Raw genomic sequence first — 144,179 nt, 5'->3', positions numbered from 1 at the left:
GACCCAGTGTGATCAGACAGTGTGTAACCCGAGGAGGATGGACCCAGTGTGATCTGACAGTGTGTAACCCGGGGAGGATGGACCCAGTGAGATCAGTCAGAGTGTAACCCGCGGACGATGGACCCAGTGTGATCAGACAGTGTGTATCCCGGGGAGGATGGACCCAGTGTGATCAGACAGTGTGTAACCCGAGGAGGATGGACCCAGTGTGATCTGACAGTGTGTAACCCGAGGAGGATGGACCAGAGTGATTAGACAGTGTGTAACCCGGGAAGGATGGACCAGTGTGATCAGACAGTGTGTAACCCGGGGAGGATGGAACCAGTGAGATCAGACAGTGTGTAATCCAGGGAGAATGGGCCCAGTGAGATCAGACAGTGTGTAACCCGAGAGGGATAGACCCAGTGAGATAAGACAGTGTGCAACCCAGGGAAGACAGAGCCAGTGAGCTCAGACAGTGTGTAACCCGGGAGGGATAGACCCAGTGAGATCAGACAGTGTGTAACCCAGTGAAGACAGAGCCAGTGAGATCAGACAGTGTGTAACCCGGGACGGATGGACCCAGTGAGATCAGACAGTGTGTAACCCGAGGAGGATGGACCCAGTGAGATCAGACATTGTGTAACCCGGGGTAGATGGACCCAGTGAGATCAGACAGTGTGTAACCCAGGGAGGATGGACCCAGTGAGATCAGACAGTGCGTAACCCGGGGAGGATGGACCCAGTGTGATCAGACAGTCTGTAACCCGAGGAGGATGGACCCAGTGTGATCAGACACTGTGTAACCCGGGGAGGATGGACTCAGTGTGATCAGACAGTGTGTCACCCGGGGAGAATGGACCCAGTGAGATCAGACAGTGTGAAACCTGGGGAGGATGGACCCAGTGTGATCAGACAGTGTGTAACCCAGGGAGGATGGACCCAGTGTGATCAGACAGTGTGTAACCCAGGGAGGATGGACCCAGTGAGATCAGACAGTGCGTAACCCGGGGAGGATGGACCCAGTGAGATCAGGCAGTGTGTAACCTGAGGAGGATGGTCCCAGTGCGATCAGACACTGTGTAACCCGGGGAGGATGGACCCAGTGAGATCAGGCAGTGTGTAACCTTGGGAGGATGGACCCAGTGAGATCAGGCAGTGTGTAACCCGGGAGGATGGACCCAGTGAGATCAGACAGTGTGTAACCCAGGGAGGATGGACCCAGTGAGATCAGACAGTGCGTAACCCGGGGAGGATGGACCCAGTGTGATCAGAGAGTGTGTAACCAGAGGAGGATGGACCCAGTGTGATCAGACACTGTGTAACCCGGGGAGGATGGATTCAGTGCGATCAGACAGTGTGTAACCCGGGGAGAATGGACCCAGTGAGATCAGACAGTGTGAAACCTGGGGAGGATGGACCCAGTGTGATCAGACAGTGTGTAACCCAGGGAGGATGGACCCAGTGTGATCAGTCAGTGTGTAACCCAGGGAGGATGGACCCAGTGAGATCAGACAGTGCGTAACCTGGGGAGGATGGACCCAGTGAGATCAGGCAGTGTGTAACCTGAGGAGGATGGACCCAGTGTGATCAGACAGTGTGTAACCCGGGGAGGATGGACCCAGTGAGATCAGGCAGTGTGTAACCTTGGGAGGATGGACCCAGTGAGATCAGGCAGTGTGTAACCCGGTGAGGATGGACCCAGTGAGATCAGACAGTGTGTAACCCGGGACGGATGGACCCAGTGAGATCAGACAGTGTGTAACCCGAGGAGGATGGACCCAGTGAGATCAGACATTGTGTAACCCGGGGTAGATGGACCCAGTGAGATCAGACAGTGTGTAACCCAGGGAGGATGGACCCAGTGAGATCAGACAGTGCGTAACCCGGGGAGGATGGACCCAGTGTGATCAGACAGTCTGTAACCCGAGGAGGATGGACCCAGTGTGATCAGACACTGTGTAACCCGGGGAGGATGGACTCAGTGTGATCAGACAGTGTGTCACCCGGGGAGAATGGACCCAGTGAGATCAGACAGTGTGAAACCTGGGGAGGATGGACCCAGTGTGATCAGACAGTGTGTAACCCAGGGAGGATGGACCCAGTGTGATCAGACAGTGTGTAACCCAGGGAGGATGGACCCAGTGAGATCAGACAGTGCGTAACCCGGGGAGGATGGACCCAGTGAGATCAGGCAGTGTGTAACCTGAGGAGGATGGTCCCAGTGCGATCAGACACTGTGTAACCCGGGGAGGATGGACCCAGTGAGATCAGGCAGTGTGTAACCTTGGGAGGATGGACCCAGTGAGATCAGGCAGTGTGTAACCCGGGGAGGATGGACCCAGTGAGATCAGACAGTGTGTAACCCAGGGAGGATGGACCCAGTGAGATCAGACAGTGCGTAACCCGGGGAGGATGGACCCAGTGTGATCAGAGAGTGTGTAACCAGAGGAGGATGGACCCAGTGTGATCAGACACTGTGTAACCCGGGGAGGATGGATTCAGTGCGATCAGACAGTGTGTAACCCGGGGAGAATGGACCCAGTGAGATCAGACAGTGTGAAACCTGGGGAGGATGGACCCAGTGTGATCAGACAGTGTGTAACCCAGGGAGGATGGACCCAGTGTGATCAGTCAGTGTGTAACCCAGGGAGGATGGACCCAGTGAGATCAGACAGTGCGTAACCTGGGGAGGATGGACCCAGTGAGATCAGGCAGTGTGTAACCTGAGGAGGATGGACCCAGTGTGATCAGACAGTGTGTAACCCGGGGAGGATGGACCCAGTGAGATCAGGCAGTGTGTAACCTTGGGAGGATGGACCCAGTGAGATCAGGCAGTGTGTAACCCGGCGAGGATGGACCCAGTGTGATGAGACAGTGTGTAACCCGGTGAGGATGGACCCAGTGTGATCAGACAGTGTGTAACCCGAGGAGGATGGACCCAGTGTGATCAGACAGTGTGTAACCCGAGGAGGATGGACCCAGTGTGATCTGACAGTGTGTAACCCGGGGAGGATGGACCCAGTGAGATCAGACAGTGCGTATCCCGGGGAGGATGGACCCAGTGTGATCAGACAGTGTGTAACCCGAGGAGGATGGACCCAGTGTGATCAGACACTGTGTAACCAGGGGAGGATGGACTCAGTGTGATCAGTCAGTGTGTAACCTGGGGAGAATGGACCCAGTGAGATCAAACAGTGTGAAACCTGGGGAGGATGGACCCAGTGTGATCAGACAGTGTGTAACCCAGGGAGGATGGACCCAGTGAGATCAGACAGTGTGTAACCCAGGGAGGATTGACCCAGTGAGATCAGACAGTGCGTAACCCGGGGAGGATGGACCCAGTGAGATCAGGCAGTGTGTAACCTGAGGAGGATGGACCCAGTGTGATGAGACAGTGTGTAACACGGTGAGGATGGACCCAGTGTGATCAGACAGTGTGTAACCCGAGGTGGATGGACCCAGTGCGATCAGACAGTGTGGAACCCGAGGAGGATGGACCCAGTGTGATCTGACAGTGTGTAACCCGGGGAGGATGGACCCAGTGAGATCAGGCAGTGTGTAACCCGGGGAGGATGGACCTAGTGTGATGAGACAGTGTGTAACCCGGTGAGGATGGACCCAGTGTGATCAGACAGTGTGTAACCCGGGGTGGATGGACCCAGTGCGATCAGACAGTGTGGAACCCGAGGAGGATGGACCCAGTGTGATCTGACAGTGTGTAACCCGGGGAGGATGGACCCAGTGAGATCAGTCAGTGTGTAACCCGCGGAGGATGGACCCAGTGTGATCAGACAGTGTGTAACCCGAGGAGGATGGACCCAGTGTGATCTTACAGTGTGTAACCCGGGGAGGATGGACCCAGTGAGATCAGTCAGTGTGTAACCCGCGGAGGATGGACCCAGTGTGATCAGACAGTGTGTATCCCGGGGAGGATGGACCCAGTGTGATCAGACAGTGTGTAACCCGAGGAGGATGGACCCAGTGTGATCTGACAGTGTGTAACCCGAGGAGGATGGACCAGTGTGATTAGACAGTGTGTAACCTTGGGAGGATGGACCCAGTGTGATCAGACAGCGTGTAACCTGGGGAGGATGGACCCAGTGTGATCAGACAGCGTGTAACCTGGGGAGAATGGACCCAGTGTGATCAGATAGTGTGTAATCCAGGGAGAATGGGCCCAGTGAGATCAGACAGTGTGTAACCCGAGAGGGATAGACCCAGTGAGATAAGACAGTGTGCAACCCAGGGAAGACAGAGCCAGTGAGATCAGACAGTGTGTAACCCGGGAGGGATAGACCCAGTGAGATCATACAGTGTGTAACCCAGTGAAGACAGAGCCAGTGAGATCAGACAGTGTGTAACCCGGGACGGATGGACCCAGTGAGATCAGACAGTGTGTAACCCGAGGAGGATGGACCCAGTGAGATCAGACAGTGTGTAACCCGGGGAGGATGGACCCAGTGAGATCAGACAGTATGTAACCCAGGGTGGATGGAACCAGTGAGATCAGACAGTGCGTAACCCGGGGAGGATGGACCCAGTGTGATCAGAGAGTGTGTAACCCGAGGAGGATGGACCCAGTGTGATCAGACACTGTGTAACCCGGGGAGGATGGACTCAGTGTGATCAGACAGTGTGTAACCCGGGGAGAATGGACCCAGTGAGATCAGACAGTGTGAAACCTGGGGAGGATGGACCCAGAGTGATCTGACAGTGTGTAACCCAGGGAGGATGGACCCAGTGTGATCAGACAGTGTGTAACCCAGGGAGGATGGACCCAGTGAGATCAGACAGTGCGTAACCCGGGGAGGATGGACCCAGTGAGATCAGGCAGTGTGTAACCTGAGGAGGATGGACCCAGTGTGATCAGACACTGTGTAACCCGTGGAGGATGGACCCAGTGAGATCAGGCAGTGTGTAACCTTGGGAGGATGGACCCAGTGAGATCAGGCAGTGTGTAACCCGGGGAGGATGGACCCAGTGTGATGAGACAGCGTGTAACCCGGTGAGGATGGACCCAGTGTGATCAGACAGTGTGTAACCCGAGGAGGATGGACCAGTGTGATCAGACAGTGTGTAACCCGAGGAGGATGGACCCAGTCAGATCAGACAGTGTGTAACCCGGGAGGATGGACCCAGTGTGATCAGACATTGTGCAACCCGGGGAGAATGGACCCAGTGTCATCAGACAGTGTGTAACCTGAGGAGGATGGACTCAGTGTGATCAGACAGTGTGTAACCCGGGGAGAATGGACCCAGTGAGATCAGACAGTGTGAAACCTGGGGAGGATGGACCCAGTGTGATCAGACAGTGTGTAACCCAGGGAGGATGGACCCAGTGTGATCAGACAGTGTGTAACCCGGGGAGGATGGACCAGTGTAATCAGACAGTGTGTAACCTGGGGAGGATGGACCCAGTGAGATCAGACAGTGTGTAACCCGGGGAGGATGGACCCAGTGTGATCAGACAGTGTGTAACCCGTGGAGGATGGACCCAGTGAGATCAGACAGTGTGTAACCCGGGACGGATGGACCCAGTGAGATCAGACAGTGTGTAACCCGAGGAGGATGGACCCAGTGAGATCAGACAGTGTGTAACCCGGGGAGGATGGACCCAGTGAGATCAGACAGTGTGTAACCCAGGGAGGATGGACCCAGTGAGATCAGACAGTGCGTAACCCGGGGAGGATGGACCCAGTGTGAACAGACAGTGTGTAACCCGAGGAGGATGGACCCAGTGTGATCAGACAGTGTGTAACCCGGGAAGGATGGACCCAGTGAGATCAGGCAGTGTGTAACCCGTGGAGGATGGACCCAGTGTGATCAGACAGTGTGTAACCCGGGGAGGATGGACCCAGTGAGATCAGGAAGTGTGTAACCCGGGGAGGATGGACCCAGTGTGATGAGACAGTGTGTAACCCGGGGAGGATGGACCCAGTGTGATCAGACAGTGTGTAACCCGAGGAGGATGGACCAGTGTGATCAGACAGTGTGTAACCCGAGGAGGATGGACCCAGTCAGATCAGACAGTGTGTAACCCGGGGAGGATGGACCCAGTGAGATCAGACAGTGTTTTACCCAGGGAGGATGGACCCAGTGAGATCAGACAGTGCGTAACCCGGGGAGCATGGACCCAGTGTGATCAGACAGTGTGTAACCCGAGGAGCATGGACCCAGTGTGATCAGACAGTGTGTAACCCGGCGAGGATGGACCCAGTGATATCAGGCAGTGTGTAACCCGTGGAGGATGGACCCAGTGTGATCAGACAGTGTGTAACCCGGGAGGATGGACCCAGTGTGATCAGACATTGTGCAACCCGGGGAGGATGGACCCAGTGTGATCAGACAGTGTGTAACCTGGGGTGGATGGACTCAGTGTGATCAGACAGTGTGTAACCAGGGGAGAATGGACCCAGTGAGATCAGACAGTGTGTAACCTAGGGAGGATGGACCCAGTGTGATCAGACAGTGTGTAACCCAGGGAGGATGGACCCAGTGTGATCAGACATTGTGTAACACGGGGAGGATGGACCCAGTGTGATCAGACATTGTGTAACACGGGGAGGATGGACCAGTGTTATCAGACAGTGTGTAACCTGGGGAGGATAGACCCAGTGAGATCAGACAGTGTGTAACCCAGTGAAGACAGAGCCAGTGAGATCAGACACTGTGTAACCCGGGACGGATGGACCCAGTGAGATCAGACAGTGTGTAACCCGAGGAGGATGGACCCAGTGAGATCAGACAGTGTGTAACCCGGGGAGGATGGACCCAGTGAGATCAGACAGTGTGTAACCCAGGGAGGATGGACCCAGTGAGATCAGACAGTGCGTAACCCGGGGAGGATGGACCCAGTGTGATCAGAGAGTGTGTAACCCGAGGAGGATGGACCCAGTGTGATCAGACACTGTGTAACCCGGGGAGGATGGACTCAGTGTGATCAGACAGTGTGTAACCCGGGGAGAATGGACCCAGTGAGATCAGACAGTGTGAAACCTGGGGAGGATGGACCCAGTGTGATCAGACAGTGTGTAACCCGAGGAGGATGGACCCAGTGTGATCAGACAGTGTGTAACCCAGGGAGGATGGACCCAGTGAGATCAGACAGTGCGTAACCCGGGGAGGATGGACCCAGTGAGATCAGGCAGTGTGTAACCTGAGGAGGATGGACCCAGTGTGATCAGACACTGTGTAACCCGGGGAGGATGGACCCAGTGAGATCAGGCACTGTGTAACCTTGGGAGGATGGACCCAGTGAGATCAGGCAGTGTGTAACCCGGGGAGGATGGACCCAGTGTGATGAGACAGCGTGTAACCCGGTGAGGATGGACCCAGTGTGATCAGACAGTGTGTAACCCAAGGAGGATGGACCAGTGTGATCAGACAGTGTGTAACCCGAGGAGGATGGACCCAGTCAGATCAGACAGTGTGTAACCCAGGAGGATGGACCCAGTGTGATCAGACATTGTGCAACCCGGGGAGAATGGACCCAGTGTCATCAGACAGTGTGTAACCTGAGGAGGATGGACTCAGTGTGATCAGACAGTGTGTAACCCGGGGAGAATGGACCCAGTGAGATCAGACAGTGTGAAACCTGGGGAGGATGGACCCAGTGTGATCAGACAGTGTGTAACCCAGGGAGGATGGACCCAGTGTGATCAGACAGTGTGTAACCCGGGGAGGATGGACCAGTGTAATCAGACAGTGTGTAACCTGGGGAGGATGGAGCCAGTGAGATCAGACAGTGTGTAACCCGGGGAGGATGGACCCAGTGTGATCAGACAGTGTGTAACCCGGGGAGGATGGACCCAGTGAGATCAGACAGTGTGTAACCCGGGACGGATGGACCCAGTGAGATCAGACAGTGTGTAACCCGAGGAGGATGGACCCAGTGAGATCAGACAGTGTGTAACCCGGGGAGGATGGACCCAGTGAGATCAGACAGTGTGTAACCCAGGGAGGATGGACCCAGTGAGATCAGACAGTGCGTAACCCGGGGAGGATGGACCCAGTGTGATCAGACAGTGTGTAACCCGAGGAGGATGGACCCAGTGTGATCAGACAGTGTGTAACCCGAGGAGGATGGACCAGTGTGATCAGACAGTGTGTAACCCGAGGAGGATGGACCCAGTCAGATCAGACAGTGTGTAACCCGGGGAGGATGGACCCAGTGAGATCAGACAGTGTGTAACCCGGGAGGATGGACCCAGTGTGATCAGACATTGTGCAACCCGGGGAGGATGGACCCAGTGTGGTCAGACAGTGTGTAACCTGGGGAGGATGGACTCAGTGTGATCAGACAGTGTGTAACCAGGGGAGAATGGACCCAGTGAGATCAGACAGTGTGTAACCTGGGGAGGATGGACCCAGTGTGATCAGACAGTGTGTAACCCGGGGGAGGATGGACCCAGTGTGATCAGACAGTGTGTAACCTAGGGAGGATGGACCCAGTGTGATCAGACAGTGTGTAACCCAGGGAGGATGGACCCAGTGTGATCAGACATTGTGTAACACGGGGAGGATTGACCAGTGTGATCAGACAGTGTGTAACCTGGGGAGGATGGACCCAGTGAGATCAGACAGTGTGTAACCCGAGGAGGATGGACCCAGTGTGATCAGACAGTGTGTAACCCGGGGAGGATGGACCCAGTGAGATCAGACAGTGTGTAACCTGGGGCGGACGGGCCCAGTGTGATCAGACAGTGTGTAACCCGGGGAGGATGGACCCAGTGTGATCAGACAGTGTGTATCTCGGGGAGGATAGACCCAGTGTGATCAGACAGCGTGTAACCCGGGGAGGATGGACCCTGTGAGATCAGACGGTGTGTAACACGGGGAGGATGGACTCAGTGAGATCAGAAAGTGTGTAACACGGGGAGGATGGACTCAGTGAGATCAGACAGTGTGTAACCTGGGGAGGATGGACCCAGTGAGATCAGACAGTGTGTAACCCGGGGAGGATGGACCCAGTGTGATCAGACAGTGTGTAACCTGGGGAGGATGGACCCAGTGAGATCAGACAGTGTGTAACCTGGGGAGGATGGACCCAGTGAGATCAGACAGTGTGTAACCTGGGGAGGATGGACCCAGTGAGATCAGACAGTGTGCAACCTGGGGAGGATGGACCCAGTGTGATCAGACAGTGTGTAACCCAGGGAGGATGGACCCAGTGAGATCAGACAGTGTGTAACCCGGGGAGGATGGACCCAGTGTGATCAGACAGTGTGTAACCTGGGGAGGATGGACCCAGTGAGATCAGACAGTGTGTAACCTGGGGAGGATGGACCCTGTGAGATCAGACAGTGTGGAACCCGGGGAGGATGGACTCAGTGAGATCAGAAAGTGTGTAACCTGGGGAGGATGGACTCAGTGAGATCAGAAAGTGTGCAATATAAGAACATAAGTAATAGGAGCTGGAAATGTTCGCAATAACCTGCACCCGCCATACAGCAGCCTAAAAGGTACCATGCAGACTATTTGTTGCAACTAACATGTGAGTGCGGCCCTGCTGAAAAAAACGCTTGTGAAACCAAGCCACACAGAACAACTCAGGTTTACATTGAACAGCTGAAGTAGGTCATTTATCTCTTAGACCCTCCTTTGCCATTCACCGATATCATGGCTGATCTTCTACTTCAGCTCCTCCTTCCAGCATTTCCTCCAAAACCCTCAATTCCATTATTATCCTCCAATCTATACTCAACGACTGAATACCCATAACTCTCTGGGTTACAGAATTCCAAAGATTCACAACTCTTGAATGAAGACATTTCTCATCATCTCAGTCATAAATAACTGAGCCCTGATTCTGCGATGATGACCCTGTATTCCAGAGTCACAAGCCAGGGGCAACATTTTGTCAGCGTTTACCCTTTCAAGCCCTTTAAGAATGTTATCTGTTTCAATTCGTTTACCTTTCATGCTTATAAACTCCAGGGCTTATAACCCAGCCTACTCAGTCTCTGCTTATAGTGTTAATTGCATGTTAATTTTGTTTAGTTGTGTGCAGGTAGTGAGCATTAATTAGTGATTCACTTAACTCCCTATTAATGGACACAGACTAAAACAGTTTCGGGGGTAGGAGGTGTATGCTTGCAATCTATAACTCTGCAAATAAATATATAAATGCCTAAGGATCTATTCAAGTTCTATACTTCATCGACTTGCTTTCTGGAGCAGAATACATAAGACAATTCTCTCATTCCAGGAACCCTAACTTGAGAACATAAATTGTTCTGACTCTTGGCAAGTATTTCCTTCCTTGGGTACGTAAACGAAAGCTGCACACTGTATTCCAAGTGTAGCCACATCAATGCCCTAGTAAGACTTCATTACTGTTATACTCCAATCCCTTCGCAACCAAATAAAACATATGTTCTTCAAGAGAAGGAAATCCGCCGGCCTTGCCTGGTCCGGCATACATGTGACTCCAGACTCACAGAAATGTGGTTCATTTTTAACTGCGTCCCCACTCCCCGAAGTGACCTTGTGAGCTATTCAGTTTTCAAGTACAATTGGGGATGGACAATGATTGCTGGCCTAGCCAGCGATGCTTCCATCTCATGAAAGAATAATAACAATAGTCATATTAATAATATAATTTGTCTTTCTGCCTGCTTGCCGTACCTTCAAGTTAACTTTATATGCTTCATGTACAAGGATGCCTCGGTCGTTCTAACTGCAAACATTTCCCAGTCTCTCACAATTTAAAACATTTTTTTCTGAAGCAAATGGAGGACATGAGACTTTGCCACATTGAATTACATCTGCCATGTTTTTGCCTACTCACTCAATCTGTCTACATCCCTGTGCAGCCTCTTTGTTTCCTGCTCACCGCTTAATTTCCACTTAACTTTGTTTCATCAGTGAACTTGAATATGTTCCTTTCAGTACTGTCACCCAGCAGGGAATGCATGATAATAAACTGATCTCTGGTTGTATTTTGTGGGTTGGACCAGCTACAGATGTGCCGGGTTAGGGCACTGCACAGCCGGGATCACAGAACCACCCCTCCCCTGTACACTGTGGTGGATTATTTAATTTATGCTGATGCCAGTGAGCCTGAGAGTCAAAGAGTCAGAGAAAGATACAGCACTGAAACAGACCCTTTGGCCCACCGAGTCTGTGCCGACCATCAACCACCCATTTATACTAACCCTACATTAATCCCACATTCCCTACCACATCCCCACAATTCCCCTACCACCTACCTACACTAAGGGCAATTTACAATGGCCAATTTGCCTATCAATCTGCAAGTCTTGTGCATTGGTGACAAACATCAGCAAATTCCGGGTGCGCTGCCATTGGTTAATGGACAGAAAGTCCTGGGCAGAGAATCCACCATTCTCTGGTGTACAGTGTCCATGCCAAAAGCACCAACTCGGAAAAAAACAATCTTTATGGTCCCTGTCATTTTTTTTATTCGTTCATGGGATACGGGCATCGCTGGCTCGGACAGCGTTTATTGCCCATCATTATATTGATAATACACTGCATGTTTCTGTTGTGCCAGCCATGTTACTGAAGTAATATGCATTTCATATCCAACTGTCAAAATAAACGGACAAGTCGCAACCAAAAGCTGAGTTTTGCTATTCGCTTATTTCCCAGTATTCCATCTATTTCTCGATTGAACACTTACTATTGGATTTAATGATTGATTGAATGTAAACTGGTCATCAAAATTATAACAATGTTATTTTCGTAGTGAACATTTTAAAACCTGAACAAAGTAATTATTTTGCATTGTCAGAATTAAGGGTTCTCAATCAGTATATTACAGGTAAGAGAGTAGCTAAAGTGAATATTGGTCCTTTGGAGGATGAGACTGGGGAGATAATAGAGGAGAACACAGAAATGGTGGAGACACTAACTTGGTTTTTTGCCACAGTTTTCGTGGTGGAGGACACTAGTAGCATCCCAATGGTAACAGGAAATGCAGAGGTTATAGGAAGAGAGGAACTTAGAAAAATCATCATCATTAGGCAAAAAGTACTTAGAAAACTATTGGGATTGAAGGCAGACAAGTCCCCAAGGCCTGATGGCCTACATCCTAGGGTCTTAAAGGAAGAGGCAGTGGAGATAGTGGATCCATTGGTTATAATATTCCAAAATTCTCTGGGATGCGGGAAAGGTTCCAGTGGATTGGAAAAAAAGCTAATGTAACGCCTTTATTCAAAAAGGGAGGGAGGCAGAAAGTAGGAAACTATAGACCAGTTAGAGTAACATCTTTCATTGGGAAATTGTTAGAATTCATTATTAAGGAAGTAATAACAGGACATTTAGAAAGTCAAAATGCAATCCATCAGAATCAGCATGGTTTTATGAAGGGTAAATCGTGTTTGACTAATTTGCTACAGTTCTTCGAAGCTGTAACAAGTAAAGTGGATAATGGGGATCCTGTAGATGTAGTATATGTGGACTTCCAGAAGGCATTTGATAAGGTGCCGCACAAAAGATCAAAACACAAGGTAAGATCACATGGGGTTAGGGGCAATTTATTAGCTTGGATAAAGGATTGGCTAACCAACACAAAACAGAGAGTCAGGATAAATGGGTCTTCTTCTGGTTGGCAAGATGTAACTAGTGGCATGTCACAGGGTTCGGTGCTTGGGCCCCAACTATTTGCAATATATCTGAATGACTTGGATTCAGGGATAGAAGGTACTATAGCCAAATTTGCAGATGGCACTTAAATAGGTGGAATAGTATGTTGCAATAAATTAATAAGAAATGTACAAATGAATATGGATAGGTTAGGTGAATGGGCCAAAATTTGGCAGGTGGAGTTTAACGTGGATAAGTGTGAGGTTATCCACTTTGGTCGGAAGAATAGAAAGGCAAATTATTATCTAAATGGAGAGAAACTTCAGAATGCTTTGGTGCAGAGGGATCTGGGTGTCCTCGTGCATGAATCACAGAAAACCAATATGCAGGTAAAGCAGATAATAAGGAAGGCAAATGGAATTTTGGCATTTATTGCTAATGGAATGGAATATAAATGCTGCAACTGTACAAGGTATTAGTGAGACCGTACCTGGAGCACTGCATACAGTTTTGGTCCCCTTACTTGAGGGGGGATGTAGTTGCATTGGAGGCAGATCAGAGGAGGTTCACTAGATTGATTCCAGAGATGAGGGGGTTGTCTTTTGAAGAGAGATTGAGCAGTTTGGGCCTTTACGCTCTAGCATTTAGAAGAATGAGAGGAGATCTAATTGAGCGATATAAGATGATTAAGAGGATTGACAAAGTATACGTAGAGAGAATGTTTCCTCTTGTGGGCAATATAGAACGAGAGGTCATAGTTTTAGGATAAGGGCTAGCAGATTTAAAACAGAGATGAGGAGAAATTACTTCTCTCAAAGGGTTGTGAGTCTGTGGAATTCACTACCCCAGAGTGCGGTGGATGCTGGGACATTGAGTAAATTTAAGGAGGAGATAGACAGGTTTTTTTAATTAGTAAAGGGTTGAAGGGTTGTGGAGAACGGGCAGGAAATTGGAGTTGAGGTGGAGATGAGATCAGCCATGATTGTATTGAATGGCGGAGCAGGCTCGAGGGGCTGAATTGCCAACTCCTGCTCCTAGTTCTTATGACCTTATGACCTTACGTCATTAATGCAGATTGTGAATAGCTGAGGCCCAGGTACTGATTCTTGTTTCCCCCTGTTAGTTACAATTTGCCAACCTGAAAATGTCCCATTTATTCCTACTCTCTGTTTTCTTTCCATGAACAGCGCTCACCCATGCTAATATATTAACCCACAATTCAATGAGTCCTAATTTTGTGTTGTAACCTTTTGTGTGAGATCATTTTTGAAAATCCAAATAGCTTACGCCCATCTTATCCCTCTTACTAGTTATATATTTCAAAAGCTGAGATTTGTCAAACACAATTTCCTGTCATAAATCCATGTTGAAGCTGCTTACTCATATTATGATTTATACATGCCCAGTTGTAATGTCCATAATAATAGATTCTAGAATTTTGACTACTAATGATGCCCAGTTATGGGGCTATAGTTGCCCATTTACACTCTTCCTGTACTCTTAAAAAATGGCATTATGTTTGGTACTTTTTAATCCTTGCGAATCTTTCTACAATCTAAGGAATTCTGGAAGATCAAAATCAGTGTATCCACTATTTCTAGAGTTACCTCTTTTAAAGGCCTAGGAGGCAAGTTGTCAGCTGTAGGGTATTTTAACCATCTAGTCCCATTAATTTGTCCAGTGATACTTCTGTAATTACACTGATTTCTGTAAGTTCCCATTCATGTTAGACTCTTGATTCATTGTTCTCCATCATAATGCCACCTGTCTCTGTCTCGAATGGGCCAATGTTTACTTTCAAGAATCTTTTCCTCTTAACATACCTATCGAAATCTTTGCAATCTCTTTTGTGTCTCTACCCAGACTACTCTCATATTCTCTTTTCTCTTTCCTTATCAATTTATTTATCATCCTTTGCTGAATTGCAAATCCCCCACCCCGAAAATCCTCAGGCTTCATACTCTTTTTGTCAACATTACAAATCTCTTCCCTTGATCCATTACTATCTAACAACTCCTCTTCTAAGCCACAGTTTTTATGCCATAAAGGAATGTATATTTGTTGCAAATTATGCATTCATCTATTAAATGTTAGCCATTGTTTGTCTATCATCATACCTTTTCATATATTTTTCATCTTCTTTTACCAACTCTCCCCTCGTACTTATGTGATTTGTTTTGTTTTAGATTTAAGACCTTAGTTTTAGACTTAACTAAATCACTTTCAAACTCAGTTTAAAACTATATCGTATCATGGTTACCCTTTCTGAAAGATCTCTGTACTACAAGTTTATTGATTAACTCGTTCTCGTTGCACAATACTAGATACAAAATAGCAGTTTCTCTAGTTGGTTCATCCACATTCTGATCAAGAAAACTATCTTTTATAAATACCATGAACTCATGCTCCACATTATTCCTGCAAATGTGGTTTGCAGAGTCTGTATGAAGATTAGAATTCCCCATGATTACTGTATTGTCCCATTTATTATCCCATCCTCTCTGCCGTCGGCACTCCTGCTATTTTATTATAACAATTACATTTTTGCGTTCGGACTTGTTGAAACTAAAACCTACTGCTTGCGCGGTGAGGAAGCATTTTTATCTGAATGTCTGAATGTGAGATTAGAAATCGCTGTTTACATTTCTAGACCATCTGTTGAATCGTGTTCGTATTTAAAAAGACCGCCTAAAATCAGGGGATGTGGGGAGAAAATCATTTGGATGGAAGCACAGTATGGGCAGTGTTGCACTGGCCGTTTGTTATACCTGCCACACCGTACACCGTTCCCTTGAAGTCAGTGGAGCTGAATATGGGGCTGGGTATTCACCAGCGGCCGATGTGAAATAATCCATTTTGCACCTCTGCTCAAGTCGATTTTCTACTCTTAACGCACTCAAGTTCACCAACGTGCCATGTGTATCATTATATTTTGTAGTGAAAGCGACCCATGGTATATTTGAGAATTTGTGACCGTGTACTTGCTATTTTTGTTTATTTGATTTATTAACAATTTACAATGGGATGTGAAAGTCACTGCCAATGCTGGCCTTGATTGTCGATCGCTTATTGCCTTGATACAATTGAATGACTTTCTCAACAACTTCAGACAGCAGTTAACTGGAGTCATAGGGAATACCGGATAAGGACCACCATTTCTCTTTACTTTCACCAATATGACAGCTTCGTGATCATTTTTGTTGATTATTTTTTTTATTTCGAGATTGAAACTTATTGCAAATACTCAACTGGAAATGGTGAGATGTGAACTCACATTCTCTGGATTATTAGCCAAAAGCTCTGAATTGCCAGCCCAGACACATGACCACAACATGACCATAATAATGGACATCATTATTTATTGTGGCAAAATGTTTCTGTCAAAGTCATTTTGAAATACTTCTCATCACATTACACGAATAAAGGTCGGGAGCTCAACAGATCAGCAATGTCTCCATCTCATCTCACTATGTTTAAATTGTGGAATGTTTTAAAGAGTCAATTTCTAACTGCATGATGCTGCAGACTACACTAACCATTTCATTGAACTTTGTTGAGCTGCGTGAAGCACATTGCAGGATGTTAATTGTCATAACACTAGCAGGTTATTTAACTTCGCTGTACACCGCTAAGCGGATGGAAATTCTGGACATAATTTTAACTTTGGACGAGGGCCTGCACCATTTAATGGAAGTAAATAGAAGAAAGTGGGTTTGGTCGCTAGGTATGGGATCAGTCGTTAATAGTTGCGGAACCTCCAAAGCTGAAGGAACTGACTAATTTGAACATTGGCCAGTGGTATAACTGGGTGATAATGAATTAGCCGCCTATTATACACCATGCCTGATATCCGATTCTGCTCACTCCAAATCGATCTCGCCAGTTTTACAGCATTTACAGCAGTTTTACAGCTAACAAGTTTTGACTTTTTTTTTGGTTTTTCAGTAGATTTGTTGGGAATTTAGAATAGTGGGAATGGAGGTTAAGGCAGTTGTATGTTCCTCCTGCAGAATGTGGGAGGTAAGGGTCGCCAAGAGTATCCCTGCTGAATGCATCTGCGGGAAGTGCACCCAACTCCAGCTCCTCACAGACCGCGTTAGGGGACTGGAGCTGGAGCTGGATGAACTTCGGATCATTCGGGAGGCGGAGGGGATTATTGAGAGGAGTTATAGGGAGGCAGTCACACCTCAGGTAAAAGAAGTAGGCAGATGGGTTACCGTCAGGGGAAGGAGAGGGAACCAGCAGGCAGTGCAGGGATCCCCTGTGGCCGTTTCCCACAACAACAGGTATACCATTTTGGATACTGTTGCGGGGGACGACTTACCAGGGGTAAGCAATGGGGTGCAGGTCTCTGGCACAGAGACTGTCCCTGTTGCTCAGAAGGGAAAGGGGAAGAGGAGCAGAGCATTAGTCATTGGGGACTCCATAGTTCGGGGAACAGATAGGAGGTTCTGTGGGAACGAGAGAGACGCACGGTTGGTGTGTTGCCTCCCAGGTGCCAGGGTACGTGATGTCTCGGATCGTGTTTTTGGGATCCTTAAGGGGAGGGGGAGCAGCACCAAGTCGTGGTCCACATAGGCACCAACGACATAGGTAGGAAGAGAGATGGGGATTTAAGGCAGAAATTCAGGCAGCTAGGGTGGAAGCTTAGAGCAAGAACAAACAGAGTTGTTATCTCTGGGTTATTGCCTGTGCCACGTGCTAGCGAAGAGAGGAGGAATAGGGAGAGAGAGGAGTTGAACACGTGGCTGCAGGGATGGTGTAGGAGGGAGGGTTTTGGTTTCCTGGATAATTGGGGCTCTTTCTGGGGTAGGTGGGACCTCTTCAAACAGGATGGTCTTCACCTGAACCAAAGGGGTACCAATATCCTGGGGGGGAGATTTGCTAGTGCTCTTCGGGGGGAGTTTAAACTAATTTAGCAGGGGAATGGGAACCTAAATTGTAGTTCCAGTGTACAGGATGTTGAGAGTAGTGAGGTAGGGGATAAGGTTACAGGAGCGCAAGACGGCACTGGCAAGCAAGAACTTGGTTTAAAGTGTGTCTACTTCAACGCCAGGAGCATCCGGAATAAGGTGGCTGAGCTTGCAGCATGGGTTGGTACCTGGGATCTCGATGTTGTGGCCATTTCGGAGACATGGGTAGAGCAGGGACAGGAATGGATGTTGCAGGTTCCGGGATTTAGATGTTTCAGTAAGAACAGAGCAGATGGTAAAAGAAGGGGGGGTGGGGTGTGGCATTGTTAATCAAGGAGAGTATTACGGTGGCAGAAAGGACGTTTGAGGACTCGTCTACTGAGGTAGTGTGGGCCGAGGTTAGAAACAGGAGAGGAGAGGTCACCCTGTTGGGAGTTTTCTATAGACCTCCGAATAGTTCCAGAGATGTAGGGGAAAGGATAGCGAAGATGATTCTCGACAGGAGCGAGAGTAACAGGGTAGTGATTATGGGGGACTTTAACTTTCCAAATATTGACTGGAAATACTATAGTTCGAGTACTTTAGATGGGGCTGTTTTTGTCCAGTGTGTGCAGGAGGGTTTTCTGACACAGGATGTAGACAGGCCAACCAGGGGCGATGCCACATTGGATTTGGTACTGGGTAATGAACCCGGCCAGGTGTTAGATTTAGATGTAGGTGAGCACTTTGGCGATAGTGATCACAATTCGGTTAGGTTTACCTTAGCGATGGGCAGGGACTGCAGGGCAAGAATTATAGATGGGGGCAAGCAAATTATGACGCGTTAGGCAAGATTTAGGATGCGTAGGATGGGGAAGGAAACTGCAGGGGATGGGCACAATTGAAATGTGGAGCTTATTCAAGGAGCAGCTAATGCATGTCCTTGATCAGTATGTACCTGTCAGGCAGGGAGGAAGTTGTCGAGCGAGGGAGCCGTGGTTTACTAAAGAAGTTGAAGCGCTTGTCAAGAGGAAGAAGAAGGCTTATGTTAGGATGAGACGTGAAGGCTCAGTTCGCGCACTTGAGAGTTACAAGCTAGCCAGGAAGGATCTAAAGGGAGAGCTAAGAAGAGCAAGGAGAGGACACGAGAAGTCATTGGCGAATAGGATCAAAGAAAACCCTAAGGCTTTCTATAGGTAAATCAGGAATAAAAGAATGACTAGAGTTAGATTAGGGCCATTCAAGGATAGTAGTGGGAAGTTGTGTGTGGAATCAGAGGAGAAAGGGGAAGAGTTAAATGAATATTTTTCATCAGTATTTACAGTAGAGAAAGAAAATGTTGTCGAGGAGAATACTGAGATTCAAACTACTAGGCTAGATGGGATTGAGGTTCACAAGGAGGAGGTGTTAGCAATTTTGGAAAGTGTGAAAATAGATAAGTCCCCTGGGCCAGATGGGTTTTATCCTCGGATTCTCTGGGAAGCCAGGGAGGAGATTGCAGAGCCGTTGTCCTTGATCTTTATGTCGTCATTGTCGACAGGAGTAGTGCCAGAAGACTGGAGGATAGCAAATGTTGTCCCCTTGTTCAAGAAGGGGAGTAGAGACAGCCCTGGTAATTATCGACCTGTGAGCCTTACTTCGGTTGTGGGTAAAATGTTGGAAAAGGTTATAAGAGATAGGATTTATAATCATCTTGAAAAGAATAAGTTCATTTGCGATAGTCAGCACGGTTTTGTGAAGGGTAGGTCGTGCCTCACAAATCTTATTGAGTTTTTCGAGAAGGTGACCAAACAGGTGGATGAGGGTAAAGCAGTGGATGTGGTGTATATGGATTTCAGTAAGGCGTTTGATAAGGTTCCCCACGGTAGGCTATTGCAGAAAATACGGAAGTATGGGGGTTGAAGGTGATTTAGAGCTTTGGATCAGAAATTGGCTAGCTGAAAGAAGACAGAGGGTGGTGGTTGATGGCAAATGTTCATCCTGGAGTTTAGTTACTAGTGGTGTCCCGCAAGGATCTGTTTTGGGGCCACTGCTCTTTGCCATTTTTATAAATGACCTGGATGAGGGTGTAGAAGGGTGGATTAGTTAATTTGCGGATGACACGAAGGTCGGTGGAGTTGTGGATAGTGCCGAAGGGTGTTGTAGGGTACAGAGGGACATAGATAGGCTGCAGAACTGGGCTGAGAGATGGCAAATGGAGTTTAATGCGGAAAAGTGTGAGGTGATTTACTTTGGAAGGAGTAACAGGAATGTAGAGCACTGGGCTAATGGGAAGATTCTTGGTAGTGTAGATGAGTAGAGAGATCTTGGTGTCCAGGTACATAAATCCCTGAAAGTTGCTACCCAGGTTAATAGAGCTGTTCAGAAGGCATATGATGTGTTAGCTTTTATTAGTAGGGGGATCGAGTTTCGGAGCCATGAGGTCATGCTGCAGCTGTACAAAACTCTGCTGCGGCCACACCTTGAGTATTGCGTGCAGTTCTGGTCACCGCATTATCGGAAGGATGTGGAAGCTTTGGAAAGGGTGCAGAGGAGATTTACTAGGATGTTGCCTGGTATGGAGGGAAGGTCTTACGAGGAAAGGCTGAGGGACTTGAGGTTGTTTTCGTTGGAGAGAAGGAGGAGGAGAGGTGACTTAATAGAGACATATAAGATAATCAGAGGGTTAGATAGGGTGGATAGTGAGAGTCTTTTTCCTCGGATGGTGATGGCAAACACGAGGGGACATAGCTTTAAGTTGAGGGGTGATGGATATCGGACAGATGTCAGAGGTAGTTTCTTTACTCAGAGAGTAATAGGGGCGTGGAACGCCCTGCCTGCAACAGCAGTAGACTCGCCAACTTTAAGGGCATTTAAGTGGTCATTGGATAGACATATGGATGAAAATGGAATAGTGTAGGTCAGATGGTTTCACAGGTCGGCGCAACATCGAGGGCTGAAGGGCCTGTACTGCGCTGTAATGTTTTATGTTCTATGTTCTATGTCAGGCTTCATTTGGTGTAGAAACATAACTGCTGCGATGGTCAATACCGGTAACATTCTGGGAAGCTTGGTGCGAGCATTGCAGGAGTGCATCTCACTATCTGATGTCATTCCTCATTGACAAGTGCTACGGGGATCTTGTCACAGGATAAGTTTTCAAATGGAGGAAACTGTCAGAATTCGATCAATGTGATGTTTTGCCTCTTTTGCCCCAGATACTGAATTGAAATGTTAATTGTACACTGACTGGTGTCTCTCACTCATCATAGATAGAGCTTGCTGTTTTTATTTTGTTCAGTTGATAAAAGTACCATGAGCAATAGTATTACTATTCTGTCCCAGTGTCCGAAATCAAATCCTAAAGGAATGCATATAGGACCATTTTGCAAAATGAAGAGAGCGAGATTATTCTGCCCTGTTGTTCAGTCACTGGTAAAGGGGATCAGCGTAACATGGTCACAAAGTAAATAAGCGGAGGGATTTGCAGAAAAATATGCAAAGGTTGTTGGAGAATGGAATGTTTTGCCACAGAGAATAGTTAAGGGGAAAACAGATGTATATTTGAAGCAGAGAATTTAAATGTCTGTGGAAAGATGAGAGTAATGCTGTAATCCAAGAACCAGTACAGATAGACAAATGATCAAATCCCACCCAGAATATATCAATGCTTTTATTGTATTACCGATATGGCATGATTTTCATTTTCTTTACTAAGATACTGTCAACCCCATTGAGATTATATTAAACAGAACATATTTAATAATCTGTTAACAAGAAGATGCCAGAGCTTCAATAGACACCATTACCTTGCAGGTTGCTTTCGGTAAATAGTCTACTTTCAATATGTAACTACCTCTCTGTGCAGTGCCAGACTTCCCACTCCACCCCATAATTCCGCATCGTTTGCAGAAATTCCAGGAATTCACAATTCCAGCTTTGAAGAAATTACACAAAATTGCGCTTTATGTCATCAGAACACAGGATTCCTTCAAATAAATGTCGGTTTTAAGATAATAAGGAGATGGACAAAGTTCTTTTTCTCAATTTCATCACGGCGAAACGGGTTCAATAGAGTCATAGAGTTAAACAGCATAGAGACCGACTATTCGGCCCATCATGTCTGTCTCGGCCATCAAGCACCTATCTATTCTCATCCCATTTTCCAGCACTTGGCCCATAACCTTGCATGCTCTGGCGTTTCAAGTGCTCGTCTAAATACTCCTTAAGTGTTGTGAGGGTTCCTGCCTCTACCACCCCTTCAGGCAGTATGTTCCGCATCATAACAATCTACAAACTGTGAATTTAGAAATGGAATAGTCTTGGCAGGCCATATACTTCAGTGTAGTAGAAGAGAATGAGAATTCTAATACTTAATGGTATGACAGAAATTCACAATTTTCTCCTGACAGTTTGTAATGGGATAGTCTGTGGCACCTGTCCCTCCTTTCATAAATAAAAAGAAAAAAACCCTGGCAATTCAGTTAGCTGCACTTTCTTGAAGTTCAAATAATGGAATTCTCATCGTATTGTATTTACCGAGCCCATACACAGCCTCAGGCGCACGGAATATCATGTGCTCTGAATCCAAGTACTATCCTAAACTGTGGAGATCCTGTTGTAAGAAAGCTGAGTTTTGGTATCCTGAAAGATAACAGTTGAAAAATCAGACGGATCTCACATTCCTTCCTTTAACTCCTGATTAAGGAATTGTCTGGGATTGGTGGGAGGAGATTGGGTTGGGTGGTTTACTCCCAGTAGAGGTGGAGGGATGAATGATGTTTGACTCCGTTCATGACCTCTGTTTCTTTGAACCCAGTTTGGATCAAAAAGAATGCAATTTATGACCCATCAATCAAGTTATCATCAATCATCATAATGAGAGAATTTCTCCAAAACAATGAAGGAAAATCCAACCCTACATCATGCACTAAACAAATTTAACGATCGCAATTCAGAACTGAAAACTAAAGTTAGGCACACAGAAGCTTAATAGGCATTAACACATATAAAAAGATTTATCTGGCAACTGAGTACTAAAACACTAATGGGTAGTTACTTAACAAAATTATGTAGCGAAGCTTGTCCAGGCAATTAACCTATCATTATAAGTCAGTATCAAAGGAGGCTGAGCTTTCAGCACAACAGCAACGAGACCCTAAGGTTATACATTGGTGAGACACTTTTTATTCATTCACAGGATATGGCGTGGCTGGAAATCCCAGCTTCTGTTGACCATTTTTAATTGTTCAGGAGGAGGAGGTGATGGTGAGACACCTTTTTGAAAGGCTGCTGTCCATTTGTGAAGGCATGTTCATAGTGCTGTTAGGAAGGAAGCTACAGGATTTTATCCCGGCGACAGTGAATGAAAGGTATGTGGTTTGGAAGGGAACTTGGAAGTGGTGCAGCGTTTTATTGGTTCAGGAATCAATAACAGCTGTGAGGAGAGATGATATGCTAAATGCTTCATCCAATGATGTCATATGGGTTGAGCTGTGAAATTCAAAAGGGGCTGCCACAGTACTAGAAGTGTACTGTGGACTCCCATATGGAGAAAGGGAGATAGAAGAACAAATACGTAGGTGAATGTTTGAGTACAACAACATGAGGGCAATAATATTTGGGCATTTCAACTACCCTAATATGGACTGGGATACAAACAGTGTGAAAGGCACAGAGGGCACAAAATTCTTGAACTGCATTCAAGAAAATTTATTTTTAGGGAGTGCGATTCTAGATGTCGTCTTCGGTAATGAAGCTGGACAAGTGGAGGAAGTAGCAGTGGGTGACCATTTGGAGACAGTGACGATAATACAGTTAGTCTTAGTGTAATCATGGAAAAGGGCAAAGATAAAACAGGAGACAAAGCTCTAAATTAGGGAAAGCAACGTTTATGAAGATGAGAGGTGATCTGGCGAAAGTGGACTACTTGAAGGGAAATTATTGGCAAACCAGTGGGACACATTCAAAAGCGAGATTCTACAGGCACAGTGTAGACATGTCCCCACAAAGATAAAGGGTGGTACGGCCAACTCTAGAGCACTCTGGGTATCTAGAAGCAAACAGGGCAAGATTAAGCAGGAAAAGAAATCTTATTACGGTCACAAAAATCTTAATACTGTAGAAAGTCTAGAGGAGTATAGAAAGGTGAAGTAGAAACGAAAATTACGAAAGTAAAGCGAGGGCATGAAAAAATATTGGTAGGCAAAATGAAGGAAAACCCAAGTATATTTTCAGTACATTAAGAGAACAAGGATAACAGAAAGAGTAGGGTCTATCAGAGATGTACAAGGGAACTTATGCATGGATGCAGAAGGTGTGGGCAGGGTTCTTAATCAGTTTTTTGTCTCTATCTTTACAAAGGACAGGGATGATGCAGTCATTGTAGTACAAGAGGATGCGTGTGAAATATTAGATATGATAAACATAATGAGGGAAGTACGAGAGTGTCTGAAATCCTTGAAGGTGGTTAAATCACCAGAGCCAGATGGATTGTATCTCAGGTTGTTAAAGGAAGCCGGGGAGTAAATAGCAGATGCTCTGTGGATCATCTTCAAATCCTCACAAGATACAGGTGAAGTACCAGAAGATTGGAGGTCTGTGAACATTGTACCATTGTTTTAAAAAGGTGTGAGGAATATGCCAAATAATTAAAGACTGGTCAGTCTGATCTCGGTGGTGGGTAAATTATTAGAATCAATTCTGAGAGACAAGGTAACCTGCCACTTAGAAAGGCGTGGAATAATCAGGGATAGCCAGTTCTGAAGAAGCGTCACTGACCTGAAACGTTAACTCTGCTTCTCTCTCCACAGATGCTGCCAGACCTGCTGAGTATTTCCAGCATTTCTTGTCTTTATTTTAGATTTCAAGCAATCACAGTATTTTGCTTTTAATTTAGATTAATCAGGGATAGTCAGCATGGGTTTGTTAGGGGAATATCGTGTCTTAATAACTTGATTAAATTTCTGACGAAGGAACAAGGGAGATTGATGAGGGTAGTGCAGTGGATGTGGTCTACATGGATTTTAGTAAGGCATTTGACAAGGTCCCAAATGGCATACTGGTCAGTAAAATGAAAGCCCATGGGATACAGGGGAATGTGGCGAATTGGGTCCAAAATTAGCTTAGTGACAGGAAACAAAGGGTAATGGTCGACAGATTTGTTTGTGAATGGAAAGCAGTTTCCAATGGCGTTCCACAGGGTTCAGTGTTGTGTCCCTTGCTGTTTTTGGTATATATTGATGACTTGGACTTAAAGGTGGGTGGCATGATTGGGAAATTTGCAGACAACACAACAATTGGCCGTGTAGTTGATAGTAAAGTTGACAGCTGTAAACTGCAAAAAAAAAATGTTTATTCATTCACGGGATGTGGGCGTCGCTGGCCAGGCCAGCATTTATTGCCCATCCCTAATTGCCCTCGAAAAGGTGGTGGTGAGCTGCCTTCTTGAACCGCTGCAGTCCATGTGGGGTAGGTACACCCACAGTGCTGTTAGGAAGGGAGTTTCAGGATTTTGACCCAGCGACAGTGAAGGAACGGCGATATAGTTCCAAGGCAGGATGGTGTGTGACTTGGAGGAGAACTTGCAGGTGGTGGTGTTCCCATGTATTTGCTGCCCTTGTCCTTCTAGTTGGTAGAGGTTTGGAAGGTGCTGCCTAAGGAGCCTTGGTGCATTGCTGCAGTGCATCTTGCAGATGGTACACACTGCTGCCACTGTGCGTCGGTGGTGGAGGGAGTGAATGTTTGTAGATGGGGTGCCAATCAAGAGGGCTGCTTTGTCCTGGATGCTGTTGAGCTTCTTGAGTGTTGTTGGAGCTACACCCACCCAGGCAAGTGGAGAGTATTCCATCACACTCCTGACTTGTGCCTTGTAGATGGTGGACAGGCTTTGGGGAGACAGGAGGTGAGTTACTTGCCTCAGGATTCCTAGCCCCTGACCTGCTCTTGTAGCCACGGTATTTATATGGCTACTCCAGTTCAGTTTTCGGTCAATGGTAGCCCCGAGGGTGTTGATAGTGGGGGATTCAGTGATGGTAATGCCGTTGAATGTCAAAGGGAGATGGTTAGATTCTCTCTTGTTGGAGATGGTCATTGCCTGGCACTTGTGTGGCACGAATATTACTTGCCACTTATCAGTCCAAGCCTGGATATTGTCCAGGTCTTGTTGCATTTCTACACAGACTGCTTCAGTATCTGAGGAGTCGCGAGTGGTGCTGAACATTGTGCAATCATCAGCGAACATCCCCACCTCTGACCTTATGATTGAAGGAAGGTCATTGATGAAGCAGCTGAAGATGGTTGGGCCTAGGACACTACCCTGAGGTACTCCTGCAGCGATGTCCTGGAGCTCAGATGATTGACCTCCAACAACCACAACCATCTTCCTTTGCACTTGGTATGACTCCAGCCAGCGGAGGGTTTTCCCCTGATTCCCATTGACCTTAGTTTTGCCAGGGCTCCTTGATGCCATACTCGGTCAAATGCTGCCTTGATGTCAAGGGCAGTCACTCTCACCTCACCTCTTGAGTTCAGCTCTTTTGTCCATGTTTGAACCAAGGCTGTAATGAGGTCAGGAGCTGAGTGGCCCTGGCAGAACACAAACTGAGCATCACTGAGCAGGTTGTTGTTAAGAAAGTGCCGCGTGATGGCACTGTAGATGACACCTTCCATCACTTTACTGATGATTGAGAGTAGGCTAATGGGGTGGTAGTTGGCCAGGTTGGATTTGTCCTGCTTTTTGTGCACAGGACATACCTGGGCAATTTTCCACATTGCAGGGTCGATGCCAGTGTTGTAGCTGTACTGGAACAGCTTGGCTAGGGGCGCGGCAAGTTCTGGAGCAGAGGTCTTCAGTACTATTGCCGGAATGTTGTCAGGGCCCATAGCTTTTGCAGAATCCAGTGCCTTCAGTCGTTCCTTGATATCATGTGGAGTGAATCGAATTGGCTGAAGTTTGGCATCTGTGATGCTGGGGACTTCAGGAGGAGGCCGAGATGGATCATCAACTCGGCACTTCTGGCAGAAGATTGTTGCAAAAGCTTCAGCCTTATCTTTCGCACTAATGTGTTGGGCTCCCCCATCATTGAGGATGGGGATATTTGTGGAGCCACCTCCTCCAGTTAGTTGTTTAATTGTCCACCACCATTCATGGCTGGATGTGGCAGGACTGCAGAGCTTAGATCTGATCTGTTGGTTCTGGGATCGCTTAGCTCTGTCTATCGCATGCTGCTTATGCAGTTTGCCATGCAAGTAGTCCTGGGTTCTAGCTTCACCAGGTTAACACCTCATTTTGAGGTATGCCTGGTACTGCTCCTGGCATGCCCTCCTGCACTCTTCTTTGAACCAGGGTTGGTCTCCTGGCTTGATGGTAATGGTAGAGTGGGGGATATGCCGGGCCATGAGGTTACAGATTGTGGTTGAGTACAATTCTGCTGCTGCTGATAGCCCACAGTGCCTCATGGATGCCCAGTTTTGCATTGCTAGATCCGTTCAAAATCTATCCCAATCAACACGGTGATAGTGCCACACAACACGATGGACGGTATCCTCAATGTGAAGGCAGGACTTCGTCTCCACAAGGACTGTGTGATTGTCACTCCTTCCAATACTGTCATGGACAGATGCATCTGCGGCAGGCAGATTGGTGAGGACGAGGTCGAGTATGTTGTTCCCTCGTGTTGGTTCCCCCACCACCTGCCGCAGACCCAGTCTAGCAGCCATGTCCTTTAGGACTCGGCCAGCTCGGTCAGTAGTGGTGCTACCAAGCCACTCATGGTGATGGGCATTGAAGTCCCCCACCCAGAGTACATTTTGTGCCCTTGCCACCCTCAGTGCTTCCTCCAAGTGTTGTTCAACATGGAGGAGTACTGAGTCATCAGCTGAAGCGGGGGCAGTAGGTGGTAATCAGTAGGAGGTTACCTTGCCCATATTTGACCTGATGCCATGAGACTTCGTGAGGTCCGGAGTCGATGTTGAGGACTCCCAGGGCAACTCCCTCCCGACTGTATACCACTGTGCCACCACCTCTGCTAGGTCTGTCCTTCCGGTGGGACAGGATGTACCCGGGGATGGTGATGGCAGTGTCTGGGACATTGTCTGTTAGGTATGATTCCGTGAGTACGACTATGTCAGGCTGTTGCTTGACTAGTCTGTGGGACAGCTCTCCCAACTTTGGCACAAGCCCCCAGATGCTAGTCAGGAGCACTTTGCAAGGTCGACAGGGCTGGGTTTGCCGTAATCGTTTGCGGTGCCTAGGTCGATGCCGGGTGGTCTGTCCGGTTTCATTCCTTTTTATAGACTTTGAAGCGGTTAGTTACAACTGAGTGGCTTGCTTGGCCATTTCAGAGGCATGTAAGAGTTAACCACATGGAAACTAAGGAGATGACAAATGAATTGAGGATGTATTTTTCACTGATCTTCACTATAGAGGATACAAGTAACATAAGAACATAACATATACGAGCAGGAGTAGGCCATTCAGCCCCTCAATAAGATCATGGCTCATCTGTCCCAGGCCTCAACTCCTCTTTCGGGCCTGACTCCCTGAGATTTCAAAAATCTATCTACCTCCTCCTTAAATCCATTTAGTGATCTAGCCTCCACAACTCTCTGAGGCAGAGAATTCCAGAAATTCACCACCCTCAGAGAAGAAATTCCTTTGCATCTCAGTTTTAAATGTGTGACGCCTTATTCTGTAATTATGTCCCCTAGTTCGAGATTCCCCCACCAGTGGAAACATCTTCTCAACATCCAGCATGCCAAACCCCCTTAGAATCTTATATGTTTCAATAAGATGAACTCTCATTCTTCTAAACTCCAATGAATAAAGGCATAACCTGTTTAGCCATTCTTGATAAGACAACCCCTTCATCCCAGGAATCAGCCTAGTGAACTTTTTCTGAACTGCCTGCAATGCTCGTATATCCTTCCTTAAATACGGGGACCAGAACTGCACACAGTACACCAGGTGTGGCCTCACCAACACCCTGTATAGTTATAACAAGACTTCACTATTTTTAAACTCTAACCCCCTAGCAATAAAGGCCAAAATTCCATTTGCCTTCCTAATTATTTGCTGCACCTGCATGCTAACCTTTTGTGTTTCATGTACAAGAACACCCAGATTGGCGGCACAGTGGCGCAGTGGTTAGCACCGCAGCCTCACAGCTCCAGGGACCCGGGTTCGATTCCGGGTACTGCCTGTGTGGAGTTTGCAAGTTCTCCCTGTGTCTGCGTGGGTTTTCTCCGGGTGCTCCGGTTTCCTCCCACAAGCCAAAACACTTGCAGGTTGGTAGGTAAATTGGCCATTATAAATTGTCACTAGTATAGGTAGGTGGTAGGGAAATATAGGGACAGGTGGGGATGTTTGGTAGGAATATGGGATCAGTGTAGGATTAGTATAAATGGGTGGTTGATGGTCGGCACAGACTCGGAGGGCCGAAGGGCCTGTTTCAGTGCTGTATCTCTAATCTAATCTAATCTAAATAGTTGTAAATCAGGAAATGGAAGGGAGGGAGGAACTCAATAAAATTACAATCACCAGGGAAGTAGTCCCGAGCAAACTGTTGGAACTGTGGACTGACAAGTCCCAGGGTCCTGGTGGACTTCATCCTAGATCCTAAATAGTGGCTAGTAAGATTGTTGATGCATTGGTTTTCATTTTCCAAAATTCCCTAGATTTGGCGAAGGTTGTATTAGATTGGAAAATAGTGAATGTAACTCCTTTTATTTAAAAATGGGAGGGAGACAGAAAGTCGAAAACAACAGGCCAGTTAGCTTAACATCTGTCTTACGGAAAATGTTAGAAGCTATTATTAAAAATGTTACAGCAGGGCACATAGAAAAATTCAAGGTAATCAGGCAGTCAATATAGTTTTGTGAAAGGGAAATCATGTTTAACCAATTCGAGTACTTTGAAGAAGTAACATGTGCTGTGGATAAAGGGAAACCAGTGGATGTACTGTACTCAAATTTCCAGAAGGCATTTGACAAGGTGACGCATCAAAGGTTATTGCGGAAAATAAAAGCTCATGGTGTAGGGGGTAACATATTGGCATGTATAGAAGATTAGCTAGCTAACAGGAAACAGAGGCATAAATGTGTCATTTTCTGGTTGGCAAGATGTAACGAGTGGTGCGCTACAGTGATCAGTGCTGGGCCTCAACGCTTTACAAATTATATAAATGACTTGGATTGGATGATGGACCCCTAGGTCTGGTTGCTATATTTGCTGATGACACAAAGATAGGGACAGAAAGTAAGTTGTGAAGAGGACAAAAGGTGACTACAAATGGATATAGCTAGGTTATGTGATGGGCAAAGATCTGGCAAATTAAGTAGAATGTGGAAAATGTGAAATTGCCCATTTTTACAGGAAGAATAAAAACAAAGCCTATTATCTAAATGGTGAGAGATTGCACAGCTCTGAGATGAAGAGGGATCTGGGTGTCCTAGTGCATGAAACGCAAAATGTTAGAATGCAGGTACAGCAATTAATTCAGAAAGCTATTAGAATGTTATCGTTTATTATGAGGGGAATTGAATACAAAGGTAGGGAGGTTTTGCTACAGTTATGCAGGGCATTGGTGAGACCACATCTGGAATACTATGTACAGTATTGGTCTCCTTTTTGAAGGAAGGATGTAAATGCATTGGAAGCAGTTCAGAGAAGGTTTACGAGATTAATAGCTGGAATGGGTGAGTTGTCTTTTGAGGAAAGGTTGGACAGGCTAGGCTTGTATATGCTGAAGTTTATAAGAGTAAGAGGCAACTTGATTGAAACATGTAAGATCCTGAGGGGTCTTGACAGGGTTGATGTGGAAAGGATGTTTCCTCTTGTGGGAGAATCTGGAACGAGAATTCACTGTTTAAAAATAAGGGGTCGCCCATTTAAGACAGAGATGAGGAGAATTATTTCTCTGAGGGTCATTAGTTTTTGGAACTCTCTTCCTCAAAAGGCGGTGGAAGCAAGATTTTGAATATTTTTAAGGCAGAGGTAGATAGATTCTTGATAAGCGGGGGGGTGACAGGATCTTGGGGGTAGATGGGCTCAGCCTTGATCTTGAAGAATGTCGGAGCAGGCTCGAGGGGCCAAGTGGCCTCCTCCTGCTCCTAATTCGTATGTCCATGTAGGTACCAACGATATAAATAGGACTAGGAAAGAACTTCTACATAGGGAGTATGAGGAGTTCGGCACTAAATTAAAAATCAGAACCTCAAAGGTAAAAATTTCTAGATTATTAATCGAGCCACGTAGGATTAATAAGATTAGAGAGTTAAAAGCTTGGCTCAAAGATTGGTGTGGGAGAATTGGTTCCAGTTTGTGGGGCACTAGCACCAATCCTGGGGAAAGTGGGAGCTGTCCTGCTGGGACAAACTTTACCTGAATCCAAGGCCCAAAAACACTCCTTTCAGGTGAAGCAGCGATTTACTTGTCCTTCTTTTAATTTGGTATATTGTATTCGCTGCTCACAATGTGGTCCGCTCTACATTGGGGAGATCAAACACAGATGGGGTGACCACTTTGCTGAACACCTCTGCTCAGTCTGAAAGCATGAGGGTCGTGAGCTTCCGGTTGCTTGCCATTTTAACACTCCTCCCTCCCACCCCCCCCCCCCCACCCCACCGACCCCTGCTCTCATGCCAACATTTCTGTCTTTGGCCTGCTCTAGTGTTCCAGTGAACATCAACGCAAGCTCGAGGAGCAGCACCTGATCTTTCGATTAGGCACTCTACAGCCATGCAGACTGAACATTGAGTTCAATAACTTCAGAACATGACTGGCCTTTTAAAAATATTTTATTTAATAACCCTGTGCCTGCTTTTCATGTGGTCTGAGCTGCTCATTATTCAGCTATTAACAGTCTCACTGGACTAATGCTTTGTCTTTCACCACAAGCATTAATACACTCTTTGCCTTTGTCCCAGGACAGCATTGTTATTTCATCTCTCCTGCCCTATCAAACACCTTCCTCTTTGTTCTCTCCCACACACCCGTCCCCTTCACTTGCTTCAAACCTAATTCTTTTCTAACCTTTACCAGTTCTGATGAAAGGTCACAGACCTGAAACATTAACTTTGCTTCTCTTTCCACAGATTCTGCCAGACCTCCGGAGTATTTCCAGCACTTTTTGTTTTTGTTTACCTGAACCATGCTGGGACCAGTGTTCCAGTGAGTCACATAACTAGTGAAGTAGAGAGGGCTTTAAACTAAATAGTGTTGGGGGGAGGGGGGGGGGGGGTAGGATCATGTAGGGGAAGATTAACTAAATTAAAGGGAAATGACAAGACAATAGATCAAGGTAGCAATGAAGGTAATGATAATCAGAGTATGGTTGGAAGGGATAGTGATTGCAAACTTAAAAGTGTGCCAGCGGCTAGTGCCAGAGTTTACAAAAACAGTAAAAACAAAATGAATTAAAGGTTCTGTATCTGAATGCTTGGAGTACTTACAATAAAGACAGATGAACTGTCAGCTAAAATAGAAATTCATATGTTGGACCTGATAGCAATTAGAGAGACGTGGCTACAAGGAAACCAAAGCTGGGACCTGAATATCAAAGGGTATGTGACATTCAAGAAGGACAGGAAGATGGGAAAAGGTGATGGGGTAGTTCTCTTAATTAAAGAGGGCAAGTATAATACAGGAATCATGGGGAATTTCAATCTACATATAGACTGGGTAAACGTAATTTGTACTAATGTTGTGGAGGAAATATTCTTGGAATGTATGCAAGATGGTTTTCGAGAGCAGTACATTGAGGAACCAACTAGGGAATGGGCTATTTTAGATTGAGTATTGTGCAATGAGAAAGGGATAATTAAAAATCTTGGTGTAAAGAAGGCTTTAGGAAAGAATGACCATGACATGATAGAATTTTACAATCAGTTTGAAAGTGATGTTAAACAATCAGAAACTAGGGTCTTAAATCTAAACAAAGGAAACTATGAGGGGAAAATTGGCTATGGTAGATTTGGAAACTACGTTAAAAGGTATGATGGTAGATAGGCAATAGCTAACATTTAAAGAACTAATACATAGTTTACAACAAAGTACATTCTGTTCATGCAAATAAACGCAGCAAGGAAAGTGGTCCAACCGTGGCTAACAAAATAAATCAACGATTGGATTAGATCACAGGAAGAGGCGTATAAAGTTGCCCAAAAAAATGGTATGCCTGAGGATTGTGAGCATTTTCGAATTCTGCAGAGGACCAAGAAAAAGATTAAGGAAGAGGAAAAAAAATGAAAGTAAACTTATGAGAAACATAAAAATGGACTGTGAAAGCTTCTATAGTTATGTAAAGAGGAAAAGATTAGCAAAAACAAATGTGGGTCCAATACAAATGGAGTCAGGAGAAATTATAATGGGGAATAAAGAAATGGTAGAGAAACTAAACAAATACTTTGTGCCTGTCTTCATGGAGGAAAATACTAAAAACCTCCCAGAAATAATGGAGAATCAAGGGACTAGCGGAAACAAGGATCTGCAAGATATTAATATTAGAATTAGAACATTACAGCGCAGTACAGGCCCTTCGGCCCTCGATGTTGCACCAACCTGTGAAACCATCTGACCTACACTATTCCATTTTCATCCATATGTCTATCCAATGACCACTTAATTGCCCTTAAAGGTGGTGAGTCTACTAGTGTTGCAGGCAGGGCGTTCCACGCCCCTACTACTCTCTGAGTAAAGAAACTACCTCTGACATCTGTCCTATATCTATCACCCCTCAACTTAAAGCTATGTCCCCTCGTGTTTGCCATCACCATCCGAGGAAAAAGACTCTCACTATCCATCCTATCTAACCCTCTGATTATCTGATATGTCTCTATTAAGTCACCTCTCCTCCTCCTTCTCTCCAACGAAAACAACCTCAAGTCCCTCAGCCTTTCCTCGTAAGACCTTCCCTCCATACCAGGCAACATCCTAGTAAATCTCCTCTGCACCCTTTCCAAAGCTTCCACATCCTTCCTATAATGCGGTGAACAGAACTGTTCGCAATACTCAAGGTGCGGCCTCACCAGAGTTTTGTACAACTGCATCATGACCTCGTGGCTCCGAAACTCGATCCCTCTACTAATAAAAGCTAACACATCATATGCCTTCTTAACAGCCCTATTAACCTGGGTAGCAACTTTCAGGGATTTATGTACCTGGACACCAAGATCTCTCTGCTCATCTACACTACCAAGAATCTTCCCATTAGCCCAGTACTCTGCATTCCTGTTACTCCTTCCAAAGTGAATCACCTCACACTTTTCCGCATTAAATTCCATTTGCCATCTCTCAGCCCAGCTCTGCAGCCTATCTATGTCCCTCTGTACCCTACAACACCCTTCGGCACTATCCACAACTCCACCGACCTTCGTGTCATCCGCAAATTAACTAATCCACCCTTCTACACCCTCATCCAGGTCATTTATAAAAATGGCAAAGAGCAGTGGCCCCAAAACAGATCCTTGCGGTACACCACTAGTAACTAAACTCCAGGATGAACATTTGCCATCATCCACCACCCTCTGTCTTCTTTCAGCTAGCCAATTTCTGATCCAAAGCTCTAAATCACCTTCAACCCCATACTTCCGTATTTTCTGCAATAGCCTACCGTGGGGAACCTTATCAAACGCCTTACTGAAATCCATATACACCACATCTACTGCTTTACCCTCATCCACCTGTTTGGTGACCTTCTCGAAAAACTCAATAAGATTTGTGAGGCACGACCTACCCTTCACAAAACCGTGCTGACTATCGCAAATGAACTTATTCTTTTCAAGATGATTATAAATCCTATCTCTTATAACCTTTTCCAACATTTTACCCACAACCGAAGTAAGGCTCACAGGTCTATAATTACCAGGGCTGTCTCTACTCCCCTTCTTGAACAAGGGGACAACATTTGCTATCCTGCAGTCTTCCGGCACTACTCCTGTCGACAATGATGACATAAAGATCAAGGACAAAGGCTCTGCAATCTCCTCCCTGGCTTCCCAGAGAATCCGAGGATAAAACCCATCTGGCCCAGGGGACTTATCTATTTTCCCCCTTTCCAAAATAGCTAACACCTCCTCCTTGTGAACCTCAATCCCATCTAGCCTAGTAGTTTAAACCTCAGTATTCTCCTCGACAACATTTTCTTTCTCTACTGTAAATACTGATGATAAATATTCATTTAACGCTTCCCCTATCTCCTCTGATTCCACACACAACTTCCCACTACTATCCTTGATTGGCCCTAATCTAACTCTAGTCATTCTTTTATTCCTGATTTACCTATAGAAAGCCTTAGGGTTTTCTTTGATCCTATTCGCCAATGACTTCTCGTGTCCTCTCCTTGCTCTTCTTAGCTCTCCCTTTAGATCCTTCCTGGCTAGCTTGTAACTCTCAAGTGCGCGAACTGAGCCTTCACGTCTCATCCTAACATAAGCCTTCTTCTTCCTCTTGACAAGCGCTTCAACTTCTTTAGTAAACCACGGCTCCCTCGCTCGACAACTTCCTCCCTGCCTGACAGGTACATACTGATCAAGGACATGCATTAGCTGCTCCTTGAATAAGCTCCACATTTCGATTGTGCCCAATCCCTGCAGTTTCCTTCCCCATCCTACGCATCCTAAATCTTGCCTAATCGCATCATAATTTGCTTGCCCCCATCTATAATTCTTGCCCTGCAGTCCCTGCCCATCGCTAAGGTAAACCTAACCGAATTGTGATCACTATCACCAAAGTGCTCACCTACATCTAAATCTAACACCTGGCCGGGTTCATTACCCAGTACCAAATCCAATGTGGCATCGCCCCTGGTTGGCCTGTCTACATCCTGTGTCAGAAAACCCTCCTGCACACACTGGACAAAAACAGCCCCATCTAAAGTACTCGAACTATAGTATTTCCAGTCAATATTTGGAAAGTTAAAGTCCCCCATAACCACTACCCTGTTACTCTCGCTCCTGTCGAGAATCATCTTCGCTATCCTTTCCCCTACATCTCTGGAACTATTCGGAGGTCTATAGAAAACTCCCAACAGGGTGACCTCTCCTCTCCTGTTTCTAACCTCGGCCCACACTACCTCAGTAGACGAGTCCTCAAACGTCCTTTCTGCCACCGTAATACTCTCCTTGATTAACAATGCCACACCCCCCCCCCCCCCTCTTTTACCAGCTTCTCTGTTCTTACTGAAACATCTAAATCCCGGAACCTGCAACATCCATTCCTGTCCCTGCTCTACCCATGTCTCCGAAATGGCCACAACATCGAGATCCCAGGTACCAACCCATGCTGCAAGCTCAGCCACCTTATTCCGGATGCTCCTGGCGTTGAAGTAGACACACTTTAAACCAAGTTCTTGCTTGCCAGTGCCATCTTGCGTCCCTGTAACCTTATCCCCTACCTCACTACTCTCAACATCCTGTACACTGGAACTACAATTTAGGTTCCCATTCCCCTGCTGAATTAGTTTAAACTCCCCCCGAAGAGCACTAGCAAATCTCCCCCCCAGGATATTGGTACCCCTCTGGTTCAGGTGAAGACCATCCTGTTTGAAGAGGTCCCACCTACCCCAGAAAGAGCCCCAATTATCCAGGAAACCAAAACCCTCCCTCCTACACCATCCCTGCAGCCACGTGTTCAACTCCTCTCTCTCCCTATTCCTCCTCTCTTCGCTAGCACGTGGCACAGGCAATAACCCAGAGATAACAACTCTGTTTGTTCTTGCTCTAAGCTTCCACCCTAGCTGCCTGAATTTCTGCCTTAAATCCCCATCTCTCTTCCTACCTATGTCGTTGGTGCCTATGTGGACCACGACTTGGTGCTGCTCCCCCTCCCCTTAAGGATCCCAAAAACACGATCCGAGACATCACGTACCCTGGCACCTGGGAGGCAACACACCAACCGTGCGTCTCTCTCGTTCCCACAGAACCTCCTATCTGTTCCCCTAACTATGGAGTCCCCAATGACTAATGCTCTGCTCCTCTTCCCCTTTCCCTTCTGAGCAACAGGGACAGACTCTGTGCCAGAGACCTGCACCCCATTGCTTACCCCTGGTAAGTCGTCCCCCGCAACAGTATCCAAAATGGTATACCTGTTGTTGTGGGAAACGGCCACAGGGGATCCCTGCACTGCCTGCTGGTTCCCTCTCCTTCCCCTGATGGTAACCCATCTGCCTACTTCTTTTACCTGAGGTGTGACTGCCTCCCTATAACTCCTCTCAATAATCCCCTCTGCCTCCCGAATGATCCGAAGTTCATCCAGCTCCAGCTCCAGTCCCCTAACGCGGTCTGTGAGGAGCTGGAGTTGGGTGCACTTCCCGCAGATGCATTCAGCAGGGATACTCTTGGCGACCCTTACTTCCCACATTCTGCAGGAGGAACATTCAACTGCCTTAACCTCCATTCCCACTATTCTAAATTCCCAACAAATCTACTGAAAAACCAAAAAAAAAGTCAAAACTTGTTAGCTGTAAAACTGCTGTAAATGCTGTAAAACTGGCGAGATCGATTTGGAGTGAGCAGAATCGGATATCAGACATGGTGTATAATAGGCGGCTAATTCATTATCACCCAGTTATACCACTGGCCAATGTTCAAATTAGTCAGTTCCTTCAGCTTTGGAGGTTCCGCAACTAATAACGACTGATCCCATACCTAGCGACCAAACCCGCTTTCTTCCATTTACTTCCATTAAATGGTGCAGGCCCTCGTCCAAAGTTAAAATTATGTCCAGAATTTCCATCCGCTGAGCGGTGTACAGCGAAGTTAAATAACCTGCTAGTGTTATGACAATTAACATCCTGCAATGTGCTTCATGCAGCTCAACAAAGTTCAATGAAATGGTTAGTGTAGTCTGCAGCATCATGCAGTTAGAAATTGACTCTTTAAAACATTCCACAATTTAAACATAGTGAGATGTGATGGAGACATTCTGTTGAGCTCCCGACCTTTAGTCGTGTAATGTGATGAGAAGTATTTCAAAATGACTTTGACAGAAACATTTTGCCACAATAAATAATGATGTCCATTATTATGGTCATGTTGTGGTTATCTGTCTGGGCTGGCAATTCAAAGCTTTTGGCTAATAATCCAGAGAATGTGAGTTCACATCTCACCATTTCCAGTTGAGTATTTGCAATAAGTTTCAATCTCGAAATAATAAAAATAATCAGCAAAAATGATCACGAAGCTGTCATATTGGTGAAAGTAAAGAGAAATGGTGGTCCTTATCCGGTATTCCCTATGACTCCAGTTAACTGCTGTCTGAAGTTGTTGAGAAAGTCATTCAATTGTATCAAGGCAATAAGCGATCGACAATCAAGGCCAGCATTGGCAGTGACTTTCACATCCCATTGTAAATTGTTAATAAATCAAATAAACAAAAATAGCAAGTACACGGTCACAAATTCTCAAATATACCATGGGTCGGTTTCACTACAAAATATAATGATACACATGGCACGTTGGTGAACTTGAGTGCGTTAAGAGTAGAAAATCGACTTGAGCAGAGGTGCAAAATGGATTATTTCACATCGGCCGCTGGTGAACACCCAGCCCCATATTCAGCTCCACTGACTTCAAGGGAACGGTGTACGGTGTGGCAGGTATAACAAACGGCCAGTGCAACACTGCCCATACTGTGCTTCCATCCAAATGATTTTCTCCCCACATTTCAATTGATGTTGCTGATTTTAGGCGGTCTTTTTAAATACGAACACTATTCTATAGATGGTCTAGAAATGTAAACAGCGATTTCTAATCTCACATTCAGACATTCAGATAAAAATGCTTCCTCACCGCGCAAGCAGCAGGATTTAGTTTCAACAAGTCCTAGCGCAAAATGTAATTGTTATAATGAAATACCAGGAGTGCCGATGGCTGAGAGGATGGGATAATTAATGGGACAATACAGTAATCATGGGGAATTCTAATCTTCATACAGACTCTGCAAACCACATTTGCAGGAATAATGTGGAGCATGAGTTCATGGTATTTATAAAAGATAGTTTTCTTGATCAGAATGTGGATGAACCAACCAGAGAAACTGCTATTTTGTATCTAGTATTGTGCAACGAGAACGAGTTAATCAATAAACTTGTAGTACAGAGATCTTTAAGAAAGGGTAACCGTGATACGATATAGTTTTAAACTGAGTTTGTAAGTGATTTAGTTAAGTCTAAAACTAAGGTCTTAAATCTAAAACAAAACAAATCACATAGGTACGAGGGGAGAGTTGGTAAAAGAAGATTGAAAAATATATGAAAAGGTATAATGATAGACAAACAATGGCTCACATTTAATAGATGAATGCATAATTTGCAACAAATATACATTCCTTTATGGCATAAAAACTGTGGCTTAGAAGAGGAGTTGTTAGATAGTAATGGATCAAGGGAAGAGATTTGTAATGTTGACAAAAAGAGTATGAAGCCTGAGGATTGGCGGGGTGGGGGATTTGCAATTCAGCAAAGGATGATAAATAAATTGATAAGGAAAGAGAAAAGAGAATATGAGAGTAGTCTGGGTTGAGACACAAAAGAGATTGCAAAGATTTCGATAGGTATGTTAAGAGGAAAAGATTCTTGAAAGTAAACATTGGCCCATTCGAGACAGAGACAGGTGGCATTATGATGGAGAACAATGAATCAAGAGTCTAACATGAATGGGAACTTACAGAAATCAGTGTAATTACAGAAGTATCACTGGACAAATTAATAGGACTAGATGGTTAAAATACCCTACAGCTGACAACTTGCCTCCTAGGCCTTTAAAAGAGGTAACTCTAGAAATAGTGGATACACTGATTTTGATCTTCCAGAATTCCTTAGATTGTAGAAAGATTCGCAAGGATTAAAAAGTACCAAACATAATGCCATTTTTTAAGAGTACAGGAAGAGTGTAAATGGGCAACTATAGCCCCATAACTGGGCATCATTAGTAGTCAAAATTCTAGAATCTATTATTATGGACATTACAACTGGGCATGTATAAATCATAATATGAGGAAGCAGCTTCAACATGGATTTATGACAGGAAATTGTGTTTGACAAATCTCAGCTTTTGAAATATATAACTAGTAAGAGGGATAAGATGGGCGTAAGCTATTTGGATTTTCAAAAATGATCTCACACAAAAGGTTACAACACAAAATTAGGACTCATTGAATTGTGGGTTAATATATTAGCATGGGTGAGCGCTGTTCATGGAAAGAAAACAGAGAGTAGGAATAAATGGGACATTTTTAGGTTGGCAAATTGTAACTAACAGGGGGAAACAAGAATCAGTACCTGGGCCTCAACTATTCACAATCTGCATTAATGACGTAAGGTCATAAGGTCATAAGAACTAGGAGCAGGAGTTGGCAATTCAGCCCCTCGAGCCTGCTCCGCCATTCAATACAATCTTGGCTGATCTCATCTCCACCTCAACTCCAATTTCCTGCCCGTTCTCCACAACCCTTCAACCCTTTACTAATGAAAAAAACCTGTCTATCTCCTCCTTAAATTTACTCAATGTCCCAGCATCCACCGCACTCTGGGGTAGTGAATTCCACAGACTCACAACCCTTTGAGAGAAGTAATTTCCCCTCATCTCTGTTTTAAATCTGCTAGCCCTTATCCTAAAACTATGACCTCTCGTTCTATATTGCCCACAAGAGGAAACATTCTCTCTACGTATACTTTGTCAATCCTCTTAATCATCTTATATCCCTCAATTAGATCTCCTCTCATTCTTCTAAATGCTGGAGCGTAAAGGCCCAAACTGCTCAATCTCTCTTCAAAAGACAACCCCCTCATCTCTGGAATCAATCTAGTGAACCTCCTCTGATCTGCCTCCAATGCAACTACATCCCCCCTCAAGTAAGGGGACCAAAACTGTATGCAGTGCTCCAGGTACGGTCTCACTAATACCTTGTACAGTTGCAGCATTTATATTCCATTCCATTAGCAATAAATGCCAAAATTCCATTTGCCTTCCTTATTATCTGCTTTACCTGCATATTGGTTTTCTGTGATTCATGCACGAGGACACCCAGATCCCTCTGCACCAAAGCATTCTGAAGTTTCTCTCCATTTAGATAATAATTTGCCTTTCTATTCTTCCGACCAAAGTGGATAACCTCACACTTATCCACGTTAAACTCCACCTGCCAAATTTTGGCCCATTCACCTAACCTATCCATATTCATTTGTACATTTCTTATTTATTTATTGCAACATACTATTCCACCTATTTAAGTGCCATCTGCAAATTTGGCTATAGTACCTTCTATCCCTGAATCCAAGTCATTCAGATATATTGTAAATAGTTGGGGCCCAAGGACCGAACCCTGTGACACGCCACTAGTTACATCTTGCCAACCAGAAGAAGACCCATTTATCCTGACTCTCTGTTTTGTGTTGCTTAGCCAATCCTTTATCCAAGCTAATAAATTGCCCCTAACCCCATGTGATCTAGCCTTGTGTTTTGATCTTTTGTGCGGCACCTTATCAAATGCCTTCTGGAAGTCCAGATATACTACATCTACAGGATCCCCATTATCCACTTTACTTGTTACAGCTTCGAAGAACTGTAGCAAATTAGTCAAACACGATTTACCCTTCATAAAACCATGCTGATTCTGATGGATTGCATTTTGACTTTCTAAATATCCTGTTATTACTTCCTTAATAATGAATTCTAACAATTTCCCAACGAAAGATGTCACACTAACTGGTCTATAGTTTCCTACTTTCTGCCTCCCTCCCTTTTTGAATAAAGGCATTACATTAGCTTTTTTCCAATCCACTGGAACCTTTCCCGCATCCCAGAGAATTTTGGAATATTATAACCAATGGATCCACTATCTCCACTGCCTCTTCCTTTAAGACCCTAGGATGTAGGCCATCAGGCCCTGGGGACTTGTCTGCCTTCAATCCCAATAGTTTTCTAGTACTTTTTGCCTAGTGATGATGATTTTTCTAAGTTCCTCTCTTCCTATAACCTCAGCATTTCCTGTTACCATTGGGATGCTACTAGTGTCCTCCACTACGAAAACAGTGGCAAAAAACCAAGTTAGTGTCTCCACCATTTCTGTGTTCTCCTCTATTAATTCCCCAGTCTCATCCTCCAAAGGACCAATATTCACTTTAGCTACTCTCTTACCTGTAATCTACTGATTGAGAACCCTTAATTCTGACAATGCAAAATAATTACTTTGGTCAGGTTTAAAAATGTTCACTACGAAAATAACATTGTTATAATTTTGATGACCAGTTTACATTCAATCAATCATTAAATCCAATAGTAAGTGTTCAATCGAGAAATAGATGGAATACTGGGAAATAAGCGAATAGCAAAACTCGGCTTTTGGTTGCGACTTGTCCGTTTATTTTGACAGTTGGATATGAAATGCATATTACTTCAGTAACATGGCTGGCACAACAGAAACATTCAGTGTATTATCAATATAATGATGGGCAATAAACGCTGTCCGAGCCAGCGATGCCCGTATCCCATGAACGAATAAAAAAAATGACAGGGACCATAAAGATTGCTTTTTTCCGAGTTGGTGCTTTTGGCATGGACACTGTACACCAGAGAATGGTGGATTCTCTGCCCAGGATTTTCTGTCCATTAACCAATGGCAGCGCACCCGGAATTTGCTGATGTTTGTCACCAATGCACAAGACTTGCAGATTGATAGGTAAATTGGCCATTGTAAATTGCCCTTAGTGTAGGTAGATGGTAGGGGAATTGTGGGGATGTGGTAGGGAATGTGGGATTAATGTAGGGTTAGTATAAATGGGTGGTTGATGGTCGGCACAGACTCGGTGGGCCAAATGGTCTGTTTCAGTGCTGTATCTTTCTCTGACTCTTTGACTCTCAGGCTCACTGGCATCAGCATAAATTAAATAATCCACCACAGTGTACAGGGGAGGGGTGGTTCTGTGGTCCCGGCTGTGCAGTGCCCTAACCCGGCACATCTGTAGCTGGTCCAACCCACAAAATACAACCAGAGATCAGTTTATTATCATGCATTCCCTGCTGGGTGACAGAACTGAAAGGAACATATTCAAGTTCACTGATGAAACAAAGTTAAGTGGACATTAAGCGGTGAGCAGGAAGCAAAGAGGCTGCACAGGGATGTAGACAGATTGAGTGAGTAGGCAAAAACATGGCAGATGTAATTCAATGTGGCAAAGTCTCATGTCCTCCATTTGCTTCAGAAAAAAATGTTTTAAATTGTGAGAGACTGGGAAATGTTTGCAGTTCGAACGACCGAGGTATCCTTGTATATGAAGCATAGAAAGTTAACTTGATGGTACGGCAAGCAGGTAGAAAGACAAATTATATTATTAATATGACTATTGTTATTATTCTTTCATGAGATGGAAGCATCGCTGGCTAGGCCAGCAATCATTGTCCATCCCCAATTGTACTTGAAAACTGAATAGCTCACAAGGTCACTTCTGGAGTGGGGACGCAGTTAAAAGTGAACCACATTTCTGTGAGTCTGGAGTCACATGTAGGCCGGACCAGGCAAGGCCGGCGGATTTCCTTCTCTTGAAGAACATATGTTTTATTTGGTTGCGAAGGGATTGGAGTATAACAGTAATGAAGTCTTACTAGGGCATTGATGTGGCGACACTTGGAATACAGTGTGCAGCTTTCGTTTACGTACCCAAGGAAGGAAATACTTGCCAAGAGTCAGAACAATTTATGTTCTCAAGTTAGGGTTCCTGGAATGAGAGAATTGTCTTATGTATTCTGCTCCAGAAAGCAAGTCGATGAAGTATAGAACTTGAATAGATCCTTAGGCATTTATATATTTATTTGCAGAGTTATATATTGCAAGCATACACCTCCTACCCCCGAAACTGTTTTAGTCTGTGTCCATTAATAGGGAGTTAAGTGAATCACTAATTAATGCTCACTACCTGCACACAACTAAACAAAATTAACATGCAATTAACACTATAAGCAGAGACTGAGTAGGCTGGGTTATAAGCCCTGGAGTTTATAAGCATGAAAGGTAAACGAATTGAAACAGATAACATTCTTAAAGGGCTTGAAAGGGTAAACGCTGACAAAATGTTGCCCCTGGCTTGTGACTCTGGAATACTGGGTCATCATCGCAGAATAAGGGCTCAGTTATTTATGACTGAGATGATGAGAAATGTCTTCATTCAAGAGTTGTGAATCTTTGGAATTCTGTAACCCAGAGAGTTATGGGTATTCAGTCGTTGAGTATAGATTGGAGGATAATAATGGGATTCAGGGTTTTGGAGGAAATGCTGGAAGGAGGAGCTGAAGTAGAAGATCAGCCATGATATCGTTGAATGGCAAAGGAGGGTCTGAGAGATAAATGACCTACTTCAGCTGTTCAATGTAAACCTGAGTTGTTCTGTGTGGCTTGGTTTCACAAGCGTTTTTTTCAGCACGGCCGCACTCACATGTTAGTTGCAACAAAAGGACTGCATGGTACCTTTTAGGCTGCTGTATGGCGGGTGCAGGTTATTGCGAACATTTCCAGCTCCTATTACTTATGTTCTTATATTGCACACTTTCTGATCTCACTGAGTCCATCCTCCCCAGGTAACACACTGTCTGATCACACTGGGTCCATCCTCCCCAGGTTACACACTTTCTGATCACACTGGGTCCATCCTCCCCGGGTTACACACTGTCTGATCTCACTGGGTCCATCCTCCCCGGGTTACACACTGTCTGATCTCACTGGGTCCATTATCCCCGGGTTACACACTGTCTGATCACACTGGGCCCATCCTCCCCAGGTTACACACTGTCTGATCACACTGGCTCCATCCTCCCCGGGTTACACACTGTCTGATCTCACTGGGTCCATCCTCCCCGGGTTACACACTGTCTGATCTCACTGGGTCCATCCTCCCCGGGTTACACACTGTCTGATCACACTGGGCCCATCCTCCCCAGGTTACACACTGTCTGATCACACTGGGTCCATCCTCCCCGGGTTACACACTGTCTGATCACACTGGGTCCATCCTCCCCGGGTTACACACTGTCTGATCTCACTGGGTCCATCCTCCCCGGGTTACACACTGTCTGATCATACTGGGCCCATCCTCCCCAGGTTACACACTGTCTGATCACACTGGGTCCATCCTCCCCGGGTTACACACTGTCTGATTACACTGGGTCCATCCTCCCCGGGTTACACACTGTCTGATCTCACTGGGTCCATCCTCCCCGGGTTACACACTGTCTGATCACACTGGGCCCATCCTCCCCAGGTAACACACTGTCTGATCACACTGGGTCCATCCTCCCCGGGTTACACACTGTCTGATCTCACTGGGTCCAACCTCCTCGGGTTACACACTGTCTGATCACACTGGGTCCATCCTCCCTGGGTTACACACTGTCTGATCACACTGGGTCCACCCTCCCCGGGTTACACACTGTCTGATCACACTGGGTCCACCCTCCCCGGGTTACACACTGTCTGATCACACTGGGTCCATCCTCCCTGGGTTACACACTGTCTGATCACACTGGGTCCACCCTCCCCGGGTTACACACTGTCTGATCACACTGGGTCCATCCTCCTCGGGTTACACACTGACTGATCTCACTGGGTCCATCCTCCCCGGGTTACATACTGTCTGATCACACTGGGTCCATCCTCCTCGGGTTACACACTGTCTGATCACACTGGGTCCATCCTCCCAGGGTTACACACTGTCTGATCTCACTGGGTCCATCCTCCTCGGGTTACACACTGTCTGATCACACTGGGTCCATCCTCCCCGGGTTCCACACTGTCTGATATTACTGGGTCCATCGTCCCCGGGTTACACACTGTCTGATCACACTGGGTCCATCCTCCTCGGGTTACACACTGTCTGATCACACTGGGTCCATCCTCCCCGGGTTACACACTGTCTGATCTCACTGGGTCCATCCTCCTCGGGTTACACAAGGTCTGATCTCACTGGGTCCATCCTCCCCGGGTTACACACTGTCTGATCACACTGGGTCCATCCTCCTTGGGTTACAAACTGTCTGATCACACTGGGTCCATCCTCCCCGGCTTACGCACTGTCTGGTCTCACTGGTTCCATCCTCCCTGGGTTACACACTGTCTGATCTCACTGGGTCCATCCTCCTCGGGTTGCACACTGTCTGATCTCACTGGGTCCATCCGTCCCGGGTTACACACTGTCTGATCTCACTGGCTCTGTCTTCACTGGGTTACACACTGAATGATCTCACTGGGTCTATCCCTCCCGGGTTACACACTGTCTGATCTCACTGGGTCTATCCCTCTCGGGTTACACACTGTCTGATCTCACTGGGCCCATTCTCCCCGGGTTACACACTGTCTGATCTCACTGGGTCTATCCCTCTCGGGTTACACACTGTCTGATCTCACTGGGCCCATTCTCCCCGGGTTACACACTGTCTGATCTCACTGGGTCTATCCCTCTCGGGTTACACACTGTCTGATCTCACTGGGCCCATTCTCCCCGGGTTACACACTGTCTGATCTCACTGGGCCCATTCCCCCCGGGTTACACACTGTCTGATCTCACTGGCTCTGTCTTCCCTGGGTTACACACTGTCTGATCACACTGGGTCCATCCTCCCCGGGTTACACACTGTCTGATCACACTGGGTCCATCCTCCCCAGGTTACACACTATCTGATCACACTGGGTCCATCCTCCCCGGGTTATACACTGTCTGATCTCACTGGGTCCATCCTCCCCGGGTTACACACTGTCTGATCACACTGGGTCCATCCTCCCCAGGTTACACACTGTCTGATCACACTGGGTCCATCCTCCCCGGGTTACACACTGTCTGATCTCACTGGGTCCATCCTCCCCGGGTTACACACCGTCTGATCACACTGGGCCCATCCTCCCCGGGTTACACACTGTCTGATCACACTGGGTCCATCCTCCCCAGGTTACACACTGTCTGATCACACTGGGTCCATCCTCCCCGGGTTACACACTGTCTGATCACACTGGGTCCATCCTCCCCGGGTTACACACTGTCTGATCACAATGGGCCCATCCTCCCCGAGTGACACACTGTCTGATCACACTGGGCCCATCCTCCCCGGGTTACACACAGTCTGATCACACTGGGTCCATCCTCCCCGGGTTACACACTGTCTGATCACACTGGGTCCATCCTTCCCGTGTTACACACTGTCTTATCTCACTGGGTCTATCCCTCTCGGGTTACACACTGTCTGATCACACTGGGACCATCCTCCCCGGGTTACACACTGTCTGATCACACTGGGTCCATCCTCCCCGGGTTACACACTGTCTGATCACACTGGGCCCATCCTCCCCGGGTTACACACTGTCTGATCACACTGGGCCCATCCTCCCCGGGTTGCACACTGTCTTATCTCACTGGGTCCATCCTCCCCGGGTTACAAACTGTCTGATCTCACTGGGTCCATCCTCCCCGGGTTACACACTGTCTGATCACACTGGGTCCATCCTCCCTGGGTTACACACTGTCTGATCACACTGATTCCACCCTCCCCGGGTTACACACTGTCTGATCACACTGGGTCCACCCTCCCCGGGTTACACACTGTCTGATCACACTGGGTCCATCCTCCCTGGGTTACACACTGTCTGATCACACTGGGTCCACCCTCCCCGGGTTACACACTGTCTGATCACACTGGGTCCATCCTCCTCGGGTTACACACTGACTGATCTCACTGGGTCCATCCTCCCCGGGTTACATACTGTCTGATCACACTGTCTGATCACACTGGGTCCATCCTCCCCGGGTTACACACTATCTGATCACACTGGGTCCATCCTCCTCGGGTTACACACTGTCTGATCACACTGGGTCCATCCTCCCCGGGTTCCACACTGTCTGATATTACTGGGTCCATCGTCCCCGGGTTACACACTGTCTGATCACACTGGGTCCATCCTCCTCGGGTTACACACTGTCTGATCACACTGGGTCCATCCTCCCCGGGTTACACACTGTCTGATCTCACTGGGTCCATCCTCCTCGGGTTACACACTGTCTGATCTCACTGGGTCCATCCTCCCCGGGTTACACACTGTCTGATCACACTGGGTCCATCCTCCTTGGGTTACAAACTGTCTGATCACACTGGGTCCATCCTCCCCGGGTTACGCACTGTCTGATCTCACTGGTTCCATCCTCCCTGGGTTACACACTGTCTGATCTCACTGGGTCCATCCTCCTCGGGTTGCACACTGTCTGATCTCACTGGGTCCATCCGTCCCGGGTTACACACTGTCTGATCTCACTGGCTCTGTCTTCACTGGGTTACACACTGAATGATCTCACTGGGTCTATCCCTCCCGGGTTACACACTGTCTGATCTCACTGGGTCTATCCCTTTCGGGTTACACACTGTCTGATCTCACTGGGCCCATTCTCCCTGGATTACACACTGTCTGATCTCACTGGCTCTGTCTTCCCTGGGTTACACACTGTCTGATCACACTGGGTCCATCCTCCCCGGGTTACACACTGTCTGATCACACTGGGTCCATCCTCCCCAGGTTACACACTATCTGATCACACTGGGTCCATCCTCCGCGGGTTACACACTGTCTGATCTCACTGGGTCCATCCTCCCCGGGTTACACACTGTCTGATCACACTGGGCCCATCCTCCCCAGGTTACACACTGTCTGATCACACTGGGTCCATCCTCCCCGGGTTACACACTGTCTGATCACACTGGGTCCATCCTCCCCGGGTTACACACTGTCTGATCTCACTGGGTCCATCCTCCCCGGGTTACACACTGTCTGATCATACTGGGCCCATCCTCCCCAGGTTACACACTGTCTGATCACACTGGGTCCATCCTCCCCGGGTTACACACTGTCTGATTACACTGGGTCCATCCTCCCCGGGTTACACACTGTCTGATCTCACTGGGTCCATCCTCCCCGGGTTACACACTGTCTGATCACACTGGGCCCATCCTCCCCAGGTAACACACTGTCTGATCACACTGGGTCCATCCTCCCCGGGTTACACACTGTCTGATCTCACTGGGTCCAACCTCCTCGGGTTACACACTGTCTGATCACACTGGGTCCATCCTCCCTGGGTTACACACTGTCTGATCACACTGGGTCCACCCTCCCCGGGTTACACACTGTCTGATCACACTGGGTCCACCCTCCCCGGGTTACACACTGTCTGATCACACTGGGTCCATCCTCCCTGGGTTACACACTGTCTGATCACACTGGGTCCACCCTCCCCGGGTTACACACTGTCTGATCACACTGGGTCCATCCTCCTCGGGTTACACACTGACTGATCTCACTGGGTCCATCCTCCCCGGGTTACATACTGTCTGATCACACTGGGTCCATCCTCCTCGGGTTACACACTGTCTGATCACACTGGGTCCATCCTCCCAGGGTTACACACTGTCTGATCTCACTGGGTCCATCCTCCTCGGGTTACACACTGTCTGATCACACTGGGTCCATCCTCCCCGGATTCCACACTGTCTGATATTACTGGGTCCATCGTCCCCGGGTTACACACTGTCTGATCACACTGGGTCCATCCTCCCCGGGTTACACACTGTCTGATCTCACTGGGTCCATCCTCCTCGGGTTACACAAGGTCTGATCTCACTGGGTCCATCCTCCCCGGGTTACACACTGTCTGATCACACTGGGTCCATCCTCCTTGGGTTACAAACTGTCTGATCACACTGGGTCCATCCTCCCCGGCTTACGCACTGTCTGGTCTCACTGGTTCCATCCTCCCTGGGTTACACACTGTCTGATCTCACTGGGTCCATCCTCCTCGGGTTGCACACTGTCTGATCTCACTGGGTCCATCCGTCCCGGGTTACACACTGTCTGATCTCACTGGCTCTGTCTTCACTGGGTTACACACTGAATGATCTCACTGGGTCTATCCCTCCCGGGTTACACACTGTCTGATCTCACTGGGTCTATCCCTCTCGGGTTACACACTGTCTGATCTCACTGGGCCCATTCTCCCCGGGTTACACACTGTCTGATCTCACTGGGTCTATCCCTCTCGGGTTACACACTGTCTGATCTCACTGGGCCCTTTCTCCCCGGGTTACACACTGTCTGATCTCACTGGGTCTATCCCTCTCGGGTTACACACTGTCTGATCTCACTGGGCCCATTCTCCCCGGGTTACACACTGTCTGATCTCACTGGGCCCATTCCCCCCGGGTTACACACTGTCTGATCTCACTGGCTCTGTCTTCCCTGGGTTACACACTGTCTGATCACACTGGGTCCATCCTCCCCGGGTTACACACTGTCTGATCACACTGGGTCCATCCTCCCCAGGTTACACACTATCTGATCACACTGGGTCCATCCTCCCCGGGTTATACACTGTCTGATCTCACTGGGTCCATCCTCCCCGGGTTACACACTGTCTGATCACACTGGGTCCATCCTCCCCAGGTTACACACTGTCTGATCACACTGGGTCCATCCTCCCCGGGTTACACACTGTCTGATCTCACTGGGTCCATCCTCCCCGGGTTACACACCGTCTGATCACACTGGGCCCATCCTCCCCGGGTTACACACTGTCTGATCACACTGGGTCCATCCTCCCCAGGTTACACACTGTCTGATCACACTGGGTCCATCCTCCCCGGGTTACACACTGTCTGATCACACTGGGTCCATCCTCCCCGGGTTACACACTGTCTGATCACAATGGGCCCATCCTCCCCGAGTGACACACTGTCTGATCACACTGGGCCCATCCTCCCCGGGTTACACACAGTCTGATCACACTGGGTCCATCCTCCCCGGGTTGCACACTGTCTGATCACACTGGGTCCATCCTTCCCGTGTTACACACTGTCTTATCTCACTGGGTCTATCCCTCTCGGGTTACACACTGTCTGATCACACTGGGACCATCCTCCCCGGGTTACACACTGTCTGATCACACTGGGTCCATCCTCCCCGGGTTACACACTGTCTGATCACACTGGGCCCATCCTCCCCGGGTTACACACTGTCTGATCACACTGGGCCCATCCTCCCCGGGTTGCACACTGTCTTATCTCACTGGGTCCATCCTCCCCGGGTTACAAACTGTCTGATCTCACTGGGTCCATCCTCCCCGGGTTACACACTGTCTGATCACACTGGGTCCATCCTCCCTGGGTTACACACTGTCTGATCACACTGGGTCCACCCTCCCCGGGTTACACACTGTCTGATCACACTGGGTCCACCCTCCCCGGGTTACACACTGTCTGATCACACTGGGTCCATCCTCCCTGGGTTACACACTGTCTGATCACACTGGGTCCACCCTCCCCGGGTTACACACTGTCTGATCACACTGGGTCCATCCTCCTCGGGTTACACACTGACTGATCTCACTGGGTCCATCCTCCCCGGGTTACATACTGTCTGATCACACTGGGTCCATCCTCCTCGGGTTACACACTGTCTGATCACACTGGGTCCATCCTCCCCGGGTTACACACTGTCTGATCACACTGGGTCCATCCTCCTCGGGTTACACACTGTCTGATCACACTGGGTCCATCCTCCCCGGGTTCCACACTGTCTGATATTACTGGGTCCATCGTCCCCGGGTTACACACTGTCTGATCACACTGGGTCCATCCTCCTCGGGTTACACACTGTCTGATCACACTGGGTCCATCCTCCCCGGGTTACACACTGTCTGATCTCACTGGGTCCATCCTCCTCGGGTTACACACTGTCTGATCTCACTGGGTCCATCCTCCCCGGGTTACACACTGTCTGATCACACTGGGTCCATCCTCCTTGGGTTACAAACTGTCTGATCACACTGGGTCCATCCTCCCCGGGTTACGCACTGTCTGATCTCACTGGTTCCATCCTCCCTGGGTTACACACTGTCTGATCTCACTGGGTCCATCCTCCTCAGGTTGCACACTGTCTGATCTCACTGGGTCCATCCGTCCCGGGTTACACACTGTCTGATCTCACTGGCTCTGTCTTCACTGGGTTACACACTGAATGATCTCACTGGGTCTATCCCTCCCGGATTACACACTGTCTGATCTCACTGGGTCTATCCCTCTCGGGTTACACACTGTCTGATCTCACTGGGCCCATTCTCCCTGGATTACACACTGTCTGATCTCACTGGCTCTGTCTTCCCTGGGTTACACACTGTCTGATCACACTGGGTCCACCCTCCCCGGGTTACACACTGTCTGATCACACTGGGTCCACCCTCCCCGGGTTACACACTGTCTGATCACACTGGGTCCATCCTCCCTGGGTTACACACTGTCTGATCACACTGGGTCCATCCTCGCCGGGTTACACACTGTCTGATCACACTGGGTCCATCCTCCCCGGGTTACACACTGTCTGATCACACTGGGTCCATCCTCCCCGGGTTACACACTGTCTGATCACACTGGGCCCATCCTCCCCGGGTTACACACTGTCTAATCACACTGGGTCCATCCTCCCCAGGTTACACACAGTCTGATCACACTGGGTCCATCCTCCCCGGGTTACACACTGTTTTATCTCACTGGGAATATCCCTCTCGGGTTACACACTGTCTGATCACACTGGGTCCATCCTCCCCGGGTTACACACTGTCTGATCACACTGGGTCCATCCTCCCCGGGTTACACACTGTCTTATCTCACTGGGTCTATCCCTCTCGGGTTACACACTGTCTGATCACACTGGGTCCATCCTCCCCGGGTTACACACAGTCTGATCACACTGGGTCCATCCTCCCCGGGTTACACACTGTCTGATCACACTGGGTCCATCCTCCCCGTGTTACACACTGTCTGATCACACTGGGTCCATCCTCCCCAGGTTACATACTGTCTGATCACACTGGGACCATCCTCCCCGGGTTACACATTGTCTGATCACACTGGGTCCATCCTCCCCGGGTTACACACTGTCTGATCACACTGGGCCCATCCTCCCTGGGTTACACACTGTCTGATCACACTGGGCCCATCCTCCCCGGGTTGCACACTGTCTGATCTCACTGGGTCCATCCTCCCCGGGTTACACACTGTCTGATCACACTGGGCCCATCCTCCCCGGGTTACACACTGTCTGATCACACTGGGTCCATCCTCCCCGGGTTACACACTGTCTGATCACACTGGGTCCATCCTCCCCGGGTTACACACTGTCTGATCACAATGGGCCCATCCTCCCCGGGTTACACACTGTCTGATCACACTGGGCCCATCCTCCCCGGGTTACACACTGTCTAATCACACTGGGTCCATCCTCCCCAGGTTACACGCTGTCTGATCACACTGGGTCCATCCTCCCCGGGTTACACACTGTTTTATCTCACTGGGTCTATCCCTCTCGGGTTACACACTGTCTGATCACACTGGGTCCATCCTCCCCGGGTTACACACTGTCTGATCACACTGGGTCCATCCTCCCCGGGTTACACACTGTCTTATCTCACTGGGTCTATCCCTCTCGGGTTACACACTGTCTGATCACACTGGGTCCATCCTCCCCGGGTTACACACAGTCTGATCACACTGGGTCCATCCTCCCCGGGTTACACACTGTCTGATCACACTGGGTCCATCCTCCCCGTGTTACACACTGTCTTATCTCACTGGGTCTATCCCTCTCGGGTTACACACTGTCTGATCACACTGGGACCATCCTCCCCGGGTTACACACTGTCTGATCACACTGGGTCCATCCTCCCCGGGTTACACACTGTCTTATCTCACTGGGCCCATCCTCCCCGGGTTGCACACTGTCTTATCTCACTGGGTCCATCCTCCCCGGGTTACAAACTGTCTGATCTCACTGGGTCCATCCTCCCCGGGTTACACACTGTCTGATCACACTGTGTCCATCCTCCCCGGGTTACAAACTGTCTGATCTCACTGGGTCCATCCTCCCCGGGTTACAAACTGTCTGATCACACTGAGTCCATCCTCCCCGGGTTACACACTGTCTGATCACACTGAGTCCATCCTCCCCGGGTTACACACTGTCTGATCACACTGAGTCCATCCTTCCCGGGTTACACTCTGTCTGATCTCACTGGGTCCATCCTCCCTGGATTACACGTTGTCTGTCTGTTTGTTACGCTTGAAGTTTTTTGTTCTCTCAAAGTCCATTCATCTGACACAGCTGTATTTTCACTCATGGAAGTGCAAATGTGTCATTGTCTGTAAACTACACACTAACCATACCAAACCCCATTCCCAGAATGTCCCCTCTTTACTGACCAGATTCAGCCCATCCCCTGGGGTTTATATCCCAGACAATGCTCTGTGTTATGGCCCATTTCAGTTCATTCCTCACGGTTTTATATCTTGGACCATCGCCTTTACTGGGGTCTGGTTCAGTCCATTCCCTGGGCTTTTCGAAACCTAGAAGATGGAAAACATTATGGTTCTGAAGGAGACCATTCAAACCATAATGTTTTCGTGCCTTCAGAAAAAGTGTTATGCAGTCTAAATGGCACTTTCCAGCTCTTGGTCCATAGCCCTGCTGGTTCCAGCACCTCAAGTATATATCCAGAAACTTACTGACCGAAAACCTGCTCACTGATGTCCTGCTTGGATTCTGCCAACACTGGTAAGCTCCAGACCTCATTGCAGCCTTGGTCCAAACAAACAAAAGAGTTGGATTCCAGAGGTCAGGTGAGAGTGACTGCTCCTGTCATCAAGGCAGCATTTCACTAAGTGTGGTAATAAGGGGCCATGGTAAAATATAAGTCAGTGGGAATCGGGGAAATCTATCCACTGCCTGATGTCATTCCTAGCATAAAAGATGTTTCTGGTTGTTGAAGGCCAATCATATTAGCCCTAGCACGTGCTGCAGGAGTTCCCCAGGGTAGTGTCCTACACCCAATCATAGTCTGCTGCTTTTGACCTTCCCTCCTTCATCAGGTCAGAAGTGGGGATGCTCGGTGATGATTAAAAAGTGCTCAATTCCATTCTCAACCATTCAGACACTGAAGAAGTCCATGTCCTGCATGAAGCAAAACCTGAACATTCCCACTTGGGCTGAAAAGTGTTCAGCAAAATTGTGCCACACAACTGGCAGGCAATGAGTACCTTCAAATTGAGAGAGTCTACCCATCTACCCTTGTTTTTCAATGAAATTACCATGGTGGAATCTCACACCATCAACATCCTGGGCGTTGTCATTGATCAGGAACTTAACTGGACCAGCAAGTGACTCTCCTCCTGACTATCAAAACCTTTCCACTACCGAGAAGGCACAAGTCAGAAGTATGGATGAGTGCAGCTCCAACAACACTCAAGGAACTCGACACCATCCAGGACCAAGAAACAGCCTGCATGATTGGCATCCAATAAACATTAACTCTCTCCACCAGCAACGCAACCTGCTTTTGTTGTGCATTATCTCCAAGATGCACTGCAACAACTCACCAAGGATACTTTGACAACACATTTCAAACCTGCGACCGATAGCAGATAAAGAACAAAGCAGACAGGCACATGGGAATAACACCACCTCCAAGTTTCCTTCCAAGCACACACTGTTCGCTCATTGTCACTGGGTCAAAATCCTGGAGCTCCCTATCAAACAGCACGATTGGAGTAACATATGAGTAACACGCGCTGCAGCAGTTCAAGAAGCTGGCTCATTACCACCTCCTCAGGGACAATTAGGAATGATTAAATAAACGTTTGACTTTCCAACCACGCCCACATCCCCTGAATGAATAAACAATGTCTGACTAAGTTATAACCTCAGAGGCTGGTTGCTGTTGTACTTAATGTCCAGCACTCTTGGATGTTCATAGAGACATGAGGTCATCGGGTTATACAGCACAGAAACAGGCCATTCGGCTCATCGTGTCTGTGCCAGCCATCAATTCTAATCCCATTTTGCAGCACTTGACCCGTAGTCTTGCATGCAACCACCCTCTGAGAGAAAAACATTTCTCCTGATCTCAGTTTTAAATGGGATGCCCCTAATTTTTAAACTGTGTCCCCTAATTCTAGTCTCCCCAACAAGTGGAAACATCCTCTCAGAATCCTCCCTGTCCAGTTCCCTCAGGACCTGAGATGTTTCAATTAGATCACCTCTCATTCTTCTAAACTCCAGTGGGTATGGACCCAACCTGTTCAACCTTTCCTCATAAGATAACCCCTTCATCCAGGAATCAGCCTAGTGAACCTTCTCTGAACTACTTCTGATGCAATTATATAATTTCTTAAGTAAGGAGACCAAGACAGTCCACAGTACTCCAGATGTGCTCTAACTTATGCCCTGAACAGCTGTAGCAACACTTCCCTACTATTCTCAAATTTGAAGTTGGTAAGAAGTCCTGAGATGTACTTGTTAAGATAATGTATCATTTAATTCAACATCACACAATAACAATTCTCATCAGTACTGTTACATCATCCAGGAGGCAGTGATACAGAGGTGAAGTTTAATAAAACATTTCCAAGTGGAAGTCATTATACAAATCCAGGTGAGTACAGGTAACAAGTCCGTTCATCGACCCCTCAGTTTCCTCAGGATGTTTCACAGGGTCATTGCACCTTTTCACAATCTCATGGTTTACAGTCTCAGGTGATTCCGTTTGAAAATTCAGTCCACAGTAAGTACACAATGTTTAATTTCCATGGTAACACCAGTACCTGCTCCCATGTTGGTGCCAGAAACACATTAAGTTCAGGATCCTTAAACACTACAAATGCTCACCATCACCCAGACAGAACAGTGGGATTCCCGACTGGCACTTTCCCCATTTCTCCTCTCGCAGTGCTGACCCATCCTGGGTGCACCAGTTTCAGGAACCTCCCCAATAGGATACTCTCTCTGGGTGACCCCAGACACTGGGTATTGGTATCTATTGGACGGTGGGATCTATCCAAGCTGAACAGAGCCTGTCTCCATCCTGAACACACACAGGTTCACTTCCCAGCTGGGTCACTGGGTCCTGATACTGAGTGTGAACCCTGGATAATGTAATTGCCAAACCCAGGGATATTGAGTGTAATTACCAGTGTCCCACTGCAGCCCAGACTGAGCCCCACCCTGGACCCTTCCTGTCTGTACATTTCCCCAGTGCCCCATTGGGGAACATTCAGTCCCGGATATCCTGCAGAAGCAGCGCTGTGGGGCCGGGCGGCTGAGTCACGTGACCCTGTTACTGGGCCTCTGATGTCACAATGGGAGATGACACTCGCTCAGCTCGAACCAGAAACAGTGAAACAGCCAATAGGATTTAAACCTGGAGCACGGCCAATTAAAGGGGAAGGACAGAAAATTGGCCGAAAATGTTCATATAGAGAGACCAGTGATGTTTACAAATTGAAACGCTCACACATCCACATTCAGTCTGGGTCTTGTATCCTGCAGCGACTTCAACTGATTCACTCCATTTGAACTGAACTCATTCCCCCGCAACCTGAAACAGATTAAAGATTAAACAGAAAATAAACAGATTGAACAATAGTGTAAATAACAGGGAGACTGGGATTAATATTTCAATAATAATTAGAGATATTACTGATAAGAGTGACTGAATCCCATTTATATTTTATTTATTACATTAAACATTAACACAAACACTCACTGGATTCGCTCCAGACTCCTGCAGTTCAGTATGAGGCGGCGGAGAGCGGGGACAGATCGATCTGTGAAGGAGTTTGATCTCAGGTTCAGATACTTCAGTGACTGGTTTGTACTGAGAGCAGAGGCACAAGAATCTGTGAGACCGACATCCGATAGACTGGGGATCAGAGAGAGAAATAACAGGAATCAGTGTAAATCTCCAGTGTTCATTAATAACACTATTACTGATATTAATAAATAATAATTATATAATAATTAATAATATGAATTAGTAAAGATATTGAAAGATTCTTCACCATTTCCACAAAGTAGATGGGATTTGAACAAACTAAACAGGAAAGACTGGACTAAGAGCTGCAGCCAGGGAGAGCAGGTGAGAGAGAAATTCAGGCTGGAATACACAAGAATGTACAAGAGCAGCTTTAATGTTCAGCTATTTCAGTGAACCCTTCATTCACCTACTGGGAGCTCGATGGGGAGGAGCAGGTGACCCGAGTGCCCATGAGGTGGTCGCCGAGACTCAGGACCACATTCTGGCCTCGGACAACCTTCCACCGTCACAGCTGGGAGCCGGGAAAGAAGTTCCACCGTGAGCTGGATGGCGACCAGGAGGGCAGAGTCAGCCTGGAGGACGGCAACATGGAGGAGGTTGTGGGCTGGCCCGCTGGCCAGGGCCGCGACCTCCGCCGGACGCCTCCCCTCTTCCCTCCCTTCCCCCCTCGCACCCCCTTCCCCCCTCGCACCACCTTCCCACTCCCCTCCCCCTTGCACCCCCTTCCCCCCTCGCACCACCTTCCCACTCCCCTCCCCACTCCCCTCCCCCTTTCACCCCCTTCCCCCACACAACCACTGCCCATCACTTCCCCCTCGCCTCCCTCCTCGCAACCCTTCCCCCACTCCCTCCTCGCTCACCCTTCCCCCACCCCCTTCCCCCTCGCACCCCATCCCCACCCCCTTCCTCCTCGCACCCCTTCCCCCACCTCTTCCCCCTCACACCCCTTCCCCCACCCCCTCGCACCACTTACCCCACCACCTCCCCCTCACACTCACACCCACTCCCCCTCGCACCCCCTCCCCCCTCGTGCCCTCTTCCCCCCTTCCCACTCGCACCCCCTTCTGCCCGCCTCAAACCAGGCAGCCCCTGGTCACTAAGGTTCTGTCCTGCCACAGTCCACTTGCTTCAATGGGTGCTTGGAGCTCAGGGTCATTGCCAGACAAGTGAACTGTAACATTGCACCAAACAGCATGACCAAAAAAAGGGAAAGAAGGTACTAGCCCTTCGTTTTGAAAACTGGAACGTCAGAACTATATGTCCTGGCCTGTCGGAAAACCTTACACAAACCAACGATTCTCGGAAGACCGCCATCATTGACAATGAGCTCAGTAGACTCAATGTAGACATTGCAGCACTTCAGGAGACACGCCTGCCTGCGAGCGGATCTCTAAGAGAGTAAGACTACACCTTCTACTGGCAGGGTAGGGATCCTGAAGAACCAAGACAACATGGAGTGGGCTTCGCCATCAGAAACTCTTTGCTCAGCATGATAGAGCCACCTTCAAATGGCTCAGAATGCATACTGTCCATTGGACTGCTCACTGTCTCTGGTCCAGTACACCTACTCAGCATCTAAGCTCCAATACTCTGCTCCCCACCTGAAGTTAAAGACCAGTTCTACAAGGAATTCCATAATGTCATTAGTAGCATTCCTAATACCAAACATTTGTTCCTGCTGGGGGACTTTAATGCCAGGGTTGGGGCCGACCATGATTCATGGCCCTCCTGCCTCGGGCGCTATGGCATTGGAAGGATGAATTAGAATGGACAGAGACTGCTGGTGTTGTGTATCTATCATAACCTCTGCATCACAAACTCGTTCTTTCAGACTAAACCGGCATTTCTTTCAAGCCAGCAAGGTCGATCTGGAACCTTTTCTGACACTTTTAGTAGAATGTGCATCAGCCAACAATGAACAATTATCTACATAACATTCAATGAGTATGTGATCTTCAGTAAACCCCTTGTATAGAATCTCACTTACAATATTTGACAAATAGAATCCCATATCCACTGTCTCCACAAGGGTCAGTGTGTCAATCAGCTGAAGTACTTTTAACAACCCTTTTTATTTTCGGAGCTTCCCAAGCTGAAGGACAGTATCTCCCATTTTCACCCATCAGTAATATTATGAAACCAGCTGCACTAGAATACCCATCAGGAAGATTAGCATGTGAACCATCGCTAAAAATGACTAGTTTCATGTTCTTTGGGTCACCTAGGGATGGGAACTTAAACACACATTTCTCCAGATTTCTCATCGGGAAACCAAGTGACCAAGCAGGTGACCAAGCAAGTGGATGAGGGTAAACCAGTGGATGTGGTGTACATGGATTTTAGTAAGGCATTTGATAAGGTCCCCCATGGTAGACTTATGGAGAAAGTCAGGAGGCATGGGATAGTGGGGAATGTGGCCAGTTGGATTAAGAATTGGCTAACTGATAGAAGGCAGAGAGTGGTCTTAGATGGTAAATACTCAGCCTGGAGCCCAGTTACCAGTGGCGTGCCGCAGGGATCAGTTCTGGGTCCTCTCCTGTTTGTGATTTTTATTAACGACTTGGATGAGGAAGTCGAAGGGTGGGTCAGTAAATTTGCAGATGATACAAAGGTTGGTGGAGTTGTGGATACCGAGGAGGGCTATTGTCGTCTGCAAAGGGACTTGGATAGGTTGCAGTGCTGGGCTGAAAAGTGGCAGATGGAGTTTAACCCTGAAAAGTGTGAGGTCGTCCATTTTGGAAGGACAAACATGAATGCAAAATACTGGGTTAACGGTAGGGTTCTTGGGCATGTGGAGGAGCAGAGAGACCTTGGGGTCTATGTGCATAGATCATTGAAAGTTGCAACTCAAGTGGATAGGGCTGTGAAGAAGGCATATGGGGTGTTAGCGTTCATTAGCAGAGGGATTGAATTTAAGAGCCGTGAGGTGATGATGCAGCTGTACAGGACCTTGGTAAGGCCTCATTTGGAGTACTGTGTGCAGTTCTGGTCGCCTCATTTTAGGAAGGATGTGGAAGCCTTGGAGAGGGTGCAGAGGAGATTTACCAGGATGTTGCCTGGAATGGAGAATAAGTCTTACGAGGAAAGGCTGAACATTCTAGGCCTCTTCTCATTAGAACGGAGAAGGATGAGGGGTGACATGATAGAGGTTTATAAGATGATCAGGGGAATAGATAGGGTAGACAGTCAGAAACTTTTTCCCCGGGTGGAGCAAAGCGTTACAAGGGGTCATAAATTTAAGGTGAAGGGTGGGAGATATAAGGGGGATGTCAGGGGAAGGTTCTTTACCCAGAGAGTGGTCGAGGCATGGAATGCCTTGCCCGGGGAAGTTGTTGAGTCAGAAACTTTAGGGACTTTCAAAAGGCTTTTGGATAGGTATATGGATAAAGGAGAATGATGGGGTATAGATTAAATTGTCCTTGACAGAGGACAAAGGATCGGCACAACATTGTGGGCCGAAGGGCCTGTTCTGTGCTGTATGTTCTATGTTCTATGTTCTATGTTCTATGACACAACCCATATCCACATCTCCACTTCATTCTTCCACTGGTTATTTTTTATACTTATTTGTTTTGTGGGATGTGGGCGTCACTGGAAAGACCAGTATTTGTTGTCCATCCCTAATTGCCCTTGGGAAGGTGGTGGTGAGCTGCCTTCTTGAACCTCTGCAGTCTATCTGGTGTAGGTATATCCACAATGCTGTTAGAGAGGGAATTCCAGGATGTTGATCCAGCAACAGTGAAGGAACGGTGATATATTCTCAAGTCAGGATGGTGTGTGGCCTGGAGGAAAACTTCCCACGCATCTGCTGCCTTTTCCTTCGAGGTGGAAGAGGTCGTAGGTTTGGAAGGTGCTGTTGAAGGAGGCATGGTGAGTTGCTGTAGTGCATCTTCTATCTGGTACACTCTGCTGCTATTGTCCGTCCCTGGTGGAGGGAGTGAATGTTTAAGGTGGTGAATGGTGTGTCGATCAATTGGTTGCATTTATCCTGGATGATGTTGAACTTCCTGAGTGTTGTTGGAGCTGCCCTCATTCAGGCAAGTAGACATTATTCTATCACACTCTTGATTTGTGCCTTGTAGATGGTGGACAGGTTTGGGGAGTCAGGGGGTTGACTACTCACTGTAGAATTTCCAGCCTCAGACCTGCTCTTGTAGACACGGTATTTATAATGCTGCTCCAGTTCAGTTTCTGGTCAATGGTAACACCCAGGATGTTGATAGTGGGGGATCCAGTGATGTTAATGCCGTTGAATGTCAAGGGGAGATGGTTAGATTCTCTCTTGTTGAAGATGGGCATTGCCTGGCACTTGTTTGGCATGAATGTTACTTAGCACTTATCAGCCCAAGCCTGGATATTGTCCTGGTCTGGCCTCATGGGGACATGGACTACTTCAGTATCTGAGCAGTTGAGAATGGTAGATGGAATATAATGTAGGGAAGTGTAAAGTTATTCACTTTGGTTGTAAAAATAGAAAAGCAGAGTGTTTTTTAAATGGTGTGAAACTTGTAAGTGTTGATGTTCGAAGGGAATATATTTATACTCTCGCATTTCAACCTGTGTGTTAATAACCTTTGTATCTTTATGAAATGAGTCTTGTTTTATAATAAATTTATAATTTTGTTTATTATTAAAGAAACTTGGTTGGTAGATTTTTATTCAGAAACTGAAATAGATGAAGTATATAATTGGCTGTATCAGTAACTGGGTAAAACATTTAAATATATGTTGTGACCTGTGGAGAAGTGGAACTAGAGAAAGACAGTGCACTCCTCCATCCTCGCTCATAACACCAACCAGTGGAGAGTTTTCCCCCTGATTCCCACTAACTTCAATTTGCCTCGGGCTCCTTGATGTCACACTTGGTTAAATGCTGCCTCGATATCAAGAACAATCACTTTCACCTCACCCGGTCATATGGTTCAGATTCCGAGAACATCGGAGGGTAATCAAAGCCCAACAATTTACACTTGCTTTCGGCTATTTCTGATCATTGCTGCTAGGATTGTAGTTTTTTGTCTGTTATTTTTTTCGGAATATCTCCTGACAATGCAGAGCATGTGCAGATCGATCATTGACGTCATCACTGTGTCTGAACATTTGTCAGCTTGCCAGTATGGGTCTGTGCACGTGTGTGTCAACGTCACCACGTAATGACATCAGACGTAATAATGTCCGAGTGTTGCTTCACCCCTCAATGGCCGTGTTCACAATCTCTATCCCTCCAACAGTACCCCAACTCCTCCCACCATCACGCCTCAGTCGCTGCTTCTCTTCCTCACTCTCTCCCACTGTTCTCTCCCGTGCCCGCCTGCTCGTCACTCCCGACTACTCGCTGCTCCATCCTGCCTCGCTGCTAAATCCCCATCCACACCCTCCAACTACCCCGGCCATTTCTGCTGCTCCATCCCGCCACTCACTTCCTGCCGTTCTCACTTCTGTCACCCACACACACAGCCCCAGCACCCCCGCTGCTTCTCTGGGTGGTGAGGTGGGGATCGAGCAGCGGGAGGGAACAGCGAGCAGACGGGTACAGGAGAGAATGGTGAAATGGAGTGGTGAGCAGTCGGGAGCGGCAGGAAGATGTGTGTGGGAGGGAGCAGGAAAGAGAAGCAGCAATCGCGGGAGGGAGTGGTGTATTTGACGGGGGGTGGAAGTGGTGATCGCTGCTATTGAGGGGTGAGGCAGTTCGGGTTCAATTGTTCTTGTTTTGTGTTGAATTGAGCAGCCTGACATCATCAGACTACACCGAGCTGTACACATGTGCAAACGGGCTCCTACTCTCTGCACGTGTGTGGCATTCCGCATTGCCAGGACTGGTTGGTGCATGGGCAGAAGATGTCATCACGTAACGCGGGGGAATGGGGAGAAAGCGGGGGAGGGGGCGGGGGAAGCGGGTAGAGAGTGAGGGGAGGGAAATGGGGGAGAGAGCGAAGGGGGAAGCGGTGTGAAAGGGGGGAAGGGGGAGAGAGCGAGGGGGAAGCAGGGAGAGGGGGAAGCGGGGAGAGAGCGATGGAGAGAGCGGGGGTAAAGGGGGAGAGATGAGGGGGGAAGCAGGGAGAGGGGGGAAGCGGCGAGAGAGCGATGGAGATAGCAGGAGGAAAGGGGGAGAGAGCAGGGGAAAAGGGGGAGAGAGCAGGGGAAAAGGGGGAGAGAGCGGGGGGAAAGGCGGGAGAGAGCGTGGGGGAAGGGGAGAGAGCGGGGGGGAAGGGGAGAGAGCGGGAGGGAAGGGGAGAGAGCGGGGGGAAGGGGAGAGAGCGGGGGGGCAGGGGAGAGAGCGGGGGGCAGGGGAGAGAGCGGAGGGCAGGGGAGAGAGCGGAGGGCAGGGGAGAGAGCGGGTGGCAAGAAAGAGAGCAGGGGGCAGGAAAGAGAGCGGGGGGCAGGGGAGAGCGCGGGGGGAAGGGGGAGAGAGCGGGGGGAAGGGGGAGAGAGCGGGGGGAAGGGGGAGAGAGAGGGGTGAAGGGAGGAGAGTGCAGGGGAAGGGAGGAGAGAGCGGGGGGAAAGAGCGGAGAGTGCGGGGTGAAGTGCGGAGAGTGCGGGGTGAAGTGCAGAGAGTGCAGGGGGAGGTGCAGCAATGCGGGGGGGAGGTGCAGAGAATGCGGGGGTGAGTGCAATGGGGTGAAGAGGGTGGAGTGCGGAGAGGGAGAGTGTCGAGATGGGGGACTGCGGAGAGTGCGATGGCGGGAGTGCGGAGAGTGCGGAGGGGGGAAGTGGAGAGAGAGCAAGGTGGAGGTGGGAAGAGAGCGAGGGGGAAGCGGTGAGAAAGGGAGCGAGAAGCAGGGAGAGAGTAAGGAGGAAGGCGGGGGCGAGCAGCCCAAAGAACTTGGTGGCGGCGGGTGCGACTGCGACTGCGCACTCCTCCTCCCCACCTCCCCGGCCACTGACTGCAGGCTGCTCACACCCCGCTTCCTCCAACCTCGCCCACTCACTCCCTACTTCCCCCCTCCCACTCACACCCCCTTCCCTCTGCTCACCCATTCCCTCCCTGCTCCCGCCACCTGCACTCGACCTTCCTCACTCGCTCCCTGCTCGCCCCCAACCCGCTCCTCACCTCCCCTCGCTTCCCACTCCCACCCCCTCTTCGTTCCCCGCTCCCCACCCTCCCTTTGTTCCCCTCTCCCCACCCTGCCTTCGTTCCCCACTCCCCACCCTGCCTTCGTTCCCCACCCCCACTCTCCCCACTCCCTATCCCCTTGCTCCACACTCCCCACCCTACTCCCCATCACATCCCCCCTCCGCCCCTGCCCGCTCCTCCCCCCCCGCCCAGTCCTCACCGCCCCCCATCCTCTCTCTGGCCACACGCTTCCCCACCCCGCCCACTCTCCGCTACTTCCCCCACCCGCTTGCCCCCCCCACTCTCGCCCCTTCTCCCCCCACACCCACTCCCCGCTTCGCCCGAGCTCCCTGTCCAGTGATTGTGTGCTGCCATGGGTTTAGGTTTCCTTTCTGTGATTATTTGAGCAGCGCCATCTTTATCCTGGCAGGTACCCGAACGCCACAGACAGTGACGTTTCAGTGCAGCAGGCTGCATTTACACATGTGCCAGTGCAGCGCCACCTAGTGGTTACATTGTCAGCAAACGCAGCCTTTTTTTCGTAGCCTTTGACCTTCACCTTGAGGCGCCCATTCTCTGTTATCATATTCTACTCTGGAAATCCAGTTGGTGAAGAATATTACTGGAGCTAATCTTTACTCAGTCTTACATTAATTTAGAGTTTAGCATTACAAACATACACCTCCTCACTCAACCACACCACAATATCAATAAGTGTCTCTTTATACATGCTCAAGTGAAACCCCAGTTACTGCCCACTACCTGAACGTAATTAATATACAACTAGCACTTACTCCAGTCCCTGTATTTTGCAGTCCGGGTTCCTCAGAGCCTCAGACAGTAGTTTCACTCCTGAATCTCCCAGTTTATTATCACTCAGGTTCAGATCCGTCAGTGATCGGTTTGTACTGAGAGCGGACGAGAGATCTTCGATACAAGAATCTGTGAGATTGTTTCTTTCCAGCCTGGGATCAAAGATGGAGAAATAACAGGCATCAGAGTAAATCCCAGTGTTTATTAATAACATTATTACTGATGGTGTTATTACTAGAGTAATATGTAGTGCTTAGTAATAACACTATTACTGATACTAATAATAATGCACCGTGTTTATTAATAACACTATTACTGATACTAATAATAATGCACAGTGTTTAGTAATAACACTATTACTGATACTAATAATAATGCACAGTGTTTATTAATAACACTATTACTGATACTAATAATAATGCACAGTGTTTAGTAATAACACTATTACTGATATTAATAATAATGCACAGTGTTTATTAATAACACCATTACTGATATTAATAGTAATGTACAGTGTCAGATACCAAATTATTATAAACACAATCTTACACAGTCTGGTACTAACCACAGTTTCTGTATTTTACAGTCCGGGTTCCTTATCCGGTATTCCCTATGACTCCAGTTAACCGCTGTCTGAAGTTGATGAGAAAGTCATTCAATTGTATCAAGGCAATAAGCGATCGACAATCAAGGCCAGCATTGGCAGTGACTTTCACATCCCATTGTAAATTGTTAATAAATCAAATAAACAAAAATAGCAAGTACACGGTCACAAATTCTCAAATATACCATGGGTCGCTTTCACTACAAAATATAATGATACACATGGCACGTTGGTGAACTTGAGTGCGTTAAGAGTAGAAAATCGACTTGAGCAGAGGTGCAAAATGGATTATTTCACATCGGCCGCTGGTGAACACCCAGCCCCATATTCAGTTCCACTGACTTCAAGGGAACGGTGTACGGTGTGGCAGGTATAACAAACGGCCAGTGCAACACTGCCCATACTGTGCTTCCATCCAAATGATTTTCTCCCCACATTTCAATTGATGTTGCTGATTTTAGGCGGTCTTTTTAAATACGAACACTATTCTATAGATGGTCTAGAAATGTAAACAGCGATTTCTAATCTCACATTCAGACATTCAGATAAAAATGCTTCCTCGCCGCGCAAGCAGTAGGTTTTAGTTTCAACAAGTCCTAACGCAAAAATGTAATTGTTATAATAAAATACCAGGAGTGCCGACGGCAGAGAGGATGGGATAATAAATGGGACAATACAGTAATCATGGGGAATTCTAATCTTCATACAGACTCTGCAAACCACATTTGCAGGAATAATGTGGAGCATGAGTTCATGGTATTTATAAAAGATAGTTTTCTTGATCAGAATGTGGATGAACAAACTAGAGAAACTGCTATTTTGTATCTAGTATTGTGCAACGAGAACGAGTTAATCAATAAACTTGTAGTACAGAGATCTTTCAGAAAGGGTAACCGTGATACGATATAGTTTTAAACTGAGTTTGAAAGTGATTTAGTTAAGTCTAAAACTAAGGTCTTAAATCTAAAACAAAACAAATCACATAGGTACGAGGGGAGAGTTGGTAAAAGAAGATGAAAAATATATGAAAAGGTATGATGATAGACAAACAATGGCTAACATTTAATAGATGAATGCATAATTTGCAACAAATATACATTCCTTTATGGCATAAAAACTGTGGCTTAGAAGAGGAGTTGTTAGATAGTAATGGATCAAGGGAAGAGATTTGTAATGTTGACAAAAAGAGTATGAAGCCTGAGGATTTTCGGGGTGGGGGATTTGCAATTCAGCAAAGGATGATAAATAAATTGATAAGGAAAGAGAAAAGAGAATATGAGAGTAGTCTGGGTAGAGACACAAAAGAGATTGCAAAGATTTCGATAGGTATGTTAAGAGGAAAAGATTCTTGAAAGTAAACATTGGCCCATTAGAGAAATAGACAGGTGGCATTATGATGGAGAACAATGAATCAAGAGTCTAACATAAGATGGGCGTAAACTATCTGGATTTTCAAAAATGATCTCACACAAAAGGTTACAACACAAAATTAGGACTCATTGAATTGTGGGTTAATATATTAGCATGGGTGAGCGCTGTTCATGGAAAGAAAACAGAGAGTAGGAATAAATGGGACATTTTCAGGTTGGCAAATTGTAACTAACAGGGGGAAACAAGAATCAGTACCTGGGCCTCAGCTATTCACAATCTGCATTAATGACGTAAGGTCATAAGGTCATAAGAACTAGGAGCAGGAGTTGGCAATTCAGCCCCTCGAGCCTGCTCCGCCATTCAATACAATCATGGCTGATCTCATCTCCACCTCAACTCCAATTTCCTGCCCGTTCTCCACAACCCTTCAACCCTTTACTAATTAAAAAAACCTGTCTATCTCCTCCTTAAATTTACTCAATGTCCCAGCATCCACCGCACTCTGTGGTAGTGAATTCCACAGACTCACAACCCTTTGAGAGAAGTAATTTCTCCTCATCTCTGTTTTAAATCTGCTAGCCCTTATCCTAAAACTATGACCTCTCATTCTATATTGCCCACAAGAGGAAACATTCTCTCTATGTATACTTTGTCAATCCTCCTAATCATCTTATATCACTCAATTAGATCTCCTCTCATTCTTCTAAATGCTAGAGCGTAAAGGCCCAAACTGCTCAATCTCTCTTCAAAAGACAACCCCCTCATCTCTGGAATCAATCTAGTGAACCTCCTCTGATCTGCCTCCAATGCAACTACATCCCCCCTCAAGTAAGGGGACCAAAACTGTATGCAGTGCTCCAGGTATGGTCTCACTAATACCTTGTACAGTTGCAGCATTTATATTCCATTCCATTAGCAATAAATGCCAAAATTCCATTTGCCTTCCTTATTATCTGCTTTACCTGCATATTGGTTTTCTGTGATTCATGCACGAGGACACCCAGATCCCTCTGCACCAAAGCATTCTGAAGTTTCTCTCCATTTAGATAATAATTTGCCTTGCTATTCTTCCGACCAAAGTGAATAACCTCACACTTATCCACGTTAAACTCCACCTGCCAAATTTTGGCCCATTCACCTAACCTATCCATATTCATTTGTACATTTCTTATTTATTTATTGCAACATACTGTTCCACCTATTTAAGTGCCATCTGCAAATTTGGCTATAGTACCTTCTATCCCTGAATCCAAGTCGTTCAGATATATTGTAAATAGTTGGGGCCCAAGGACCGAACCCTGTGACACGCCACTAGTTACATCTTGCCAACCAGAAGAAGACCCATTTATCCTGACTCTCTGTTTTGTATTGGTTAGCCAATCCTTTATCCAAGCTAATAAATTGCCCCTAACCCCATGTGATCTTACCTTGTGTTTTGATCTTTTGTGTGGCACCTTATCAAATGCCTTCTGGAAGTCCAGATATACTACATCTACAGGATCCCCATTATCCACTTTACTTGTTACAGCTTCGAAGAACTGTAGCAAATTAGTCAAACACGATTTACCCTTCATAAAACCATGCTGATTCTGATGGATTGCATTTTGACTTTCTAAATGTCCTGTTATTACTTCCTTAATAATGAATTCTAACAATTTCCCAATGAAAGATGTTACACTAACTGGTCTATAGTTTCCTACTTTCTGCCTCCCTCCCTTTTTGAATAAAGGCGTTACATTAGCTTTTTTCCAATCCACTGGAACCTTTCCCGCATCCCAGAGAATTTTGGAATATTATAACCAATGGATCCACTATCTCCACTGCCTCTTCCTTTAAGACCCTAGGATGTAGGCTATCAGGCCCTGGGGACTTGTCTGCCTTCAATCCCAATAGTTTTCTAAGTACTTTTTGCCTAATGATGATGATTTTTCGAAGTTCCTCTCTTCCTATAACCTCTGCATTTCCTGTTACCATTGGGATGCTACTAGTGTCCTCCACCACGAAAACTGTCGCAAAAAACCAAGTTAGTGTCTCCACCATTTCTGTGTTCTCCTCTATTAACTCCCCAGTCTCATCCTCCAAAGGACCAATATTCACTTTAGCTACTCTCTTACCTGTAATATACTGTTTGAGAACCCTTAATTGTGACAATGCAAAATAATTACTTTGGTCAGGTTTTAAAATGTTCACTATGAAAATAACATTGTTATAATTTTGATGACCAGTTTACATTCAATCAATCATTAAATCCAATAGTAAGTGTTCAATCGAGAAATAGATGGAATACTGGGAAATAAGCGAATAGCAAAACTCAGCTTTTGGTTGCGACTTGTCCGTTTATTTTGACAGTTGGATATGAAATGCATATTACTTCAGTAACATGGCTGGCACAACAGAAACATGCAGTGTATTATCAATATAATGATGGGCAATAAACGCTGTCCGAGCCAGCGATGCCCGTATCCCATGAACGAATAAAAAAAATGACAGGGACCATAAAGATTGCTTTTTTCCGAGTTGGTGCTTTTGGCATGGACACTGTACACCAGAGAATGGTGGATTCTCTGCCCAGGACTTTCTGTCCATTAACCAATGGCAGCGCACCCGGAATTTGCTGATGTTTGTCACCAATGCACATGACTTGCAGATTGATAGATAAATTGGCCATTGTAAATTGCCCATAGTGTAGGTAGGTGGTAGGGGAATTGTGGGGATGTGGTAGGGAATGTGGGATTAATGTAGGGTTAGTATAAATGGGTGGTTGATGGTCGGCACAGACTCGGTGGGCCAAAGGGTCTGTTTCAGTGCTGTATCTTTCTATGACTCTTTGACTCTCAGGCTCACTGGCATCAGCATAAATTAAATAATCCACCACAGTGTACAGGGGAGGGGTGGTTATGTGGTCCCGGCTGTGCAGTGCCCTAACCCGGGACATCTGTAGCTGGTCCAACCCACAAAATACAACCAGAGATCAGTTTATTATCATGCATTCCCTGCTGGGTGACAGTACTGAAAGGAACATATTCAAGTTCACTGATGAAACAAAGTTAAGTGGAAATTAAGCGGTGAGCAGGAAGCAAAGAGGCTGCACAGGGATGTAGACAGATTGAGTGAGTAGGCAAAAACATGGCAGATGTAATTCAATGTGGCAAAGTCTCATGTCCTCCATTTGCTTCAGAAAAAAATGTTTTAAATTGTGAGAGACTGGGAAATGTTTGCAGTTAGAACGACCGAGGCATCCTTGTATTTGAAGCATAGAAAGTTAACTTGAAGGTACGGCAAGCAGGTAGAAAGACAAATTATATTATTAATATGACTATTGTTATTATTCTTTCATGAGATGGAAGCATCGCTGGCTAGGCCAGCAATCATTGTCCATCCCCAATTGTACTTGAAAACTGAATAGCTCACAAGGTCACTTCAGGGAGTGGGGATGCAGTTAAAAGTGAACCACATTTCTGTGAGTCTGGAGTCACATGTAGGCCGGACCAGGCAAGGCCGGCGGATTTCCTTCTCTTGAAGAACATATGTTTTATTTGGTTGCGAAGGGATTGGAGTATAACAGTAATTAAGTCTTACTAGGGCATTGATGTGGCTACACTTGGAATACAGTGTGCAGCTTTCGTTTACGTACCCAAGGAAGGAAATACTTGCCAAGAGTCAGAACAATTTATGTTCTCAAGTTAGGGTTCCTGGAATGAGAGAATTGTCTTATGTATTCTGCTCCAGAAAGCAAGTCGATGAAGTATAGAACTTGAATAGATCCTTAGGCATTTATATATTTATTTGCAGAGCTATATATTGCAAGCATACACCTCCTACCCCCGAAACTGTTTTAGTCTGTGTCCATTAATAGGGAGTTAAGTGAATCACTAATTAATGCTCACTACCTGCACACAACTAAACAAAACTAACATGCAATTAACACTATAAGCAGAGACTGAGTAGGCTGGGTTATAAGCCCTGGAGTTTATAAGCATGAAAGGTAAACGAAATGAAACAGATAACATTCTTAAAGGGCTTGAAAGGGTAAACGCTGACAGAATGTTGCCCCTGGCTTGTGACTCTGGAATACAGGGTCAACATCGCAGAATCAGGGCTCAGTTATTTATGACTGAGATGATGAGAAATCTCTTCATTCAAGAGTTGTGAATCTTTGGAATTCTGTAACCCAGAGAGTTATGGGTATTCAGTCGTTGAGTATAGATTGGAGGATAATAATGGAATTCAGGGTTTAGGAGGAAATGCTGGAAGGAGGAGCTGAAGTAGAAGATCAGCCATGAATTCGTTGAATGGCAAAGGAGGGTCTGAGAGATAAATGACCTACTTCAGCTGTTCAATGTAAACCTGAGTTGTTCTGTGTGGCTTGGTTTCACAAGCGTTTTTTTCAGCACGGCCGCACTCACATGTTAGTTGCAAAAAAAGGTCTGCATGGTACCTTTTAGGCTGCGGTATGGCGGGTGCAGGTTATTGGGAACATTTCCAGCTCCTATTACTTATGTTCTTATATTGCACACTTTCTGATCTCACTGAGTCCAACCTCCCCGGGTTACACGCTGTCTGATCACACTGGGTCCATCCTCCCCAGGTTAGACGCTGTCTGATCACACTGGGTCCATCCTCCCCGGGTTACACACTGTCTGATCTCACTGGGTCCATCCTCCCCGGGTTACACACTGTCTGATCTCACTGGGTCCATCCTCCCCGGGTTACACACTGTCTGATCACACTGGGCCCATCTTCCCCAGGTTCCACACTGTCTGATCACACTGGGTCCATCCTCCCCGGGTTACACACTGTCTGATCACACTGGGTCCATCCTCCCCGGGTTACACACTGTCTGATCACACTGGGTCCATCCTCCCTGGGTTACACACTGTCTGATCACACTGAGTCCATCCTCCCCAGGTTACACACTGTCTGATCACACTGGTCCATCCTCCCCGGGTTACACACTGTCTGATCACACTGGGTCCATCCTCCCTGGGTTACACACTGTCTGATCACACTGGGTCCATCCTCCCCGGGTAACACGCTGTCTGATCACACTGGGTCCATCCTCCCCCGGGTTACACGCTGTTTGCTCTCACTGGGTCCATCCTCCCCGGGTTCCACACTGTCTGATCTCACTGGGTCCATCCTCCCCAGGTTACACACTGTCTGATCACACTGGGTCCATCCTCCCCGGGGTACACACTGTCTGATCTCACTGGGTCCATCCTCCTCGGGTTACACACTGTCTGATCACACTGGGTCCATCCTCCCCAGGTTACACACTGTCTGATCACACTGGGTCCATCCTCCCCCGGGTTACACACTGTCTGATCACACTGGGTCCATCCTCTCCGGGTTGCACACTGTCTGATCACACTGGGTCCATCCTCCCCCGGGTTACACACTGTCTGATCACACTGGGTCCATCCTCCCGGGTTACACACTGTCTGATCACACTGGATCCATCCTCCCCCGGGTTACACACTGTCTGATCACACTGGGTCCATCCTCCCCGGGTTACACACTGTCTGATCACACTGGGTCCATCCTCCCCCGGTTACACAATGTCTGGTCACACTGGGACCATCCTCCCCCGGGTTACATACTGTCTGATCTCACTGGGTCCATCCTCCCCGGGTTACACACTGTCTGATCACACTGGGACCATCCTCCCTGGGTTACACACTGTCTGATCACACTGGGTCCATCCTCCCCCGGGTTACACACTGTCTGATCTCACTGGGTCCCTCCTCCCCGGGTTACACACTGTCTGATCACACTGGGACCATCCTCCCCGGGTTACACACTGTCTGATCACACTGGGACCATCCTCCCTGGGTTACACACTGTCTGATCACACTGGGTCCATCCTCCCCCGGGTTACACACTGTCTGATTTCACTGGGTCCATCCTCCCCGGGTTACACACTGTCTGATCACACTGGGACCATCCTCCCCGGGTTACACACTGTCTGATCTCACTGGGTCCATCCTCCCCGGGTTACACACTGTCTGATCTCACTGGGTCCATCCTCCCCGGGTTACACACTGTCTGATCACACTGGGACCATCCTCCCCGGGTTACACACTGTCTGATCTCACTGGGTCCATCCTCCCCGGGTTACATACTGTCTGATCACACTGGGTCCATCCTCCCCCGGGTTACACGCTGTTTGCTCTCACTGGGTCCATCCTCCCCGGGTTCCACACTGTCTGATCACACTGGGTCCATCCTCCCCGGGTTACACACTGTCTCATCACACTGGGTCCATCCTCCCCGGGTTACACACTGTCTGATCTCACTGGGTCCATCCTCCCCGGGTTACACACTGTCTGATCTCACTGGGTCCATCCTCCCCGGGATACACACTGCCTGATCACACTGAGTCCATCCTCCCCGGGTTACACACTGTCTGATCACACTGAGTCCATCCTCCCCGGGTTACACACTGTCTGATCACACTGAGTCCATCCTCCCCGGGTTACACACAGTCTGATCTCACTGGGTCCATCCTTCCCGGGTTACACACTCTCTGATCACACCGGGTCCATCCTTCCCGGGTTACACACTATCTGATCTCACTCGGTCCATCCTCCCCGGGTTACACACTGTCTGATCTCACTGGGTCCATCCTTCCCAGGTTACACACTATCTGATCTCACTGGGTCCATCCTTCCCGGGTTACACACTGTCTGATCACACTGGGTCCATCCTTCCCGGGTTACACACTATCTGATCTCACTGGGTCCATCCTCCCCGGGTTACACACTGTCTGATCACACTGGGACCATCCTCCCCGGGTTACACACTGTCTGATCTCACTGGATCCATCCTCCCCGGGTTACACACTGTCTGATCTCACTGGGTCCATCCTCCCCGGGTTACACACTGTCTGATCTCACTGGGTCCATCCTTCCCGGGTTACACACTGTCTGATCACACTGGGTCCATCCTTCCCGGGTTACACACTATCTGATCTCACTGGGTCCATCCTCCCCGGGTTACACACTGTCTGATCACACTGGGACCATCCTCCCCGGGTTACACACTGTCTGATCTCACTGGATCCATCCTCCCCGGGTTACACACTGTCTGATCTCACTGGGTCCATCCTCCCCGGGTTACACACTGTCTGATCACACTGGGACCATCCTCCCCGGGTTACACACTGTCTGATCTCACTGTGTCCATCCTCCCCGGGTTACATACTGTCTGATCACACTGGGTCCATCCTCCCCGGGTTACACACTGTCTGATCTCACTGGGTCCATCCTTCCCGGGTTACACACTATCTGATCTCACTGGGTCCATCCTCCCCGGGTTACACACTGTCTGATCTCACTGGGTCCATCCTTCCCGGGTTACACACTGTCTGATCACACTGGGTCCATCCTTCCCGGGTTACACACTATCTGATCTCACTGGGTCCATCCTCCCCGGGTTACACACTGTCTGATCACACTGGGACCATCCTCCCCGGGTTACACACTGTCTGATCTCACTGGATCCATCCTCCCCGGGTTACACACTGTCTGATCTCACTGGGTCCATCCTCCCCGGGTTACACACTGTCTGATCACACTGGGACCATCCTCCCCGGGTTACACACTGTCTGATCTCACTGTGTCCATCCTCCCCGGGTTACATACTGTCTGATCACACTGGGTCCATCCTCCCCGGGTTACACACTGTCTGATCTCACTGGGTCCATCCTCCCCGGGTTACATACTGTCTGATCACACTGGGTCCATCCTCCCCGGGTTACACACTGTCTCATCACACTGGGTCCATCCTCCCCGGGTTACACACTGTCTGATCTCACTGGGTCCATCCTCCCCGGGTTACACACTGTCTGATCTCACTGGGTCCATCCTCCCCGGGTTACACACTGTCTGATCACACTGGGTCCATCCTCCCCGGGTTACACACTGCCTGATCACACTGAGTCCATCCTCCCCGGGTTACACACTGTCTGATCACACTGATTCCATCCTCCCCGGGTTACACACTGTCTGATCACACTGAGTCCATCCTCCCCGGGTTACACACAGTCTGATCTCACTGGGTCCATCCTTCCCGGGTTACACACTGTCTGATCACACCGGGTCCATCCTTCCCGGGTTACACACTATCTGATCTCACTGGGTCCATCCTCCCCGGGTTACACACTGTCTGATCTCACTGGGTCCATCCTTCCCGGTTTACACACTGTCTGATCTCAATGGGTCCATCCTTCCCGGGTTACACACTATCTGATCTCACTGGGTCCATCCTCCCCGGGTTACACACTGTCTGATCTCACTGGGCCCATCCTCCCTGGATTACACGTTGTCTGTCTGTTTGTTACGCTTGAAGTTTTTTGTTCTCTCAAAGTCCATTCATCTGACACAGCTGTATTTTCACTCATAGAAGTGCAAATGTGTCATTTTCTGTAAACCACACTAACCATACCAAACCCCATTCCCAGAATGTCCCCTCTTTTCTGACCAGATTCAGCCCATCCCCTGGGGTTTATATCCAAGACAATGCTCTGTGTTATGGCCCATTTCAGTTCATTCCTCTCGGTTTTATATCTTGGACCATCGCCTTTACTGGGATCTGCTTCAGTCCATTCCCTGGGCTTTATAGAAACCTAGAAGATGGAAAACATTATGGTTCTGAAGGAGACCATTCAAACCATAATGTTTTTGTGCCTTCAGAAAAAGTGTTATGCAGTCTAAATGGCACTTTCCAGTTCTTGGTCCATAGCCCTGCTGGTTTCAGCACCTCAAGTATATATCCAGAAACTTACTGACCGAAAACCTGCTCACTGATGTCCTGCTTGGATTCTGTCAACACTGGTAAGCTCCAGACCTCATTGCAGCCTTGGTCCAAACAAACAAAAGTGTTGGATTCCAGAGGTCAGGTGAGAGTGACTGCTCCTGTCATCAAGGCAGCATTTCACTAAGTGTGGTAATAAGGGGCCATGGTAAAATATAAGTCAGTGGGAATCGGGGAAATCTATCCACTGCCTGATGTCATTCCTGGCATAAAAGATGTTTCTGGTTGTTGAAGGCCAATCATATTAGCCCTAGCATGTGCTGCAGGAGTTCCCCAGGGTAGTGTCCTACACCCAATCATAGTCTGCTGCTTTTGACCTTCCCTCCATCATCAGGACAGAAGTGGGGATGCTCGGTGATAAAAAGAACAAAGAACAAAGAACAGTACAGTACAGGAACAGGCCATTCGGCCCTCCAAGCCTGCGCCGATCTTGATGCCTGCCTAAACTAACACCTTCTGCCCTTCCAGGGCCCATATCCCTCTATTCCCTTTCTATTCATATATTTGTCAAGATGTCTCTTAAACGTCGCTATCGTATCTGCTTCCACCACCTCCCCTGGCAGCAAGTTCCAGGCACTCAGCACCCTCTGTGTAAAGAACTTGCCTCGCACATCCCCTCTAAACTTTGCCCCTTGCACCTTAAACCTATGTCCCCCAGTAACTGACTCTTGCACCCTGGGAAAAAGCTTTGATTAAACAGTGCTAAATTCCATTCTCAACCATTCAGACACTGAAGAAGTCCATGTCCTGCATGAAGCAAAACCTGAACAACATTCCGACTTGGGCTGAAAAGTGTTCAGCAAAATTGTGCCACACAACTGGCAGGCAATGAGTACCTTCAAATTGAGAGAGTCTACCCATCTACCCTTGTCTTTCAATGAAATTACCATGGTGGAATCTCACACCATCAACATCCTGGGCGTTGTCATTGATCAGGAACTTAACTGGACCAGCAAGTGACTCTCCTCCTGACTATCAAAACCTTTCCACTACCGAGAAGGCACAAGTCAGAAGTGTGGATGAGTGCAGCTCCAACAACACTCAAGGAACTCGACACCATCCAGGACCAAGAAACAGCCTGCATGATTGGCATCCAATAAACATTAACTCTCTCCACCAGCAACGCAACCTGCTTTTGTTGTGCATTATCTCCAAGATGCACTGCAACAACTCACCAAGGATACTTTGACAACACATTTCAAACCTGCGACCGATAGCAGATAAAGAACAAAGCAGACAGGCACATGGGAATAACACCACCTCCAAGTTTCCTTCCAAGCACACACTGTTCGCTCATTGTCACTGGGTCAAAATCCTGGAGCTCCCTATCAAACAGCACGATTGGAGTAACATATGAGTAACACGCGCTGCAGCAGTTCAAGAAGCTGGGGAAGCAGGGAGAGGGGGGAAGCGGCGAGAGAGCGATGGAGATAGCAGGAGGAAAGGGGGAGAGAGCAGGGGAAAAGGGGGAGAGAGCAGGGGAAAAGGGGGAGAGAGCGGGGGGAAAGGCGGGAGAGAGCGTGGGGGAAGGGGAGAGAGCGGGGGGGGAAGGGGAGAGAGCGGGAGGGAAGGGGAGAGAGCGGGGGGAAGGGGAGAGAGCGGGGGGGCAGGGGAGAGAGCGGGGGGCAGGGGAGAGAGCGGACGGCAGGGGAGAGAGCGGAGGGCAGGGGAGAGAGCGGGTGGCAGGGGAGAGAGCGGGGGGCAAGGAAGAGAGCGGGGGGCAAGAAAGAGAGCAGGGGGCAGGGAAGAGAGCGGGGGGCAGGGGAGAGCGCGGGGGGAAGGGGGAGAGAGCGGGGGGAAGGGGGAGAGAGCGGGGAGAAGGGGGAGAGAGCGGGGTGAAGGGAGGAGAGTGCAGGGGAAGGGAGGAGAGAGCGGGGGGAAAGAGCGGAGAGTGCGGGGTGAAGTGCGGAGAGTGCGGGGTGAAGTGCAGAGAGTGCAGGGGGAGGTGCAGAGAATGCGGGGGGGGAGGTGCAGAGAATGCGGGGGTGAGTGCAATGGGGTGAAGAGGGTGGAGTGCGGAGAGGGAGAGTGTCGAGATGGGGGACTGCGGAGAGTGCGATGGCGGGAGTGCGGAGAGTGCGGTGGGGGGAAGTGGAGAGAGAGCAAGGTGGAGGTGGGAAGAGAGCGAGGGGGAAGCGGTGAGAAAGGGAGCGAGAAGCAGGGAGAGAGTAAGGAGGAAGGCGGGGGCGAGCAGCCCAAAGAACTTGGTGGCGGCGGGTGCGACTGCGACTGCGCACTCCTCCTCCCCACCTCCCCGGCCACTGACTGCAGGCTGCTCACACCCCGCTTCCTCCAACCTCGCCCACTCACTCCCTACTTCCCCCCTCCCACTCACACCCCCTTCCCTCTGCTCACCCATTCCCTCCCTGCTCCCGCCACCTGCACTCGACCTTCCTCACTCGCTCCCTGCTCGCCCCCAACCCGCTCCTCACCTCCCCTCGCTTCCCACTCCCACCCCCTCTTCGTTCCCCGCTCCCCACCCTCCCTTTGTTCCCCGCTCCCCACCCTGCCTTCGTTCCCCACTCCCCACCCTGCCTTCGTTCCCCACCCCCACTCTCCCCACTCCCTATCCCCTTGCTCCACACTCCCCACCCTACTCCCCATCACATCCCCCCTCCGCCCCTGCCCGTTCCTCCCCCCCCGCCCAGTCCTCACCGCCCCCCATCCTCTCTCTGGCCACACGCTTCCCCACCCCGCCCACTCTCCGCTACTTCCCCCACCCGCTTGCCCCCCCCTCTCGCCCCTTCCCCCCCCACACCCACTCCCCGCTTCGCCCGAGCTCCCTGTCCAGTGATTGTGTGCTGCCATGGGTTTAGGTTTCCTTTCTGTGATTATTTGAGCAGCGCCATCTTTATCCTGGCAGGTACCCGCACGCCGCAGACAGTGACGTTTCAGTGCAGCAGGCTGCATTTACACATGTGCCAGTGCAGCGCCACCTAGTGGTTACATTGTCAGCAAACGCAGCCTTTTTTTCGTAGCCTTTGACCTTCACCTTGAGGCGCCCATTCTCTGTTATCATATTCTACTCTGGAAATCCAGTTGGTGAAGAATATTACTGGAGCTAATCTTTACTCAGTCTTACATTAATTTAGAGTTTAGCATTACAAACATACACCTCCTCACTCAACCACACCACAATATCAATAAGTGTCTCTTTATACATGCTCAAGTGAAACCCCAGTTACTGCCCACTACCTGAACACAATTAATATATAATTAGCACTTACTCCAGTCCCTGTATTTTGCAGTCCGGGTTCCTCAGAGCCTCAAACGGTAGTTTCACTCCTGAATCTCCCAGTTTATTATCACTCAGGTTCAGATCCGTCAGTGACTGCTTTGTACTGAGAGCGGACGAGAGATCTTCGAAACAAGAATCTGTGAGATTGTTTCTTTCCAGCCTGGGATCAAAGATGGAGAAATAACAGGCATCAGAGTAAATCCCCAGTGTTTATTAATAACATTATTACTGATGGTGTTATTACTAGAGTAATATGTAGTGCTTAGTAATAACACCATTGCTGATACTAATAATAATGCACAGTGTTTATTAATAACACCATTACTGATATTAATAGTAATGTACAGTGTCAGATACCAAATTATTATAAACACAATCTCACACAGTCTGGTACTTACCACAGTTTCTGTATTTTACAGTCCGGGTTCCTCAAAGCCGCAGACAGTAGTTTCACTCCTGAATCTCCCAGTTTATTGGAACCCAGGCTAAACACAAACAGACAGAGAGTGAGAAACAAACTGAATCAAACCCTGGACCGGATACAATTCACTTTCTGTTGAATGTTACAGGAAATACTTAAAAAGCCTTGAGGAAATTAACAAACAGATTTTCCTTTCACTGACAATGAATCTCACACTGTAGAACTCCTCATATATTCAGGAGCTGTCAATAAACATCAAAGAGGGAAGTAACAGGACAGAAGGTAGGTGATTGGTTGTTGAGTATTACAGTGTGTTTTTGTCTCTCCAAGTGACAGCATTTGAATAAAGTATTGCTTGGGGAAATAAATCTATTATTTTATTAAATTAATCAGATAAATCAATTATTTAATACATTTATTGTGAATTGTTTTTAAAGACCTAATTACATTTATTCAGGTTATCAATAAGCAAATTAATTATAAAAGACTAGAGATGACAGGGCAGGCTACATGTTGGGACTGTCGGATGTGGGAGTTTGTGAATAGTGAGACTGTCCCGCATTCCCACACCAGCAGGAAATGTCTCCGTCTTTTGTCATTCCAGCTCAGAGTCAATGGGCTGGAATGTGAGTTGGAGACATTCCCAAACATAAGGAAGGGGGAGGAATTTCTTCAGTTTTATCCAGAACACAGTCACAGCTCAGAGAAAATCACAGGTTCAAGAAGAGGGTGTAACCATTCGGGAGCAGCGTGGTGAGGACTGAGGAGAGATTGAGAAGGAGGTCCCTCAAACACAGGTGTTGTCCAAAAGGTACAATGTACTTGTTACCTGTGAGGACAAGAAGAAAGACTGTGGGGAGGACAGTCACAATGTAGACCAAGGCACTGTGGCTCAGAAGACTGTCCAAGGGGGAAAAGAACAGAAGAGAATGTGGTAGTGATATCTTCTTTGGCCTCCTTGTCTCGAGAGACAATGGGTAAGCGCCTGGAGGTGGTCAGTGATTTGTGAAGCAGCGCCTGGAGTGGCTATAAAGGAAAATTCTACAGCGACAGACTCTTCCACAGGTGCTGCAGATAAAATTGGTTGCCGGGACTGTTACACAGTTGGCTCTCCACCTTGCGCTTCTGTCTTTTTTCCTGCTAAGTCTCTTCGACTCGCCACACTTTAGCCCCGCCTTTATGGCTGCCCGCCAGCTCTGGCGATCGCTGGCAACTCACTGCCACGACTTGTGATCACTGTCACAGGACATCATGTCGCGTTTGCAGACGTCGTTAAAGCGGAGACATGGACAGCTGGTGGGTCTGATACCAGTGTCGAGCTCGCTGTACAATGTGTCCTTGGGGATCCTGCCATCTTCCATGTGGCTCATTTGGCCAAGCCATTTCCAGCGCCGCTGGCTCAGTAGGCTGTATATGCTGTGGATATTGGCCGCCTCGAGGATTTCTGTGTTGGAGATATGGTCCTGCCACCTGATGCCAAGGATTCTCCGGAGGCAGTGAAGATGGAATGAATTGATACGTCGCTCTTGGCTGACATATGTTGTCCAGGCCTCGCTGCCGTAGAGCAAGGTACTGAGGACACAGGCGTGAAACACTTGGACATTTGAGTTCCGTATCAGTGCGCCATTTTCCCACACTCTCTCGGTAGTGATAAGGATTTCTATAATTAGAGGGATGGATAGTGTCCTCTGCAGACACGAATGAGAATCCTGTCGGGTGCGTTGTCTGCAAGGTGCCAGGGTAAGGGATATCTTATGGTGGCAGGAGAGCAATTTGGAAGGGGAGGGAATAATCCAGTTGTCGTGGTCGATTTGGAACAAACGACATATGTAGGAACCGGGAGGAGATCCTGCTGAGGGAATATCAGGTGTTAGGAGCTAAATTAAAAAGCAGGACCTCAAGGGCAATAATCACTGGATTATTTCCCAATCCACATGCAAATTGGCAAAGAAACAGTCAGAGCAGGAGAATTAACGTGTGGCTAAAGAGCTGGTGTGGGAAAGAGGGGTTCCTTTGGGGCGGCACAGTGGCGCAGTGGTTAGCACTGCAGCCTCACAGCTCCAGTGACCTGGGTTCGATTCCGGGTACTGCCTGTGTGGAGTTTGCAAGTTCTCCCTGTGTCTGCGTGGGTTTTCTCCGGGTGCTCCGGTTTCCTCCCACAAGCCAAAAGACTTGCAGGTTGATAGGTAAATTGGCCATTATAAATTGTCACTCGCATAGGTAGGTGGTAGGGAAATACAGGGACAGGTGGGGGATGTTTGGTAGGAATATGGGATTAGTGTAGGATTAGTATAAATAGGTGGTTGATGTTCGGCACAGACTCGGTGGGCCTGTTTCAGTGCTGTATCTCTAATCTATCTCTAATCTTTAAATGAAACACTGGCACCGGTACCAGCACAGGAAGGAATTGTACTGAGTTTACAGACTGCACCTGAACCAGGATGGGACCTGTATCCGAGTGGAAAGGGTAAATAGGGAGGTGGTAAAGGTTTTAAACTAATAAGACGGGACAGGGTGGGGGTGTGGGGGAGATGGGGAGGGATGAACAGAAAATGAAATCAGCCTGAATGTAAACAAATCAGAAAAGCGGAGTATTGGAAAGAAAAAAAAAGAGAGGACATCGATGGAAAGGAGGTAAATAGAATTATGGAGTGTGATTATAAAAAGATGGTTAAAAAAAGTAAGAGGAACTGTTATTACAACTGAGTTAAACTTTTCACACAGCAATACACACAGTGTAATAAAACAGGGGAACTGGAGACAATACTACATTGTGAGGAACCATATTAGGGATTACTGAGACATCGCTATGGAAAAATCTGGACTGAGCATTAAACATTGCAGGATATAAACTACTTAGAAAAGAGAGAGAGGAAATTGGGGAGGTGGAGTAGCTGTACTTAATACTGAAAACAATGGCAGGAGCAAAAAGTGACACGGCCATCAGCAAGACAGAAATAGAATCCACATGGATAAAGATAAAAGATAATAAAGGATCAACCACATTAACAGGGATAGTCTATGGACCACCTAATAGTGGAAGGAAAGTCAGGAAGAAGTATACAAAGAAATTAGGGAAATGAATAAAAAACATGGAATAATAATAATGAGGAATTTCAACTAACATGAGATTCATTGGCCAGAAGAGATATGTAAAGGAAATAAGGGAATGGAGTTCCTACAATGTGTACAAGACTCCTTTCTAACCCAATAAGTAAGAAGCTCAACAAGGGAGGATTCCCTACTGGATCCAGTAATGGGGAATGAGCCAGAGGAACATAGAACATAGAACATACAGCACAGAACAGGCCCTTCGGCCCACAATGTTGTGCCGATCCTTTGTCCTCTGTCAAGGACAATTTAATCTATACCCCATCATTCTCCTTTATCCATATACCTATCCAAAAGCCTTTTGAAAGTCCCTAAAGTTTCTGACTCAACAACTTCCCCGGGCAAGGCATTCCATGCCTCGACCACTCTCTGGGTAAAGAACCTTCCCCTGACATCCCCCTTATATCTCCCACCCTTCACCTTAAATTTATGACCCCTTGTAACGCTTTGCTCCACCCGGGGAAAAAGTTTCTGACTGTCTACCCTATCTATTCCCCTGATCATCTTATAAACCTCTATCATGTCACCCCTCATCCTTCTCCGTTCTAATGAGAAGAGGCCTAGAATGTTCAGCCTTTCCTCGTAAGACTTATTCTCCATTCCAGGCAACATCCTGGTAAATCTCCTCTGCACCCTCTCCAAGGCTTCCACATCCTTCCTAAAATGAGGCGACCAGAACTGCACACAGTACTCCAAATGAGGCCTTACCAAGGTCCTGTACAGCTGCATCATCACCTCACAGCTCTTAAATTCAATCCCTCTGCTAATGAACGCTAACACCCCATATGCCTTCTTCACAGCCCTATCCACTTGAGTTGCAACTTTCAATGATCTATGCACATAGACCCCAAGGTCTCTCTGCTCCTCCACATGCCCAAGAACCCTACCGTTAACCCAGTATTTTGCATTCATGTTTGTCCTTCCAAAATGGACGACCTCACACTTTTCAGGGTTAAACTCCATCTGCCACTTTTCAGCCCAGCACTGCAACCTATCCAAGTCCCTTTGCAGACGACAATAGCCCTCCTCGGTATCCACAACTCCACCAACCTTTGTATCATCTGCAAATTTACTGACCCACCCTTCGACTTCCTCATCCAAGTCGTTAATAAAAATCACAAACAGGAGAGGACCCAGAACTGATCCCTGCGGCACGCCACTGGTAACTGGGCTCCAGGCTGAGTATTTACCATCTAAGACCACTCTCTGCCTTCTATCAGTTAGCCAATTCTTAATCCAACTGGCCACATTCCCCACTATCCCATGCCTCCTGACTTTCTCCATAAGTCTACCATGGGGGACCTTATCAAATGCCTTACTAAAATCCATGTACACCACATCCACTGGTTTACCCTCATCCACTTGCTTGGTCACCTGCTCAAAGAATTCAATCAGGCTTGTGAGGCAAGACCTACCCCTCACAAAACCGTGCTGACTGTCCCGAATCAAGCAGTGTCTTTCCAGATGCTCAGAAATCCTATCCCTCAGCACCTTTTCCATCAACTTGCCTACCACCGAAGTAAGACTAACTGGCCTGTAATTCCCAGGGTTGTTCCTATTCCCTTTCTTGAACAGGGGCACAACATTTGCCACCCTCCAATCACCTGGTACCACCCCCGTCAGCAGAGAAGATGAAAAGATCATTGCCAGCGGCTCTGCAATTTCATCCCTTGCTTCCCATAACATCCTTGGATATACCCCGTCAGGCCCGGGAGACTTGTCTATCTTCAAGTTATTCAAAAACCCCAACACATCTTCCCTCCTAACGAGCACTTCCTCGAGCTTACCAGTCTGCTTCCCACCGTCCTCTTCAGTAATACACCCCTTCTCATTCGTAAATACCGAAGAGAAGTACTCATTCAAAACCTCACTTATCTCTTCCGGCTCAACACACAGTCTCCCGCTATTGTCCTTGACCGGACCTACGGTCCCCCTAGTCATCCTCATATTTCTGACATACGCGTAAAAGGCCTTGGGGTTTTCTTTTATCCTACCCGCCAAGCATTTTTCATGCCCTCTCTTAGCTCTCCTAATCCCTTTCTTCAGATCCTTCCTGGCCATCTTGTATCCCTCCAGAGCTATGCCTGTGCCCTTTTTCCTCAACTTTATATACGCATCCTTCTTCTTCCTAACAAGACTCTCAACCTCTCTTGTCAACCACGGTTCCCTCACATGACCATCCCTTCCCTGTCTGACAGGGACATGCTTATCAATGGCCCCTACTATCTGCTCCTTGAAAAAGTTCCACATTTCGACCGTGCCCTTCCCTGCCAGCATATGCTCCCAACTTATGCTCCTCAGTTCCTGCCTGACAGCATCATATCTACCCTTCCCCCAATTGTAAACCTTGCCCTGTTGCACATACCTATCCCTCTCCATTACCACAGTGAATGCTACAGAATTGTGATCACTATCTCCAAAGTGCTCGCCCACCAACAGCTCTATCACTTGCCCTGGTTCATTACCTAGTACCAAATCCAATATTGCCTCCCCTCTGGTCGGGCAGTCTACATACTGAGTCAGAAAAGCTTCCTGGACATACTGCACAAACACTACCCCATCCAAACTATTCGATCTAAAGAGTTGCCAATCAATATTTGGGAAGTTGAAATCCCCCATAATTACTACCCTGTGACTTCTGCTCCTTTCCAAAATCTGTTTCCCAATCTGCTCTTCCACCTCCCTGCTGCTATTGGGGGGCCTATAGAAAACTCCCATCAAGGTGACTGCTCCTTTCCTGTTCCTGACCTCAACCCACAGTGCCTCAGTCGGCAGATCCTCCTCGAAAATTCTTTCAGCAGTTGTTACACTATTTCTAACTAACAATGCCACCCCCCCACCTCTTTTACCACCATTCCTAATCTTATGAAAACATCTATAACCAGGTACCTCCAAAAGAAGTAAAAGTAGGGGAACATCGAGACAATAGTGAACATTAATATTATATACTTTAAGATAATAATTGAGAAGGAGGTAAGTATGACGAAGACCAGGGAATAGATTGGAGAAAAGTGGATTTTGAGGGGCTGAGAATAGAGCCGAGGAAAATAAAACTGACAACAATATTGTCAAACAGTGATATAGAACAGCAATGGGAAACATTTAAAACCATGTTCGACATAGTCCAGGAAAAATATATTTTGCTAAAAAGACAAGAACAAGTGAAACACTAATGAGTTACCATGGATAAATAAAGACATCAGATAAAGAAAAATGAGGTCTTGGAAAAAGACAGACATTAAGTATACGAGCAGCATGGGAGAGCACGACAAAGAGATTAGAATTTTGTTTTAAAAAGGACAAATAGGAACAATTAAATTATCAAGGAGCAAATAGTAAAATATTTTATTGGCATATAAATAAAAAAAGGAAAATCATGATGGAAAAGGGCCAATTATTGATGGTCAGGATTATATCACAACAGGAAACGATAGAGAAATGGCAGAAATATTAAATAATGACCTTGCTTCAATATTTACCAGGAAAACAGGATAGGTGGACAGATTAGAAATCAGATAACAGCATTGAAAATAAAAAAGGTGAAGTTTTAAATAAACTAATCAAACTCAGAGGATAAAACCCCTGGTCCAAATGGATCACATCCAAACATTTTAAAAGAATCTAGGGAAGAGATAGCAGAGACATTACTACACATTTTTAATCATTCTTTAGAGAAAGGTGTAGTGTCAGAAGACTGGCCGATAGCTAACATTATACCGATATTTAAGAAAGGAGATAGAACATGTACAGGGAACTATAGACCAGTTGGCTTAACATCAGTGGTAGGAAAAATAATGGAATCTCTACTAAAGGTGGGAATAGAGAACATCTAGAAACCAAAGATATAATAATGAAAGGTCAGCATGGATTTAAAGAGAAAGTCTTGCTTAACCAACCATGTTGAATTTTTTGAAGAGGTGACAGAGAAAGTAGACAATGTTAATGCAGTAGATGCAATTTATCCAGATTTTCAAAAAGTCTTTGATAAGGTATCACAGAACAGACTAATGAATAAGGCCAGAGATTGCAGGATAAGGGAACAAGCAGAATGGACAGCTAGCTGGCTTCAAAACAGAAAGCAGAGAGTAGGGATAAAGAGTAGTTACTCAGAATGGCAGAAGGTGGAAAGTGGTGTTGCACAAGGATCAGTGCTGGGATCACTGTTTTACAATTTATATTAATGATTTAGACTTTGGAATCAAAAACACAATTTCTAAATCTTCAGATGGCATCAAACTTGGGGTTGGGGGGATAGTTAATCTGAGGAGGATAGCAACAAAGTGCATGAAGATATTCACAAACTTGCAGAATGGACATGTAATTGACAAATTAATATCAACATAGATAAATGTGAGACATCACATTTTGGAAAGTAAGGAGGTTACATATTACTTACAAAATAAGAATCTAAATGGGGCAGAGGAGGTAAGGGACCTGGGAGTACAAATACACAAATCACTAAAAGTAGTTACACAGGTTAACAGTAAACCAAGCACTAAGGTTTATTCCTAGGGGGTAGAATTGAAAAGTATAGAAGTTATGCTAAACTTGTGTCAAACCCTGGTTGGACCACACCTGGAATACTGCAGACAATTCTGTTCACAATATTATAAAAAAGATATGGAGGCACTGGAGAGGGTGCAAAATATTTACAAGGATGATACCAGAAATGTAGGGAATACCGATCAGGAGGGAATGAACAGGCTGGTCTCTTTTCTCTAAAAAGAGAGCAGGCTGAGGGGTGACCTAATAGAGGTGTTTAAAAGTATGAAAGGTTTCGATAGAGGAGATACAGAGAGAATGTTTCCACTTGTGGGGAAAAGCAAAACTAGAGGCCATCAATGTAAGATAGTCACCCACAAATCAAACAGTGAATTCAGATTGGTCAGTCCTGTATGATGTGTTACCTCCCTGGTACTGGGGTAAAGGACATCACGGAGAATGGGCTAAGTACATTCCAACAAGCTGGAAAGGTCGGGGAAACAAAGCCAGGGCTCCTTGGATAATGAGGGAGATAGAGAATATGACAAAATAAAAAAACAGTGTATGAAGCATGTCAGGTGAATTCTTCAAGCGCAAAGCAGGCCAAACACAATGGGCTGGATTTTACCGAGCCCCTGATTTCAGGCTCCATGGTGGGGAAGGCCGGAAGATGCTTCTGGCAGAGGCTCACCATGGAGCCCGACTCCGGGAGGGCCCGGCCTGATCCTCCTGGTGGTGACAAGGCTCTGTGACGGCACCCCTGTCGCTGGGCATCGGGACCTGCATTTAAATATTTTAATAAATAGATTGAAATAAACTTACCTCGAATCTTCCGGGCCCACCACGATCTCCAGTGCAGCAGCCGGCACTCCCACACCTTCACTTCCCCGTCTGGGAAAAGCAGGCAGGACACTGGTGTGGGGTGGGGTGGGGGAATTAAGATTTTTCATGTGGGGGGGGAGCAGTGATGGGGGGGACGGGGTCAAATAATCATCATCAGTATAGGGGATTGTGGGAAGGGATGAACTTTAAACATTGTACAGTCTGAAAGATGGCGGCAGTGCCTGTGCACAGATATCTGACACCATTGACGATGTCAGACAGCTCACCCTCTCCACGTTGTCGGGGGAGGCCGTACCGGCTATTTAAATGAGCTGCCGTGCGGGAGATTGCTGTGGCTCTGATGTGTGTGGTCATCTGAGAATGGAATGGCAGTTAACATAAAAGGGAACCCAAAAATCTTCTAATGGTTTGTAAATGGTAAGAAACATAGAAACACAGAAAAAGTACAGCACAGAAGGAGGCCATTCAGCCCATCGTGTCCGTGCTGGCCAAACAAGCAATCCACCCAAACTCATCCCACCTTCTGGCACCTGGTCCACAGCCCCGCAGGTTACAGCACCCTCGGTACATGTCCAGGTACCTTTTAAAAGAATTGAGAGTTTCTGCCTCCACCACCATTCCTGACAGTGAATTCCAGACACCCATCACCCTCTGGGTGAAAACGTTTCTCCTCATGTGCCCTCTAATCCTTCTACCAATCACATTAAGGGCTTCAGGGGGTAGTAAGATGTGGAGTGAGGACTCTTAGGGTCAAAGAGGGTGATATATGCTCAGAGGTGCAGGGCAAGGCTAGAACATGAAATGAATATTTCGTATCGGTGTTTACTAAGGAAGTGGAATGTGACAAAATAGCGGTTGAAGTGGAGATGGTAGGGGTAATGGATGGGAGATATGGAAGGGCTTTCCCTAAACTTCCAATCTTCACCAAGATATGGGGAAGCTGCAAGAGGATTGGAGAGTGGCAGATGTGACACCCTTGTTCAAGAAAGTTTGTAAGAATATGTGTAGTAACTATAGAACAGACAGTTTAACTGTTGGGTCAGATTTTGGAACCAATGATCAGGGAAATTATTAACAGGTATTTGGAGAGGTTTGAGTTCATTAAGGAGAGTCAGTACGGATTTGTAAAAGGCAGATCATGTTTGACTAATCTAAATGAATGTTTTTAATGATGTAAGAGAGAAGGTTGATGAGGGGAATTCGGTGGACGTTCTCGATATGGATTTTAAAATAGCTTTTGACAAAGTTGCACATAAAAGGCTGGTTAATAAAAAAAAATCGAGGTGCCTGGAATAGAAAGGTCAGTGTCAGCTTAGACAAAAAAACTGGTTTCAGGATGGAAACCAGCCAGTGGTGGTAAATGGTTGTTTATCAGACTACTGGATGATAGACATTGATATTCCGCAAGGGTCAGTGCTGGTGCACTGATTTTATTTGTGACATTTCTAAATGACTTGGATGTTGTAACACAGTAAAATTTCAAAATTTACTGAACATTCCAAACTCGGAGATGTAGCAGACTGTGAGGATGTCACCAATCGACTGTAACAGGGCAGAGATAGACTAGTAATATAGGCAGACAAGTGGCAGATGGAATTTAATACAGTGAAGTGTGAGGTGATGCATTTTGGCAGAATGGGGAGGGAGAGGCAATATAGACTTAATGCCATAGTTCTAAAGAGTGTGGAGGGACAGAGGGACAATGTCTTCCCTAATCAGTACTGTCAGCACACTTCCCTTTTATCCTTCCCTATCTTTACATCAGTTCTGATGAAAGGTCACAGACCTGAAACGTTAACTCTGCTTCTCTCCCCACAGATGCTGCCAGACCTGCTGAGTATTTACTGCACTTTCTGTTTTTATTTCATATTCCCACATGCTCTTTGTATTTGTAGTTCAACAAACTGATTCACCACACTTTGTGCTTATACACACATGTCTAAACATGTTTTTGTAATCCATGTAATCCTTCTTAATCTCTCTATCTCTGTAATCTCCTCCAGCCCCACAACTCTCCGAGATATCTGTGCTCCTCTAATTCTGGCCTCTTGTACATCCCTGATTTTAATCGCTCCACCATTGGTGACCTTCAGTTTTCTAGGCCCCAAGCTCTGGAATACCCTCCCCAGATCACTTTCCTCCAATAGGACACTCCTTCAAACCTACTTTTGACCAAGCATTTGGTCACCTGATCTAATGTCTCCATATAAAGAAAAAGACTTGCATTTCTACAGCGCTTTTCGTGACCACCGGACGTCTCAAAGTACTTTACAGTCAATGAAGTAAATAAAGAGTCTACAAAGAGATATAGATAGGTTAAGTGAGTGGGCAAACATTTGGCAGATGGAGTATAATGTGGGAAAATGTGTACTTGTCCACTTTGGCAGGAAGAATTGAAAAGCAGTATATTACTTATATGGAGAGAAATTGCAGAACTGCAGTAGAGAGGGATTTGGGTGTCCAGGTTTCATGGAGATACCCAAGATCACGTCGTTGGCATCAGCTGGACCTCATCGTCACAAGGCGAGTCTCTATAAGCAGTGTCCAAATCACATGCAGCTTCCACAGTGCGGACGGTGACACCAACCACTCCCTGGTGTGCAGCAAAGTTAGACTCAAAACAAAGAAGCTACATTACTCCAAGCAGAAGGACCGCCCACGCATCAACATTAACAGAATTTCTTATCCACAGCTGTTACATAAGTTTATAAATTCACTTGAAAAAGCCCTTCAAAACACTCCGACAGGGGATGCAGAGACCAAGTGGGCCGACATCAGAGATGCCATCTATGACTCAGCAATGACTACCTTTGGCAAACGTGAGAAGTAGAATGCAGACTGGTTTCAATCTCACTTTGAAGAGCTAGAACCTGTCATAGCCGCTAAGCGCATTGCACTGCTGAACTACAAGAAAGCCCCCAGCGAGTTAACATCCATAGCAGTTGAAGTAGCCAGAAGCGCTGCACAAAGAGCAGCCAGGTGCTGTGCAAATGACTACTGGCAACACCTATGCAGACGTATTCAGCTGGCCTCCGACATCGGAAACATCAGAGGAATGTATGATAGCATTAAGAGAGCTTTTGGGCCAAATATCAAGAAGATCGCCCCCCTCAAGTCTAAATCAGTGGTCACGATCACTGACCAACACAAGCAAATGGACCGCTGGGCGGAGCACTACCTAGAACTGTACTCCAGGGAAAATGTTGTCATTGATTCTGCCCTCTATACAGCCCAGTCTCTGCCAGTCATGGATGAGCTAGACAAACAGCCAACAAAATAGGAACTCAGTGATGGCATTGATTCTCTAGCCAGTGGAAAAGCCCCTGGGAAGGACGGCATTGCAACTGAAATAATCAAGAGTGCCAAGCCTGCTATACTCTCAGCACTCTATGAACTGCTTTGCCTGTGCTGGGATGAGGGAGCAGTACCACAGGACATGCGCAATGCCAATATCATCACCCTCTACAAGAACAAGGGTGACCGCGGTGACTGCAACAACTACCGTGGAATCTCCCTGCTCGGGATAGTGGGGAAAGTCTTCGCACAAGTCGTTTTAAACAGGCTTCAGAAGCTGGCTGAGCGTGTCTACCCTGAGGCACAGTGTGGCTTTCGTGCAGAGAGATCCACCATTGACATGCTGTTCTCCCTTTGCCAGCTACAGGAGAAATGCCGCAAACAACAGATGCCCCTCTACGTTGCTTTCACAGATCTCACCAAAGCCTTTGACCTCACCAGCAGACGTGGTCTCTTCAGACTACTAGAAAAGATCGGATGTCCACCAAAGTTACTAAGTATCATCACCTCATTCCATGACAATATGAAAAGCACAATTCATCATCGCGGCACCTCATCAGACCCCTTTCCTATCCTGAGTGGCGTGAAACAGGGCTGTGTCCTCGCACCTACACTGTTTGGGATCTTCTTCTCCCTGCTGCTCTCACATGCGTTCAAGTCTTCAGAAGAAGGATTTTCCTCCACACAAGATCAGGTGGCAGGTTGTTCAACCTTGCCCGTCTAAGAGCGAAGACCATAGTACGGAAAGTCCTCATCAGGGAACTCCTCTTTGCTGACGATGCGACATTAACATCTCACACTGAAGTGTTCGCAGAGACTCATCGACAGGTTTGCGGCTGCCTGCAACGAATTTGGCCTAATCATCAGCCTCAAGAAACCGACACATCATGGGACAGTTCATCAGAAATGCTCCATCCATCAATATCGGTGACCACACTCTGGATGTGGTTCAAGAGTTCACCTACCTAGGCTCAACTATCACCAGTAACCTGTCTCTAGATGCAGAATTAAACAAGCGCATGGGAAAGGCCTCCGCTGCTATGTCCACAGTGGCCAAGAGAGTGTGGGAAAATGGCACACTGACATGGAACACAAAAGTCCGAGTGTTTCACGCCTGTGTCCTCAGTACCTTGCTCTACAGCAGTGAGGCCTGGACAACGTATGTCAGCCAAGAGCGACGTCTCAATTCATTCCATCTTTGCTGCCTCCGGAGAATACTTGGCATCAGGTGGCAGGACCGTATCTCCAGCACTGAAGTCCTCAAGGTGGCCAACATCCCCAGCTTGTACACACTACTGAGCCAGCGGCCCTTGAGATGGCTTGGCCATGTGAGCCGCATGGAAGATGGCAGGATCCCCAAAGACACATTGTACAGCGAGCTTGTCAATGGTATCAGACACACCGGCCGTCCATGTCTCCGCTTTAAAGACGTCTGCAAACGCGACATGAAGTCCTGTGACATTGATCACAAGTCATGGGATTCATTTGTCGGTGATCGCCAGAGCTGGCGGACAGCCGTAAAGGCGGGGCTAAAGTGTGGCGAGTCGAAGAGACTTGGTAGTTGGCAGGAGAAAAGACAGATGTGCAAGGGGAGAACCAACTGTGTAACAGCCCCGACAACCAATTTTATCTGTAGCACCTGTGGAAAAGTCTGTCACTCTAGAATTGGCCTTTATAGCCACTCCAGGCGCTGCTCCACAAACCACTGACCACCTCCAGGTGCTTACCCATTGTCTCTCGAGACAAGGAGGCCAAAGAAAGAAAGATTACCTTCGCGGTCTGACTTTTTAACTTCCCCCTGAGCTCCTGAAAATCAGACTATAGGACCGCAATACCTGCCCTCTCTATGTCCTTGGTACTGATGTGTACCACAACTTCGAGCTTGCTTCCTTCCCCCTGCAAACTATTCGACACTCTCTCCTTTACCCCGGCATTAGGGAGGCAACACACCATGTGGGACTCACAATGAGAGTTACAGAAATACCTGACTATGGAATCTCCTATAACCACTCTACACTTTGCTGTTCCCTCCTGTGCAGTCCCTTGCTCATTGGTGCCATGGTCTGGACTGCTCTCCAATGTGTTGTCATTCTCAGCAGTCTTCAATGGGAGGAGATGTTTCAGGTACAGGTTCAGTCCATTCCAACAAGGGTAAAAGTTAGTGGAACCAAAGCCAGGACTCCTGGGATGATGAACGAGATAGAGAATATACTGAAACAAGAAAAGGGTGTATGATTCATGTCAGCTGGATTCTTCATGAGAGAACCAGGACAAATACAATAAGTTGAAAGGGGAAGTGAAGAGCAAAGTAAGACTGGCAAAGAGAGAAGATGAGAATAGAATGGCAGTTATTATAAAAGGGAATCCAAAAATCTTCTACCAGCATGTAAATGGTAAGAGGGTACTCAGAGGCAGGGTGGGGACTATTAGTAACTAAGAAGGTGATATATGTTTAGAGACACAGGGTAAGGTTAAAATACCTAATGAGTACTTTGTATTGTTGTCTGCTAAGGAAGATAATGCTGACAAAATAGCAGAAATGGAGATGCTGGAAGTAATGGACGGGTGAAAATTGCTCGGCCGGATGGACTAGAAAGGCTGGCTTTGCTTGGAGTGGATAGGTCGTCTGGTCCGGATGGCTTGCATCCCAGGTTGCTCAGGGAGGTGGGGTGGAGAGAGCAGAAGGGCTTGTCATAATCTTCCAATCTTCCCTAGTTACAGGGGAGGTGCCAGAGGATTGGAAAGTGGTAAATATGACACACTGACTCAAAATAGGGTGCAAGGACATTCGTAGTAACTACAGGACGGGCAGTTTAACATCAGTGGTGGGTAAGGTTTTAGAAACAATAATCAGGGAAAAAACATTGATCAGCACTTGGAGAGGTTTATGTTAATTAAGGAGAGCCAGCATAGATTTGTAAAATCTATGAGTCGTGTTGTTTTTCAGAGTTGAGGATGGTAGACAGGAGTCAGTACTGGGACCACTGCTTTTTTGATATATACAAATGACTTGGATATTGGAATACAGAGTAGAATTTCAAAATTTGCCAATGATACCAAACTTGGAGATGTGGCAAACAGTGAAAATCAGGAAGCAAAAGGGAGGGAGGAATTTAAAACAATCACTCTCATGAGAGAAAAAGTAATGGGAACACTAATGGGACTAAAGGCTGACAAGTCCCCTGGACCTGATGGCCTGAATCCGAGGGTCTTAAAGGAAGTGGCTGCAGAGATAGTGGATGCATTGGTTTTAATCTTCCAAAATTCCCTAGATTCTGGAAAGGTCCCAGTGGATTGGAAAAAACACAAATATAACACCTCTGTTCAAGAAAGGAGAGACAGAAAGCAGGAAACTACAGTCCAGTTAGCCTAACATCTATTGTTGAGAAAATGCTAGAATCCATTATTTAAAGAGGTAGTAGCAGGACATCTGGAAAAATCACAATCCAATCAGGCAGAGTCAACATGGTTTTGTGAAAGGGAAACCGTGTTTGACAAATTTATGAGAGTTCTTTGAGGATGTAACAAGCAGGGTGGATAAAGGGGAACCAGTAAATGTAGTGTATGTGGATTTCCAAAAGGTATTCGATAAGGTGCCACATAAAAGGTTACTGCATAAGATAAGAGCTCCTGGTATTGGGGGCGATATATTAACATGGATAGAGGACTGGCTAACTGACAGGAAAGAGAGAGTCGGGATAAATGGGTCATTTTCAGGATGGCAAACTGTAACTAGTGGAATGCCACAGGGATCAGTGCTGAGGTCTCAACTACTTACAATCTATATTAATGATTTAGATGAAGAGACTGAATGTATTGCAGCCAAATTTGCTCATGATATGAAGATAGGTATGAAAGCAAGTTGTGAGGAGTCTGCAAAGGGATATCGATACGTTACGTGGGTGGGAAAAAACTGTTTGTGAGTCATGTACAAGGTCACCCAGGTCCCTCTGGACCACAGCATTCTGCAGTCTCTCTCCATGTAAATAATTTTATTCCTGATGGCAGATGGAGTATAATGTGAGAAATGTGAAGTTGTCCACTTTAGCAGGAATACAATTATTTACATGGAGAGAGACTGCAGAATGCTGTGGTCCAGAAGGACCTGGGTGACCTTGCACATGACTCACAAACAGTCAGCATGCAGGAACACCAAGTAATTAGGAAGGCAAATGAATGTTGGCCTTCATTGCAAAGGGGATGGTGTATAAAAATAGGCAAGTCTTGCTGCAACAGTAGGGCATTGTTGTGTCCGCATCTGCAGTACTCTGTACAGTTTTGGTCACCTTATTTAAGGAGGGATACACTTGCATTGGAAGTAGTTCAGAGGTCACTAGGCTGATTCCTGAATGAGGGTGTAGGCCCTGAAAAGTTGGTCAAGTAACACTTTATACCCAGCATGCTCTTGGGCAGCTAAAGATAATTGCAGAACTTGCTGAAGTAAGCGAACAGACATGTCGAAGCTTGTGGTTAGGGATATGTGACCATTAGACTAGAGTGTTGAACAAGAAAAGATAAAAGAGGAACAGATATAAGGGAATGAACAGTGGTTATTGTAAACAAGTCTGGACTTCTGTCCAGGTGGCTAAATGGCTAATGTTGTCCAAAGATGCCATAATGCTTGAAGATTTGTGCAAAACAAGATCATGTGAGTTATGGGTTGAACAAGGAGCCTTCAAAGAATATGTAAGGGTTAAAACTGGAGGGTATTCTCGGCGAGAACCCGGGAACAACTCTCGAAGACAGGACCCTGAGTCTGGAGGCTCAGTGATCAACCGTGACAAGAGACTGATCACCTCTGTGTTGACGGGTAGTATCTTGTACAGGAAGTGAGACTTGTACTTATTTGGTGTCTAAATAAAACTGTTGTAAGCTTTTGTATGCTTTAAGTGATTCTAGTACTAATAAAGTGAAGAGGTTGCGTAGATTAGGATTATTTTCATTAGAAAGACGGAGGTTGAGGGGGGACCTGATTGAGGTGTACAAAATCATGAGAGGTATAGACAGGGTGGATAGCAAGAAGCTTGTTCCCAGAGTGGGGGATTCAATTACTAGGGGTCACGAGTTCAAAGTGAGAGGGGAAAAGTTTAGAGGGGATATGCGTGGAAAGTTCTTTACGCAGAGGGTGGTGGGTGCCTGGAATGCGTTGCCAGCGGAGGTGGTAGACGCGGACACGATAGCGTCTTTTAAGATGTATCTAGACAGATACATGAATGGGCAGGAAGCAAAGAGATACAGACCCTTAGAAAATAGGCGACAGGTTTAGATAGAGGATCTGGATCGGCGCAGGCTTGGAGGGCCGAAGGGCCTGTTCCTGTGCTGTAATTTTCTTTGTTCTTTGTTTTTTGTATACGAGACTTTGGTTTCAGTGAATCTTTGTCTGTCACATCAGTTGATACCCTACAGAGAAAAAGGGTCAGTAAGGGGTTTGTCTGATGAGGAAAGGTTGAGCAAGTTGGACGTATACTCATTGGAGTTTAGAAGATTGAGATGTGATCGAATTGAAAAATATAAGATTCTGAGGGGACTTGACAGGGTAGATGCTGAGGGGTTGTTTCCCCTTGTGGGGAATGTAGAACTGGGGGGGGGGGAAGCAGGGAGTGGGGGAGCACAGTTTCAAACTAAGGGGCCTCCCATTTAAGACAGAGATGAGGAGGAACTTCTTCTCCGAGGGTTGTTAGTGTTTGGAATTCTCTTCCCCAGAGAGCAGTGGAGGATGGATCATTGAATATATTCAAGGATGAGTTAGACAGATTTCTGATTGATAAGGGAGTCAAGGTTTATTTGGGGCAGGCAGGAAAGCGGAGTTAAGACCACAATTAGATCAGTCATGATCTTAGTGAATGACAGAACAGACTTGAGGGGCTGAATGGTCTACTTCTGCTCTTATTTCTAATGTTCTTATGAGGATGATACCAATCGCCTGCATCAGGACATAGATAGGCTATCAGAATGGGCAGACAAATAGCAGATGGAATATCATACAGAGAAGTGTGAGGTGATGCATTTGACAGAAGGGATGGGGAGAGGCAATATCGACTTAATGGCACAGTTCGAGAGTGTGCTGGAACTGAGGGACCTGGGGATTCATGTGCATGGGTCTTTGAACAAGGTAGGACATATTGGGAGAGTAGTTAACAAAGCTTATCGGATTTTTAAAATGATTTTCATTCATTCATGGGATGTGGGCATCACTGGCTATGCCAGCATTTATTGCCCATCCCTAATTGCCCTTGAGAAGGTGGTGGTGAGCTGCCTTCTTGAACCGCTGCAGTCCATGTGAGATAGGTACACCCACTGTGCTGTTAGGAAGGTAGTTCCAGGATTTTGACCCAGCAACAGTGAAGGAACGGCGATATAGTTCCAAGTCAGGATGGTGTGTGACTTGGATGGGAACTTGTAGGTGGTGATGTTCCCATGCATCTGCTGCCCTTGACCTTCGAGGTGGTAGAAGTCGCGGGTTTGGAAGGTGCTGTCGAAGGAGCCTTGGTGCTTTGCTGCAGTGCATCTTGGAGATGGTACACACTGCTGCCACTGTGCGTCGGTGGTGCAGGGAGTCAATGTTTGTGGATGGTGTGCCAATCAAACGGGCTGTTTTGTTCTGGATGGTGTCGAGCTTCTTTGTTCTGGATGGTGTCGAGCTTCTTGAGTGTTGTTGGAGCTGCACCCATCCAGGCAAGTGGAGAATATTCCATGACATTCCTGACTTGTGCCTTGTCGATGGTGGACAGGCTTTGGGGAGTCAGGAGGTGAGTTACTCGCTGCAGGATTCCTAGCCTCTGACCTGCTCTTGTAGCCGTGGTATTTATATGGCTACTCCAGTTCAGTTTCTGGTCAATGGTAACCCCCAGGATGTTGATAGTGGGGGATTCTGCGATGGAAATGCCATTGAATGTCAAGGGGAGATGGTTAGATTCTCTCTTGTTGGAGATGGTCATTGTCTGGCACCTGGATGGCACAAATGTTACTTGCCACTTATCAGCCCAAGCCTGGATATCGTCCAGGTCTTGCTGCATTTCTACACGGACTGCTTCAGTATCTGAGGAGTCGCGAATGGTGCTGATATCACGCGGAGTGAATCAAATTGGCCGAAGTCTGGCATCTGTAGTGCTGGGGACTTCAGGAAGGGGTCAAGATGGATCATCAACTTGGCACTTCTGGGTGAAGATTGTTGCAAATGTTTCTTCCTTATTTTTCATACTGATGTGCTGTGCTCCCCATCATTGAAGATGGGGATATTTGTGGAACCACGTCCTCCAGTTAGTTGTTTAATTGTCCACCACCATTCACAACTGGATGTGGCAGGACTGCAGAGCTTAGATCTGATCCATTGGTTATGGGATCGTTTAGCTCTGTCTATCGCATGCTGCTTATGCAGTTTGGCATGCAAGTAGTCCTGGGTTGTAGCTTCACCAGGTTGACACCCCATTTTGAGGTATGTCTGGTGCTGCTCCTGGCATGCCCTCCTGCACTCTTCATTGAACCAGGGTTGGTCTCCTGGCTTGATGGTAATGGTAGAGTGGGAGATATGCCGGGCTATGAGGTTACAGATTGTGGTTGAGTACAATTCTACTGCTGCTGATGGCTCACAGCGCCTCATGGATGCCCTGTTTTGCATTGCTAGATCTGCTTGAAATCTATCCCATTTAGCACAGTGATTGTGCCACACAACACGATGGACGGTATCCTCAATGTGAAGGTAGGACTTCGTCTCCAGAAGGACTGTGTGGTGGTCACTCGTACCAATACAGTCATGGACAGAAGTATATGCGGCAGGCAGATTGGTGAGGACAAGGTCAAATATGTTTTTCCCTCGTGTTGGTTCCCCCACCACCTGCCGCAGACCCAGTCTAGAAGCTATGTCCTTTAGTACTCGGCCAGCTCAGTCAGTAGTGGTGCTACCGAGCCACTCATGGTGATGGACATTGAATTCCCCCACCCAGAGTTCATTTAGTGCCCTTGCCACCCCCAGTGCTTCCTCCAAGGGATCTTGGGCTTCATAAATAGAAGTATTGAGTACAAAAGCAGGGAAGTTATGTAGCATCTTTATAAAGCTCTGGTTAGGCCACTACTGGAGTATTACGCCCAGATTTGGTCACCACACATTAGGAAGGATGTGAGGGTCCCTGAGAGGGTGCAGTGGAGATTTAGCAGAACAGTTCCAGGGATGGGGGATTTTTGCTACAAGGTTAGATTGGAAAATCTGGGGTTGTTCTCCTTACCTAAGAATTAGTCGGCGGAGTAGGCCACTCAGCCCCTCGAGTCTACTCCATTCAATAGGATCAAGGCTGATCTCCTACCTATCCTCAATAACCTTTCACCCCCTTGCGTATCAAGAATCTATCTACCTCTGACTTCAAAATATTCAAAGACTCTGCTTCCACTGCCTTTTGAGAAAGAAAGTTCCAAAGACTCACGAACCTGAAAGAAAAAAAAATTCTCATCTCTGTCTTAAATAGGCGATCCCTTATTCTTAAACAGTGACCCCTGATTCTAGATTCTCCCACAAAAGGAAACATCCTTTCCACATCCACCTTGTCAGGACCATCAGAATCCTATATGTTTCAATCAAGTTACCTCTTACTCTTCTAAACTTCCAGCGGATACATGTCCAGCCTGTCCAACCTTTCCTCACAGTACAACCCACCCATTCCAGGTATTACTCTAGTAAACCTTCTTTGAACTGCTTCCAATACATTTCCATCCTTCCTTAAATAAGGAGACCAATACTCTACACATTACTCCAGATGTGGTCTCAACAATACCCTGTATAACTGAAGCACAACCTCCCTACTTTTGTATTCAATTCCCCTCACAATAAAGGATAACATTCTATTAGCTTTCCTAATTACTTGCTGTACCTGTATACTAACTATTTGTGATTCATGCACTAGGACACCCAGATCTCTCTGTATCTCCGAGCTCTGCAATCTCTCACCATTTAGATAATATGCTTCTTTTATTCTTCCTGCCAAAATGGACAATTTCAGAATCACAGAATTGTTGCAGTGCAGAAGGAAGCCATTCAGCCCATCGTGTCTGCACCAGCCCTCTGAATGAGCAATTCACCTAATGCTATCCCCCCGCAAATCTTTCCTTTCAAGTATTCCCTTTTAAAAGTTATGATTGAATCTGCTTCACTGTCATTTCAGGCAGTGCAATCCAGATCACAGCAAATGACTGTGTAAGACTTGTATAAGACACTACTTCAGCCTCAGCTGGAGTATTGTGTCCAATTCTAGGCACCACACTTGAGGGAAGACGTGAGGGCTTTGGAGAAAGTACAGAAAAGATTAAAAAGAATGGTTCCAGGGATGAGGAACTTCAGTTATGAAGATAGACTGGGGAAGTTAGGACTGTTTTCCTCAGAGAAGAGAAGGCTGAGGGGTGATTTAATTGAGGTGTACAAAATTATGAGGGGCCTAGATAGAGTAGACAGGAAGGACCTGTTTCCACTAGCGCAGAGGTCAATTACCAGGGAGCACAGATTTAAGTGATTGGTAGAAGGATTAGAGGGACATGAGGAAAACTGTTTTCACCCAGAGGGTGGTGGGTGTCTGGAATTCACTGCCAGGAATGGTGGTGGAGGCAGAAACTCTCAATTCTTTTAAAACATACCTGGACTTGTACCTGAAGTGCTGTAACCTGTGGGGCTATGGACCAGTTACTGAAATGTGAAATTAAATTGGGAGGATAGTTTTCGGCCGACAGGGACATGACGGATTTAATGGCCTCCTTCTGTGCTGTAATTTTTCTGTGGTTCTATGATCACATACATTCCTGGTCTGGTCCACCAATCACTGCACAAACCTGAGCTGGGAACCAAACACCTGAAGGATTTTGGATTTTCCGATGCCAGTTTTAAGGATTGATTACCTGCGAAAGGATCTGAGTTTGTTTCAGGTATTAATTTAACAAAGGAACTGTTAAATGTACTGATCAACAGCATGATGGTAAGGGTGACTGCATTCGAAATGTCTTATTCAGCAAACTGTCTAGAAAGTTAAAGATAAGACAGTTGCAAGGTTTTGAAAATCTGTGAGAAGCTCTTGTCAGCATCAGATGTTGTAGTAACAATCTGTTTGAAACTATGAGAAAGAGGGAGAGTGTGTGGAAAAGTACAAACAGTATTTTTCCATTAAGATTATAAAACCAGGATTTCAGCAAGTTCGAGTAGACAGTTCATTAGGAGATCACAAAAACAATCCAACAGAAAACCACACGGGATGTCGATAGAGAATTCGGACTGAATTTTATCAGCAGCTAAGAAATCCCGTCGCCAAGACTGAAAGTGAGACCTGACCCCGTGCCGGTGGGTGACGGGACCTGACCCCCTGTCGGTGGGTGGTGGGACCCGACCCCGTGTCGGTGGGTGATGGGACCTGACCCCGTGTTGGTGGGTGGTGGGACCTGACCCCGTGCTGGTGGGTGATGGGACCTGACCCCGTGCCGGTGGGTGACGGGACACGACCCCGTGTTGGTGGGTGATGGGACCTGACCCCGGGTCGGTGGGTGACGGGACCTGACCCTGTGCCGTTGGGTGATGGGACCTGACCCCGTGTCGGTGGGTGACGGGACCTGACCCTGTGCCGTTGGGTGATGGGACCTGACCCCGTGTCAGTGGGTGACGGGAACTGATCCCGTGCCGATGTATGGTGGGATCTGACCCTGTGCCAGTGAGTGACAGGACCTGACCCCCTGTCGGTGGGTGGTGGGACCTGACCCCGTGTCGGTGGGTGATGGGACCTGACCCCGTGTCGGTGGGTGGTGGGACCTGACCCCGTGTCGATGGGTGGTGGGACCTGACCCCGTGCTGGTGGGTGACGGGACCTGACCCCGTGCCGGTGGGTGACGGGACCTGACCCCGTGTCGGTGGGTGACGGGACCTGACCCCGTGCTGGTGGGTGACGGGACCTGACCCCGTGCCTGTGGGTGGTGGGACCCGATCCCGTGCCAGTGAGTGACGGGACCTGACCACGTGCCGGTGGGTGGTGGGACCCAACCCCGTGCTGGTGGGTGACGGGTCCTGACCCCGTGTCGGTGGGTGACGGGACCTGACCCTGTGCCGTTGGGTGACGGGACCTGACCCCGTGCCGGTGGGTGGTGGGACCCGATCCCGTGCCAGTGAGTGACGGGACCTGACCCCGTGCCAGTGAGTGACGGGACCTGACCCCGTGTCGGTGGGTGACGGGACCTGACCCCGTGCTGGTGGGTGACGGGTCTTGACCCCGTGTCGGTGGGTGACGGGACCTGACCCCGTGCCGGTCAGTGACGGGACCTGACCCTGTGCCGGTGAGTGACGGGACCTGACCCCGTGCCGGTGGGTGGTGGGATCTGACCCCGTGCCGGTGAGTGACGGGACCTGACCCCGTGCTGGTGGGTGACGAGTCCTGACCCCGTGTCGGTGGGTGACGGGACCTGACCCCGTGCTGGTGGGTGACGGGACCTGACCCTGTGCCGTTGGGTGGTGGGACCCGACCCCGTGCAAGTGGGTTGTGGGACCCGACCCCGTGTCGATGGGTGGCGGTACCTGACCCCGTGTCGGTGGGTGGTGGGACCCGACCCCGTGCCTGTGGGTGGCGGTACCTGACCCCGTGTCGGTGGGTGATGGGACCTGACTCCATGTCGGTGGGTGGTGGGACACGACCCCGTGCCTGTGGGTGGCGGTACCTGACCCCGTGTCGGTGGGTGACGGGACCTGACCCCGTGCCGGTGGGTGATGGGACCCTGGAGCAGCATTGTAACAGAAGCAGCCAATTCAGACTTTAACTCTTTAACTCCGCCGGTGCCCGACAGGCAGGCAGACCTCGGCGATCGGGAGGAGGGGTAAATTCCTCTTCCATCGTTGGTGCTAGCCACGAGGGTGACCATTGTGAGCAGGAGGCCTCTTCATGGACCAAGAGCAGCCATAAAGGAGGATTTACCTGGCACTCTCCCCATATCAGTGAGGGTGGGAGGTGCTTCTTCATTGGGCACTTAATTGCCTCAATTGGCTGCCCGGTGGGTGGCAGTGCCACTGAGGTTCCCACTGCTGGTAAAATGCCATGGCACCAGGAAGGTTGTGAGGAGATCTGATAGAGATGCACAAGATTATGAAAGGTTTAGATAAGGGAGACAAAGAATATTTGTTCCCATTAGCTGATGGTACAAGGACTGGACAAAGTTTAAGTTTTTGAGCAAAACATACATGAGGAGTAACTTTTTTTTGACAGTGAGAAACATAGAAACATAGAAAATAGGAGGAGTCGGCCATTCGGCCATTCAGCCCTGCTCCACCATTCAGAAAAGATCATGGCTGATGTTCTAATTAAGTACTCTGTTCCCACTTTCTCCCCATATTCCTTGATCCCGTTGGCACTAATATATCTATCTCCTTTTTGAATATATTTAATGACTTGGCCTCCACTGCCTTCTGTGGGAGAGAATTCCACAGGTTCACCACTCTCTGAGTGAAGAAATTTCTCCTCATCTCGGTTCTAAATGGCATACCCCGTATCCTGAGACTGTGACCCCTGGTTCTGGACTCCCCAGCCATCGGGAACATCCTCCCTGCATCTAGCCTGTCTAGTCCTGTTAGAATTTTATAGGTTACTATGAGATCCCCTCTCATTCTTCTAAACTCGAGTGAATATCGGCCTAGTCAACCCAATCTCTCCTCAAACATTAATCCTGCCATCCCAGGAATCAGCCTAGTAAATCTTCTTTGCACTTTGCAAGAACATCCTTCCTCAGATAAGACCAAAACTTCACACAAAACTCCAGATGTGGTCTCACCAAGGCCCTGTATAACTACAGTAAGACATCCTTGCTCCTGTACTCAAATCCTCTTGCAATGAAAGCCAACATACCATTCGTCTTCCTCACTGCTTGCTGCATCAGAATGCCTGATTTTAGCAACTGGTTTACAAGCACACCCAGGTCTCATTGCACCTCCCCCTTTCCCAATCTATTACCAGTCAAATAATCTGCCTTTCTGTTTTTACAACCAAAGTCGATAACCTCACATTTATCCACGTTACAGTGCATCTGTCATGCATTTGCACACTCACCCAACTTGTGCAAATCACATTGGACCCTTTTGGAAAGTCCTCACAGCTCACATTCCCCCTCCAGGTTTGTGTCGTCTGCAAACTTGGAAATGTTACATTCAGTTCCCTCACCCAAGTCATTAATATATATTGTGAATAGCTGGGGCCCAAGCACTGATCCCTGCGGTACCCCACTAGTCAGTGCCTGCAACCCAGAATAAGACCTGTTTAATCCTACTCTCCGTTTCCTGTCTGTCAACCAATTCTCAATCCATGCCAGTATATTACCCCCAATCCCATGTGCTATAATTTTGCACACTAACCTCTTATGCGGGACCTTATCAAAAGCCTTCTGCAAATCCAAATACACCACATCTACTGGTTCTCTCTTATCTATTCTACTAGTTACATTCTCAAAAAACTCCAGTAAATTTGTTAAGCATGATTTCCCTTTTATAAACCAATGCTAACTCCAATTCCGTTTATGCTTTCCAGGTGTTCTGTTATCACATCTTTTATTATAGACTCTAGCATTTTCCCCACTACTGATGTAAGGCTAACTGTTCTGTAATTCCCTGTTTTTTTCCCTCCCTCCTTTTTTAAATTGTGGGGTTACATTTGCCACCTTCCAATCTGTAGGAACTGCTCCAGAGTCGACAGAATTTTGGAAAATGACCACCAATACATCCACTATTTCCAGGGCCATTAATGAGTAGTAATGACTTGGAACTCACTGCCTATGAGGGTGGTGGAAGTGGAGATGATCAAGGATTTCAAAAGGGAATGGGATCGGCAATTGATGGAAATAAACTTGCAGGGCTATGGGGATAGAGCAGGGGACTGAGTGAACTACAATACAGGGAGCTGGCATGGACTCAATGGGTCAAATGGCCTCCTTCTGTGGCAGAAAGACTCTCTAATGAGAATGTGGAACCCGCTACCACAGTAGGTGTTTGTGGTGAATAGTTTATATACATTGAAGGGGAGGTTAGATAATCAGATGAGAGAGAAGACAATAGAGAGTTATGTTGATAGAATTAGATGAGGAAAGACGGGAGGAGGTTCGAGTGGAACATAAATGCCTGCATGGACTGGTTGGGCCGAATGGCCTGTTTCTGTGCTGTATATCCTATGTAATACAGTACTGTCTGTGTGAAGTCTTTAACTGTCCCTCAGTCTGGTCTCATTACCTGATGATCAGAATTACCCTCCTGGAGATTAGTGACCAGCCTCGTCATGTTTGGGGGAAATGGTCTCATTTCTGTCACTTCTTAAATCCTGGATTTTATGGGAATGGGGTGATTTCACCTGAATTAAATGATAAAACGGTGATTTCCTGTACTTTTTACTCTGTACAGTATATCTTCTTCTTCTTCTTTGGCCTCCTTGTCTCGAGAGACAATGCGTAAGCGCCTGGAGGTGGTCAGTGGTTTGTGAAGCAGCGCCTGGAGTGGCTATAAAGGCCAATTCTAGAGTGACAGACTCTTCCACAGGTGCTGCAGATAAAATTGGTTGTCGGGGCTGTTACACAGTTGGCTCTCCCTTTGCGCTTCTGCCTTTTATCCTGCCAACTGCTAAGTCTCTTCAACTCACCACACCACTCTGTATTAAATGCATTAAAGTAAATCCAGACCCTGAATTAAATGATAAAACGGTGATTTCCTGTACTTTTTACTCTGTACAGTATATCAATCTGTATAATACCTGGGGTGAGTTATATTGTGAAATGGTGCTAACTGCTGCTGTAAAATCCATTCCCCAGGACTTTGTATAACAAGGAGAATTGATTCTGTCCCATTGTAAGTTTTAAATGTGCCTGTGCTCCTATTTTACAGGGGAGGGGAGTCTCTCACTTTATTCCCCATTAAACTGGCACTGCATTTATTTCAAACATTAACTGATCCGACAGTTTGGGGGAATCTTTGGGAGTTCCCTTCCCGATTGGGGCTTCACACCAGGGGACAGATTATGGGTAATTCCCGGACTCAGGCTCCCGGTTTTTCCCAGGAGCTGCTGCTGTGAGGCCCCACCGCTGACCGGTGTGTGTCTGTACTCCGGGTTTAATACCCCACAACACGTTAGATTGGAACCTTTTTATCAGCAAGTTTAACCTCCCAAATGTCACTCTTTACTTAATGTTCAGGACTGTGAATAATTCTAAACATTTACTGCTAAAATAATTCCTGTTTTCCCAATACTCCCAATCCAGGGAACGTCTCCCTCGACATACACATCCTGCATGGGATTGGATTAAATATCTAATGTTAATTATTTAAACTCGGGTTTCTGTCCTGTTTCTAGTTAAAATGATGGATGTGGAAAATATTTGACATTAATTTTCTGTTCTGCTGGTTTATATTTTATATTTGCATTCTGCTGTCCAGCCTTATTAATAGAACAAAGAGAACAAAGAAAATTACAGCACAGGAACAGGCCCTTCGGCCCTCCAACCTGCACCGATCCAGATCCTCTATCTAAACATGTCGCCTATTTTCTAAGGGTCTGTATCTCTTTGCTTCCTGCCCATTCATGTATCTGTCTAGATACATCTTAAAAGACGCTATCGTGTTCGCATCTACCACCTCTGCTGGCAACGCGTTCCAGGCACCCACCACCCTCTGCGTAAAGAACTTTCCACGCATATCCCCCCTAAACTTTTCCCCTCTCACTTTGAACTCGTGACCCCTAGTATTTGAATCCCCCACTCTGGGAAAAAGCTTCTTGCTATCCACCCTATCTATACCTCTCATGATTTTGTACACCTCAATCAGGTCCCCCCTCAACCTCCGTCTTTCTAATGAAAATAATCCTAATCTACTCAACCTCTCTTCATAGCTAGCGCCCTCCATACCAGGCAACATCCTGGTGAACCTCCTCTGCACCCTCTCCAAAGCATCCACATCCTTTTGGTAATGTGGCGACCAGAACTGCACGCAGTATTCCAAATGTGGCCGAACTAAAGTCCTATACAACTGTAACATGACCTGCTAACCCTTGTACTCAATACCCCGTCCGATGAAGGAAAGCATGCCGTATGCGTTCTTGACCACTCTATTTACCTGCATCGCCACCTTCAGGGAACAATGGACCTGAACACCCAAATCTCTCTGGACATCAATTTTCCCCAGGACTTTTCCATTTACTGTATAGTTAACTCTTGAATTGGATCTTCCAAAATGCATCACCTTGCATTTACCCTGATTGAACTCCATCTGCCATTTCGCTGCCCAACTCTCCAATCTATCTATATTCTGCTGTATTCTCTGACAGTCCCCTTCACTATCTGCTACTCCACCAATCTTAGTGTCATCTGCAAACTTGCTAATCAGACCACCTATACTTTCCTCCAAATTATTTATGTATATCACAAACAACAGTGGTCCCAGCATGGATCCCTGTGGAACACCACTGGTCACACGTCTCCATTTTGAGAAACTCCCTTCCACTGCTACTCTCTGTCTCCTGTTGCCCAGCCAATTCTTTATCCATCTAGCTAGTACACCCTGGACCCCATGCAACTTCACTTTCTCCATCAGCCTACCATGGGGAACCTTATCAAACTGAAGTCCATGTATATGACATCTACAGCCCTTTCCTCATCAATCAACGTATTCAATTCCTCAAAGAATTCTATTAAGTTGGTAAGACATGACCTTCCCTGCAAAAAACCATGCTGCCTATCACTGATAAGCCCATTTTCTTCCAAATGGGAATAGATCCTATCCCTCAGTATCTTCTCGAGCAGCTTCCCTACCACTGAAGTCAGGCTCAGCGGTCTATAATTGCCTGGATTATCCCTGCTACCCTTCTTAAACAAGGGGACAACATTAGCAATTCTCCAGTCCTCCGGGACCTCACCCATGTTTAAGGATGCTGCAAAGATATCTGTTAAGGCCCCAGCTATTTCCTCTCTCACTTCCCTCAGTAACCATGGATAGATCCCATCCGGACCTGGGGACTTGTCCACCTTAATGCCTTTTAGAATACCCAACACTTTCTCCCTCCTTATGCCGACTTGACCTAGAGTAATCAAACATCTGTCCCTAACCTCAACATCCGTCATGCCCCTCTCCTCGATGAATACCGATGCAAAGTACTCGTTTAGAATCTCACCCATTTTCTCTGACTCCACGCATAACTTTCCTCCTTTGTCCTTGAGTGGGCCAATCCTTTCTCTAGTTACCCTCTTGCTCCTTATATATGAATAAAAGGCTTTGGGATTTTCCTTAACCCTGTTTGCTAAAGATATTTCATGACCCCTTTTAGCCCTCTTAATTCCTCGTTTCAGATTGGTCCTACATTCCCGATATTCTTTCAAAGCTTCGTCTTTCATCAGCCGCCTAGACCTTATGTATGCTTCCTTTTTCCTCTTAGCTAGTCTCACAATTTCACCTGTCATCCATGGTTCCCTAATCTTGCCATTTCTATCCCTCATTTTCACAGGAACATGTCTCTCCTGCACGCTAATCAACCTCTCTTTAAAAGCCTCCCACATATCAAAAGTGGATTTACCTTCAAACAGCTGCTCCCAATCTACATTCCCCAGCTCCTGCCGAATTTTGGTATAGTTGGCCTTCCCCCAATTTAGCACTCTTCCTTTAGGACCACTCTCGTCTTTGTCCATGAGTATTCTAAAACTTACGAAATTGTGATCACTATTCCCAAACTAGTCCCCTACTGAAACATCAACCACCTGGCCGGGCTCATTCCCCAACACCAGGTCCAGTATGGCCCCTTCCCGAGTTGGACTATTTACATACTGCTCTAGAAAACCCTCCTGGATGTTCCTTACAAATTCTGCTCCATCTGGACCTCTAACACTAAGTGAATCCCAGTCAATGTTGGGAAAATTAAAATCTCCTATCACCACCACCCTGTTGCTCCTACATCTTTCCATAATCTGTTTACATATTTGTACCTCTATCTCACGCTCGCTGTTGGGAGGCCTGTAGTACAGCCCCAACATTGTTACCGCACCCTTCCTATTTCTGAGTTCTGCCCATATTGCCTCACAGCTCGAGTTCTCCATAGTGCCCTCCTTCAGCACAGCTGTGATATCCTCTTTGACCAGTAATGCAACTCCTCCACCCCTTTTACCTCCCTCTCTATCCCGCCTGAAGCATCGATATCCTGAGATATTTAGTTGCCAATCATGCCCTTCCCTTAACCAAGTCTCAGTAATAGCAATAACATCATACTCCCAGGTACTAATCCAAGCCCTAAGTTCATCTGCCTTACCTACTACACTTCTTGCATTAAAACAAATGCACCTCAGACCACCAGTCCCTTTGCTTTCATCATCTGCTCCCTGCCTACTCTTTCCCTTAGTCACGCTGACTTCATTATCTAGTTCCTTACAGGCTTTAGTTACTACCTCCTTACTGTCCACTGACCTCATTTGGTTCTCAACCCCCTGCCACATTAGTTTAAACCCTCCCGAAAAGCGTTAGCAAAAGCACCCCCAAGGACATTGGTTCCAGTCCGGCCCAGGTGTAGACCGTCCAATTTGTAATAGTCCCACCTCCCCCAGAACCGGTCCCAATGTCCCAAAAATCTGAACCCCTCCCTCCTGCACCATCTCTCAAGCCACACATTCATCCTGACTATTCTTTCATTTCTCCTCTGACTATCACGTGGCACTGGTAGCAATCCTGAGATTACTACCTCTGAGGTCCTACTTTTTAACTTGGCTCCTTACTCCCTAAATTCTGTTTGGAGGACCTCATCCTGTTTTTTACCTATATCATTGGTGCCTATGTGCACAACAACAACTGGCTGTTCACCCTCCCCTTTCAGAATGTTCTGCAGCCAATCTGAGACATCCCTGACCCGTGCATCTGGGAGGCAACATACCATTCGGGAGTCTCGTTTTCGACCACAGAACCGCCTATCTACTCCCCTTACAATCGAATCCCCTATGACTATAGCCCTTCCACTCTTTTTGCTGCCCTTCTGAACAGCAGAGCCAGCCACGGTGCCATGAACCTGGCTACTGCTGCCTTCCCCTGGTGAGCCATCTCCCTCAACAGTATCCAAAACGGTATACCTGTTGTGGAGGGAGATGACCGCAGGGGACACCTGCGCTCCCTTCCTACTCTTTCTCTGCCTTTTGGTCACCCATTTCCTTTCTTCCTCAGCAATCCTAATCTGCGGTGTGACCAATTCGCTAAACGTGCTATCCACGACCTCCTCAGCATCGCGAATGCTCCAAAGTGAGTCCATCCGCAGCTCTAGAGCCGTCATGCGGTCTAACAAGAGCTGCAGCTGGACACACTTCCTGCACGTGAAGGAGTCAGGGACATCAGCCGTGTCCCTGAGCTCCCACATTGAGCAAGAGGAGCATAACACGGGTCTGAGATCTCCTGCCATTTTTAATCTTAAGCTTAACTTAGTCTGAAACTTAGAAAAAAATGAAAAAGGAACGAAAAGTTTTTACCAATCACACGATAAAAAAGTAGAAAAAGCCTTACCTTATCTACGCACAACCGAGTCCTTTTTTGATGATGATTTATTGTAATTAAATTATCAGACCCTTTCAGTGACCTGTATTTACTGATTCCATACAGATTGTAAAATCCCTGATGGTTCACAAGGATCCATTTTAGATTTTCCAGTCCTGGTGGTAAAACTAAACAATCCTCTTATTATTTGTCATCGTTGTGTCAAATCTGTTTCTCTCTGGTTCAACTGAACTGCAGCCGAAGGTTAACAGCTAAAACTGTGCAAGGTATGATGGGAAAAGTTGCCAGCTTTGCACAAGGAGAAGGAGCTGTGAAGCAGCTGAAGTCATTATTTTCCAGCCTGCTAGGCAGTGGGTGATAAAACATTCAATGAGACTGTGGGATGCTGTGATAACAAGGTTGCAGATAAGAAGGAAGGCCAGCAGATGTATTTTGATTTTAAAACTAAGCAGACAGACGACTCCAGGCCCTGAGTGTACGTGACAAAGAACATTTGCGATGCTGGGAGAAACTGGATAAGAAGGGGAGGCTAGGAGCCCCGAAAGGAGAAGACCTGCAGGACCATCACGGAAAGGGAACCCTGAGTCCACTTCAGTGAAGAGAACCCATCAGAGGGAGACTGATCACCTCACCTCACAACGGGTAGTATTGAAGTCCAAGCCGTGAGTCTTGTGATTTATTGTAACAAGTAGTTTAACAAGTGAAATAACAAGTAGTTAAGTGATTTAAGTAACAATAAAGGTGTTTATACCAAGTGTCTCGTGCAGGTGTCTTTTGTCTGCCACGTCAGTTGACACCCGAGTTTGAGGGTCAACAGAACTGTTTCTTTCACTTCATTACTGAGCGACAACACAATCTGTGACTGTTCAACATTTCAACAGTTAGAGACAAATAAACAGTTACCTCAACTCTTGGAATTTGTGCAGTACGGGTCCCAGCCGCTGGAGTCCTTCACACTGAATGTTGCAGTCATATAGATTAATGTTTTTTATGGTATCACAGAAACCAATAATGTGTGACAGGACCGCACAGTCAATTGGGGTCAGTTGCAATCTATTAAATGTAAGTTTGTGCATAGATCCCACTGTGTCCTGAACCAGTGCTTTATTCTGAGACTCAAACAGGTAGTGCAATGTGTTCAGGAGCTTCCTTTTACCAGTTTCACTCTCTGTGTTTCCAATCTCTCCTTTAACCTTCTCCTTCACCCAGTCAATCACTTGGCAAGTTGTTTGATGAAGAAATGGACGCAGAAACTCCTCCAGGGGTCGAGCTGCCTGTGGGGAGGAGAGACCAGCGACAAAACGCAGAAATATCTCAAAGCTCCCATCCTTCGTCCTGTGGGCATCACTGAGGAGTTTCCAGATGTCCCCGGGATTTGGAGTCAGGAATTGTGTGAGTGCGGCTACAAACTCTTGGATGGTGAGGTGCGGGAAGGTGTAAACCACACTCTGGACAGAATCATCTCTCTCCAAAAGTTCCATCAGGAATCCAGACAGGAACTGGGAAGGTTGCAGATTGTACTTGATCAAATCTCCATTTCTAAACACAATCTTCTTCCTGGAGACTCCTGTGAAGGCCATCTCACCGATCTTCAGTAACACATCACGGAAGTTTTCAATCTCTCGGCTATGGTTTTTCAGAATGTTGTAAATATAGTAGGAATATAGCTGGGTGATGGTCTTGGGAACTTGCTGCTGTTTCCTGTCTCTTTGTGTAAAGAAGGGACCCAGTGACAGACAGAGGATCCAGCAGTAGGAAGGGTTGTAGCACATGGTGTACAGGATCTCGTTCTCCTCCACGTGTTTGAAAACAGCTGCTGCCACCGTCTGATCTTCAAAAAACTTGTTGAAATATTCCTTCCGTTCATCACCAACAAATCCCAGGATTTCAGCCCAGACACTGATCTCAGCCTTTTCCAATAAATGTAATGCAGTGGGACGACTGGTCACTAACACTGAACATCCTGGGAGCAGCTTGTGTTGTATTAAACTGTACACAATGTCAGACACTTCACACCAGCATTCGGGATCTGTGCACATGTACTGAGGTTCTGTATTTCTCCGATTGTCACCAAAATCGATCGTGTCCTTGAATTCATCCAAACCATCAAATATAAACAGCAATCCCTCTGGATTTTTCCAGAGCTCTCCCAAAATATTCCCAAAGTAGGGATACTGATCCAGTATCAGATTCCTCAGGTTTATTCTACAGTTAATTGTATTCAAATCCCGGTATTTAAAACTGAAAACAAATTGAAAGTTTGGGTATATTTTCCCAGTGGCCCAGTCATAAACAATCTTTTGTACCATTGTTGTTTTTCCAATCCCCGGGACTCCACTCACTGCTGCTGAACTCCCAGATTTGGATTTTCCCCAGGAAAAACTGCAATGGAACAATTGATCAGTTCGGATTTTTTCCAGTTCTTTCCGGAGATGTTTCTTTCTCCACTCTTCATGGTCTCGGCCTCTTGCCAGCAGTTCATGTTCTACAAGTGTCCGATCTCGAACAGTAGAAATGACCGTTAGCTCAGCGTATCGATCAACCAGCTGGAAAATCTTAACCTTCTCCTTTATTAGGATAGTGTTCACTCTCAGTGTTTCAGTTTGTACCCGGAGTGTTTCCTTGTGTTTCCGTTGAACATCTTCAATTAGAACAGACAGAAAGTGGTTTTCAATGTTAGCTGCACTGATGTAAAAAAAACTTCACTATCCAGTGAAATGTCACATTTAATTCACAGCGTTAATAGAGGTTCACATAGAAATTCAATCTCAGTTAATGGAAACCTCGCTTGAAAGTGAATGATGGCAGAAAAAAGTTTCAAATTTTCACCTGATTCTAATGTATACTGAACATGGAGATTTCTACAAAGGTGATAGTTTCCCTCTGATGGATAATTAACCCACCAACCCCTGCACATATGCACATGCAGAAATGGCTACTAGCTGAAGGCCTGTCGATACAATTATTTAAAACTAGCATGGAGCATCGCAATTGCATTTTTTGCACACCGAATCACTTTCTGGATTAAGTTTAAGTAACAATTACCAATAATAACAGTACTCATAATACAGGCAGTATAATAACTAATATATGTATAAAGACTAGGATGGGTGGACCATTTGGAACTCTTCAACCTCTAATTGCTCGATTTTAGTATCATTCATTTTAAATCATCACCACACTGGTTGGTGAGTACCTGTGAATGAATTGACCTACCCCTCAGGCTGGGCTGTACCATTGCAAACTTCAAAATACTGGATCTAAGGGCATATGGTACTAGAATAGTGCCAAGTGCTTCTAGATGAATAGCCACCCTATGGTTAATACTAACAGGTCTGCCCTCTGTTATAGGCATTTCATTACAAATCCACACATGATATTAGCTTTATGAAATTTGTCCCATTTTATTCCCAGGACTGGATCCAATAATGTCTCCTTCCTCATTAGGAGGAAACATACTGATCAACATAATTCTCCTGAACACACTTCAAAATTTCTTGATGAAAGGTACACAGATCTGAAACGTTAACTCTATTTTATTCTCCACAGAAGCTGCCTGATCTGCTGAGTAATTCCAGCAATTTCTGCTTTTGTTTTAAAAATTCTTTCCCTTCTCTGCCTTTAAAACGATCACTGCTTCATTCAACGAAGACATAGGAAATGGCATCAGAGATAGATTTGCATTGTTTGTGGGATGAGACATCAGATTTTGAAATTTTGATCTATATATGAACTGAATTCATCAAATTAATGCAAGAAAGTGACTCACAATGAATGAAAATATTTCATAATGGAGAAACTGAAATTATGCAGTGAGCATTGCTCATGAAATTAATGATGATTTAGAAGGACAATAAATGAACAGTGCAAGTCGGTCTAAGGACAACTGAATATGTTTCCGTGGATACACTGAAAGGAGGGGTAAGCGTGTTCATCTCCAACAGGAGCTGGCTTATTTGAGACTGATAGCCTTTTTCTATTCTGAAACATTCTCCTGTTATATCAAACATGCAACAAATAATTGTGTTGACGTAACAGTCCTTTCTGAACACCAATTAAAATCAAAAGGAAAGCTACTGCACACTTCACTCAGTTTAATGTTAGAGCAGAAAACCTTAACATTTCATTTCAACTGTCCTACTAATAATTCCATTGTGTTGTTTAATCTTGTTCTGAGTTTTCTCTAATGCAGTGCTGGAAATTAGAAAATAGGTTTCTGTTAATCATTGACTTGAGTCTAAAAGGAACCATCATGGAGCAAAAGAAATTTCACTGCACATTTCAACTGGTTTGTTGCCAGTGGGAAAATAGCAAATAAATTTCTCATCACCCAGAACAATATTTTCATCATATTCTTAGATTAATGGATTAATGTTCTATTGTGTTCACATCTGAGAGGAGATGAAAAGGATTCTGACTGGTCATTCTCTGCTGTGCAAAAAACACTACCTTACAGCAATGTGCACAGCTCATGTCTCCATATAATCTCGATGATAAAGCCACTGGATAAGGCGTAAAAAAAGAATCACGAGGATGATAACAAAACTGGTAGGTGATATTTGTCAAGGGAGACTGAACAAACTGGGGCTCTATTCTCTAGAAAAAAAAATAAGGATGAGGTTTCCCGAATCGAGGTGATTAATAATACGAATGAGGATTAACAGAGTAGACATAGAGAGGAGATTGCCATTTGTAAATGAAGATAGCCACCAATAAGTCCAATAGGTAATTCAGGAGAAACATCTTTAGCCAGAGTGTTTGCAATGTGGAGTTCACTACCAAAGGAGTAGTTCAGCTGAAGAGGGGAAGCTGGGAAGTGAAAAGGAATAAAAGGATATCGTCATAGCGTTAGAGGAAGATGGGTGGGAGGTGGCCCATGTGGGTGTTCCTTCATTCGGCCAAAATCTCATGCCATGACCAAAGATCAGTGATCTGCTCAGATTCATTCTTAAACATCCTTCATTGTCGAGGCTTGCTCAGCCATTTCAGAGGTGACCACATTGGTGAAGAGCTGGAGCTATATATCGACAAGACCTTCTTTACCGCTACCAATTGGCCTGCTTCTGTGCTAGACTACATTTAATTCTATTTTCTTTTTTCACATCTCTCCTCCTCTTTATTGTCAATCTATAGGATAGAGCTACAGGAGTCAATACTTCTGACTCAAGGTGCTATTATTTCCCTGTGAGTTGAGGGCACATGACAGGTGTGTATGGGGTTTCACAGTGTATCAGGATCCTGCCAGGTATGTATGGGGTTTCACAGTGTATCAGGATCCTGCCAGGTGTGTATGGGGTTTCACAGTGTATCAGGATCCTGTCAGGTGTGTATGGGGTTTCACAGTGTATCAGGATCCTGCCAGGTGTGTATGGGGTTTCACAGTGTATCAGGATCCTGCCAGGTGCGTATGGGGTTTCACAGTGTATCAGGATCCTGCCGGGTGTGTATGGGGTTTCACAGTGTATCAGGATCCTGCCAGCTGTGTATGGGGTTTCACAGTGTATCAGGATCCTGCCAGGTATGTATGGGGTTTCACAGTGTATCAGGATCCTGCCAGGTATGTATGGGGTTTCACAGTGCATCAGGATCCTGCCGGGTGTGTCTGGGGTTTCACAGTGTATCAGGATCCTGCCAGGTGTGTATAGGGTTTCACAGTGTATCAGGATCCTGCCAGCTGTGTACAGGGTTTCACAGTGTATCAGGATCCTGCCAGGTGTGTATGAGGTTTCACAGTGTATCAGGATCCTGCCAGGTGTGTATAGGGTTTCACAGTGTATCAGGATCCTGCCAGCTGTGTACAGGGTTTCACAGTGTATCAGGATCCTGCCAGGTGTGTATGAGGTTTCACAGTGTATCAGGATCCTGCCAGGTGTGTATGGGGTTTCACAGTGTATCAGGATCCTGTCAGGTGTGTATGGGGTTTCACAGTGTATCAGGATCCTGTCAGGTGTGTATGGGGTTTCACAGTGTATCAGGATCCTGCCAGGTGTGTATGAGGTTTCACAGTGTATCAGGATCCTGCCAGGTGTGTATGAGGTTTCACAGTGTATCAGGATCCTGCCAGGTGTGTATGGGGTTTCACAGTGTATTAGGATCCTGTCAGGTGTGTATGGGGTTTCACAGTGTATCAGGATCCTGCCAGGTGCGTATGGGGTTTCACAGTGTATCAGGATCCTGCCGGGTGTGTATGGGGTTTCACAGTGTATCAGGATCCTGCCAGCTGTGTATGGGGTTTCACAGTGTATCAGGATCCTGCCAGGTATGTATGGGGTTTCACAGTGTATCAGGATCCTGCCAGGTATGTATGGGGTTTCACAGTGCATCAGGATCCTGCCGGGTGTGTCTGGGGTTTCACAGTGTATCAGGATCCTGCCAGGTGTGTATAGGGTTTCACAGTGTATCGGGATCCTGCCAGCTGTGTACAGGGTTTCACAGTGTATCAGGATCCTGCCAGGTGTGTACAGGGTTTCACAGTGTATCAGGATCCTGTAGGTGTGTATGGTGTTTCATAGCGTGTCAGGATCCTATACACAACATTCCGAAGTCAGTGGATTCAGTGAAGTATTTGCAAAGTCCATACATTTACAGCGTATATCAGAAACCAAATCTAAGATTTAAGATAAATGCAAGCAACTTTCAATCGTGTTTCTCCAGCCTCTGAACTTCTGATTCCCAGAAACAAACGGCGACAGTCGGATTCTGAGAAGTGAAATAGGATGTTTGAAATCTCCATGTCATCACTTACCTTTCAGGTGACTGGGTAATTCAGATAAACCTCCTGCGATGCGTGTATAATCAAATGAATCACAACCTGTTTAAATCAATTAATTTACATGAAATCAGATTTGTGTAATATAGTAAATTCTGCAGTGTTTGAATCTGAAGTTGAATTCAGTGTGTGATTTTACCATACCGAGTTCCTGTATATCTTTCAGTATTTTGTCCAACTTTGGTACTCCGTGACGCATTTTCACAAAGGATTCCCACATCACCCTTCGGACCCGAGAGCCTTTCTCCATCACCAGATTTAGGAGAAGTTTGGAACTGTCTGCCCTGTTTCCCTTCTCTGTGAGTTCAATGATTTTCTGTAAGTATAATGATGAATATATTGAGGAGGGGAGTGATCGCTGGACACTGAGAATGAAAAGATCCCAGCCTTTTTTTAATCACAGGAAACAGTCACTGGAGTACATACTGATCTATTCCGAACATGGGCTGAATATTCTGCAAGCGTCTTCGAGGGACATGAGAACAGAAGCAGGCCATTCTGCCCATCAAGCCTCTTCTACGATTCAATGAGATCATGGCTGATTGATATCCTAACCTCATCCACTCACCTTGGCTCCATATCCCTTAATATACGTGGCTCGCAAAGATCGATCGATCTCAGATCTTGATTAATTCATTCATGGAAAGTATATGAAACCAAAATAGAAATCAGAAGTATTGTTCTGGAAGAGTGAGGAATCACTGATGCTCTGCAGTCGTTTCACTAGGATTAGTTTCCTCTGTCCTTCAGTCTCCAACATCGCATCAGATACTGAATAACAATATGATCCACTTGTTTCTCCCACTTACTTTCTGCTGTCACACTTTGGCTGCTGTTTTATTTCAGTAAATCACAATCAGAACTCAAGTGACAGAGAAGCATTGATTCTGAAGTGAGGGAAGCAGCTAGAAAACTGTCTAACTGATCACCACTGACTAATCAATACAATCACTGCTGATCTATTAGTCAGGAGAATTAACAATAAGGATGAAAAATCCAATTGCTTTTCCCCTCAGTCATTGAAACGTGTGTCACCCATTAGTTTACACACCCTCTGCCAGTTTGAAACCTCAGTCACTGGGAACATATATCTGGCACGAGGCACAAGCAGTCAGGACTTTCACCTACAGTTTATAGTAACATAGAGGCTTTAATGTGGAAAATTGACAGTAAGTGTGGGGCCCTTAGAGGATGTGAATGGGGAATTAATAACAGGGAAATGGCAGATAATTTAAACCAATATTTTGCATCAGTCTTCACAGTGCAGAACACTATAAACACCACATCAATAATAGATGAACAAGGTGTAAATGGGAGGGAGAAAGTTGTAACAATATCACGAGGGAAAAGGTGCTGGACAAGCTAATGGGACTAAAGGCAGAAAAGTCGCCAGGACCTGAAGGTCTGCACCCAAGGGTTTTAAAAGAAGTGACTGCAGAGATAGTGGAGACACTGTTGATAATATACCAAAACTCACTGGATACAAGCCGATTGGAAAACCGCTAATGTGACAACCCTATTCAAGAAAGGAGGGAAAGAGAAAGCAGGAAACTATAGACCAGTTAGCTTAATGTCAGTCATTGGGAAAATGCTTGAGTCGATTATGAAGGAAGAAATAGCAGGACATTTAGGGAATCATTATGCAATCAGAGTCAACATGATTTTACGAAAGGGAAATCATGTTTGACAAATTTGTTAGAGTTCTTTGAGGATATGACAAGCAAAGTGGATAATTATTGTTGTGTAGTTGGATTTTGAAAAGGCGTTTGATAAGGTGCCACATAAAAGGTTATTGCACAAAATAGGAGCTCAGGGTATTGGAGGTAATGTGTTGGATTGGATTGAGGATTGACTAATACACAGAAGGCAGAGAGTCGGGATTATTGGGTCTTTCCCAGTTTGGAAAGTCATAACTAGTGGGGTGCAATGATCAGTCCTAGGGCCTCAGCTATTTACTATCTACATTAATGACTTAGAGGAAGGGACAGAGTGTATTGTATCCAAATTTGCTGACAATACAAAAATAGGTGGGAAGAAATGTTGTGGTGAGGACACAAAGAATCTGAAAAGTGATACAGATAGGTTAAGTGAGTGGGCAAAAACCTGGCAGATGGCGTACAATGTTGGAAAGTGTGAGGTCATCCACTTTGGTAGGAAGAATAAAAAGGCAGATTATTAGTTAGATGGAGAAAGACTACAAAATACGGCAGCACAGAGGGATCTGGGTGTTCTTGTACAGAAAACACAAAAGGTTAGCATGCAGATGCAGCAAGTAATTAGGAAGGCAAATGGAATTTTGGCCTTTACTTCTAGGGGGTTAGAGTTTAAAAATAGGGAAGTTCTGTTACAACTGTACAGGGTGTTGGTGAAGCCACACCTGGAGTACTATGGACAGTTTTGGTCCCCGTATTTAAAGAAGGATATACTAGCAGTGGAGGCAGTTCACAAAAGGTTCACTAGGCTGATTCCTCGGATGAAGGAGTTGTCTTATCAAGAACGTCTAAACGGGGTTAGACCTTTATTCATTGGAGTTTAGAAGAATGAGAGGTAATCTTATGGAAACATATAAGATTTTAAGGGGGCTCGACAGGGTAGATGTTGAGAATATGTTTCCACTAGTCGGGGAATCTCAAACTAGGGGACATAATTACAGAATAAGGGGGTACACATTTAAAACTGAGATGCGAAGGAATTTCTTCTCTCAGAGGATGGTGAATCTCTGAAATTCTCTGCCTCAGAGAGTTGTCGAGGCCAGGTCACTAAATGTATTTAAGGAGGAGGTAGATAGATTTTTGAAATCTCGGGGAGTCGAGGGTGAGGCAGAGCAGACCCGAAAGCGGAGTTGAGGACTGGGACAGATCAGCCATGATCTTTTTTGAATGGCGGGGCAGGCCTGAGGAGCTGAATGGCCTACTCCTGCTCCTATTTCTTATGTTCTTATGTAATGTTATAGTACCAGTAATCCAGAGACCTAATTTCAAATTTCTGCAAGGCATTTTGTGAGTTTGAATTCAAATTACAATTTCTAACATCTGGAAATTTAAAAAAAAAATCTGGTAGCGATAAAGAAGATTGTTGTAAAACTGAATGTCCTTTAGGTCTGGTCGATACGTGGCTCCGGTCCTTCACCACTGTGGTCGCCGCTGAAGTGGCCTAGCAAGCCTCGACAATGAAGGATTTTTAAGAATAAATCTGGGCCGGTCACTGATCTTTGGTCTTGGCATGGGATTTGGGTAGAATGAAGGAACACCCAGCCCAGTCAAGCCTGAAAGGTACTCCTCACTAACATCTGGGAACTAAAGCCAATGTGGGACAGGAGGACCACACATTTATCAAGCAAGTGTAACACACTCATATTTACAAAATCATATTTATTAGCGCCCATCCCAGAGTCCTTCATCAGAATCCTTGAGTATATCCTGTCCCATCGGCAGAGCAGACTGACCTGTGGTGGGGCACAATGGTATACATTCGGCTAGCAGTGACCCTGAATGTCCTCAACATTGACTCAGGACCCCACGTCACCTTGTCACTTCAGGGAAAATACGGGTAAGAAAATCTTTTTCTGATCACCACATACCGTCCTCCTTCAGCCAAAGATCAATACTCCTCCATGTTGAACACCACTTGGAGGATATCCAGTTTCCAGACAATTTTATTCACTCCACATGATATCATGGAAGGGGTGAGAGGAATAGACGCGGCAAAGTAGATGGGTTCCAACAACATTCTGGCTGTTGAGTTGAAGACGTGAGTTCTATAACTAGTCGTAGGTCAAGACAAGTTGTTCCAGTGCTGCCACATCACTGGCATCTACCTGATAATGTAGAGAATTACCCAGGTATGTTTTGTACATGAAAAGACTGACAAACCGAACCAGGGTCATTTACTATCCCAATTGGCTACTCACAATCATCAACAAAGTGATGTAAGAAGTTCTCACCAATGTTATCAAGAAGCACTTACTCACAAATAACCTGCTCACTGATGCTCAGTTTGGGTTCATCACAGCCACTCGGCTTCAGACCTCACTATGGACTTGGCCCAAACATGGACAAAATAGTTGAATTCCAGAGGCGAGGTGAAAGTGACATCAGCTACAACACTGGCATCTACCCGGCAATGTGGAAAATTGCCCAATTATATCCCATACACAAAAAAGCAGGACAAATCCAAACCAGCCAATTAACGCCTCATCTGTCTACTCTTGATCATCAGCAAAGTGATGGAAGTGGTCATCGATAGTGCTCAGCAATAACCTGCTCAGTGATGCTCAGTTTGGGTTCCGCCAGGGCCACTCATCCTGACCTAATTACAGCCTTGGTCTAAACATGGGCACAAGAGCTGAACTCAAGAGGTGAGGTGAGAGAGACTACACTTGACATCATTTGACAGAGTATGGTAACAATGGACCCTCACAAAACAGGAGTAAATGGGAATCAGGGGGAAAACTCTACGCTGGTTGGAGTCAGACCTAGCATAAAGGAAGATGGTTGTGGCTGTTGGAGGTCAATTATCCCAGGACATCACTGTAGGAGTTCCTCAGGGTCGTGTCCTAGGCCCAACCATCTTTAACTGCTTCATCAATGAACTTTCCTCCATTAGAAGGTCAGAAGTGGGAATGTGCACTGATTGAACAATGTTCAGCACCATTCACGACTCCTCAGATACTGATGCAGCTCGTATCTAGATTCAGCAAGACCTGGACAATATCCAGGCTTGGGCTGATAAGTGGCAAGTGACATTTGCGTCACAAAAGTGCCAGAAAATGACTATATCAAACAAGAGAGAATCTATCCATCTCCCCTTGATGTTCAATGGCATTGCCATCACTGTATCCCCCACTATCAACATCCTGGGGGGTACCATTGACCATAAACTGAACTGGACCAGCCACATAAATACTGTGGCTACAAGAGTAGGTCAGAAATGGCAAGTAACTCACCTCCTGACTTCCCAGTGCCTGTCCACCATCTACAAGGCACAAGTCAGGAGTGTGTTATGACCGAGGCGGGAGGACTGCATTGTTAACTCAGTCCCACTTCTCCACAGGTAACAGCATATCAATAAAGTTTCCTATTTACTGACACAGCCAATTAGATGTTCTATTTATCCCCAGAATAAAGAGCTCCAACCAGGTATCTTTAATAAACAGCAAAATTATCCATTTACTATAAAGCCAAGTCATAACCAATAATTAAGTTTATATATATACGAATTGAAATATTAAAGCTCCTTATTTTTTCCCTAGCCCTCACGCATATATATCCAAAAACTGGTTAACCAGGGAATAAAGGGATTTCTGTTCCCGACTGTTACCTAGAAAAAGAAGGGGGAAAATAAACTTATACTGAAGCAAAGAGTTGGAAGTCCTTTGCTTTGGCGAGGTGTCCCAAAGTTGAATAGATGGATGCCACTCAGAGTCTTTCCAGGCGAGATTGATAAACAGTCCGTTTTGGGTCAAGAAAGTCAACTGCAGAAGCTTCACATAGGTCTTCCATCAGGTGTGCAGCAACAAGTGTCAATTTTTACACATTCGGTTCAAATCTTTTAAAGATTCAAAGTTTCTGCAAAGATTCAGGACATTTTAAAACAGAGGATGCAAGAGTACAGCTTGACGCGGGGATTCTTCAGAGACAGGAGGAAATAGAAATCCGCAACAATTGAAATACAGGGTTTCTTCTCAAGAGATGCAGGATTCCTTTTCAAAGAGAAAGGTGGGAAGTTTTTCTCCTCTCCAGGCAGAAACAACAACTGATTGTTTCAACAGTTCAAATTGAAACTAAACCTCCAGAAACAAGTCACATGACCACCATTAATCACTCCTTTGTCACTTGCTTGTCAACATCTGTCCCTTTAGGTTAGAAAACAACCCCCCTGTTGGGTTCTTTGTAAACAGGTGTTTTCCAGCAAGTGTTTACATTCCACTCTCAGGTCAACTCAGTCCCAAACCATTTTTTCTTCAAAAAAAGACACAAAGTTCAGCCATCTCCAGATGTTTCAATGTCCATGAAATCATTTTTAGTTTTTCCTTAAATATAGATTCCCAAGTTTTTAACAAAAAATGGAACTCTTGTAACAAGTAGATGGATGCAGTTCCAGCAACATTCAAGAAGCTCAACACCATCCAGGACAAAGCAGTCCACTTGATTGGTACCCCATCTACCACTTTCAACATCCATTCCCTTCAGCACTGATGCACAGTGGCAGCAGTGTGTACTGTCTACAAGTTGCATTGCAGCAACTCACAAAGGCTCATTCGACAGAGCCTTACAAACCCACAACCTCTACCAGCTACCAGCTAGAAGAACAAGGGCAGAAGATGATTTCTTGATGTTCTGAAAATTATGGGAGAAAACACAATTGAAAAATTGCCATACAGATTCACTAGGATGTTACCAGGGATGTGGAGTTAATGTTAGAAAGGAGTTTGAGAACTTTGGGCTACTTCCATGGGAGGTGGAGAGATTAAGTGCGAACACACAAAAACATAAGAAATAGGAGCAGGAGTAGACCATGTCGCCCATCATTTCTGCTCCACCATTCAATACAATCATGGCTGATCATAGGCTTCAACTCCACTTTCCCAGAGAGACCAAAAATCTGTTTGTCAGACCAGCAAACTATCTACCTGAGGAGTTTCTGTAAGTGTTCAGAGTCTGAAGAATTATCAAATATTTAATGATATTTTACACTGACTGTCCTGAGAGCTGGTGGACCCGGTCCTTCCAAGCATCCCTATCCTTTTGTGTCTTTGCCAGTTGTTCATTTAATTGCTCTACTTCCCTTAATGCAAAGCAATCTGGATAAAGTTGGATGTATTTCATACAAGAATATGAATTCGGCCCCTCCAGCCTCCTCTGCCATTTGATAATGTAAGCCTTGAAAAATTATTCTGGTATTGTTCTATACCCAGCATGCTCTAAGGCAGCTAAGACAGATGCAGAACTTGCTGAAGTAAGCTTACAGACATGTCGAAACTTGTGGTTAAGGCACATGATTGCTGAACTGTGCAGACAAAGGGGAACAAATCAGTGACTGTTGAACGGTGCAGATAAAGGGGAGCAGATTAAGGGGAACAAACAATGGGTGTCACAAACAAGTCTGGACATCTGCTTAGGCAGCTAAACCACTAACGCTTGCTAATCAAAGATGAGCTAATGTTTGGAGCTTTATCTTAAAGACCATGCAAGACACAATCATATGAGTCATGTGTTGAGCAATGAGCCTTTAAAGAATATATAAGGGTTAACGCTTGAGTATATCCTCGGCAGGAACCTAGGAACAACTCTTGAAGGCAGGACCCTGAGTACGGAGGCTCAGTGATCAACCGTGACGAGAGACTGATCACCTCTGTATTGACGGGTAGTATCTTGGACAAGAAGTGAGACATGTACTTATTTGGTGACTAAATAAAACTGTTGTACTAAACTTCTCCTTGTCATAAGTTTGTATTCCGGTGTCTGGTGCCTGGGAGTTTGACATAATTGGAAAAGGGGTCAATCTTCCGATTCAGAGTTAAATTAGGCACGACAATAAGATCATGGCTGATCTGACTGCAGCCTGAGCTTTACTTTCCTGTCTAGCTGCTATAACCTTTGACTCCTTTGTCAATCAAGAATCTATCTAACTCAGCCTTAAAAGTTTTCAATGACCCAGCCTCCACTGCTCTCTGGGAGACAGAATTCCTTAGACTAACAAACCTCAGAGAGAAAAGAATTCTCCTCATCTGCATCTTCAGAATTCTGTAGTTGCGTGGATAAAAAGGAAGGCTGGAGTCTGGAGAGTGAACAGAAGATTGGCAATAGACTAGGGGGTGGGATTTTAACAGTAATGAGTAATGATGTCAAAGAAGGAAACTCTTGAGTCTGCGCAGTGAGCGAATGCGCATCGCGATGATGTCATCAGGCTCATGTTAGAGCTTCCTTCACACTGGGAGTTGGAAGGTAAGTTAAAGGGAACATTGCGGTGGTCGGGTTAGGCTCGGGTCGGGCTCGGGGGCAAAAATAGAGGGACTCGGGCTGGGTCGGACTCGGGTCGGGTTTTTTTGTGACTTGAGCAGGCCTTTAATCACCACTCATTCTTCTAAACGCCAATGAATGTGGGCCAAACCTGTCCAAACTTTCCTCATAAAATAACCCCTTCATTTCAGGAATCAGTCGAGTCAATCTTCTTCACCAATGCATGCTGTAATTTTTGGGAGTAAGTGGACGATATGATTAATTATTTTGGGGTGGTCCTGCATGTGCAATGACTTAAATGGGCCGCATAGTGTGTGGCCTGTGTAGAAACTTCCCAGTTGCTGTGTGGTTGCACAGCTTAGACAGAACATTGTTCATCACACATGAACTGATCAGAAAGCATAATTCAATCTAATTAACTATTATCAAAACAAGAGAACAGAATGTTAGAAATCAGAATTCTGTAGTTGCGTGGATAAAAAGGAAGGCTGGAGTCTGGAGAGTGAACAGAAGATTGGCAATAGACTAGGGGCTGGGATTTTAACAGTAATGAGTAATGAACAGGAGGTTGGGATAAGACTCAGTTGCCCAGATTTTCCACTTGTGTGGGTAGCAGCAGATTGACCATCCATTAAATGCCGTGACAGATGATCATTTCCATTTACTTCTCTTCCACTACAGGGAAGTGACATAACATTACAAACTGCATGCGTGCAATTTTCTAAAGTGCTGTCCCAGGGAGTAACACTCCACAGCAATTTCTATTCCCTGCATTGTGCCTCTGCCAAAGTTGGATATGACCCCCAGTGATGTATGGGGAGAAAAAACCCTGCAAGGCATCTAGTTTTCAATCCTCATAGTTTGATCTGGTTTATTACATTACAACCATTGTTGTTTCTGTTCTTCAAATTTCTCTCATTTTCTCTGCAGATAACTTTTGTCATTTTTCTGTTCCTTGATTTCCTTTATGTAATTTTCAAGTCAGTCAACTGATGACCTTCAGTCTTAGTCCTGTCTGTTACCTCTAATCACTCCTTTTCCCAGTCCCACTAAAACATTTTCCCTTGTTCTCAGTCCACCCAGGAATTCTACCTGAACCATTCGTCTGTTCTTTGTCCAGGTATTGATGGATCTGCTGGCTATTTTCACCTCTTCGTATCATTGTTTCAGATTCATAATATTCTCAGCTTTATCTATTTCTTTCTATTTTTTCTCTTTTTTTCTAACACTCTATATTTCTAAGACTTGAAATTATGTTACTTCCGTGCTATTTAAATAATCCAAACTCATTCTGTGTCCCTCTCACTTACCCGATGCTCCTGTCCACTGAAATGTCTCTCGTATGTTAACAATGAGCTGACTCCATCCACTCCTTCTTCAATCGCCTGTTCTAGTCTGTCCCGGTAGAATTTTGTCAATTGGAACAGTTGGTAATCATCACACTTTGCCAAGAACTCAGGGACTGTGGAGTTTGGATCTGTGAACAAAAATGGAGAAAACTAAACACATTATCCACGTTCCATCCAGGCTGCAACATTTACTTTGCACTAAATGACTGACACCTCCTGAGAGTCACAGTAACAAACAGAAACGCTACATATACAGGATGTGCTACATTTCATCATGCTATCCCATCCTGTCTTAACAAAGCTGTATCTTAATGTGTTGGGAGATTGGGCTCATGACTGGCAAATGATGTTCAACTTGGATAAGTGTAGTGTTCACATTCATACAACATTCAAAGAAAAGTATTAAAAACAGTGGAGAAAGAGAGAGGTCTGGGAATTCTAGTGTGTCTATCTCTAACAGTAAACAAATAACGCTGTGAAGTGATAGTTAGGGCAAACAGTCATTGAGGTGCATACATAGGACAATTGATTATCAGACGAGGGATTCTATTTTGTCCTGGTACAAGACATTGGTCAAACCTCACTTGGGATTTTATTAAATTTGTTCTTGGAATGGGAGAGTCGCTGGCATTTATTACCCATCCCTAATTGCCTTGAGAACAGGGTAACCAGTTTTGGGTTCCTCACATAAATAATAATATAAAAGCAAAAACTGCAGATGCTGGAAATCTGAAATAAAAACAAGAAATTCTGGAAATACTCAGCAGATCTGGCAGCATCCGTGGAGGGAAATGCAGAGTTAACATTTCAGGTCAATGACCTGTCATCAGAACTGGCAAAGATTAGAAATGTAACAGGTTTTAAGCAAATAAAGTGGGGGTGGGGAAAGAGATAACAAACGTGAAGGTGTCGATAGGACAGGGTCACAGAGAATAACTGACCAGAAGGTCATGGAGCAAAGACAAACGGTATGTTAATGGTGTGGTAAAAGACAAAGCATTAGTGCAGAGAGGGTGTTAATGGACAGAAAAATAGAATAGCCCTGGACCAAAGCACAAACATGAAAAAAAAACTGTGGACAGGTACATGGTAAAAAAAGGGATCATGTTCACAGGTTTGTCAAATACAACTTGGCGATATCCTCATCATCCCTTGTATCACAATGTTCTCACTATTCCAACCTGGATTAACAGATTTGACGAGTTTGCCCACAACATATGGAGGTTAAAAGGTCTCCAGTTATCCCCTCTCACCTCTCACTTTGTTTTTACAGAGACAACTGCTTGGTCTCTTTCAGCACCAACCCCAACACTGCACCCGCCACCCCAGCACTGCACCCCCACCCTCATCCCCCTTTTTTAATATCAAATGTGAATTGAAAAATTGTGGCAAGAATCTGTCCTATCACCTCTCTGACTTCCTTTAACAGCCGCGGTTGCATTATCACTGGTCCCAAGGACTTATCCACCTGGGCTATTTTGACCAGCTCTGAATCATTCCCTGCAGTGACCTTTAACTACGGACCCGGGACCTCCTTTATTTCACCAACATTGTCACTTTCAGCATCACTTTTAGAATTTAAGGGAAATATTTCATATTGTTGCCAAACTGCACTGTCCACAGTTAGTTTCCCTTGGATCCTCCTGTAATTAACCCTAACTGCTTGCTGGCCTGTAAACCTACCAGGAATTGTGCTACTTCCCGACCTAAAGCTAAACTGTGTACATATGGATTCTAAATTAGCATAGCTCCCTGGGACATCATTATGTCCTAAACTTCTCCACATCTCTATGTCTTTCCTCAATAAGTCTACTTCTATCACCAAGCTTTTATTCACAACTCTGTATGTAACTCGGTTTCAAATTGCGTTTGATAACACTCCTGTGTTTTAATACGTTTAGAAAGTCACATAAATATAAGTTTACGTTTGTGGAATGTTCATGTAACTCTTTAATCATACTGGCATCCATAACTATTTTTCACTGAGCCCTGTAAAAACACAGACCCTGTTTCAGATACTAGTTTAACTCTCTCATGCTTCTGACTTTGATTTGTACATTTACAGACAACATTCAACATTCTCTCCAACTATTGGAATGTGAACACATTCTCATCTTACATTTTTTAAACCAAGTCACTTCATCACTCACTTCCCACTGGGAGACAGTGGCACAGTGGTAATGTCAGGCTAATGTCCTGGGAACATGGGATCAAATCCCACCACGGTACTTGGTGGAATTTAAAATTCAATTAATAATCAAAAATCTGGAATTGAAAGCTAGTCTTGGTAATGGTGCCATGAAACTATCTACAAAATACTTAAACAGATAGACAGGGTAGATGCAGCTAAGATGTTTCCCCTGGGTGGGGAGTCTCAAACCAAGGGGCACAATTTCAAAATAAGGGGGAAGCCATTTAGGCTTCATTTCAGTGGAGAGAGTGCAGAGGGGATTCAGCAGAATGTTGCCTGGGCTGCAGCATTTCAGCTATGAAGAGAGACTGGATAGGCTGGGGTTGTTTTCCTTAGAGCAGGGGGGACCAATTGAGGTATACAGAATTATGAGGGAAATTGACAGGGTATATAGGAAGAAACTTTTTCCCTTAGCGGAGGTGTCAATAACCAGACAGCAGAGATTTAAGGTAAGGGGCTGGAGGTTTAGAGAGGATTTGAGGAAAAATCTTTTCACCCAGTGGGTGGTTTGACTTTTTAACGCACTTCCTGAAGAGGTGGTAGAGGCAGGAACCCTCACAACATTTAAGTAGTATTTAGATGAGCACTTGAAAAGCTATAGCGTGCCAGGCTACGGGCCAAGTGCTAAAAAATGGGATTAGAATAGATAAGCTTGATGGCCGGCACAGACAGGGTGGGCCGAAGGGCCTGTTTCTGTGCTGTATAACTATGACTCTAGGACAGAGATGAGGAGAAACTCCTTTACTCAGAGGGTTGTGAATCTTTGGAATTCTCTACTCCAGAGGGCTGTGGAAGCTCAGTCATTGAGTATGTTTAAAGCAGAGATTGACAGATTTCTAAATACCAATGACATAAAGGGATATGGGGATAGTGTGGGGTAAAAGCATTGAAGTGGATGGTCAGCTATGATCATATTGAATGGCAGGGCAGGCTTGATGGGCTAAATGGCCTACTCCTGCTCCTATGTTCCTATGTACCTGTAAATCTTCCTTTTTTCCTTCTAGCAACTTTCACTATTCAATAAAATTTCTGTCTTACTCCAATAGTTTTATTAATTCCACTCTTTAGTCTCAGATCTGGATATTTCCCACCTTCCAGTCACATCAGTTGATGCCCTTCCCACTGCTCCATTCATCTTTTGTGTGAAACCATTTTCTACTGGTCAGTTCAAATCATGACCGTCCCTTCCCTTCCCCCTGAACACACTCTAGTGCCCGAAAAACGTGAACCCTCACCCTCCTGATCGAGCCCTGCGGCCACACATTCACCTGCCTCATATTTACCTTAAGCAGCCCAGTGCGAAACAACCTAGAGATCATTACCTGGAGGGCCCACTTTTCAGATTAATACCTCAGTCTCAGTATTCCCTTGATAAACAAATGTCTGTCTGTGTCATTGGTACTGACCATGGGATATTTTCTGCTCTTCTTCCTTCCCCAGAGATGGTTTAAGCAGGATGTTCTACCCTCTGGTACAGGGAGGTAACTTATTAATCATCACCCGCTCAGGGCTGTAGAAGAATCTGTCTATTCCTCTGACTATTGAATCTCTCACCACTATCATTCCGCTATTCCTGTGTCCCACCTACATCTCCCCACCGCCGCACTCAGGGTGGCCCCCTGCTCCCTGGTGTGGCACTGTCGCTCAGGAAGCCCCTGCTCTGATTCATTGTCTCTATCCCCCTTACACTCCCCCATTCCACTGTCCCCAATGGACAGTGCCAGTACTCCCTCCACTTGTGACTGCAGTGACCTCTAGATGGTCATTCACTTCGCACTTTCTACTCAGCCCCTTTCCTTCTCCTCCTTCCTGTGTGAGGTGCAGCATCTTACACGAGATCTGGGCCCTTCTTCAAGACCAAAATTATATTTCAAAGAAGGTTGTGAACCTACCTGAGTCCATTCTTATTTTCACTGAAGATGTTGGATCTTCTCCCCTGTTTGAACCTTCAGCCTTGGCAGTGACAGGCGTTCCTGGATTCTCATGTGCTGTAATAAATACAATATTCATGGGAAAGTTAGACAGAAGTATGAAAATGAGAGGTAGAACGTTGCCTTGTTAAACCTGATATCAGTCCCTGCTCCCCGATCAGTGCAACACTTGTTAGCTCTGGGATCGAGTATTTCTGGAGTGTTACAATCAACTCTGCTCACCAGATGTGACACAGACAGCTTTTCATAAAATTCGTTCATGGGATGTAGGCATCACTGGCCAGGCCGTCATTTATTGCCCCTCCCTAATTGCCCTTGAGAAGGTGTTGGTGAACTGCCTTCTTGACCACTGCATTCCATGTGAGGTAGGTGCACACACAGTGCTGTTAGGAAGGGAGTTCCAGGATTTTGACCCAGCGACAGTGAAGGAACGGCGATAGAGTTCCAAGTCAGGATGGTGTGTGACTTGGACCGGAACTTGCATGGGGTGATGTTCCCATGCATTTGCTGCCCTTGTCCTTTGAGATGGTAGAGGTCGTGGGTTTGGAAGGTGCTGTCCAAGGAGTCTTGGTGTGGTGCGTTGCTGCAGTGCATCGTGTAGATGGTCCACACTGCTGCCACTGTGCGTCGGTGGTGGAGGGAGTGAATGTTTGCAGATGGGGTGCCAATCGAACGGGTTGCTTGGTCCTGGATGGTGTCGAGCTTCTTGAGTGTTGTTGGAGCTGCACCCATCCAGGCAAGTGGAGAGTCTTCCATCACACTCCTGACTTGTGCCTTGTAGATGGTGGACAGGGTTTGGGGAGTCAGGAGGTGAGTTAGTCGCCGCAGGATTCCTAGCCTCTGACCTGCTCTTGTAGCCACGGTATTTATATGGCTACTCCAGTTCAGTTTCTGGTCAATGGAAGTTGATAATGGGGGATTCAGCGATGGTAATGCCATTGAATGTCAAGGGGAGATGGTTAGACTCTCTCTTCTTGGAAATGGTCATTGTCTGGCACTTGTGTGGCACGAATGTTATTTGCAACTTAACAGCCCAAGCCTGGATATTGTCCTGGTCTTGCTGCATTTCTACACGGACTGCTTCAGTATCTGAGGAGTCGCGAATCTTGCTGAACATTGTGCAATCATCAGCGAACATCCCCACTTCTCACCTCATGAATGAAGGAAGGTCATTGATGAAGCAGCAGAAGGTGGTTGGGCCTAGGACACTACCCTGAGGAACTCCTGCAGTGATGTCCTGGAGCTCAGATGATTGACCTTCAACAGCCACAACCATCTTCCTTTACGCTAGGTATGACTGTAGCCAGCTGAGGGTTTTCCCCCTAGTTCCCATTAACATTAGTTATGCTAGGGCTCCTTGATGCCATACTTAGTCAAATGCTGCCTTGATGTCAAGGGCAGACACTCTCACCTCACCTCTTGAGTTCAGCTCTTTCATCCATGTTTGAACCAAGGCTGTAATGAGGTCAGGAGCTGAGTGGCCCTGGAGGAACCCAAACTGAGCATCACTGAGCAGGTTATTGCTAAGTAAGTGCTGCTTGATGGCACTGTTGATGACACCTTCCATCACTTTACTGATGATTGAGAGTAGATTGAGAGTAGACTGATGGGGCGGTAATTGGCCACCTTGGACTTGTCCTGCTTTTTGTGTACAGGACATACCGTGGCAATTTTCCACATTGCTGGGTAAATGCCAGTGTTATAGCTGTACTGGAACAGCTTGGCTAGCGGCGCAGCAAGTTCTGGAGCACAGGTCTTCAGCACCATGATTCACGGCTAGACGTGGCAGGACTACAGAGCTTAGATCTGATCCGTTGGTTATGGGATTGCTTAGCTCTGTCTATCGCCTGTTGCTTACGCAGTTTGGCATGCAAGTAGTCCTGAATTGTAGCTTCACCAGGTTGACACCTCATTTTGAGGTATGTCTGGTGCTGCTCCTGCTCCTGCTCCTGGCATACCCTCCTGCACTCTTCATTGAACCAGGGTTGGTCTCCTGGCTTGATGGTAATGGTAGAGTGGGGGATATGCCGGGCTATGAGGTTACAGATTGTGGTTGAGTACAATTCTGCTGCTGCTGATGGCCCACAGCGCCTCATGGATGCCCAGTTTTGCATTGCTAGATCTGTTCGAAATCTATCCCATTTAGCACGGTGATAGTGCCACACAACACGATGGACGGTATCTTCAATGTGAAGGCGGGACTTCGTCTCCACGAGGACTGTGCGGTGGTCACTTCTACTAATACTGTCATGGACAGAAGCATCTGTGGCAGGCAGATTGGTGAGGACGAGGTCAAGTATGTTTTTCTCTCTTGTTGGTTCTCCCACCACCTGCCACAGACCCAATCTAGCAGCTATGTCCTTTCGTACTCGGCCTGCTCGATGTGTAGTAGTGCTACCGAGCCACTCTTGGTGAAGGACATTGAAGTCCCCCACCCAGAGTGCATTTTGCGCCCTTGCCACCGTCAGTGTTTCATCTAAGTGGTGTTCAACATGGAGGACTACTGACTCATCCGCTGAGGGAGAGCAGTCGGTGGTAATCAGTAGGAGGTTCCCTTGCCCGTGTTTGACCTGATACCAGATCAAAAATCATTCGAACTCCACCATGAATATATTCAATGACCCAGCCTCCATTGCTCTCTGGGGCAGAGAATTCTAAAGATGAACAACCCTCTGAGAGAAGAAATTGCTTCTCATCTCTGTCATAAATGGGAAATCCTTTATTTTTAAACTGTGCCCCCTGGTTCTTGATTTCTTTTTTTTTTATTTATTTAGAGATACAGCACTGACACAGGCCCTTCAGCCCACCGAGTCTGTGCCGACCAACAACCACCCATTTATACTAACCCTACAGTAATTCCATATTTCTTACCACCTACTTACACTAGGGGCAATTTACAATGACCAATTTACCTATCACCTGTAAGTCTTTGGCTGTGGGAGGAAACCGGAGCACCCGGCGAAAACCCACGCGGTCACAGGGAGAACTTGCAAATTTCGCACAGGCAGCACCCAGAATCGAGCCCGGGTCCCTGGAGCTGTGAGGCTGCAGTGCTAACCACTGCACCACTGTGCTGCCCCCAAGATGAGAAACATTTTGACTCTAAAATACACACAACATTCACTCAATCCTGTGTGTTTTGAGACAGAAACTGATCTCACTTCACAATCCATTACTCGGCCTCATGCTGGAGAATTGTTCCCCGTGGTCAGACTCTGTCAGTCTCAGTCTCACCATTTCCTGCCTCACCCTGTAACCTTTGTGTACTGTCTACAGGACCAGTGTTTCTCAGAGTAAATGGGACTTTCTCTTGCCTTTCTCCCCAGTTGATCTATGACAGCTGATTGAATGGGAAGGGTTCTCTCTGGTTGGTGGTCTCACTATCCTGTGCTGGTTCACCTGCTGTTGTTCCTCAGTCGACAATCCCTGCTTACTTCCAGCTGTGGACCTTTCTCATCACTCCGTCATTCACCAGGAGATCTAACTATAGCGGGGCAGAAAATGAGAATAACATTGTTTCCCTCAAGATAAATGCAATGTTCATTTGTTCTCTAAGGTTTAATAAAAAAGGTAACAAAATTAAATACAATAAATATTTCATTTAATAAACAGCCTCAAGTAGCTGTGCTCCAACATTTCAAGTCCCTTTAAAGCCGCAGCCACAGCATGTGAGAAACTAATTCTTCAGTCCCTTGTTCAAGGAGATCATGAATTCCATGTCTCCCGATAGTCAGTCCCTGGGTATAGCCAGCTCATTTCTCATGTCTCAATCTTCAGTCCATGGTTAGAGGCAGTCCATTCCCCATGACTCAAGGTTCAGTCCCCAGTTATTAACAGTCCATTCCCCATGACTCAAGGTTCAGTCCCCAGTTAGTAACAGTTCATTCCTCATGACTCAAGGTTCAGTCCCCAGTTATTAACAGTCCATTCCCCATGACTCAAGGTTCAGTCCCCAGTTAGTAACAGTTCATTCCCCATGACTCAAGGTTCAGTCCCCAGGTAGTAACAGTTCATTGCCCATGACTCAAGGTTCTGTCCCCAGTTAGTAACAGTCCATTCCCCATGTCTCAAGGTTCTGTCCCCAGTTAGTAACAGTCCATTCCCCATGTCTCAAGGTTCTGTCCCCAGTTCGTAACAGTTCATTCCCCATGTCTCAAGGTTCAGTCCCCAGTTAGTAACAGTTCATTCCCCATGACTCAAGGTTCTGTCCCCAGTTAGTAACAGTTCATTCCTCATGTCTCAAGGTTCAGTCCCCAGTTAGTAACAGTCCATTCCCCATGACTCAAGGTTCAGTCCCCAGTTAGTACAAGTTCATTCCCCATGACTCAAGGTTCTGTCCCTAGTTAGTAACAGTTCATTCTTCATGTCTCAAGGTTCAGTCCCCAGTTAGTAACAGTCCATTCCCCATGTCTCAAGGTTCAGTCCCCAATTAGTAACAGTTCATTCCCCATGACTCAAGGTTCTGTCCCCAGTTAGTAACAGTTCATTCCTCATGTCTCAAGGTTCAGTCCCCAGTTAGTAACAGTCCATTCCCCATGACTCAAGGTTCAGTCCCCAGTTAGTAACAGTTCATTCCCCATGACTCAAGGTTCTGTCCCCAGTTAGTAACAGTTCATTCCCCATGTCTCAAGGTTCTGTCCCCAGTTAGTAACAGTTCATTCCCCATGACTCAAGGTTCAGTCCCCAGTTAGTAACAGTTCATTCCTCATGACTCAAGGTTCAGTCCCCAGTTAGTAACAATTCATTCCCCATGTCTCAAGGTTCAGTCCCCAGTTAGTAACATTTCATTCCCCATGTCTCAAGGTTCAGTCCCCAGTTAGTAGCAGTTCATTCCTCATGACTCAAGGAACAGTCCCCAGTTAGTAACAATTCATTCCCCATGTCTCAAGGTTCTGTCCCCAGTTAGTAACAGTTCATTTCCTATGTCTCAAGGTTCAGTCCCCAGTTAGTAACAGTTCATTCCCCATGTCTCAAGGTTCAGTCCCCAGTTAGTAACAGTTCATTCCCCATGACTCAAGGTTTTGTCCCCAGTTAGTAACAGTTCATTCCCCATGTCTCAAGGTTCAGTCCCCAGTTAGTAACAGTTCATTCTCCATGTCTCAAGGTTCAGTCCCCAGTTAGTAACAGTTCATTCCCCATGTCTCAAGGTTCTGTCCCCAGTTAGTAACAGTTCATTCCCCATGTCTCAAGGTTCAGTCCCCAGTTAGTAACAGTTCATTCCTCATGTCTCAAGGTTCAGTCCCCAGTTAGTAACAGTTCATTCCCCATGACTCAAGGTTCAGTCCCCAGTTAGTAACAGTTCATTCCCCATGTCTCAAGGTTCAGTCCCCAGTTAGTAACAGTTCATTCCTCATGTCTCAAGGTTCTGTCCCCAGTTAGTGACAGTTCATTCCCCATGTCTCAAGGTTCAGTCCCCAGTTAGTAACAGTTCATTCCCCATGTCTCAAGGTTCAGTCCCCAGTTAGTAACAGTTCATTCCCCATGACTCAAGGTTCAGTCCCCAGTTAGTAACAGTTCATTCCCCATGACTCAAGGTTCAGTCCCCAGTAAGTAACAGTTCATTCCCCATGACTCAAGGTTCAGTCCCCAGTTAGTAACAGTTCATTCCCCATGTCTCAAGGTTCAGTCCCCAGTTAGTAACAGTTCATTTCCCATGACTCAAGGTTCAGTCCCCAGTTAGTAACAGTTCATTCCCCATGACTCAAGGTTCAGTCCCCAGTTAGTAACAGTTCATTCCCCATGACTCAAGGTTCAGTCCCCAGTTAGTAACAGTTCATTCCCCATGTCTCAAGGTTCAGTCCCCAGTTAGTAACAGTTCATTCCCCATGACTCAAGGTTCAGTCCCCAGTTAGTAACAGTTCATTCCCCATGTCTCAAGGTTCAGTCCCCAGTTAGTAACAGTTCATTCTCCATGTCTCAAGGTTCTGTCCCCAGTTAGTAACAGTTCATTCCCCATGTCTCAAGGTTCAGTCCCCAGTTAGTAACAGTTCATTCCCCATGACTCAAGGTTCAGTCCCCAGTTAGTAACAGTTCATTCCCCATGACTCAAGGTTCAGTCCCCAGTTAGTAACAGTTCATTCCCCATGACTCAAGGTTCAGTCCCCAGTTAGTAACAGTTCATTCCCCATGTCTCAAGGTTCAGTCCCCAGTTAGTAACAGTTCATTCCCCATGACTCAAGGTTCAGTCCCCAGTTAGTAACAGTTCATTCCCCATGTCTCAAGGTTCAGTCCCCAGTTAGTAACAGTTCATTCCCCATGACTCAAGGTTCTGTCCCCAGTTAGTAACAGTTCATTCCCCATGACTCAAGGTTCAGTCCCCAGTTAGTAACAGTTCATTCCCCATGTCTCAAGGTTCAGTCCCCAGTTAGTAACAGTTCATTCCCCATGTCTAAAGGTTCAGTCCCCAGTTAGTAACAGTTCATTCCCCATGACTCAAGGTTCAGTCCCCAGTTAGTAACAGTTCATTCCCCATGACTCAAGGTTCAGTCCACAGTTAGTAACAGTTCATTCCCCATGACTCAAGGTTCAGTCCCCAGTTAGTAACAGTTCATTCCCCATGACTCAAGGTTCAGTCCCCAGTTAGTAACAGTTCATTCCCCATGACTCAAGGTTCAGTCCTCAGTTAGTAACAGTTCATTCCCCATGTCTCAAGGTTCAGTCCCCAGTTAGTAACAGTTCATTCCCCATGTCTCAAGGTTCAGTCCCCAGTTAGTAACAGTTCATTCTCCATGTCTCAAGGTTCTGTCCCCAGTTAGTAACAGTTCATTCCCCATGACTCAAGGTTCTGTCCCCAGTTAGTAACAGTTCATTCCTCATGTCTCAAGGTTCAGTCCCCAGTTAGTAACAGTTCATTCCCCATGACTCAAGGTTCAGTCCCCAGTTAGTAACAGTTCATTCCCCATGTCTCAAGGTTCAGTCCCCAGTTAGTAACAGTTCATTCCCCATGACTCAAGGTTCAGTCCCCAGTTAGTAACAGTTCATTCCCCATGTCTCAAGGTTCAGTCCCCAGTTAGTAACAGTTCATTCCCCATGACTCAAGGTTCAGTCCCCAGTTAGTAACAGTTCATTCCCCATGTCTCAAGGTTCAGTCCCCAGTTAGTAACAGTTCATTCCCCATGACTCAAGGTTCTGTCCCCAGTTAGTAACAGTTCATTCCCCATGACTCAAGGTTCAGTCCCCAGTTAGTAACAGTTCATTCCCCATGTCTCAATGTTCAGTCCCCAGTTAGTAACAGTTCATTCCCCATGACTCAAGGTTCAGTCCCCAGTTAGTAACAGTTCATTCCCCATGTCTCAAGGTTCAGTCCCCAGTTAGTAACAGTTCATTCCCCATGACTCAAGGTTCAGTCCCCAGTTAGTAACAGTTCATTCCCCATGACTCAAGGTTCAGTCCCCAGTTAGTAACAGTTCATTCCCCATGACTCAAGGTTCAGTCCCCAGTTAGTAACAGTTCATTCCCCATGACTCAAGGTTCAGTCCCCAGTTAGTAACAGTTCATTCCCCATGTCTCAAGGTTCAGTCCCCAGTTAGTAACAGTTCATTCTCCATGTCTCAAGGTTCTGTCCCCAGTTAGTAACAGTTCATTCCCCATGACTCAAGGTTCTGTCCCCAGTTAGTAACAGTTCATTCCTCATGTCTCAAGGTTCAGTCCCCAGTTAGTAACAGTTCATTCCCCATGACTCAAGGTTCAGTCCCCAGTTAGTAACAGTTCATTCCCCATGACTCAAGGTTCAGTCCCCAGTTAGTAACAGTTCATTCCCCATGACTCAAGGTTCAGTCCCCAGTTAGTAACAGTCCATTCCCCATGTCTCAAGGTTCAGTCCCCAGTTAGTAACAGTTCATTCTCCATGTCTCAAGGTTCAGTCCCCAGTTAGTAACAGTTCATTCCCCATGTCTCAAGGTTCTGTCCCCAGTTAGTAACAGTTCATTCCCCATGTCTCAAGGTTCAGTCCCCAGTTAGTAACAGTTCATTCCTCATGTCTCAAGGTTCAGTCCCCAGTTAGTAACAGTTCATTCCCCATGACTCAAGGTTCAGTCCCCAGTTAGTAACAGTTCATTCCCCATGTCTCAAGGTTCAGTCCCCAGTTAGTAACAGTTCATTCCTCATGTCTCAAGGTTCTGTCCCCAGTTAGTGACAGTTCATTCCCCATGTCTCAAGGTTCAGTCCCCAGTTAGTAACAGTTCATTCGTCATGTCTCAAGGTTCAGTCCCCAGTTAGTAACAGTTCATTCCCCATGACTCAAGGTTCAGTCCCCAGTTAGTAACAGTTCATTCCCCATGACTCAAGGTTCAGTCCCCAGTTAGTAACAGTTCATTCCCCATGACTCAAGGTTCAGTCCCCAGTTAGTAACAGTTCATTCCCCATGTCTCAAGGTTCAGTCCCCAGTTAGTAACAGTTCATTTCCCATGACTCAACGTTCAGTCCCCAGTTAGTAACAGTTCATTCCCCATGACTCAAGGTTCAGTCCCCAGTTAGTAACAGTTCATTCCCCATGACTCAAGGTTCAGTCCCCAGTTAGTAACAGTTCATTCCCCATGTCTCAAGGTTCAGTCCCCAGTTAGTAACAGTTCATTCCCCATGACTCAAGGTTCAGTCCCCAGTTAGTAACAGTTCATTCCCCATGTCTCAAGGTTCAGTCCCCAGTTAGTAACAGTTCATTCCCCATGACTCAAGGTTCTGTCCCCAGTTAGTAACAGTTCATTCCCCATGACTCAAGGTTCAGTCCCCAGTTAGTAACAGTTCATTCCCCATGTCTCAAGGTTCAGTCCCCAGTTAGTAACAGTTCATTCCCCATGTCTCAAGGTTCAGTCCCCAGTTAGTAACAGTTCATTCCCCATGACTCAAGGTTCAGTCCCCAGTTAGTAACAGTTCATTCCCCATGACTCAAGGTTCAGTCCACAGTTAGTAACAGTTCATTCCCCATGACTCAAGGTTCAGTCCCCAGTTAGTAACAGTTCATTCCCCATGACTCAAGGTTCAGTCCCCAGTTAGTAACAGTTCATTCCCCATGACTCAAGGTTCAGTCCCCAGTTAGTAACAGTTCATTCCCCATGTCTCAAGGTTCAGTCCCCAGTTAGTAACAGTTCATTCCCCATGTCTCAAGGTTCAGTCCCCAGTTAGTAACAGTTCATTCTCCATGTCTCAAGGTTCTGTCCCCAGTTAGTAACAGATCATTCCCCATGTCTCAAGGTTCAGTCCCCAGTTAGTAACAGTTCATTCCCCATGACTCAAGGTTCAGTCCCCAGTTAGTAACAGTTCATTCCCCATGACTCAAGGTTCAGTCCCCAGTTAGTAACAGTTCACTCCCCATGACTCAAGGTTCAGTCCCCAGTTAGTAACAGTTCATTCCCCATGTCTCAAGGTTCAGTCCCCAGTTAGTAACAGTTCATTCCCCATGACTCAAGGTTCAGTCCCCAGTTAGTAACAGTTCATTCCCCATGTCTCAAGGTTCAGTCCCCAGTTAGTAACAGTTCATTCCCCATGACTCAAGGTTCAGTCCCCAGTTAGTAACAGTTCATTCCCCATGACTCAAGGTTCAGTCCCCAGTTAGTAACAGTTCATTCCCCATGACTCAAGGTTCAGTCCCCAGTTAGTAACAGTTCATTCCCCATGTCTCAAGGTTCAGTCCCCAGTTAGTAACAGTTCATTCCCCATGTCTAAAGGTTCAGTCCCCAGTTAGTAACAGTTCATTCCCCATGACTCAAGGTTCAGTCCCCAGTTAGTAACAGTTCATTCCCCATGACTCAAGGTTCAGTCCACAGTTAGTAACAGTTCATTCCCCATGACTCAAGGTTCAGTCCCCAGTTAGTAACAGTTCATTCCCCATGACTCAAGGTTCAGTCCCCAGTTAGTAACAGTTCATTCCCCATGACTCAAGGTTCAGTCCTCAGTTAGTAACAGTTCATTCCTCATGTCTCAAGGTTCAGTCCCCAGTTAGTAACAGTTCATTCCCCATGTCTCAAGGTTCAGTCCCCAGTTAGTAACAGTTCATTCTCCATGTCTCAAGGTTCTGTCCCCAGTTAGTAACAGTTCATTCCCCATGACTCAAGGTTCTGTCCCCAGTTAATAACAGTTCATTCCTCATGTCTCAAGGTTCAGTCCCCAGTTAGTAACAGTTCATTCCCCATGACTCAAGGTTCAGTCCCCAGTTAGTAACAGTTCATTCCCCATGTCTCAAGGTTCAGTCCCCAGTTAGTAACAGTTCATTCCCCATGACTCAAGGTTCAGTCCCCAGTTAGTAACAGTTCATTCCCCATGTCTCAAGGTTCAGTCCCCAGTTAGTAACAGTTCATTCCCCATGACTCAAGGTTCAGTCCCCAGTTAGTAACAGTTCATTCCCCATGTCTCAAGGTTCAGTCCCCAGTTAGTAACAGTTCATTCCCCATGACTCAAGGTTCTGTCCCCAGTTAGTAACAGTTCATTCCCCATGACTCAAGGTTCAGTCCCCAGTTAGTAACAGTTCATTCCCCATGTCTCAAGGTTCAGTCCCCAGTTAGTAACAGTTCATTCCCCATGACTCAAGGTTCAGTCCCCAGTTAGTAACAGTTCATTCCCCATGTCTCAAGGTTAAGTCCCCAGTTAGTAACAGTTCATTCCCCATGACTCAAGGTTCAGTCCCCAGTTAGTAACAGTTCATTCCCCATGACTCAAGGTTCAGTCCCCAGTTAGTAACAGTTCATTCCCCATGACTCAAGGTTCAGTCCCCAGTTAGTAACAGTTCATTCCCCATGACTCAAGGTTCAGTCCCCAGTTAGTAACAGTTCATTCCCCATGTCTCAAGGTTCAGTCCCCAGTTAGTAACAGTTCATTCCCCATGTCTCAAGGTTCAGTCCCCAGTTAGTAACAGTTCATTCTCCATGTCTCAAGGTTCTGTCCCCAGTTAGTAACAGTTCATTCCCCATGACTCAAGGTTCTGTCCCCAGTTAGTAACAGTTCATTCCTCATGTCTCAAGGTTCAGTCCCCAGTTAGTAACAGTTCATTCCCCATGACTCAAGGTTCAGTCCCCAGTTAGTAACAGTTCATTCCCCATGACTCAAGGTTCAGTCCCCAGTTAGTAACAGTTCATTCCCCATGACTCAAGGTTCAGTCCCCAGTTAGTAACAGTTCATTCCCCATGTCTCAAGGTTCAGTCCCCAGTTAGTAACAGTTCATTCCCCATGTCTCAAGGTTCTGTCCCCAGTTAGTAACAGTTCATTCTCCATGTCTCAAGGTTCTGTCCCCAGTTAGTAACAGTTCATTCCCCATGACTCAAGGTTCAGTCCCCAGTTAGTAACAGTTCATTCCCCATGACTCAAGGTTCAGTCCCCAGTTAGTAACAGTTCATTCCCCATGACTCAAGGTTCAGTCCCCAGTTAGTAACAGTTCATTCCCCATGTCTCAAGGTTCAGTCCCCAGTTAGTAACAGTTCATTCCCCATGTCTCAAGGTTCAGTCCCCAGTTAGTAACAGTTCATTCTCCATGTCTCAAGGTTCTGTCCCCAGTTAGTAACAGTTCATTCCCCATGACTCAAGGTTCTGTCCCCAGTTAGTAACAGTTCATTCCTCATGTCTCAAGGTTCAGTCCCCAGTTAGTAACAGTTCATTCCCCATGACTCAAGGTTCAGTCCCCAGTTAGTAACAGTTCATTCCCCATGACTCAAGGTTCAGTCCCCAGTTAGGAAAACAGTTCATTCCCCATGACTCAAGGTTCTGTCCCCAGTTAGTAACAGTTCATTCCTCATGTCTCAAGGTTCAGTCCCCAGTTAGTAACAGTTCATTCCCCATGTCTCAAGGTTCAGTTCCCAGTTAGTAACAGTTCATTCCCCATGTCTCAAGGTTCACTCCCCAGTTAGTAACAGTTCATTCCCCATGACTCAAGGTTCAGTCCCCAGTTAGTAACAGTTCATTCCCCATGACTCAAGGTTCAGTCCCCAGTTAGTAACAGTTCATTCCCCATGACTCAAGGTTCTGTCCCCAGTTAGTAACAGTTCATTCCTCATGTCTCAAGGTTCAGTCCCCAGTTAGTAACAGTTCATTCCCCATGTCTCAAGGTTCAGTCCCCAGTTAGTAACAGTTCATTCCCCATGTCTCAAGGTTCACTCCCCAGTTAGTAACAGTTCATTCCCCATGTCTCAAGGTTCAGTCCCCAGTTAGTAACAGTTCATTCCCCATGACTCAAGGTTCTGTCCCCAGTTAGTAACAGTTCATTCCTCATGACTCAAGGTTCTGTCCCCAGTTAGTAACAGTTCATTCCCCATGTCTCAATGTTCAGTCCCCAGTTAGTAACAGTTCATTCCCCATGACTCAAGGTTCAGTCCCCAGTTAGTAACAGTTCATTCCCCATGACTCAAGGTTCAGTCCCCAGTTAGTAACAGTTCATTCCTCATGTCTCAAGGTTCAGTCCCCAGTTAGTAACAGTTCATTCCCCATGACTCAAGGTTCAGTCCCCAGTTAGTAACAGTTCATTCCCCATGACTCAAGGTTCAGTCCCCAGTTAGTAACAGTTCATTCCCCATGTCTCAAGGTTCTGTCCCCAGTTAGAAACAGTTCGTTCCCCATGTCTCAAGGTTCTGTCCCCAGTTAGTAACAGTTCATTCCCCATGACTCAAGGGTCAGTCCCCAGTTAGTAACAGTTCATTCCTCATGTCTCAAGGTTCAGTCCCCAGTTAGTAACAGTTCATTCCCCATGACTCAAGGTTCAGTCCCCAGTTAGTAACAGTTCATTCTCCATGACTCAAGGTTCAGTCCCCAGTTAGTAACAGTTCATTCTCCATGTCTCAAGGTTCAGTCCCCAGTTAGTAACAGTTCATTCCCCATGTCTCAAGGTTCAGTCCCCAGTTAGTAACAGTTCATTCCCCATGACTCAAGGTTCTGTCCCCAGTTAGTAACAGTTCATTCTCCATGACTCAAGGTTCTGTCCCCAGTTAGTAACAGTTCATTCCTCATGACTCAAGGTTCTGTCCCCAGTTAGTAACAGTTCATTCCCCATGTCTCAAGGTTCAGTCCCCAGTTAGTAACAGTTCATTCCCCATGACTCAAGGTTCAGTCCCCAGTTAGTAACAGTTCATTCCCCATGACTCAAGGTTCAGTCCCCAGTTAGAAACAGTTCGTTCCCCATGTCTCAAGGTTCTGTCCCCAGTTAGTAACAGTTCATTCCCCATGACTCAAGGTTCAGTCCCCAGTTAGTAACAGATCATTCCCCATAACTCAAGGTTCTGTCCCCAGTTAGTAACAGTTCATTCCCCATGACTCAAGGTTCTGTCCCCAGTTAGTAACAGTTCATTCCCCATGTCTCAAGGTTCTGTCCCCAGTTAGTAACAGTTCATTCCCCATGACTCAAGGTTCAGTCCCCAGTTAGTAACAGTTCATTCCCCATGACTCAAGGTTCAGTCCCCAGTTAGTAAC

At 46.5% G+C, this 144,179-nt stretch overlaps 1 protein-coding gene across 1 annotated transcript; it reads right to left on the bottom strand.

The window, feature by feature from the left end:
* Window positions 1-56,657: 56,657 nt before the first annotated feature.
* Window positions 56,658-130,831, bottom strand: LOC137385165 (NACHT, LRR and PYD domains-containing protein 3-like). Its single transcript, XM_068060131.1, has 10 exons — window positions 130,758-130,831; window positions 126,636-126,802; window positions 117,509-117,680; window positions 117,341-117,406; window positions 111,499-113,236; window positions 79,354-79,440; window positions 78,945-79,115; window positions 64,910-65,080; window positions 57,011-57,166; window positions 56,658-56,842 (listed from the first exon to the last, which is right to left on the bottom strand). Exons 1-10 carry the CDS (start codon window positions 130,765-130,767, stop codon window positions 56,755-56,757), a joined length of 2,826 nt encoding a protein of 941 aa, XP_067916232.1. The 5' UTR covers window positions 130,768-130,831; the 3' UTR covers window positions 56,658-56,754.
* Window positions 130,832-144,179: the final 13,348 nt, after the last annotated feature.

Source organism: Heterodontus francisci, chromosome 28 (genome assembly GCF_036365525.1).
Source record: "Heterodontus francisci isolate sHetFra1 chromosome 28, sHetFra1.hap1, whole genome shotgun sequence".
NCBI classification, from domain to species: domain Eukaryota; kingdom Metazoa; phylum Chordata; class Chondrichthyes; order Heterodontiformes; family Heterodontidae; genus Heterodontus; species Heterodontus francisci.
The sequence above is the reverse complement of the archived record's forward strand: the minus strand, read 5'-3'. Positions and strand labels throughout refer to the sequence as shown.

Excerpts from the sequence above, each read along its gene's own strand:
- LOC137385165 (XM_068060131.1), bottom strand. Across the intron at positions 65,081-78,944 it reads TGCAAAATACAGGGACTGGA|GCTGGAAAGAAACAATCTCA; the intron begins GTAAGTGCTAAT and ends CTTTGATCCCAG. Across the intron at positions 56,843-57,010 it reads AGGAGTCTGGAGCGAATCCA|GTTGCGGGGGAATGAGTTCA; the intron begins GTGAGTGTTTGT and ends AATCTGTTTCAG.